General features: G+C 44.5%; 4 protein-coding genes and 1 long non-coding RNA gene across 5 annotated transcripts; 2 read left to right on the forward strand and 3 right to left on the reverse strand.

Annotated features, from left to right (window-relative positions):
- Positions 1 to 339: 339 nt before the first annotated feature.
- On the forward strand, positions 340 to 7,477 carry BSX (brain specific homeobox; the record flags this gene model as incomplete). The annotated part of the gene is made up of 3 exons (XM_083368633.1): positions 340 to 592; positions 5,159 to 5,355; positions 7,202 to 7,477. 3 exons carry the CDS (start codon positions 340 to 342, stop codon positions 7,475 to 7,477), a joined length of 726 nt encoding a protein of 241 aa, XP_083224759.1.
- A 6,726-nt stretch (positions 7,478 to 14,203) lies between these two features.
- On the reverse strand, positions 14,204 to 36,400 carry JHY (junctional cadherin complex regulator). The gene is made up of 8 exons (XM_083368896.1): positions 36,316 to 36,400; positions 34,153 to 34,607; positions 29,569 to 30,076; positions 20,116 to 20,792; positions 19,097 to 19,394; positions 17,032 to 17,112; positions 16,242 to 16,367; positions 14,204 to 14,625 (listed from the first exon to the last, which is right to left on the reverse strand). Exons 2-8 carry the CDS (start codon positions 34,473 to 34,475, stop codon positions 14,422 to 14,424), a joined length of 2,217 nt encoding a protein of 738 aa, XP_083225022.1. The 5' UTR covers positions 34,476 to 34,607; positions 36,316 to 36,400; the 3' UTR covers positions 14,204 to 14,421.
- A 1,906-nt stretch (positions 36,401 to 38,306) lies between these two features.
- LOC310644048 lies at positions 38,307 to 42,149 on the forward strand. Its single transcript, XR_014493220.1, has 3 exons — positions 38,307 to 38,486; positions 39,792 to 39,910; positions 41,502 to 42,149. It is a non-coding gene; the product is annotated as an uncharacterized lncRNA (long non-coding RNA).
- Positions 38,402 to 46,175, reverse strand: CRTAM (cytotoxic and regulatory T cell molecule; the record flags this gene model as incomplete). Its single annotated transcript, XM_083368811.1, has 10 exons — positions 45,714 to 46,175; positions 43,070 to 43,216; positions 42,636 to 42,788; positions 42,191 to 42,334; positions 41,456 to 41,611; positions 40,886 to 40,975; positions 40,653 to 40,769; positions 39,781 to 39,927; positions 38,706 to 38,789; positions 38,402 to 38,535 (listed from the first exon to the last, which is right to left on the reverse strand). Exons 1-10 carry the CDS (start codon positions 45,760 to 45,762, stop codon positions 38,402 to 38,404), a joined length of 1,221 nt encoding a protein of 406 aa, XP_083224937.1. The 5' UTR covers positions 45,763 to 46,175.
- Positions 46,176 to 52,239: 6,064 nt separating this feature from the next.
- Positions 52,240 to 94,388, reverse strand: UBASH3B (ubiquitin associated and SH3 domain containing B). The gene is made up of 14 exons (XM_083368162.1): positions 93,884 to 94,388; positions 65,076 to 65,129; positions 64,108 to 64,294; positions 63,817 to 64,015; positions 62,668 to 62,837; positions 61,805 to 62,013; positions 60,876 to 61,011; positions 60,632 to 60,752; positions 59,390 to 59,512; positions 58,142 to 58,234; positions 57,700 to 57,844; positions 57,096 to 57,202; positions 55,953 to 56,062; positions 52,240 to 52,464 (listed from the first exon to the last, which is right to left on the reverse strand). The coding sequence occupies exons 1-14, from the start codon at positions 94,009 to 94,011 to the stop codon at positions 52,327 to 52,329; spliced, it is 1,920 nt and encodes a 639-aa protein (XP_083224288.1). The 5' UTR covers positions 94,012 to 94,388; the 3' UTR covers positions 52,240 to 52,326.
- Positions 94,389 to 143,054: the final 48,666 nt, after the last annotated feature.

Below are 143,054 nucleotides of genomic sequence, written 5' to 3' on the forward strand. Positions count from 1 at the left end.
TCTCTCAGCACCATGGAGAGCAGCCCCGTCGCTTGCCATTCAGGTGGGCGACTTGATGCCCAAACCGGCCTTCCCTCCGCCCTGCTCATTCGTGATTGGCTGGCTGGAGATGCCCCTCTCGAAGCGGCCCTCAAAGGCACATCTCTCTCTCTCTCTCTCTCTTTCTCTGTTCCCCCCCCCCCCCGCCCCTCGCCTCCAAAAGACCTTCAAGATCGGCGCGCTCCTCGCCCGGCTCATCCAGGGCAGCAGAGAAGAAGGTGGATCGCCCCCTCCCCAAGGTCCGAGGAGTGAGGGCGCCCCGATCCGTCCCCACGAGCAGAGTTGGGCGAAATGCACAAGATGAACCTCAACTTCACCTCGCCCGCCATGGCCCCCAGGCCGACCTCCTTCTTTATCGAGGACATCCTGCTCCATAAGCCCAAGCCCTTGCGGGAAGGAGGCCCCGAGCCTTTCCACGGAGCCCTGGCCTCACGGGTGCCTCTGCTGGACTATGGGTACCCGCTGATGCCGCCCCCGGCCATTTTGGCCCCTCACCCGCATCATCCGCTCCACAAGCCCGACCACCATCACCCCTATTTCTTGACCACTTCGGGTAAGCCTCTCTTCTCTCCAGGGTCAGTTGGGCAATGGGGTAGGGGGGTGGGGGGAAAAGTCTTCAGATTAGGAGTTTGGGAGAGACAGAAGCTGGCATCCGGCCAGGCTTAGGGCAAGGCACCAAGGCAGGGGTAACTGACCTTTTGGGGGAAACAAGCAAAGAAGGGTGCGTGGGCCCCACCCGGGAAGGAAACCACGCTGATGTCTGAAATCGCCCAACTGCACGAGCCCGTGGCCGTGCACACGAGCAGGATCTTGGGCAAGGGAAGAGGCGGGCTTCGGCGATCCGAGTCTGCAACCTGTCGGGGTTGCGGTCCGAGTCAGCGAGCTGCCGTCTCAAGGACAGCTTGCCATCCGCTCCCATCCGCCACGGGTGGAAATTCAGAGTCCCGTTTTGAGGTCTCTTCTGGGAAAGAACAGCGGTTTTATTTAGGCCATCTTTAAGGGGCAGTTCCCTTGCTTCCCCCCACCCCTTCGTGGTATTTCCAGAGTATCCTTAAATGCAGTGGTTCTTCCTGGAAGTTTTCGGACAAATTTAACCTTCAAAAGAACCTTTATTTCTGAGATTCTTAAACTAAGAAGCCAGCCTGGAGCTCTCTGCGCTTGCCTTATACTTGGTCCCTTCCGTGCCATCAGGAAGGCTACGTTTTTTTGTTAATTTCCAATTAAGCATCAGGTATTTAGTTTTAGAGAGTCCCTTCCTTAATCGGGAAGGAAGGAAGGAAGGAAGGAAGGAAGGAAGGAAGGAAGGAAGGAAGGAAGGAAGGAAGGAAGGACTTTTTATTCACGATAAAAAAAACATGTAATCATTTTAAATCTTACATTCCATCCAATAAAATATTTGATTTTTCTGAATTTTCCCCATAGTACGGCACGGATACAGTTTAGAGTCTGTTTTAGAGACAATCAGGAAAAGGTAATAAATTTGGAAGACGAACAAATCCATTACTTTTATTTGCTTTGACAAAATTCCGATCTCTCTAAAGACCTGCGGGTTTATATGCTGCAACTGTATCAATCTTATAAAAGGAAAGTGTGCGGGGGGGGGGGAGGATATTGTAAAAGAAACGGGGATAAGCGCATGCTTAGCAGCGCAAACTTATGTTTCAAGAAGTAACGCACTCGCTGAGGTCAGCGGAGCTAATTCTCAAGAATGCGCAGAATTATAACTCAGGGCAGTCCGGATATGGTATGCTTCTTTACTTGGGAGTAAAATTCATTTAACTCAATGGGTTTGTTTTTTTCTGAGTAAAAGAATCACTTATCGATAATTCGGGGTGGGGGTGGGGGGCGAATACAAACATAGAAAGAACATCCCAAATTATCCTGGCCCAGGATTTAGAGTGCCATGACCACTTCAGAATGAAAAATCGGTTAACGTGGGTTTATTCCCCACTCTTTCAGTGATTTTTATTCCAAACTAGAGGAATAACTGCCCAAACGTAAGCAATGCAAACCCATCCCCCAAAACGGCGAAGCTGGGGACCGCTGCCCTGAGCCCATTTTCCTGGAATCAGCCCAAGGAGGGGGGGGGGAAGGGCTTCCGCGCCCCTTCCCCAAGACATGCAAAGAATCGGGGAGACCCGGGGATCAAAACGTTAAGAGCAGAGGGGAAAGATTTTCCCCTAGTAAGTCGGTTTCTGCGATCACCTATCCGAAACTTTCATAGACGTGTAAGCTCGACCAAAAAAAAAACAACAAAGAAATTGCTCTACGAAGGTGCAAAGGGGCAGGATTGCCCGGACAGCAATCAGCGGGTCAGAGCCAAGCCGCGGGCAGTGGCGTCCCCACGTAACCCGGGACACGCATGTAGATGAACGAGCAATCTTTTCTTTTTCTCAATAGCGCGCATTGGGGGCGAGTGTGTGTGTGTGTGTGTGTTTATCTTTAGTGAAATAAAATCCGGGCCCTTTATTGTGACTCGGCGCCAAACCATGTTTTGTAGAAGCTCCCTCTTCGCCCCCATCCCCGCCGGGAACCGGTCTCGAGGCGGCATCGGCGAGCAAGGAACCGCTTCTGCAGGGCGCAGAGCCACAGACGCGCAACTTTACCGAGGCCGGGATGGCCAGGTGCGCTGTCCTTTCGGGAAGGCTGAGAAATTCGGTCCGAGAACAGCTGATGTCGTGGAGCGCTCTCGGGCTCGGAAAAAAAAGGGGGGATCCGTCTGTCCCGCGGCCGACCGAACCCCCTCGGTCGGTTTGTCCAAGAAGCCCCTTCCGGAGACTTTTCTGGGGGTCCGGATGCCCTGGATTTCGCCGCTCGGCTTCGGGGCTGAATTCCGGCGTCCAGGGGCTGGGCTGGGGATCCTGAAGCGCGCAGCCAGACAGAGAGGAAGACCTCCGGAGGTCTCCTGTGAAGGGTTGTTGTAAGGCAGGTAGTTGAAAAGGACACCGATCACGTGGTTGAGCGACTAACAACCGACCCGGCGAAGGGAGAGTCGGGGCCAGCCGGTAAATTAGGGCTCCCAATAAGCAAAACCACCTTAGCTCGTACACTAAGCTTGAGCAAGGGGCTGGACTAGAAGACCTCTAAGGTCCCTTCCAGCTTCTATTCCATTCCATTCCATTCCATTCCATTCCATTCCATTCCATTCCATTCCATTCTATTCTATTCTATTCTATTCTATTCTATTCTATTCTATTCTCAACCGGAGTTAATCCGTAGCTCAGGATGCTGGAAGCAGGAACAGAAGCCACGGAGGTGAGGAAAGATTACCCAGAGCCTTCGGAGGAAGACAAAAAAAGTAATTCGGCCCATTTTACAGAAATAATTATGACAACCCCTAACCAACTAGCAGCGGCAACTGCCGGCGTCTCCAGTAACAGGCGAAAAAAAAATGAGGGCAGCTCCGCTTCCATGGGGCGGCGCTCTCTCCCGTGTGGTTTGGAGTGGAACCCCCCCCCCCATCATCCCCAGCAAATGGGGCCGTGCAGCAGCCCTGCGGAGGACCCAAGGACGGAAAACGCGCGTCTTCTTTCCGGGGAGCACTTTAGAGAAAGACGCCTCGCGCGGCCTCGCTAGGATTCTCTGGCTGGGCCTAAATTTTAGCTGTGTGGGAATAAAGTTTCTCATAAGAGAATCTCTGAGGGACGGAGGGGTGAGGGTGGGGGTGGAGGCTACCCAAAGTATTTATTTATTTTTATTTTAATTCTAATTCCATTTATATGAGCCTTGGTGGAGCAGTGGGCTGATGCCTCCTTAAGTAACACCAGCTGCCTGCAACTAGTGCAGGTTCGAGTCCCACCAGGCTCAAGGTTGACTCAGCCTTCCATCCTTCCGAGGTAGGTAAAATGAGGACCCAGTTTGTTGGGGGCAATTAAGCTGACTTTGTAATAATGCCGCTTGGGGTGTGTGTGTGTGTGTGTGAAAGCCCTAACAAGCAGGCATATACATAGAATGAAGGCTACTGTAAGCCGCCCTGAGTCTTCGGAGAAGGGCGGGATATAAATGGAATTAAAATAAATAAAAAATAAATAAATATCCCGCCCTTCTCCGAAGACTCAGGGCGGCTTTACAAGCTTAGCAGTAGCCTTCATTCTATGTATATGCCTACTTATTAGGGCTTTCACACACACCCCAAGCGGCATTATTACAAAGTCAGCTTCATTGCCCCCAGCAATCTGGGTCCTCATTTTACCTACCTCGGAAGGATGGAAGGCTGAGTCAACCTTGAGCCTGGTGGGATGCGAACCTGCACTAATTGCAGGCACCGTGTGTGTGTGTAAAGCTGCGCGTGTTTTACGCGTGTCCGCGAGCTGCTTTGACAGGGAGAGCGCGTTGCCTTTGCCTCGCCGATCTTCCGCCCTTCTTGGCAGCGAAGCGCCTGGCGGTTCACCTGACTCCCGTTTTCTTCGCGAGAAGCATTTTTCTTTTCTTTCCTCCACTCAAACACAAGGAAGAGCAAACATTCTTCGGATTTTCCCTTTGTAGAGTGAACGTGGCCAAGGTGGACAGTGATTAACACGGATACGTATTTAGACGCAAGGGTGGACGTATATACACATGTGCGTATGTAGCATGTCTATACGTGTGCTGTGTTATGCGTACCCTTTTGAGAGCAGGCCACAGAGTTTCGTTTTGAATGCGTGCCAGTCTGCCCACAGGGTTTTTTTTAAAAATAATAATAAGAAAGGTTATCTTATTCTTACAGCTTGCCGCCTTTTACCCGGGAAAACACTCCCGCATTCCGGATCAGCCGTTCCATTTTTTCCCCCCTTTAAATTTAATTTTATTTTTTCCCACGAGTTCAAGCATCCGTCCTCCGGAATGCAGAGACGGGTGGGTGGGAATCCCCAACGCCACCTGGACCACGGGAAAGCGGGGAGGGAAAAGGCAAAGGCCCTTCTGATGGAGCTGCCAAAGTCAGAGGTAGTCTACCCCACCTGGGGGGAGGGGTGTGTGTGTCCCCTGGTTAGTCCGGGCAAGCCGACGCGGGACCCCAGAACTTGGATCCCCACCCCTTAATAAAATAAAAATAAAATAAAATCTGGGCTGCAGACCGGGGGAGGGAGTGACTGCAGAGTCCCGTTCTCCTTCGACGAGACCCCCGCCTTGTTCCCCGCAGGGGTGCCCATGCCGGCGCTCTTCCAGCCTCACCCGCACGCCGAGCTGCCGGGCAAGCACTGCCGCCGCCGGAAAGCCCGCACGGTTTTCTCCGACTCGCAACTTTCGGGCCTGGAGAAGCGGTTCGAAATCCAGCGCTATCTGTCCACGCCGGAGCGCGTCGAGTTGGCCACGGCGCTCAGCCTCTCCGAGACTCAGGTAACGGCAGAGACGGAGGGAGGAGGGGGGGGGGGGAAATCCCACCCACCCCTTCCTGCCAAGTCAAGGGAAGGCGGCGGCGAGGGGGGAGGGGGAAACAGCCTTTGTCGTTTACTTATTCATCTTATTTTAATTTATTTATGATTTTTTTTATGCCGCCCGTCTGGGCATCAAGCGACTCCAGGCGGCTTACAAGGCGGGGAACCGCCTTGAGCCCCCTGACCCCTTCTTCGCCGCAGACCCCAAAGCAGGCCACACTCCGGGGGGAACCCCCGTCCGAGGCTACGTTCTACTGATTGCTTACTTGATCCCCTCTCGGCAAAAGAGCCTATTGTTGAGGACCCCCAAAAATGGAAGCGCTGCAGAATTTTGAAGCAGGCGTCTCGAAGCAAATATGTGAACTAGCAGTAGTAATCATTCGTTAATATTTGGGGCAAATTCGGAAAGGGTCCCATCTCCCTTCCAAAATATTTCTTTATATGAGTAATATTCAAATATAAATGTATATACTCAATGTTGTAATGAGGATGGAGCCTACCAAGGTAGGGATGGAATAGGACCGGGCAAAGCATCTAAAGTTTCACGCGTTTGCTCAGAAGTAAATCAATGAATTTCTGTGGGCTCCTCAATGAAATTTGTAACCGGCTGCACCCTCATCTCTTTCATCCACGGGGGGGGGGGGGAGGAGGAGGGAGGCTGCATTTGTAAGATATTTGATGCCCACCAGCAAAACTCCGCTGGATTTATTTTTCCAGAAAAGCGCCATCAGATCTGAGAAATTAAACGCCTATGCAAAATCCGAGAGAGCCCCCCCCCCCGGCTCGAACGTGTGAAAAAGGCTTTCTGCCGCTTCTTCCTGCCCAGTAAATCTGAGGGGAAGGAGGAGAGCAGAGCCATCCCGGCGTGGACTTCAGAATCTCTCTCTCTCCCTCCCTCAGTTTCCCGAGTGTAAAATTTCATAAGGGCCCTCTGCTCCCTTCTTTTCCAGCGACTTGAATGGAAAGCCTGTCCTTTCCACCTCCCCGTCTCACAAATCGAAGTTTGCAAAGCTCCGGGAAGGCGCTTGCACGAACACGTGTAAAGCTGGCCACACGAGGGTTAGGCCAACGGGGCTTAATTCTGTCCCCGGGCTCTCTGGCAGAAGGGGGACAGCGCTGCTCCCTCTAGACGAGATTGTCACCTCCAAAGCCAGGGCCTGAGGGAGAGGGGGGGGGAGGAGAGAGAGTTGGGTGGCTGGGGATGATGGGAACTACAGTCCAATAACAGCTGGACTGATCCCATTTTATACTGACCGAAAAATAAGGCGATCTTAAATAAGGTTTTCCCCTCCCCACCCCGGGAAGATAAACAAAAACCAAAAACCCCAAACGCTTGCCCATTATTCTGGTGCCCTCAGATGAGTTCACACGACGCTATAATACCTGAACTGGACTACAAAGCCCCAACAGAGTTGAGTTGACCGAAGAAGCCCTTAAACAAAATGTCTGTGGCGATTCTCAGCCATCCAGGTCAGGGTTGTCCCAAAAGGTGCTTTTTTTTCCCCACGAGGCGACTGGCCTTTCTTGTTTTTCTTTGGAAGACCCTTTCCCTTCTCACCCAAGAAGCTTCTTCAAGCTCTGCTCCTGAAGAAGCTGAGGAAGCTTCTTGGACCAGAAGCGAAACGTCTTCAAAGAAAGAAAAACAAACAAACAAGAAAGTCCAGTTGCCTGGTGGGGGTGGGGTGGGGTGAGGTGGGGGGGTGGGAAAAAGCACCCTTGGGGCAAACCCCAAGCAACGTCCTCCCGAATTCGGATTAGCTTCTAGCTGAGAAGGGGTGACGCCTCGCTTCTCCCCCCCCCCCCCGCAGGTGAAGACCTGGTTCCAGAACCGGCGGATGAAACACAAAAAGCAGCTGCGGAAGAGCCAGGACGACGCCAAAGCGGCCGGGGTCGAGGGGGCCGACCTGGCGCCCGGAGACCCCGAGCTGGACCCGCCGGGCCAAGCCAGCGCCTCCCAAGCGGCCTCTTCCAGCTCCGAGCTCCGCCCGAGCGGCCCCGCGCCGGCTTTCCTGCTGGACGAGCACGAAGACGAGGTGGACATCATCGAGGGAGGGGAGCTGTGCGGGCCTCAGCACCTCATTTAAGGGCGCTGGGCCGGAGGGGGCCCGCGGAACGTCGGAACCGGAGGTCCAGGCCGGGGAGAGAAGGCGAGAGGCGGCCGCTGGGAAAGAGACTTCGGGGGTGGGGGGTGTTCCCAGCGGGATCGGGCCCCTCCCTCCTCTTCCCGTCTCAGGACGGAGGGGGGGGGGGGTTGGCTTTGCCAGCATGTCCCGCCCCACTCCTCCTCCAGGCTAGGGGAAATGGTTGTGTGAACGGGATGAGATTCAAAAAGAAAAGAAAAAAAGATAAAAAGACGCCAGATTGGAAAACACGGTTCCTTCTAGCTAGCTCACCTCTCCCCCTCCCCGCCTCCCCAGTAAGAAAAGGCGAAGACTGGAAAAAGAACCCGCGTCGCCTCTTTGGCTTGGGCTGAGTCGTGTGAATAGGGACTGAGTTTTGCTGGTAGCCACGCGGCTTTTCGCCAAGTCGCCGCAACCTGTGATGAAAAGCCCCGGACACGCGGAAAGCTCGGACCGGCGAGGAAACGTCCAGAAACCGGCCTTTGTTTTGTTTTTTCCAACTCACGTGAGAGTGTCAGCTCGTTTCGGGTCACAGGGTCGTCGGAACCATGCGTGGGAAACCTCGTTCTGCGCGTTTTTATTCCCAAAACACAGATATACTCCTCCTGCAAGCCTCCTTCAGATACGAGTTGAAAAAAAGAAAGGAAAGGCGATCCAGGCTAGAAACCCCGTTTCTCTGAGCGGGCCTTCAAGGGGGTTTAATGCGGGTCGAAATTTATTCCTGTGGTTTTCAGGGCTGCTTTAAAAAAAAAAAAACAAATCAGGGGCGGCTGGTTCTCACGAGCCGCGCTGCAGGAATCGACGTCCTTCGGTCGGTTCCCAATCGCCTTTTGAAGCCGAAGGAAAGTTTTGCCTAACCAAACGCCCTCCGGGAAGGTCGTGGGAATGAGAGGGGGGAAAACAAAACCCATCATCAAAACGGAGCGGAAGGAAGGGAGGGAGGGAGGGAGGGAGGCAGGGAGGAAGGAAGGAAGGAGGGAAAGAAGGAAGGAAGGAAGGAAGGAAGGAAGGAAGGAAGGAAGGAAGGAAGGAAGGAAGGAAGGAAGGAAGGAAGGGAAGGAAGGAAGGAAGGAAGGGAGGAGGGAAAGAAGGAAGGGAGGGAGGAAGGAAGGCAGGGAAGGAAGGAAGGAAGGAAGGAAGGAAGGAAGGAAGGAAGGTCTGGAATGTTACCAAGGCGAAATAAAATAAAATCCCGCGGAAGAATTCATGCCTAGGATTGACAACTTGAAAGCGGCAACCGAACCGGGCCTGGGGGAAAGAGCGAGGAGAAACTAAGATCCACCCGCGGGGACTCGAGCGCCTCCTTTGAAGGGGCCAAAGGGAATCCAGGCTAGGAAGGCAAGAAGAGCGAAGTTTCCTGGCGCTTAACAACTGGAAGAATTTGGGTTGGGTCAACGTGTTTTTGTTTTTTTTACCTGGTTTAAGCGGGACCGGTTGGGCTGGAGACATTCAAAGAAAAGTCGGCCGCAGATGGATGGCGCCCTTGTTGGGGATGAATCCCCTGCCCTAAAGTGGGGAGGGGGCCTTCTAGTCCAAATCCGGCAACCCAGTAAGAAACCAGTCCTGCTGATTCCAACCGGAGCTTTGGTTTGCTAAATCTGGGAGGGGCGGGGATTAGACATATTAATCTGGACACGAGTCCCCTACCCTTATCTCGTCTTTCTTTAAAAAAAGGATGCTATATTTGCAAGGGTCCCGTGGACTTGGCCTTGTGCGATTTTGTTTGAATGGAGGGGAGGGGTCTTTGGGATCCTGGCGGCCCTAGGGTGTAAAGCTCACGGGTGTGGTTGTAGGGTGACACCTGAATCCAGCCAAGTGTGTCTCTTGCACCTAGGGTGAAGCAACGTCTCCCTGTGCAGTGTGGGGACTGGGCCACTGTCTACCTATTGAAATGACCCCTCCCCAAAACATTGTTTTCCTCATGCTTTTAATTATATTTACTTTTTCGACTGCTGTGCTTGTGCGCCTCAAAATATCTGGAGAACATGGTAAATTCAATATCATAATTTCCCTCCCTCCTTTTTCTCTTTCTTTTTCTCTTTCTTTCCTTCTTCCTTCCTTGCCCTTTCTTTCTTTTTCTCTTTCTTCCTTTTTCTTTTTCCTTCCTTCCTTCCTTCCTTTCCAGTTTTTTTGAGATGTGTCAGCTCATACTATACTAGAGCCTCTTTACAAATCGAATATTCTTTCTGCAGATTCCTGCAGTCATATCCTAATTTGATCCAGATCTCTTACTCTTATGTTCCGGTGCAATTTTCTTCCGCACAGTGCAAACTCTGAAAGATGGAAAGATCCAGGAAGAAGCCCAATGTTGGATATTTCTAAGGAAGGCCTTTTCCAGTATTAATTACGCTGTATTCCCTCTCAGTAAGACTTGGGTGGACCATATTTTTCTCTTAAATCTAGGATGTGCGGAAAGACGGTGTAGCTGCAGTGGAGGCAGAATCCTAAACAGGGAATGACCTTTCCTAGTTCTCTTTCCTCTCCTAGAAACACTTTCAAAAACAGTCACTGGAAATTCTTAGTTTTTGTTCTCACTCTTCGGGACTTTCAATGGCTCCATCTCCAATCCCCATCCGAAGACTGAAATTTGCCATCTGCAGCAAAGATAAATGACCACAATCTCCTTGGTTGTCCGCACATGCAAATGCACACAATTTGGCGGTTTTAAGGCCTCCTGATGGAAATAAAACAAATTAGAAATGGTGAAAAAAAGCCAGAAGTTGGCTGATTTGTCTCCTTGGAAATCTCTTCATTGCTGTATCAGAATCACATATGATGGATGCATTGCAGAATCTGAAGCGAGCTCCATCTGAGTGTGCTTAAATTAAGCAATCCTGGATTACAGTCTGAGTTTTGATTTGAAACCTTGTTGACTTTTTGAGTTTTCATACTTCCAACCTGGGAGATTCGGCAAATGGAAATTTTCCTGAGGTTTTTTTTTCTGCAAGGGCAGTGAAGTTTATCCCATTAATCAGAGAGCTTAATTGGTCAAAGATATTTACATGGCTAAACATGTGAACAGTTTTTTTTTTGGCAGCAGATCTCTAAACAAAGCATACACAAATTGATTTTCAATGAGAGTGCCTGTAACGAGATTGGACATGAAGTACATCAAAAAAATGAAGTTATTCTTTAAATGTTTTAAAGTAAATTTGCAAAGAAATGTATGGAAGGGAGGGAGGGAGGAAGAAAGGAAATATCTCACTGCTGAGGAACTTTTACTAGAATGGAGATTCAAAATATTCAGGTACCACTAGATGGCGGAAAAGATTTAGAGTTTTCTGTATCTCTATTGCCATCTACTGGTTATCTGGGTTTCTGCAGCCCAGATGTGGTAGCCCTGGTTTAACTAATCTGCAAATGTAAGCAGATTGCTGAGCTTGCCAACTAATTAGTATGATTAGTTCACTTGCAGCTATTTCTAGAGGGGAAAAAGACTGAATTAAACTGTATTATGCCTTCAGTTGAGGTCCCTATTCTTGTACCCCAAGGTTCATGTATGCTTCATAAATTTATTGGAAGAAGTGCTTTGGACTTTGGACATGGAATGGATGGTACTTTAAGGCATCAATTCCTGAAATTAATGTAAACCTGAGACCCAGTCAGATGTAGTGATTAAGACATCAGACTAGAAAATAGGAGGCTGTGAATTCTAGCCCCTCTATAGGCATGAAACCAGCTGTGTGATCGTTGGCTGATTTCTTTCTCTTAGCTCTAGGGAGGAGGCAAAAAAAAAAAAAAAACGCCCCCAAACTTTCGCAAGTAAACTGCATGGACTTATCCAGGAATCAATTTGACCAAGGTATGCATGCACAAAAACTACACCAGTGTTTCTGGTCAGCCTGGCCTCATGCTGGCCTCAAAAATATAGGTTCAACAGAGATAAACAGATATTGTCTGTAGTGAGTTGTGAAATACTTAACATCCCTTACCACTGTTTATATTGTACCTGAGCAATCTTTTTCTTACTACAGAACCGTGTTTCTGAATGTCACCAACTTTTAAGATATGTGGACTTCAAGTCCCAAAATTCCATGGCCAGCAGAATTCTGGGAGTTGAAGTCCACAGTCCTTCAAGCTACTAAGAACTCATTGATATAGAAGCTTTCAGAGGAAGAATTAGCTGCTACAGTATTTACACCCACCTCGTATTCATATGAACACATTCTCGATAGACCTCATCTCTTCCTTCATACTTTTTTAATTCTTCTACCAAACTTTTTCAACCTGGTGTCTTCCAGAGCCTAAATGTTTCTAGTCTCCCATCAATTTTAGAAAGAGGTAAACTCTATGAGGCCTCCATGGTGGACATAAAATGTCATAAAGTCCTCTCTGTGTTCTCCTAAATTCTACAAATGATGATAACATCAGTACTAAGGTCTGGTATGAAGAGACATTCAAAAGAGGATTCGGTTCCATTCAATTTGTCTGGAGAGAAAAATACAGATTAGGCTTAATTAATTATGCAACTGGGAGGGTCATATCTAAGATCAATCCACTGTTATCCATTTAATTAATATTTCTAATAGAACTTTTGTTCTGGCTTGGCTCCATTCTGGAATTCATCTCTTGGTCCATTACTCCCAAGTCAGGGGGAATCCTCATCTAATCAAAATTCCACACCTCTGATTTATATTCCAATATTTTCAGACTATCCTTTTTTCCTCAACCTATCCTGTCAGGAAAATCATAAAATGTATAGGATTTTTAAAATTCTGATACGATTTTTTTTTGGTGTCATATGTTTTACCCTCAGCCTGGATCCAAAAGTTTATAACAGAAATTCCTTCTCAAGCAAAAAGCTTTATCCGTAACTTTTTAAAGATGGTCCTGCCCTCCAGGTTGATACAGAAGGCATGTCAGACACTGGAGGTGAGCAATTAAGACATTAAGCATTGTCCAACACATGGCTATATTTGCATTTTATCCTAATAATAAGCCCATCAGCTCATTTTCAGGAGACTGAGGCTCCTTCAACTAAATCCTCTGATCAAAGCAAAAAAAGCCGCTTGCATTTAAAAAAAAATCAGAAAAGGAAATGCTAATTTAGACCCCTTAATATATGGTGGTAAGAGAGTCCTTCAATTAACTCAATTCTATGGCTCGGGGAAATAATAATAATAATAATAGGTACAAAGAGTCAGATTGGAAAGGTAGAAATACTCATTAAATCAAAAAGGTCCAGCATTCATTATTTCCAGCATCTGCGGCTAAACATGGACGAGGCTACTCATCAAAGAGGTATTGGTGTGTGTGTGTGTATGTGTGTATGTATAATGGGTTAAATTGAGAGTATCACCTAATTAAAATATTAGGCAATGAATAAACAGTTCTTTGATATCCCTCTAAAGGTTGCATTAAAAATTAGGTTCTCGAGCTTTGTATTAAATCATTTTTAGTCAGAAAAACAGCAAGGTGAGGGAGCTCAGCAGAAATACTTCAAAGTCGTGCCATTTCGGTCGCTTCGTTGTTTATTATCCGAAAGGATCAGCGCTGAATCGCAGCAATCCAGACGTACAGATTTTACAAGCTGCGTTTTGGGAGACTAAAGTGAGAATCACAGAGAAACAGGCAGAGAAGGACCAGGAGTTGGACAATGGTTTTTTATAATAATAATAATAATAATAATAATAATAATAATAATAATAATAATAATAATAATAATAATAATAATAATAATAATAATGATAATGATGATGATGATGTTGGAAGGGACCTTGGAGGTCATCTAGTCCAACCCCCTGCTCAGGCAGGAATCCCTATACCATTTCAGACAAATGGCTGTCCGGTCCCTTCTTAAAAAATAAAATAAAATAAAAAATAAAAAAAATAATTATTATTAAATTAAATTGTTCTGCGATCTCAATGAAAATGGTCTAAACTCGTGGCCAAACCAAGCACGTGGCAAAAGATTTGATTAACGTCCACTTGGTTGTAAGCCGGGCAGGGCAACACACTAAACTTCCCTTAATGTAATCCTTACAACAGTGCTGAGCTTAAATGGACTCCAGAAGATGGCAGAGGACAGGAAAGCCTGGAGGAACATTGTCCATAGGGTCGCGATGGGTCGGACATGACTTCGCAACTAACAACAACAACAACAACCACAACAGTGCATTTAGTGACTATTCAAAGTTACAAGGGCACCGGAAGAAGGGACTTAGGACCGTTTTTCGCACTTAGGACCATTGCAGCAGCCCCAGGGTCACGTGATCAACATTGAGGTGCTTGGCAACTGGTTCACATTGACGGTGGTCGCAGTGTCCCGGGGTCGCGTGCTCCCCTTTTGCCACCTTCTGATAAGCCAAGTGCATGGGGAAGCCAGGTTCACTTAACAACCGTGTTGCTAAGTTAACAGCTGCAGTGATTCACTTAACAGTGGCAGCAAGGTAGGTCATAAAAGGAAAGCGGAAGCCAGTGCAGCTTGTGCACAGAGATGTTACACAGGCACCCCTCGGGGACCCCCATTACTGTGTGTGCTTCTGCATTCTGGATCAGCTGAAGTTTCTAGGTGGTCCTCAAGGGCAGACCCATGGCATGGCAGTCCTTTAGATTCTACATCTAGATCCTTGATTTAAGCTGGCCCTTAAACCATCCAAAGGTTTGGGTTTTTTTTGTTTTTTTTGGAAGGAAGCCCTGGAATGGAGGGACGGAAAACAGAGAGATCGCTTCTAGATCATCGTCCACTCAATGTTTTAATCATCAACAATAAAATCCCAACAAAAATAAGTTAAGGGTGAAGGCAACTCATGAAAAACATCCCAGATCTTGCAGAAGTTCATGAAACTCATCGGCTTGTCCTCCCGGACCACAAGTAAACATGGAGAGAAGAGAACGGAGGAGCAGAAGAGCTCGTGGTGGTGTTCCTGCAACCCCGAAGGCCGACGGGGATATACGGGGCTTCCTCGTCAGACAATATGGAGTGTTTTGAACGCAGCAACCACCTGCTTCTCCTTCTCGTGCCTGTTTTGCAGGGATTCCAGAGAGGAGATGGGAGGAAGATTCTCTCCGTTTAAAGTCCGCGCCAGGTTTTTCTCCTCTTTGGACTCTTGCTCTGACGATCTTGACACAAAAAGCCGAGGTTTGGGAATTGTCTTGGCGTATTCAAGGGCCTACGGAAGCAAGGAAACAAGGCCACAAGAGTTGGTCTGAAAAATCTCTAAGCCCGGTCCATTTCCAAGAAAGAAGCAGTAGGTTCCTTCACGTCAGCATCTCCACAGATTCTTCCCCCAACTAAAGAACAAAACAACCCTGATTTTTTTTTCTTTTCAACGAGCTCAAATTCCAGATTTCAACTTAGAATAAAACCATGGTAGGAAAAAAATGGACCAGAAGGGAAAAATTTAAGAAGACATATAACTAGCAAGTAAATAGAGCCATGGTGGTGCAGTGGTTAGAGTGCAGTATTGCAGATTAACTCTGCCCACTGCCAGGAGTTCGATCCTGATGGGGCTCAGGGTTGACTCAGCCTTCCATCCTTCCGCAGTCAGTAAAATGAGGACCCAGATTGTTGGGGGGGGGGGACGGGGACAATATGCTGACTCTGTAAACCGCTTAAGGAGGGCTGTAAAGCACTATGGAGTGGTATAGAAGTCTAAGTGCTACTCCTATCTGCTTTACAAGTTGCACAATGGATATAAAGAAGGAGTAACAAAATTATTTGGTTCTCTGTACTCATAGCAAGGGAAAGTTTATAACTTCTCTGCCTTCTCTTACCACTGAGATCACTGTAGGACAGGGCTTTTCAACCAGTGGTAAGGGTATCACCTGTGGTACATTGGCACCTGGCAGGTGGTACGCGACCATCCTAGAAAAGTGGTAGCGGGGGAAGAGAATGAGCTGAACCACTGGCAGCACCACACAAGCCTGAGCGAGAGACGGCTGGAGCTGCAGGGCTGTCAGGGCTCAGTGGAAGCGCCAGGATCAGCGCCTGGCTCCAGCTGGAGCTCGGCGCTGATCCTGGTGCTTATGCTGAGTCCTGAAGAAGCACCAATCAGCTGGAATGTTGCAGCATCTCCAGGGTCTTGTGATTTACATTCAGATGCTTGGTAACTGATTCATATTTATCACTTTTTTCCTTTTTTTGTCATCAAGTTTTGGACACCTTGCTAGGCGCCTGGTGGTACCCAGATGTTGCCATATCCTAAAAGTGGTACAATGGTTGAAAAGCCCTGCTGTAGGAGACTCCAATCTCCTGCTGCTCCACTCATACATTTGGTAGGACTTGTTCTTAGTGAATTGGCATCCAGTTGGCAACCTTTTGAGCTGGTAGGCTTGTTATATAATCATGTCGGAAGGTACATACATGCCCCTTCCGTCATAAGTGGAAATTCAGCAAGATTTTTGAAATCACGCTCCCTTACGATTTCAACCCAGAAGGTTAAAACTAGAGAAATTGTAAAAAAATTATCACGAGGAAGAAAGGAACTATGTCTGGATCACACACAAGTTTGGTGAGGAAAGCGATCGAAACCCAGGTGATTCATGTCGAGACAGAGAACCAGGGGGATTTTGATCATTCACGAGAAAGCTCAGCCTTGGTCCTTGAAGACCACTATTTCTCAGACTTGGCAATTTGATGAAGGGTGGACGTCAACTCACAGGATTCCCCAACCAGCACGGGGAATTCTGGGAGTTGGGATGTCCACACATCTTTGAGGTGCCAAGATGGAGAAACGCTGCTCCAGACAGTCTCCTGCTGGCCACGTTGCTCTGCTGGTTTTCTTACCTTCTGCCTTGAGACCACTGATTTTTCCTCCGTTTTCAGCTGAGGTTTCCGTGCACTTGAGATGTTCTTCAGATTTTGTTCGTTTACTTGCTTGGCATATACTTTTTGGTGCTTCATCTTTTCTGACTGTCAAAGGACAAAGAGGAGGATTTCAAGGGCAGGCTGGAGACAAGTGTTTAATGTATTTTATTTAAAGCGTTCAATTTGCACGGATGCCTATCTCAAACGAGTCGAAAAGTTCAAATGTGACCTTTAGAAGGAAGTGTGGCAGGTGGATGGGGTGGATTCTAAACAGGGGGGGGGGGAGAACCCCAGATGTTATAGACTCTTGCTATGCAAGACAAAGCTTTTTAGCCAGGCGAGATTTTATGAGCGATTCTCCCCTGAATTTCTTAAAGAAAAGGTAGCGTGCGAATATGAGGATTCCTTGGTTAGGCTATGATTTACTGTTAGCTTGTTTGCCTGAGCTGGTAGATCTTCGACTGGGGCACTGTCTCTCTTTTCCTGAATTTCTTGCAAATTAGACAGATGGATTGAACCAACGTTGTACTATTCTTCACTAATAGTATGAGAGATTGTGGGGTCCTTGACGCCCTCCAAGCTTGACGGTTTTCTAGCAGACATTTCATTACCAAAGTAGGCAGCAGCATCACTGCTATCAGAGATTCTTTGCCTGTTCCCTTCTTCCTGATTTTAATTTGGTAACGCAGCCCCAAACCCTTCATTTGTGAAGTTCTGCAGGACGGACACAACGAAAGAAGAAGATATTCACAAATGCCACTCCTCTTACTTTTTCCTTGACGGTTTCGTAGTCAGGTCCAAGGCCACCCAGCCTCACGTCCATCTTCACGTAACCTTTTGCCCTGGAGCCCTGAACAAAGAAGTTGCGTGAAGTTTTGAAAGAAATAATGGGGACCGAGAAAGAATCAACTACAGGAAGAGCACACAAAACAGAGGGAGAATCATTGGACGAGGAACGTCACAAGCCGGATGTTTCTGTGCCTGCAGAACCAAGATCAAGGGCCACCTTAGACATGATGGGAAATGGTAGCTTTCTTATTATGTGTGTAATTGGAGGCTCGCACACCTGCCCTCCCTTCTCTTGAGCTGCAATAAGGAAATTACCACTATTAAGTATTTGCTTTGTTTTTAAAGTAATCAGTGTTCTCTGTGGCCGCCAAGCTGAGGGAACTGAGATTTCTTTAAACACTAACTAGAATTCTACACCTTGATCTTGGCTTGTTCTTATTCACAACAGTTTAAACAGACTACAGGCTGAAGCACTCAGGATCTCACTCATCGTGGGGAAATGTAGCTTGTTCAAAACCTAGAGGAGCTTTCGATCTCCTCCTGATCTCAATCTAATGAGCCAACCTAATGTCTGTCTGTCTAACTATCATCTCAAGGAGACAAACATATCCAACATAACTTCTTCCTCTTACACAACAGCTCGGTGGGCTGGGCTGGGCTGAGAGAGTGTGAGGCTGGTCCAGACTCACCCGGCTGGCTTTCATATTATAGGTAAAGGTAAAGGTTCCCCCGCACATGCGTGCTAGTCGTTTCCATCTCTAGGGACCTGTGCTCATCTCCGTTTCAAAGCCAAAGAGCCAGCGCTTGTCCGAGGACGTCTCCGTGGTCATGTGGCCGGCATGACTAGATGCCAAAGGCGCACGGAATGCTGTTACCTTCCCACCGGAGTGGTCCCTATTTTTTTACTTGCATTTTTACCTGCTTTCGAACTGCTAGGTTGGCAGAAGCTGGGACGAGTAACAGGCGCTCACTCTGTTACGCAAAACTCGGGATTCGACCCACCAAACTGCCGACCTTCTGATCAACAAGCTCAGCGTCCTAACCCACTGAGCCACCGCGTCCCTTTCATATTATAAGGCTACATTAAAACAATATAGCAGTCCCAAAGAGTACAAATAAAGGAGGATGTGAGGGCTCGCCTTGGTTTTCGCTCTGAGTTTTCCTGCAGCTGTTTCATTACCCAAACTAGTTAACCTCATCTGTGCGAGCAAGTTTGGGTAATGCAGTGGCTGCAAGAAAACCCCCAAGCTCAGAGAATGCATCAAGGGCTCCTTGAAAGCACACACCTCCCGCCGTCTATTTTTGCAGCCTGAGAAATTGCCGAGGGTCCCTTCTGAGCCTCTTTCTCAACCCTGCCGTCATGCAGCCGAAGGTGACGCCTCCTCTTATCTGACCATTGCGCCAAGGCAGCAACAGCCTTTGACCCCTCTCCCGAGGTCTTTTCTCCATCTATATATTTTCTACATATATATTTACTGTTCATTCTGCAAAACCACCGACAATCAGAAACTCTTGCGATATCTACAACTGGGGGGGGGGGTGTCTTCAAACTTGGCCCTTTCATGACTTGTGGACTTCAACTCCCAGAATTCCTCAGCCAGGCACACGGTGATGCCTCCTAACTCTTCCCTTTTTATTTTCCCTGTGTCGAGCTTGCTTGCTTTTATTATCGGTGTGTTCTAAATAAGCTCTGCAACTGGAAGTAACCAATTGCTGTGTGGGTGGAGTTTGTTTGATCCATGGATATCATCTGAAGTAATTGTGTTGATTGGGGTCAGTGAAGCTATAGGTCTGGGACTTGCTCTGGCTATTGACGGGTGATGTTCTAAGTCAGGGGTCTTCAAACTTGGCCCTTTCGTGACTTGTGGACTTCAACTCCCAGAATTCCGCAGCCAGGCGTGCTTCTGGGAGCTGAAGTCCACAAGTCACGAAAGGGCCAAGTTTGAAGACCCCCTGATCTACAAGGTCGCCGCGGTTATGCAACACAAGAGAAAGACTGACGCGCCTCCCTGGCTTGCTCCGTTTGTTACTCTCTCTTTGCTCACCTTCCGATTCCCTTTCTTTCCTCTCCTCTCCTTTTGCTTTTCCATCTGGAGCAAGTAGCCCTCGGAATTGCTGCGGCTGAGGACGGGCTGGGTCTCTTCGCCGCTCTCCAGGTGGAGCTGCGAGTCGCTCTCCCCTCTCTGGATTATGGGGGGAAACATGCTAGCCAGCTGATTCCTAGCGAGGTGGTCATCCGCCAGCTGAGAGAGTTCTCGGTGATGCCGTTCTACTGCCTGGATGAGCCGTGCCGTGGGGGAAAGGGTTCTTTTCACCGGGCGAGGAGCAGGTGGCTGTGATGACCTCAAGTGACAAGGGCAAGTCAAGAGGAGTGCCGGGGAAAAAAAGACACGGAAGCAATGAAAAGGGACCAACTTTTGTGAGCAGCTTACAATGCAGTCCCCCTTGTCCACGTGCACCCCTTCAGAACCCGGCAACCCAAATGATCCAATGGTGGCGGTGTTCCCACCGGACAAGTCCTCTCTTCCAACCCCGTCTCTAGTTTCCAGTCTATCTTTGGATCCTGCCTATGTATATTTTTCAATATCCTTCGTATTCTGACTTCTTTGCCTTGTATTCCAAGGCAGGGGTCTCCAACCTTGGCAACTTGAAGACCTGTGGACTTCAACTCCCAGAATTCCCCAGCCTGGGAGATGAGGTCCACAAGTCTTCAAGTTGGCAAGGTTGGAGACCCCTGTCCTAATGTATCCCTTCCTGTAATCATCGCTCATGGAGCACCATTCCCATTGTCAACCACCTGAAGCTACCTGAAATGTCTCCAGCCGTTTCCTCTTCCTGCCTTTCCAGCCAGAACTGCTCCCCAAACACCTGTATGGCCGCTTCCCACCCATTCTTCATCTCAGAACTCTATTTTTCCAGAAAGCCTCGGCTATACTGACCTTGTCCAGAAAGCCTTGGCTACACTGACCTTGGCTGAACGGGTGGACCAATAAAACAAGCAGGTGTCAATAGATCATCTCACTGAGTACGTCTTAAAACAGCATTCATAAAACATTATCTTTACCCTGAGTAATCAAAAGCATAGTTGTTAGGGATCTCTTCTGTAGAAATGTGGCAGGGTTCCCAAGATGCAACCGCTCCGTTTACCGACTCTTTCTGGCCAACGTTGTGAGCATAGGAAACACGCTTGTGCCCTAATGGATTCCAGCGCTTGCCATGACAGGGGAAAGGCTCTGAAACAGTACACCTGTAGAAGTATGGGTGATGGAGTCCAGAGATGTTTTCAAGGCCGGCTTGGCACTTTTCACCTGCACATGGTGAAGGAAACCCTGGAAAGTTGTGGTAGGAACTCCGCTGAAGAGGTTTCCCAGCAAAGGTTAAATTCGTGGACCGTTTCTTGGCATGGTGCTGGAGAAGGTAAGGAGCCTGGGCAGAGAACAGAGGGCTGTTTTCACTGGAGTGATCTGCAATGGAAAGGCAGGCAGGTGGATAGAACTCACCATGCAGAGCACATCTGGTGTCCTGCTCCACCTTGGATGTTTCTCGGTAAGCAATGGAATCTGGACAAACATTCTCAGGTTCTAACAGATTGTTACCACTGCTGGGCTGGCTTCTTAGTTCCACCTGGGTTCCCAAGGGATGTTGGGTGGAAGGCTTGCTTAAGGGGGTCACTTCTTTCAGGGACGCAGCTTGGCTGGAGCTCACGCCATCCGTCGGAGACCTGCATGCAGACTGGTGAGCCTAAAAGGAGTCAATCACATGGGAAACTTAGATTCTGTTCTAAGTTGGTTGGGTAAAAAGCATGTCCTAAGACAGCGGTCCCCAACCTTCGCAGCCTGGCGGAGGAGGGAGAGGTGAACTAAGTCACACAATCTTGATCGGGCTCAAGGTTGACTCAGCCTTCCATCCTTCTGAGGTCAGTAAAATGAGGACCCAGATTGTTTGGGGACAAATATGCTGACTCTGTAAACCACTTAGAGAGGGCTGTAAGGCACTATGAAGCGGTATATAAGTCTGCTATTGCCTTCCTTCCTTCCTTCCTCCCTTTGGTGACACAGTGGTTAGAATGCAGTATTGCAGGCTGACTCTGCCCACTGCCAGCAGTTTGATCCTGACTGGCTCCAGGTTGACTCAGCCTTCCATCCTTGTGAGGTCGGTAAAATGAGGACCCCGATTGTTGGGGGCAACGTGCTGACTCTATAAACCGCTTTGAGAAGGCTGGAAAGCACTAGGAAGTTGTCTATAAGTCTAAGTGCTATTGCTATAAAAAGACAGGAAACTTTGAGTAGACTATGGATGGTATTTTATTCTTACAATAAGCCAAGGAGACAGACTGAACCGAGTGGGCTAGAGAGAAAAAGCTGGGTGCTCCAAAAAGCATTTGAATTTCAGAGAAGAGAAATATAAAATGACTGACGGGGAGAAAAGCCCCATGCTTTAGCACAATAAACACCTTTAATTTAAATGCTCCACTTCTGAGCCCTATGCAGGTGTTTATATAAGCCCTGAAAGTAGTCTTTTTGCAAACTGGTTGACATCATATACTTCACTTAATTAGGAGGACTTGGGTTTAGGGGATTTTGATACCAACCCTCAGAACATCTCTCCGGCCCTAATAGGATTTTATTCTTGAGGTGATTAAGAAATGTTTGCTTGCTTTAGCTGTCTAAGCTAAGAAGCTCGGTCTTTGAAGGAGAACATTCCTAGCAGAAGAGCCTGTTTGTAACCAGGAATAAAATCAGGGGTTTTGAATCTGAAACAAGGGAGACTCTCTCTAAACTCTGTTTTGGAAATCTGTTCAAGGGGAAAAATATTCTGTAACATTGCGTTTGCCTTCAGTGCATGGAGTAAAACAGTGTCTGGATTATACAATGGCGTGTTATCGTAGCGTGATTCACCCAACCTGCTAAGCTATCATTCTATTTGTTTGGGGTTTGCTTAGTGTGTGAAGTCAATGCAAATGAAGCTTCAGATAGTCCTCAATTTACAACCACCATTGGGCACAACATCTCTGTTGTTATGTGAATTCTTGTGCCCTCTTTCCCCAAGAGTCTCTCTTTATGTAAGACGGGTATTCTTAATTTTTTTCCCCTTCTTAAATTTATGCATAACAGAATAGAGAGGTTTGCGGTTTGTAAATTTGTTTTTTTTTTTTAAAAAAGAGAGAAAGTCTATTTACAGCGTCCATGAGTTTCCAGTCATAAAGCAGGAGAGAACTGTGTGGATTTAGCTTCCTGGCTCTCTTTCTAATGCAATGCAACCCAACCCAACTCAACCCAGCACAATCTAACCCAACTGAATTCAACGCTAGGTAGAGGTAAGGTTCGAGACACGGGGAAGAAAACAGCAATCTAGTCATGAGATGGATTAATCCTTTTGGCCAAATCAAATGAGTTTAAATCTTAGAATAGAACGGAGAGTAAGCAACAGTAAATTCTTCTGCCCTCTTTCCCCAAGACGGGTCTTCTTATTTTTTTTTCTTCTTAAATTTGTGCCTAACAGAAGAGAGAGGTTTGCGGTTTGTAACTTTTTTTTTCTTTTCAAAAAAGAGAGAAAGTCTATTTACAGCATTCGCGAGTTTCCGGTCATAAAGCAGGACGACTGTTTTTCTCTTCTGCCTTCCCTTTGCAATCCTGTCCTGCACTATCTTGGGGTGGCGGTGTTACACGCCCAGGCAGTTCTCGACAATTGAGCCCCAAATTTAGGTTGCTACGTGAGACGTTCGTGAAGCGAATTTTGCCCCCTTTACGACCTCTCTTCCCATCAGCTCTTAAGTGAATCGCTGCGGTTGATAAGTTAGTAATCGGGTTGTTAAGTGAATCTGGCTTCCCCCGTTGATTTTTGCATGTCAGAAGGTGGCAAAAGGGGATCACGTGACTTTGGCACACAGCAACGGTCACAAGTACGAACCAGTTGCCAGGCATCTGAATTTTGATCATGTGATCATGGGGCTCCTACAAAGCTCGTAAGTGTGAAAAACGCTGGTAAGTCCTTTTTTTCCTCGTGCCGTTGTAACTTTGAGCGGTCACTAAATGAACTGTTGTAAGTCAAGGACTGCCTATGCGTGGAAACCAGGATGTGCCTCCAATTCAGCATGGTTTACTCAACAAGCCATGGTTAAATCATCTCTCTGGACAGAGGTACAAAAAGTATCCCTCTGCCAATTCTACTTCGGTCGTCCAGAGTTCCCTTCCCATAACTAGAATGAGGTCAATTTTTTTTCCAGCCTTTTCATTGCATTTTTGGGAGGTATCCAGACACAAAATGGGTTCCTTAAAGACTTGCAGGGGCTGCTGGCTCCAATTGCACTCCTTAACATGCCAAAATTTACCCTGCAAAAGCAGGGTTTGTTCCTACTTATTTTTGGAGTGTAGTCCTCAACCCCGGGACGCGGTGGCTGAGTGGGTTAGGAGGCTGAGCTTGTCGATCAGAAGGTCGGCAGTTTGGCGGGTCAAATCCCGAGTGCTGCGTAGTAGAGTGAGCGCCTGTTACTCGTCCCAGCTTCTGCCAACCTAGCAGTTCGAAAGCACGTAAAAATTCAAGTAGAAAAATAGGGACCACTCCGGTGGGAAGGTAACAGCGTTCCGTGCGCCTTTGGCGTCTAGTCATGCCGGCCACATGACCACGGAGACATCCTTGGACAAACGCTGGCTCTTTGGCTTTGAAACGGAGATGAGCACCGGCTCCTAGAGTTGGAAACGACTAGCACGTATGTGCGGGGGAACCTTTACCTTTACCTTAGTCCTCAACCCACCACACAAACTTTGGTGCAAACCTTGAACCAACAGAAGGCAACAGGTTTTTTTTTTTGTGGAAAGCAAACCAACCCTTGAAATCTCAGGGATTTGTATCTGAGACCAGACAGGGGTTTTATTTGGGTCTTGATTTTGGTAGCACCTGAGCTAGGGGCAAGGATCTCTTCTAGCCCCAGATTCAACTTTGACCTCCGGCTAGTTATAATCAGTGTGCCATGTTTTGTCATCTCATGGTATATGCTCTTCTTTTCTGAAGAGAAACATTTGTGAGATTACCAACTTGTCTTCGTTACAGACATCAGAAGCGGAAAACCTCTGCTTCATGAAAAAAAAAGCAAATGAGATTTTATTTGAACTGAACAAATCTAAGGACATGCTTGGTAAGTGGTCCATCTCTTTAAGCCCGAGGACTGTTCACTGGCGGCCTTCAGCTCAGCACAATGCTTCAAAACAACAGTTAGGAGGGGGGGGGGGAAATCAGTCCAAGAAGGTCTTCCCTTAATTGAAACTTCTTGCATCAATAGAACTGTACCGGGACTTGGACTTAACGGGAGAAAGAAGAGAAGGGAGAGCATGTAGAACATGGTTCCCAAGTTCCATCTGACCCCTTGCCAAAGGCCATCCTGGGGTCGAGTCTACCCACACTGGAAGCCTGGCCTGGGCTTACAGATGCACCACACAATTTGGAGACAGGGAACTTAGAAAGGAAGCTTTGCCTAATTTCCGCGCCGTTGACCAGCGTCTTCTCCTGTAGGAATGCCTTGAGAGGAATCCTTTCTCCACAACTCCTGGTTGAATCTGGCGTATTCCATCTTTGGTTCTGCTCTGTCCATTTTGGGGGAGTGTTACCGCAGCGCTCGTGGACAGCCAACCGGAATCTTGAACTTGGTGTACCATTTATTTCCAGCAAAGGATCCAACCAAATCAAATCCGGAAATAGCAAATCCGTGTTCCCGTCATCCCAAGATAAGTGTTAGCGTGCTTCGCAGAAAGTCAGAAGCTGAGCTAGATAGGCTAAGAGCGGATTTGGTAACACCAGTGAGGCCATTCCATCATTGAATTTGATTAATTTAATGCTTTTGGCGGGGAGGGGGAATGAGGGTGGTAAAAAAGCATAGAAGGTAGCCTGGGGAGGTGGAAGTCAGAGCAACTGGATTTCAGGACTGTCAGAGATTGTCCTCTTCTGTGGTAGGAAGAAAAACCCGTGTTTTGACCATGGTCATCAGTAGAAAGTTCAGATGATGCTCTAGATCAGGGGTAGGCAACCTTGGCTCTTTTATGACTCATGGACTTCAACTTCCAGAATTCCTGAGCCAGCCATGCTCAGGGAAAAGAGAGGTTTCCAAGCTGAGTCATGCTGGCTCAGGAATTCTGGGAGTTGAAGTCCACGAGTCATAAAAGAGCCAAGGTTGCCTACCCCTGCTCTAGATGGATAGAAGAAGTCTTTCACCCTGGTCTTCCACTCCAGCAGCTGGTCTGCTGGATCGGTCTCTGTCCCAAGGTTAGGAATCCTCCTGGCCCTCGGAAAGCGCCATCAAAGCTGAAAGAGATTTTGTGGTTCTGGTTGCGGTGGGTGTGTTTTTGAAGTTAAAGCTTCGTCAACTTCCAGTTAAGGCTTCAGGCAATACTCCTCATGAGGTGAGATGGGGATCTCCCAGGGGTAGGACACAAAGCCTTCCAGCATCCATTTAATCTTTGCCTGCATTGACCGCCTCTATTTTATCCGGCCTTCGCCCTAGGCCTTCTTTGTTAACCACACCGGCATTGGGGTTGGAGAATATGCACTCAGAGTAACTGCTTAATGGTACTTATTAAAGTCACATATAGAGCAGAATGTTTTAGTGAAAGGTTTAGCCCCGGGGAACCTCGATTCCAGGTGGCAAGACGATAACTTGTTAGCTGGACCTTTTCTCTAGTGATTAATGCTTGTCTGTAGTGACTCTTATGCCGAGTCCTGTGTATCCAGCAGCTGTTGGAGTAAGGCCATTATTGCGCTGCTTGGATGGATCAAGCTGCTGGTAAAATAAAATAAAATGTGAAAAGGAAATACAGATGTGGCCATTTGAGCACACAGATGTACTGGACTTGTTTGGGGCTGTGTGTGAGTGTCCCATTTATTTCTATTTTCCTTTATTTTACCGTGTGCCACCAGTCTGTGTCCACACGTAAACTGTACACTGATTAGGAGATTCTAGATGGCTTTAACCCCAAAATACAACTTTAAAAAGATAGCGTGAGCAGTTTTAAAGCCAGCTTCAAAGCTGAGCAATCCATGTTCGTGAGAATTGGATCCTGTTTACGATTCGTATTTTGCCTTCTGTGGTAGATCTTCTTTGCGCTCTTCAAATGTTAGGGTTTAAGAGGCTCTGATGGGTGAGTTTTCTTTTCCTGTAAGCTGGTAAAAAGCTTAGTACTTAGAATAAAGAAAAGTCAGCAAGCTAACTTTGAAGATTGGGTCCTAAGTTATTGACTGTGACAAAGAAATGTTTCTTAGTTTTGGCCTCACCTCATCAATGGCATCATATGTAGGGTTAACTGGCCAATGAACAAAAAAAACCCACTTAGAATTAAATGCGGTAGACTTGCACAGCGTCCTTGTTGAGCTAAAACTATAGCTGAAAATCAGGCAAATGATACAATCAAGACACTAAAATAAAAGTGAATTTGAAGACCTTGGGCAAACTCTAAAATCTTTGCTTGGCACTGTGCCTGAAAAATGGCACCAGGCAAACATTATAGAAACCAGAAGCCGTTGCTAAAATATCTTGTTTTATACCTAAACTCTGTGGATTGTGTATCCCAGGAAGAGCCTCAAGTGACGATGTCAAGGTTCAGAAGAAGATAATCGGAGATTTTGGACCATGAAGAATTCAGAAATTTAATGCATTATCCGAAATGAGCATGAAAGTATGGTGTAGGCTACGGAACATTGTGGATGATAAATACTAACGAAATAAATTTCAATAATGTCTGGGGCCATGTCTCACGTCCATAGCAACAGAAACGTATGGATGGAGAAGTCTAGTTGGGGACAGCTCCCCTTGGAATAACAGAGCAAAACAGAGCTCTTTCTAAACGTTCAGTCATTTCACACACATGCTGGAGCAAAGTTTGTGTAAAAAATGCCGTATGAAACAAATCACAGTTGGCTGCCTTTGCACAAGAGCCTACGTTTATTATCCATATTGGCTGAATGCAACCAGCATGCTGTATTTACTAACACATTTTGATTAAGTGTGATGTAATGTGTCTCTCCAGCTAGGAAGTCTTCATAATGTGCCAAGATCTCAAATGGACGACGATGTGCCCAAGGGGCACCCTTTGCAAATATGAAACCGAGCAAAATCCAACGTTGCGACTTTTTTTTTTAAGCGCGTCTATGGGCCTAGAAACAACCCTCCCATCGAGCTGCATTGATCCAAATGTTAATTAACAACTGAGCCAATCGGTTGCAACACAGAGGAAAGCAAAAAACCCAGGATGAAGATTTGAACTTTTCCAGGAGAGGTTTACAGCTAGGGAGAGGAAGGGAAAAAACAACAACAAACCAAAACATGTTTGTGCTTCTTGCGCAACTCAGCCGTTGTGTGCCCGGCTGGTAGAGCATACTTCTGCATTAGCTCTTTGAAAAGAAGACAGGGGCACAACTTCGACCCGCAATTTTGTTCCCCCCCCCAAACTGTTCTACTAATGCCAATCAAATTGAGAAAATGATCAAATGAAATTGCATTTTGAGCATCGTAAGCTGTGTAATGTCTCTTCTACTAAATTGAGGCCCGTAATTGCTTCCCTGCTGGAGAAAAAAAAAGAGAGAGACAACAAAGGCTGGCAATCATGAGATGTCATTATCCCGGACCAGCAAACCGGCCTCTGGAAGGGGACTTCAAAGGCTCTGGGTTCTTGAATTGCATTTGGCTGCTATTGTGGAAGCCCGGGCAATCTTGATGAGGTGTTTACACGGAGGTAAGGCGCAGTGGCCGAGAAAGCCTGAGTGCCTTAGTCTAGAGCCATTAAAAAAATGTACATTATGTTTCTGGCTTTGAAGTAAAGGGGATAGGGGGTTTTAGAAGGAAAGCAACTGGGTCGGAGCGCAGCTCCTTTCTCAAAGAAACTCATCCTCATCCTCGGATTCTTAGAGAATCAGGCAATCCTGCCCAAAAGAAGCCGATGCTTGAGAAAAATGCGATGGGAATTAAGGGGACGTTTCGCTTCCAGCCAGGTTTAGACTGCCTAGCGCAGGTGTGCACCCATTTAAGGACGGGGCCGTAGCCGTCATAATGGGAGAGCGCTAATAGAAGGCTCTTCCCCAAAGGCTGAAAGATGCTTTAGCCGAGCGAGCGTTGCTTTTTGTGCAGTGCAGAGTTGTTGTCTTGAGGGCGCCTTGTCTTCAGGCAGAAGTCGGCAACGCGGTGATTGCGGGCGCCGAGATGCTCGGCGGTATCTCAAGTCTCAACCCCACCTGGTTTCATGCGCCCTACTGATTTTATTTTATTTTTTCCAATAAATCCACGGAAAGCCAGAAGGCTGCAAGACACCAGCTTCTTATCAGGTCCTGATTTTCCCCCAAAATGCCCCTGGCCTCACAGAGGTTCCCAGACCGTTCTTGGAAATTAAAAAGAGAGGGTATCTATGCCCCCCCCTTTTGGATGGAAGGATAATTTCTAGCCAAGGGCAACAAACTAAAGTATGAGAGAGGGGGGTGGGTGGGTGGGTAGGGAAAGGGTAGCCTAAGTGACGTATTTATTTATATACTATTTTATTTCTTCATTAAATTTTTCTGCCGTCCATCTTCCCTAACAAGTGACTGGGTGGCAATAACATATTTTTATCCTACTTTATTACTGTATAAGAAACTCAAGACTTCATTCCTCCCCCTCCACCCAATCGTTTTAGCCATATAGCAGTCCTTTCTTTCTTTCTTTCTTTCTTTCTTTCTTTCTTTCTTTCTTTCTTTCTTTCTTTCTTTCTTTCTTTCTCTTTTTCTTCTTTCTTCTTTTTCTTTTTCCTTCCTTCCTTTCCTCCTTTTCTCTCTTTCTTTCTTTCTCTCTTTTCCTTCCTCCCTCTCTCTCTTTTTCTTTTTTTCTAGTTTGTTACTAAGAAAGACCTCTCAAAGGGAGCCTTTCTGTGAGTATACCTACCACGCGCTCTCAACATAAACAAGGTTTTTGGAATTTTAAGTTGGGGGAAGAAATTGCCAGCTTCCCCTGAAACCATACACTCCAGCCTGATCTGTGCTTACTGTGATTTTATATTTGCCAGCCTTAAAAAAAGAAGCACCTGCGCTATTCAGCAGCACAACACCCCCCCCCCCCCCGGCTTCATCTCGGACTCCTTACGCAAGATGGAAGACTAACTGTGAAGCAGACTAGGTCACCTCTTTTACCTGGATAGCATGTCTGAAAACTGGGAAGCTCGCTGCGAGCATTTGCAAACGGATCCCCTACCAGCACGCCCAGTGATGATAAAGCAAACAGGGAAAATCTTCCCCACCTCTTGACTTCCAAGATCCTCTCTCCACCCCCACTCCAGGACTTAAATTTAATTTTTGACTTTGCAGATTTTTTTTAGAGAAAATCTAAAAAAAGTCCTATGCAATAGCCACCTCCCCCCATTTTTTTTTTAAAAAAATTATTTTCAAGTCTACGGGACCCAGAAGCATTCTGGTCAATCAAAGGAAGTTAATGCTCTGCTTTTAGCAGGAGGATGCCCGTCCCCCCCCCCCCGCTCCGTTTTTCTAATTAAAACAATCTTACCACAATTACCTTCTCCTGAGACCCTTCCCTCTGCTTCTTGCCGTGGAGCCGAAGGTAGGAATTGTTCTGCTGGGTGGCTATCCCCAGCGTGTGTTTGTTCTTCTCGATGAAGTCTTTTTCAGATCTGGCTTTCGGTTCTTTGAAATGAACCCTGCAGCCAGAGCTGGTCAAACTGTCATGGCTGCCATAATGGTAGATAACGCCCGTTCTTCTTCCTTTCTTCTCTAGCCTGGAAGGTCTACCTTTGCCGTCTCCAGCTTCGTCACCAGAAGGCTTCCAAAATTCTCCATCCATCGCCGAGGAGATATTTCGAGGACTTTCGTGGAACTGGCAGTTTTCAGAGAGGAGCCTAGCCTGGGAAGGAGTGCAGGCCCGGTTAAGGGAAGCCAGGCTGAAGTTTTGGAGTTTCTCCCGATGGGACTCTTCTAATTTGAGAAAGCTTTTTCCTTTCTGACTGTCTTTCCAATTGGGATCGTAGCGCAGCTCGGAATACTTGTCCACCATGCTGCCCTGAGAGCTAAATGCAAAGCAAGGGGCGAAGGAAGAAATGTAAAAGTTGAGCCAAGAGGGTCGCGGTTTTTAACGGCTTTCAAAATCTGAATCGTCTTATTAATTGTCCCAGAATAATAATTCACGTAGGGAGCCGCCCAGAGTCGCCTTGTGGCGAGCTGGGCAGCAAACAAATTTAATAAATCAATAATATATTCATTAATAAGTCATGCCAGTTAGGAGAGATCGAAGGGGGCTTCCTCAAGGGAGGCGAAAGGGCGACATTTTGTTTGTCCTGATCAGAATGCCGTTTTATAGATAGTCCTCAGTTTACGGCCACAATTGGGATTGGAATTTCCATGGCTAAGCAAGGCTGGTTGTGAAGAGACTCACAGCTGATTTTACCACCCCACCACCCCGTTTTTTTAACCATGGTTGTTAAGTGAATCATTGCAGTTGTTAAATGAGCAGTGCAGTCATTAAGCGAATCTGGCTTCCACCATTGACTTTGCTTGTCGGAAGCTGGCTGGGAAAGCTGCAAATGGTGAACACGGGAGATGCTGCAACCACCTGCTTCACAAGCTCCTGAATTCTGATCCTATGTCCATGGGGAATGTTGTGATGGTCGTAAGTGCGAGGACCAGTCACAAGCTGCATTCGAACTGTCACTAAACAAATGGTTGTAAGTCAAGGACTACTTGTACAGTTCTGCACTTCCTCCCCCTTAGAAGCGTCGCAACATCCCCATGGTCATGGGATCAAAATTTGGGTGCACGGCACCCAGCAATCCAGGGACTTTGCTCGTCAGGAGGTTGCAGAAGATGATTACACAACCTTGGGACACAAGTGTGAGCCGGGTCATAGGTGTGAACTGGTTGACAAGCGGCCAAATTTTGATCACATGATCGTGGGGAGGCTGCAAAGGTCGTAAGTCTGAAAAATAGTGATAAGTCACATTTTTCAATGCCGTTGTAACTTTGAACGGTCACTATATGAACTGTTGTAAGTCGAGGGCTACCTGTATAAAAAAGGATGACTGGTCCCTTTTCTGAAGTTGCTAGTGAGTGTGGATATCATAAACACATTACCCTGCGGTAAGATGGGTGGCCAGTAAAAGATAGACTGATAGATAGATAGATAGATAGATAGATAGATAGATAGATAGATAGATAGATAGATGATAGAAAGATAGATACAAAGATAAATTAGATAGGTAGATAGATAGATATAGTAGATAGATAAAGATAAAGGGAGAGATAGGGAGAGAGATAGCTAAAGAGAGAGAGCTAAAGATAGATAGATAGATAGATAGATAGATAGATAGATAGATAGATAGATAAGATACAGTAGATAGATAAAGATAGATAGAGATAAAGGGAGAGTTAGGGAGAGAGATAGCTAGAGATACAGTAGATAGATAGATAGATACAAAGAGAGATAGATAGATATAAAGTGAGAGAGAGAGAGAGCGCTAGATAGAGATAGATAGATAGATAGATAGATAGATAGATGGATGATAGAAAGATAGATAGATACAAAGATAAATTAGATAGGTAGATAGATAGATATAGTAGATAGATAAAGATAAAGGGAGAGATAGGGAGAGAGATAGCTAGAGAGATACAGTAGATAGATATAGATACAAAGAGATAGATAGATATAAAGTGAGAGAGAGAGAGAGCTAGATAGAGAGCTAAAGATAGATAGATAGATAGATAAGATACAGTAGATAGATAAAGATAGATAGAGATAAAGGGAGAGATAGGGAGAGAGATAGCTAGAGATACAGTAGATAGATATAGATACAAAGAGAGATAGATAGATATAAAGTGAGAGAGAGAGAGTGCTAGATATAGATAGATAGATAGATAGATAGATAGATAGATAGATAGATAGATAGATAGATAATACATTAGACAAGTTCGCCTTAATGGACTCCATCTGAATTAGCAGTGCGCTAATTTGGAAACGCATCAAATTAAATTTTCCCTGAAAGGCAAGATCAGGATCCTTCCTGCCTGCTCTACCCAATGCAGGCCCTGCTCTTCAAACAATTAGCATCCTTTCCTGCTTGCGATAAAAACCATTCAATAGCTCCCCACTTTGCCCATCGGAGAGGCATATGGGAAGCGTGCTGTTCATAATGAGTCCCCTTTTCTCTCTTTGCGATGTTTGTCTCCAAGCAGGGCATTAAATGGAACATGTTTATCATTTTTCAATTCGGGCTTAATTTAATCCTTTGAAAACCGCCATTATTTGGCATTTATGTGGCATTAACGCTCCAATGAGCAGAACAAATCCAATTTTCTATTTGCACAGAAGAGGAAAGTTAATGCGGCTCTCGGAACAAGTGAGGAATGTTTTAATTTTGCACTTAGGCAGTTATTGAATAAAAAAGAGACAACCGGTCCATTGGTGCTTTCCCCCCCACAAATCCTTCAAAATAATAATCTTTTCCAGAGTGATACAGTCTAAGATCTCTTGAACATGGCAGCCCTCTGTATGTTATTTGAAATCAATGAAATTTATAGCCATTAACTTGCCATTTATTCAGCTAACTGCTTCTAAAATGATTATCTGCATTTTTTTTTCAACCAGAGGATGAAGAAAATGCTCTTCTATGAGACTGGCCAATGATGAAAAACAGAGAATAACATCAATACAAAAGCAGGATTAAATATAAGGCAAACATACAAATCGGTGAATTAAAAGACAGCTGGTACTGCAAAGGTTCAGAATTAGCCAAGTGGGTTTTATCTGCCTGAAATGGACAACTGGCTTAGGAAAAAAGGAGAAATAGCTGTCTGTAGCAATCCATTCCTGTCCGCATTTAAAATTACAGCCAGTTCTTGTTTAGTGACCAGCAACTCGGTCGTTAAGCAAAGTGATCAGTAAGTGAACGCCATGACTAGGCTTATGACCTGACCTCAGCTTTCCTTTGCTTTGCAGACTTGCGAAGGTTGTAAAGGCCAGGATTGATCGATCATACAGCCCCCTTTTTTTTATCACCTTCGTCGCTGCAGTCGCAAAACAAGCCAGTCACTGAACGAGAGCTACCTGTATTTATTACACACACACACACACACACACAAATTGCTAAGGCTCCAAGGGCAGATCTCAAACACCGGCAGCATGACAGTCTTTGCATCCGAAGCTTTCACTGGAAAGAAAGAGAGAAGAATAAAGGGAGAAGGGGAAATGAAAATAGCTCAGGACAGATCTTAAAAATCCTAGGGCTTAAAATCATGATTCTTTGGAATAAAAACAGGCTGTCAGTTCTGCCTCCGACAGAAGAATCAGCCAGTGCGAAAGAGGTCTCACTACACACAGTTGAGCCCCAAATTTATCTTGCTACGCAAGAGAGTTGTTAAGCGGGTTTTGCCCCATTTTACGACCTGTCTCGCCAAGTGAATCCCTGCAGTTGTTAAGTTAGTAGCCCGGTTGTTAAGTGGATCTGGCCTGCCCCACTGATTTTGCTTGTCAAAAGGTCGCAAAAGGGGATCCCACGGCTTTGGGACACAGCAATGGTCGTTAAGGATGAACCGGTTGCCCAACGTCTGAATTTTGATCAGGCGATCGCGGGGAGCCTTCAAAGGTCGTAACTCTGAAAAACGGTCATTAAGTCCCTTTTTTTCAGGGCCACTGTAACTTTGAACAGTCACTAAATGACCTGCTGTAAGCCGAGGACTGCCTCTCTGAGCTGTTTTAAGGCCAGTTTCAAAGCTCGGCCACGGTCGCAAAAGGGGATTGGGTGACTTTGGGACACGGCAAGTGACATACCGGTAAATACGAGAAGTTGCCAAGCATCTGGATTTTGATCACCTGACCGTGAAGGATGCCGCAAAGGTTGTATGTGTGGAAATCAGTCGTAAGTCACTTTTTCCAGTGCCGTTGTAACTTTGAATGCTCACTAAACAAACAGTTGTAACTCGAGGACTATTTGTAGTCCTATGAATGGGCCCAATCAGCCCAAAAAGAGAAACAAACAACACAGGAGAGACACTGCTTTGTCGGAACCCACCTTCAGATGGTGGGCTCAAGAGATTTATTCTACGGAGATGGAAAAACCCAACTTCACCAGATGTTACAAAGGACCTTATTTACCCTTCATTGTCCGGATTTCTTCTTTCATCCTGCTCCTCGTTCTGCCTCTGTGTTTCCTCTCCATCGGACTCTTCTTCGCTCAGGCGTATGTCTTCCAGGCTGTCCTTGTCCATGCTGTCATCTGCCTCTTCTCCATAGGCCCAACTGACCCGTTCTTGAGTTTCACAGATCTGTCTCTGCAATTCCCACTGGTACTGGGCCTCCTCAGCAAGGCTTTCCGAATCTGACTCGTTCTGATCCAGTCCTTCCGAGGCAGTTTGCAAGAAAGAGTAACGGCGGTGTGCTTCGGTCAAGCCTTTCGGTGTTGGGCTGTTGATGTTCATCTTCCCCCTCTCCAAAAACGGTCAAGCTTAAAGGATATCCGCCCTAGTTTTCTGCAAAACCAACCGTATTTTCAGAATTGCTTCCAATGAGTTCTCGCCTTTAATTCTTGGGTTGTTTTCACTGTATGCGCCCTGAGAGTAAATATCAAAATATTAGAACACATGAAAAATTGACAAACCTTCCGAATGCCAAAATTCTGGCTTTCGAAGGACTGTGGAGTTTAAAAATGTATTCTGCATTTCTTCCGAAAGTGTAAAAGATAAACGGATCCTGGAGAAATCTGATAGGGTCAGAGAGCTGAGAAGGCAGTTATATAAACTGATGATTGACTGATTGATTGACTGACTGAATGAATCCATTAATCCATCCATCCAGTAAGAACTAAATAACTATTATGAGTCAGTATTTAATCCATCGAATAATATTTAAATGACTGTCATGGGTCAATAAAATCAAATAATTAAACAAATGTTATGGTTTATAACTAATCAATTAATCAAATAATAATTAAACAACTGTTTTGGGTCAATACCTAGTCATTAATCAAATAATAATGAAATACCTTATTGATGAATACCTAATCAATCAATCTTTCAATCAAATTAACTCAGCGATATGGATCAATACCTATCCTTTCTGATAGGTTTATCATCGTGCCTTCCAGGGCACAACTGCAGTTTGCGTGCATCTTGTGTGGGTGTGAACGTGCATCCTTCTGCATAATCTTTCGCCATCCCAATACAGGTAGTCCTCGACATACGACACAATTGAGCGCAAAATTTCTGTCGCTAAGGGAGACATTTGTCAAGTGGGCTTTGCCCCATTTGATGACCTTTCTCGCCAAGTGAATCCCTGCAGTTTGATATGTTAGTAATCTGGTTGTTAAGTGAATCCGGCTTGCCCATGGACTTTGCTTGTCAGAAAGTCGCAAAAGGGGATCACGTGACCCCCCCCGGGGCTCAGCAACCGTCGTAACTATGAGTCAATTGCCCAGCGTCTGAATTTTGATCCCATGACCACGGGGATGCTGCATAGGTCGTAACTGTGAAACGCGGCCATAAGTCCCATTTGTCAGTGCCATGTTAACTTTGAACGGTCACTAAACGGGCTGTTGTAAGTCGAGGATCACCTGTATCGTTCCCCTGACAGACCCGGGACACGGCGAGCGGCGATGGCTTGCTTTGCGCCTACGAGATACAGAATTGTCGAATTTGGGCTCCGAGTTGAACTTTTTGTATCTGCACCCTCCCGGGATGGCACCTTTTCCCCAACCTGGGAAGAGGTCCGGCATTGCATCTGGAGGGCACCCAATGGAGGAGGAGGAGGAGGAGAAAAAAAAATAAAAATAAAAATGCTTTTTTTCAGCCTTTGCAAGAAATCTCTCTCACCCCCAAATATGTAAGTGTCCACCCCAGGGGTCTTCAAACTTGGCCCTTTTATGACTTGTGGACTTCAACTCCCAGAATTCCTCAGCCAGCTTTGCTGGCTGAGGAATTCTGGGAGTTGAAGTCCACAAGTCATAAAAGGGCCATGTTTGAAGACCTCTGGTCCACCCGGTCAGTGGTGCAAAGAAAGGCGGGTGGAAGAGGCAATCCTTTCGGGCCTCCTTTTTGGAAAAGGGGCACAGCAGGGCATCTGGGCCCCTGCAAGGCAGGAATCCAACAGGGGAAGCAGAGTCCAGCTGCCCCTGTTGAACCACGCCTTTCATCAGGGCGGGCGACGCGGCTTGCATCCCTCCTTCCCAGCCAGCCACACACCCCCCGTGCACCCCCAGACCGAGCCCCGGCCGTCTCCCCCCCACCCCACCCCGGCTTCGCCCCCCTGACAGAAGCTCCGTACCTTCCACCAGCCGCAGCGCTGCGGGCTATTCACAGAGCGAGCTTCCGCAGCCCCCGCTAAGCCACCGGCGTGGCGCCCTCCTAGCAACGGTATCCAGATGCACGCGCCGCGCCGCCCCTGCTCGGCGCGAACCAACTGTCCGCAAGAGAGGGGGGGGAGAGGGGGAAGCAGCGTTCTTGAGTTTCCGCCTTGGGCGCCGGGAGAATGGTATCGCCCAAGTCTGTTTGCTTTGCTTTGCTTTGCTTTGCTTTGCTTTGCTTTGCTTTGCTTTGCTTTGCTTTGCTTTGCTTTGCTTTGCTTTTTCAAAACCAAAAAGTTTAGGATTAAAGCAGATTGGCAGCTTTCTAATTTTATGAGGAGGGAGGGAGGGAGGAGAAAGATAAGAGAGAGGAGGAGGGAGGGAGAAGGGAAAGGGAAGGAGGGTGGGGAGAAGGAAGGAAGGAAGGAAGAAGGGAGGGAAGGCAACCTCGGCTCTTTTAGGACTCATGGACTTCAACTCCCAGAATTCCTGAGTCAGCAGGAATTCTGGGAGTTGAAGTCCATGAGTCATAAAAGAGCCGAGGTTGCCTACCCTTGGAATAGAGCATGAGGAAGGAAGGAAGGAAAAGGGACGCGGTGGTTCAGTGGGTTAGGACGCTGAGCTTGTCGATCAGAAGGTCGGCAGTTTGGCGGGTCGAATCCCGAGTGCCGCGTAGCAGAGTGAGCGCCTGTTACTCGTCCCAGCTCCTGCCAACCTAGCAGTTCGAAAGCACGTAAAAATGCAAGTAGAAAAATAGGGACCACTATGGTGGGAAGGTAACAGCGTTCCGTGCGCCTTTGGCGTCTAGTCATGCCGGCCACATGACCACGGAGACGTCCTCGGACAAGGACCGGCTCTTCGGCTTTGAAACGGAGATGAGCACCGGCCCCTAGAGTCGGAAACGACTAGCACGCATGTGCAGGGGAACCTTTACCTTTAAGGAAGAAGGGAAGGAAGATGGGAGGGAAGGAAGGGCTGATGATGTTATTCAGTTTGGTGATGAAACGTCTGCAAGAAAACAACCAAGCTCAGAGAGCACCAAGGTTTGCAACAGTTCAACCCTGAACTACAAATATTTTAGGGAGGAAGGAAGGAATAAGAACATAAGGAAGGAAGGTAAGTAAGGGAGGGAGGGATTTTACAGGGAAATTTAATCCAACGATGCTATTTCTGATAATTTTTTTTTAAATCAAATCTACAAGGCCTTTCTTATGGCAGGCCTCCTTTCTTCATTTGGCACATTTGAAGCGAATCCTTTTTCCCCAAAGAAAGTGGTTTTGATGAAAATTGAGCTCCAATTAATATATAAGATAGGTTGCAAACCTCCACAGGACAAGCAGGGGGAAATTTTATCCCCAAACTGCTGCCCTCTCCTGGTTATCTTGATTTCTACTGCTTGGATGTGCTTTAATTTTAGGGTTAGGGCAAGGGTAGGCAACCTTGGGTCTTTTATGACTCGTGGACTTCAATTCCCAGAATTGAAGTCATAAAAGAGCCACGGTTGTCTACCCCTGGGTTAGGGTTACGTCTCCATGAATTCAGAGAGCAAAATGGACCTCGCCAATGGATTTGGAGCGAAATGGTGTGTTTAGGAGGGTGCTGACTTTTCGAGCCTGGCTTATCTGCGTTTCCTGGTAAAATACATGGGAAAATCCCATTGTGGCTATAATCCACTTAGAATATTTGGCAAATGGATACCGTAGTATACTGTGTGCTTGTAACGGATGTTGAACAAAACGAAAGAGGTTGCAGTGTGGGGGCTATCATCCTAACCTTCCTTTTAGGGAAGCTTTAAAAGATTTCTTGGAGTAATATATAATAACATAACTTCGTATATCCCAAAATCATTAAGTCAACACTAGGAATTTAAGGGCTAAATAACAACTGACACAAGTTCTCAAGGGCCTTTATAGTATGGTTATCACTTGATTTGCAGTATTGTTTTCATCTCCTCTCCCAAATCTGGATTTTTGAAGAGATTTTTGCAGAACGGTGCAGCGCAGGAAGAAAAAAATGGAAGAGAAGATGGTTCTTGCCGTTAAAGACAGCGCAAGATCGTTCCTAGTGTTAAATATCCATTTCTTTAAAGTGGGAGAACTCTTTCTCAAAGACTGAAGAATCCTGACTTTCTTCTGAAGGTTTTGGCGTCCGGGTAGGCGGTTCTTGAATTACATACTTCTCACTGTTCCTCCAGGGGATCGCTGCATAAATTAATGGCATTGGTCAGTGCTACTTCGAGCTCATTTCTCTTTAGCTCTGATATTAGCTCATATTTAAGCCCCAAAACAGCTGGTAAAAAAACAGCCATGGAACACCTGCTTTTCTTAATTCCAGCCTCTGCCCAACCCAAAGAAATCCCATTTATACTTACTGCATATATTCTTTTTGAGTCTGCAAGGGGCTTCATTTGCTTTAGGCCTATAGCTCTCAATGGGTTGTTCAGAAGAATTATTTTCTATATAATGGAGGGACAACAATGAGGTGCAAAGTATTAGTCCAGATATTTGTTGTAACAAGGCAGACTTAGGCCACATATCTACTGGTAGTTCTTGACTTATGACCGGTCACTTAATGACTATTCAAAGTTGCGATGGCTCCTCCACATCTACCTATTACTTGTTTTCGGAGTTACAGTGTCCCCAGGCATACACATACACACACACACACACACACACACACACTCACGTGATCACATGTTGGGGCGCTTGCAACCAGCTCTCCTTTACGGCTGTTTGAAGCATCCTGTGGTCACGTGACTGGAATTTCTTTTCTTTTTTCTTTTTTTAGCCAGGTACTTGTGTTTACGTCCGGTTTCCAGCACAAAGCAGCCGTTGGGTAAAATGGATTTGCTGAATGACCCCACTGTGTTTGCTTAACAACCGTGGCATTTGTTGACAAGCACCGCAAAAATAATAAAAAAACAACAACAACCCAGGTCTAGTCAGGTGATGCTCCCCAGTTAGGACTGCAACAACTAATTCTGGGTTCAATTAAGGTCATAAGTTGAGGACTACCTGTATAACATTCCATGTTTATTTGGGAGGAGCCTCATTAATTGCAATGGGGCCTTACACTCAAGTAAGCGGGTATAATGACTGTCCTACCTCCAAGGCGTTCTTGAGTCAGACGTCCCAATTCTCAGGTGAAAGCTTTTTCCTAATTCTAGGCTTAATACTGGCTTAAATCTGACTGGCACTTGCGAACATGCTCACTGGAATTTTTAAATTCTGCTATACAAATTCGGGAATGTGAAATCAGTCACTGGCAGAGAAGGTCAACTGTTCTCTGAAGATGTTGAGGATCATTTCCCTTTGGGAGTGCTTTTCAGGATCTTGAAGCACCATAAGACATTTTGTGGGTGCTGAATAGGGGTTTTAGAAACTTGGGCATGTGGGTGGAAGAGGAAACTTCCAATATGCATTAAATTCTTTTTTTTCCCCCGTTACCTTTTTTCCAGTCCCTATGTGCTTTCGACAGCTTCACCACAAACAGAAGGACCACGATGAAGAGAGCGAGAAGGAGCATAGACACGAGGCCCGGGAATAAAAAGTTGGCTTGTCCCTCCACAAAGCCTCTGTAAGTCATATTTGTCTCTGTTTTGGGGGGGGGGAAGGAACAGAAAGCATTTGAGTTTTGTCATCTTTGGCTTCTATTTCCTAGCAGAAAAATATTGGGGTTTTGCAGGATGGGAAATTGTATTTCTCCACCCGCTGAGCTTCCATGGAGTAAGATGTCAGGGCCCACCACAGCAGCATTCTCCAACTTGCTATTTCTCAGAAAGTTTTGGACTATACACAGAGTTGTATCGTTTTCAAGGGGTCTTGAAGGTTATCTGATCCAACCCCCTGCTTTAGGCACAAGTTCTATAGGAACATCATTCAAAGCCAATGAATAAGAACAATATGAACCCACCTGGAATGTCATTCGTTTTGCTTTGGCTGAGTGTCTGAATCCAAATTATGATTTATAGCTTAGTGTACTGAGCGTACCTAGCCGAGAAAGACTATAAACCCATTTATCTCAATTTATAAAGAGTCCCATGCCCATATACGGCTAAGGCACTTAATTCCAGGAAGTTGAATAGAGAAACACAAAAAGGGTGCATCTTTTAAGCGAATGCTCTGAAGTGAAAAGGTTTTGGACCCTGCACCAACTACATTCCTTTATCATCTTCCCTAGCCTGAGCCATCTCTTCTGCTCGGAAGTTCTGTGTCACCAAGCCTCTGGCATCAGATCAGGAAGGAGAGCAAAGTATTAAAAGCATATCAGTTGAACATTAGGAGTAATGTGGAAGCAACTTAGGATGGATCGCCCAAACCTCTGTACGGTGTTTGTGTGGTTAGGTTTCCTTCTGTTACGTTGAGTATTGGATTCCTTGGGAACGGTGTTTGTGTGGTTGCGTTTCCGTCTGTCATGTTGAAGATTGGATTGGATTCTGTTGAAGGGAATAAGGTTATGGAAAGGCCAGGAGAAATGAAATTGATGTTATGGAGAAGAGCTGGAAGTAAGTTGAAGGTGATGCCCAGAAATAACAGAGGATCAATGTCTTACCGTTGGTGGCATTAGAACTTTGAATTTCTGCTTCCCTGTTTGGGGACAATGTTGGAATGCTAAATGTTTCTCCTGTCTTCTGTTTTTGTTCTGAATGTGTGAAAAAGGAAACAAGGAAGGCTATTAATGCCCAGGCATAAGATGTATAAAGGTCAGAACATGAGAGTCCTACTAGATTTGAAGATCCATTTAGGATCCCATATGACCTTCTGGATAATGTGGCCTTCTAGAATTCACTATTCTCAACCATTGTCTATACTAAGCAGGGGTGATGGAAGGGATCTTAGAGGTCATCTAGGTTGACTCTGGTCAGGGCAAGATCTAAAAGCAGCCGTGCTTTGGATGGAGGAGGGATCTTGCCCAGATGTGGGTCACCTTATGAAACTGTCTACAAGTAGTCCTTTCCTTACAACTATCGTGTTAGTAGTGCAAAAGTTACAAGGGGTAGCAAAGTTTCTCATAAGGCATGCTGCCCATGAAAATGGTTGTGTAATTCCTAAGAGGGTCTTATTTATTCTGTTTAATTTTTTTAAACATGTTTTCCCTCCTTCCCTGAAGCTCTCCACTTACTGGCATGGTCCAAGTGCAAAGTCACAGTTAAATTTCTTCTTCCTAGGGCTTTGTGGTGTATCACACAAGAAATGAGAGAGCCCTGGGGGAATGAGTAGATGGTCAAGTTGCTTACAGAACAGAACCTCTTGGCTTCCAGTTGGTGTTGAGCATTTCCTAAAATGCATTGAGGAATGCAAGAAGAGATCATCATCATCATCATCATAACAAAATAATAATAATAATATCCTAAGCAAGACTAAAAAGTCTGGATAGCACTGTTATAGATACTAAATTGATGTTAAATTTAATTACGGCAGCAAGACTCTTGGTTGTGCAATATTGGAAGAAGGAGGAACTGCCTACTATAGAAGAGTGGACTTTAAAAGTTTCTAACCTGGCGGAAATGGCAAAGATTTCAGCATATTTGAAAGAACACTCGCAACAGAGATATATTTTGGAATGGAGAAGATGGATCGATTATATTCAGAATAAATATGGGACTAGAAAGTTTCATTTAGTATATGAATAAGTATTAGTATTATATGATTGCTTAACGTTCAGGGTTATTTTTGTGGAATGCTGACGATAAACCAAGTTCGCTGGTAACACAGTGAATCCAACACATAATTAAACAAAGGAACAACTTGATCTTAATGCAGGTAGTTGCTTAGCATTTTTCAGTCTTATTTAAGAAAGGCTATGAAGAGACAAAGGCTAGTCCAGAAAGAAAAAATAAAGTCATTTGGAACATACCAAAGATCTCCACTCCATTCTGTAGCAGCCAGGTGATCTGAGGAGCTGGCCAGCTGTTGTCAGTGGAACAGCTTAAGACAAGATTTTCTTCTGTGTGTTTTTCCGGGGTCCTCAAAACTTCCAATAAAGGTTTGGAAGGTGGAGCTATAAAAAGGGAATTCCTATTGGAATTTTATTTGAGTTGAACAGGATGGGGATGGGATTACCCCACCCACGTATTGGGAAGGGAGATATAAACAAATTAACTATAAGATTACAGATACTCCTCGACCTAATGGCCACAGTTGAGCCCCAAATTTCTGTTGCTAAGTGAGACAGTGAAGTGAACTCTGCCCCATTTTATGAGCTTTCTTGCCACAGTTGTCAAGTGATGGTTTGTCTCAAAACTATCCTACCCATCTCCACAAGCCATCATCCGTTGAAAGACAGGAGTTTCATCTCTTACCCCAAACTGTAACGCTCACTAGTTTGCTTCCAATGGTGTCGCTGTAGTAAAGGCATGTGAACAGCCCCTCGTCGTGTCTTGTTATGTTGGAAAGGCGAATGGACAGTGAATTCTCAGAGTAATGCAAAAGTTCATACCTTCCATCTCTTGTGACTGTTTGAAAGGGAGAGATAAATAGATATCTACGAATATATGGATAAGAATTTTCCGAAAACTCATTCTTCTGTGTAGTGAATTGGTTCTGTCTCAACGTGGACAAATCCTAAACGTGGACTGGATTTGTTAACCAGGCAAGGCAAGACCTTATGAATGCATAGGGTGTGGAAAGACCTTTATGTTTAGCAATAGTCTTTATTCCCACAAGAGGATGGAAAAAGTTTTCTGATGGAAAAAAGTTTGTTTGAGCCACCCAATTTCATCCCAGGCTGACCTACCTCGCCAGTCATTGAAAAATATCGTGAAACCTCCAGGATCCTTCCATTCTAGAGCTGAGGTGTTGCCTCCATTGTTAACGCAGTGGAGATCCAGATTCTGGCCTTCCTTCAAGCTGAGGCGTTCGGTTAGGACCCAGGGAGAAATCCCTAGCAAAGAAAATGATTTGAAAAGGGTTACTCCAGGGAGACCCAGCATTTGGGTCTTTTTGAGTAAAATACAAGAGCATCCTCCCATTCACCTCTGATACACTGACTACGTCCTTCCAATCTCTTGGGGAACATATCTTTGACCCAGTATGTGTCTCTATCTATCTCTCTCCCTCTCTCTTTCTCCCTCTCCCTCTCTCTTTTTCCCTTTCTCTCTCTCTCTCCCTCTCTCCCTCCCTCTCTTTCTCTATACATACAAACACAGTATTGCAGCTGAATTCTTATTTTCCCCTAACGCATCTTACACATTGGCTTGATGTCTTTGCGAACCACAGAAATGTGGGCTTCCTTAAAAAGGCTACAGTCTTTGCCCATGCAAACACGTAAACACATGGTGGTTAGGTCCAAATCTTGATGCCAAGCAGCATCTCCATTTTCATTTATTTTAAAAAAGTCTATCCTCCAGACCATGAGATTCCAAGCAGTTTACAATAAAAGAACATTAAAAATACCCCGTTTATCACTCAACCCCTCCCAATTAAAGCCACATTACCAATTAAGCTAAAACACAACCCCAGTCCAAGATCTAAGGAAATCAAAATGCCAGCGTGAACCAGCCCAGTGCGGATGCTGAATTTACCCACCCAAAGGGCAGCTTCCATTCTATCTTTCTGTTCCATTTCACCCACCTAAAACAGTGTCACACTTCTATAAACTTTGGAGTTTCACAAAGCTTATTGATCCCTCCACCTTGTCGGTGAAAAGTGTTCACTGAGGCTGGAATGTTTGTTCTCTATAGGGTGGAATAAAATGTTCCAAAATACTCATATCAAAGTGAAACTTTGTCAAGTTTTCTCCTGGGGGCTCCAAGACAGCATTTGTGGTCTTCCTGTGGACTGATTTTTAGCTTCACTCTTTCCTGCCGCAACTTGTAGCAGGTCTGTTCACTGACTAGGAAATGAGGCCGAAAGGAAATGTACACGTCAACAGAGATCGGGCCCCAGAATCAATTATGCATTTCCTTTCCATTTGAGGTATTAGAAAAACCAAGAGTGAAAAAATGCAGTAGGAATGGTTCAAATACATGTAAATGCGTATTTTAAATGGAACCAAATATGCAGAGAAAAGAAGGACTGGGGGGGGGGACACGATAGCAGTATTCCAGTATTTGAAGGGCTGCCACAAAGAGAGGGTGGTCATCTTATTTTCCAAAGCACCAAAAGGCAAGACAAGAAACAATGGATGGAAACTAATCAAGGAGAGAAGCGACCTGGAATTAAAGAGAAACTTCCTAACAGTGAGGACAATTAACCAGTGGAACAGCTTGCCCCCAGAAATTGTGCTCCATCACTGGAGGTTTTTAAGAAGAGACTGGACACTCACTTGTCTGAAATGGTATTGGGTCTTCTGCTTGAGCAGGGGGGGTTGTACTAGAAGATCTCCAAAGTCTCTTTGACCTCTATTGACGCTGGAGAATGGGAAATGGGGAATCACTCATTTCCACCACATTTTGGCTTAGCATCCTCCCACCTACCGGCATTAGTCAGAATTCCCAGGTTGAGTTCAGACATTGCCCTAAGCCGGGGTTCTCCAAAATGATCAATATGGACCCAACAGGGTGGTTGAGACTATCCGTTAGGGTTGTTAGGGTTGTTATTATTATTCACAGTACTATTGGTGAATGTACTTCTTATTAAATGATTTTCATTTAAGAAATGTTTGGGGGAGTCGATGAAGAATCCAGAATGAAATTTCACAAAGGGGTGGACGGCAGCATGAGAAAGAGCTGGAGAAACAAGGCGAAGAGGTGCCACCTAGGGAATAGAATAGAATAACGGAAGAGACCTTGGAAGTCTTCTAGTCCAACCCCCTGCTCATACCATTTCAGACAAGGATCAGATAAGAGATGGCACAGCCCCCAGCTGCATAAAAGGCAGAGAAAGAAGCTGAGAAGAAACCCTCCCTAACTTCTCAGACTTCAAAGGAAACACTACAAGATTTGCCCTTTCGGCCTTGCAAAACTCTGTGCAGGTAGACTCACAATAAAGCAAGAGTTGCTCCAATAAAAGAAAATATGTGTAGCTCATGGTTGAAACGAAGGGTCCTTGGTGCTCTCTGAGCTTGGTTGTGTCTTGCAAGAAAACAAGCTCAGAGACCACCACGGACCCCTACGAGTAGCTCGTCTCATCATGACCATCACCATCCCAAGGACTCCCGGCAGAGAGAAAATTAGTCTCACCCAATGGCCCAAAATATTCCACTCTTTGAAAGAACTCTCAACCTTGAGAACAGTCCTTCAACCACCACCGGCTGGCCTTACTCCCTGCAGACCAAGGAGAACGTTGGCATGGTCTCCACATCGAGGAGGTGAAGCTGAGCCCAGCCTGATCCTAAAAGAGCTGCAAGTTCCTCTACCAAACACTGGTTATCTTAAAGCCCCCAAGATATCCCAGAACTGAACTCTGGGCACCGAATTCAAGTTCTGGTGGTTACCTACCTCGCAGTGACAGGAGAGCTAGCACCCAAACGTGGGGAAGGCAAGTCATCTCGAGGTGATACCTGATCGGCTTCCTCTCCGCTTCCGACCTCAGGGGCCTGCTGCCGACTTCTCCTTTTCAACCGAGCAGCAAAAGTCATGTCCCATGACTTCATCGGTGGCAGGTCTGCCTTCTTCCTTTCGACTCCTTCCTCCGCAACTGATCTCCCAAGCTTGTACGTGGGGGAAATCCGCACCTCTCTCTTTCTTTAGAGCGTTCACTTTGTGGTCACTTCTGAAGCTCAGCTCAGCCACCAGCTTTTGCAAAGTTCACTGTGCAGGCATCTCATAGCTTCCTGGTGGATGCGCCCCAAATGGCCTCTCATACAAATTGGACAAGCCACGTTACGCTTCTGCAGGACAGGCCAACTGCTGGTTCCTTAAGGAATGTGGACTTTTGTCTTTGTGAATCACAATGCTCCAGTGACTCTCTTTCTCTCTCTCTCTCAAACACACCTTAACATTGATGCTAATCATGCCATTACGAGCTATTCCTTCCACTTGCAAATGCATCGCCGTGTTGATTCACAGCAGATAGTCCCAGGACTTGTCTGTTTTAGCCTTCCAAGAGACCGTGTCAGCCTTGCCCTAACACTTCAGTTTGCACAAGTGTGATGTTGCATCTACTGATTGATTCTGCTGCTAGGACCACATTTCTGAGTAAAGGTAAAGGTAAAGGTTCCCCCGCACATGCGTGCTAGTCGTTTCCAACTCTAGGGGCTGGTGCTCATCTCCGTTTCAAAGCCAAAGAGCCAGCGCTTGTCCAAGGACGTCTCCGTGGTCATGTGGCCGGCATGACTAGATGCCAAAGGCGCACGGAACGCTGTTACCTTCCCACCGCAGTGGTCCCTATTTTTCTATTTGCATTTTTACGTGCTTTTGAACTGCTAGGTTGGCAGAAGCTGGGACGAGTAACAGGCGCTCACTCTGTTATGCGGCACCCGGGATTCGACCCGCCAAACTGCTGACCATCTGATCGACAAGCTCAGCGTCCTAACCCACTGCCTAATTTTTCCTGTGACTCGGTTTTTATTCCATGCACTAACTAGTATAGCGATTGCATTACACTGGTTTTCTAGTGATGTTGATGGACTTTACAGGAAGTGAAAGCGAGACTGTCCTTGCAAATTAGAGGTATAAAAAGCCCTGCACCTTGCAAGAAGGTGCATTCTTGCCAACCCCAAAAGAACTGAAAACGAAATTTATTGGGATGATTCAGGACAAACTTTAACCATCGTCTTTTTAAATCCCTTTTTTACTCTCTGGGACTCCCTTCATCATAAAGTTTATGCAACTTGCAGTGTCTGTTCCTTAGCATGATGGGAAAGGGAGAAATTTATCTGTATCTATTTTTTTAAAATATACCCTTTTAGAAAGGGTTTAGAAAGAGTCCACCACATCCTGTTTCATTTGTCTTTTCTGCCAGATTGGAAACCACCATACACTAACTCAATTGTTCCCAGACCTTGTGCCCAAATAATATTCTGGAGAGACAGTAAGAGCCGTTTTGCGGAAAGAAAATAAAGAAATAAATATAGACTTTGAATTGCGGTTGTGAGAAACTGAAGACAGATTTCTTTTATTGAGATCAATTCCTTTTAAAATGACAACATGTGGAACTTGAGCAGTAACAGAAAGAAAATATAAGCAGCAATCCTCTCCTTAAACACACACACACGTGCACACACACACACAAAAACACAATTTACATCCAAAGGAAAAATCTGCAAAAGGAAGATTTCCCTTTCATACCAGATAACACTCTGAAAAACTTAAAAGCAACAATAAAAAGGATGTTGCTTATTTAGCACCAATCCCTTCAACAGAAAATCTTAGTCCACTCCAAACTCCCTGCAAACTCTTCTTAAAAAAACAAAAACGAAAACACTACAACAAAAAACTGTAACATTTGGTTATGGGAAGGAGACCAGGTAAACCTTTCCCAAATATTCCCAAAATATATTTTTTGCATGTCATTTTTTAAAAAAGATTCTTTGCTTCTCATTTCCCTGAATTCAGCAGTTTCCAGCCCTACCACGTTTGAGAAATTTCTCTCCCAAATCAGTGCACGATTAGTACTACTAACATGCTAAAATAGGTACTCGGTGTGTGTGTGTGTGGGGGTGGGGTGGAAATGGACATTTATCCAATCATCCGTACACAAGCATCAATAGTAACAAGTGAGTAAGAACCTGGAACATTTAGTTAGTGAACAAGTTTTGATACATTAAGATTGACCTACTTTGGGGATGGATGCTACTCAAACGTGGGTGGTTGTTTTTTTTTTGTACAGTACGTCATTAAGTATGAACAACCTGCAAGCTGTCAGTGCAAAACGCAATTCCCGCCCCAATTCAATACATATCAGTCACCAATAGGTCGGCTTTGATTGTCAAACACGGTTCAAAGATTGTAAAGACTCTTCTGGAAAAACAAGCCTGAAGAAGCTAGACTTCCGGTCGTTTTTAGAATATCTGTACATAGCCAAAAATATTTTAAATTACATACATGTGTGTCTGTGTGTGTGTGTGCAGGTGTGTGTGTCTATACACGTGTATACATCTCCAAAAAAACTAGCAGCAACCAACCGCATAATACAAGGCCTGCAATTGCACTTCTGTGCTCAGCTGCAACTTCTTGACTTTTCACTGTACACCCCTGGTTAAAAATAAAGCTTTTTCAGAATGCTTTCTTTTACAACGGGTAAAGGTAAAGGTTCCCCCGCACACGCGTGCTAGTCGTTTCCGACTCTAGGGGCCGGTGCTCATCTCCGTTTCAAAGCCAAAGAGCCAGCGCTTGTCCGAGGACGTCTCCGTGGTCATGTGGCCGGCATGACTAGACGCCAAAGGCGCACGGAACGCTGTTACCTTCCCACCGTAGTGGTCCCTATTTTTCTACTTGCATTTTTACGTGCTTTCGAACTGCTAGGTTGGCAGAAGCTGGGACGAGTAACAGGCGCTCACTCTGCTACGCGGCACTCGGGATTCGACCCGCCAAACTGCTGACCTTCTGATCGACAAGCTCAGCGTCCTAACCCACTGAGCCACCGTGTCCCTTTTACAATGGGTAGAATGTACATAATTTAAGTAAATTTACATATTGCACACAAGGAGCTTTCAAGAGCAGCGTAGCCCCCTAAGCTACACTGGCTAGAAGCTCCTTTTTTTTTAAAGCAAAGCTTATCCTATATGTAAGATACAAATGGGCATTGTGCTTTATTCAAACCAGCCCTGTGGCAGCTCCGTTCAGGGCTGGGGAGCCCTACCCTTTGGCAGAATTCAGGAAGGTGCCAACAAGGTTTGGAGATGTAAGCTCTGTGCCCAAGTACCTGCTCGGTGCTCCCTAAACTAGTCTTGAGCCTTGAGGTGCAGTAGGGAAGGTGATGGGACCATATCACCACCATGGTTGAAGAAAGATTTAACTGGCAGTTGGGTTGGCTTTGGTATGTGGATAAAAAAGGGAGCACCGTTTTGATTGCTGCCTTAGGTAGCACAATATTTTGGGTTGAATTGAAGCCGGTTTTTCTACCATCCAGACCACCTGCAGCAGTAAGGAATATAGGCAGTCCTTAACGCACAGGCCTTCGCTTAGCAACTGTTGGAAGTGCAGGCAAAATGACTTACAAAGCAGCCTTCGCACTTAATGATGGTTACAGTGTCCCCAGGGACAACTTGGGCCCTTGGCAACTGGCAGATCTTTATGATGGTCACAGCATCTCGGTAATGTGAGGGCAATTAGTGACATTCCCAGGGATCTTCTGGCAAGTGAAGTCAATGGGGGAAGCTGGACTCGCTTAATGATCATTTGATTTACCTAATGACTGCAGGAAAAAGGTCATAAAATCAAGTGCAACTCAGCTCAGCAACAGAGAATTTGGTATTTGTTACGTTGAGGATCACTTGTAATGAATGAATCATAGTTTACCAAGTTAGCGCTGGCGTGTATCTGCTGGGGTCAACTTTATGTCTGGTGAAACTATCTTAAGATACTTATTGTCCCAACCAGACACCCAAAAGATAGTTCCTTGGACTTTTCATACTGGCCTTGAATGTAGTTGAAGGTAAAAGCTGCATCTTTAAACTGCCTAAATGTGTGGGAACGTACTACATTTTTCAAACAATTTGATAAATTGATGTTTATCAATTCAACGTAGCATTTAATCATACCTTAAAATGGCACCGTGAACCAGGCAGCTCTGCCTATCTGAAGTTTAGGGACCCCCATTTCTATGAATTCTGAACTCGTATTTTCTGGGTGCATCTTTAACAATGCAACCTCTCTTATATCCAATTGTTATTAAATATTTTTTTCTAGTTCTGTTAGCAAAACTTCCCCTCTTTAATTCCCAGTCAACAAGTTCACACCAGGAAACCAACAGGCTCTGCAGTATTTTGAATATTCAAGATTACCATCCAGCTTAATCCCATTACTAGATATATCCAGGCCCAGATCTTGTATGCTTGGTGGGTTATCTTAAGAGTTGATCCAGTAGCACCCACGTTTAGATTATCCACCAGGACTTTTTCTCAAAATGTCCCAGAGTCACAGACGGAAGCCTTGCCCTCTGACTCATGATAGGACCAGCTATATGTACAATCAGCCACAAAATGAGAACACTTTTCTTTTGCTTGTTTGCACAAGGAACTCTGGATGCTAATTGCCCTAAAACCAGTTAGGACAATTATACAAAAAATATGAAACGAAACCACCTTTTGTGGATACTGATGGATTATAAAGGACTTGTTTGAAAAGTCAATATTCTGATGAGTAAGGGAGGGGGAAAAATGGGGGAGGATAATGAACTTTTATAGAAAGGAATCCTCATCCTGCAGGCAAAATCCCAGTCAATTAGAAGAGTACCTTAACGGTGCCTTGCCTGAGAAATATTTAGGAAAGGGGAAGAAAAAAAGAAAAATGCACGGAAGGTCTGCCCCACGTTGTTGAAGACAATGGCTTTGGGGGCCACGTGGACGTTTAATGTGCCCACCCAATCTGGCCAGCTTGAGTTGTATGTTCAACATGGTTGACTATATCTTCAAGAGGTGCTGATCAAGGTGGAAATACATCATTTCCAATAAAGTTGAGAGTTTCTCCAGTCTCTAATTAGAGAATTGTTCCACTGGAGGTTTTTCAGTATGGCGAGATAACGCAGGTAGTCCTCGCCTTACGGCAGTTTGTTTAGTCACCGTTCAAAGTTACAACGGCACTGAAAAAAGTGACTTATGACCAGTTTTCACCCTTAAGACCGTTATCCCCGCAGTCTCGTGATCAAAATTCAGCCGTTTGGCAACGGATTCATATTTATGACGGTTGCAGTGTCCGGGATGGGGTCACGTGATCCCCTTTTGCGACCTTCTGACAAGCAAAGTCGGTGGGGAAGCCAGACCCACTTAACAACCGTGTTGCTAGCTTAACAATTGCAGTGATTCCCTTAACAACAGTGGCAAGGAAGGTCGTAAAAAGGAGAAAAATTCACTTCACAATTGTTTCACTTAGCAACAGAGATTTTTTGCTCAATTGTGGTCATAAGTCAAAGGCTACCTGTACATTAGTGTGCAAACAAGACTTCCCTGTACGAAATCTCTCTCTCTCTCTCTATCTTTCTTTTTACATTGTGATTCCTTTTGTTCATTTCAAATAATGGATTTGATAAGCCAGTCCTGACAATGCTAGAAAAATTAGATATACTGTATATTAGGCAACCACCTCCATTTTGATCCGAAATTTTCTTCCACAGAAAAATGTGTGTGTGTGTGCGTGCATATATATATATATATATATATATATATATATATATATATATATATATGTGTGTGTGTGTGTGTGTGTGTGTGTGTGTGTGTATACTGTATACATACATACATATATAACACACATGTATACACACACACACACACACACACACACACACACACACAGAGCGAGAGCGAGAGAGAGAGAGATCTGCTTGGAGTGCAATTGATCCAAAATGGCTCAGAACAAAATTTTACGGCCCGCTCAAAGAAAAGTAAAAAAACCCTAACAAATGAAAGCCACAGTTTACGACTTTGTTGCTAACAATTATACAGAAGGCAGTGAAAACAAGTTTCCCTTCCTAGACCTTAATTCCAAATTTAAAAAATTCTGGAAATTTTATGTATATATACATACATATATATATATATATACACACACACACACATACATACATACATACACACACACATAAATACACATATAGATATATACATTAAAACTCAATGGCTTACATCAGAGAGACGTATCTGCTGGACAGAAGACTGAAGAAGCAAAGAATGAAAATAAGTTGGAATACGTTATATTTTTCCACAATCCAAGCAGATGCTATATGTGCTATTTCTCCCCCCCCCCAGAAGTGCCATTCTGCATCAGATATGCTTAACTGTCATTTTTAAAGCCATTTCCAGGGCTAGGAGCAATTTTCTCCACCATCAATATTTTCTTTTTGTTGGTTTGTTTTTTTTAAAAAAAAACAACTCGGGGAGGTGAGAGACATTTGCCAGTTTTTAAGAAAGCCCTCTTTTTCCTGTCCTTCTGACTTCTTCCCTTTTTGGCCTTATTCTTGCAGCAGAGTTTCTCTCCAGTTAAAGCCGCCCGTTGGTCCGTGAGTGAGCGGCAGGATGGGTGGATCGGTCAGCTGCCAAAGTCCGGTGTCTCCAAGCTCTTCGCAGCAGCAAAAGCCCAAGTAGGGAATCTGAATCAAAGGAAAAGAAACATCAGTGAGAGATTTAACAGAATAACAGAAAAGTTGGAAGGGACCTTGGAGGTCATCTAGTCCAACCCCCTGCTCAGGCAGGAAACCCTCTACCATTTCAGACAAAGTGGTTGTCCGGTCTCTTCTTAAAAACCTCCAGTGTTGGAGCATTAACAACTTCTGGAGGCAGGCTGTTGTTCCATAATTGTTCTAACTGTCAGGACATTTCTCCTTAGATCCAAGTTGGTTCTCTCCTTGATTAGTTTCATGCCTTAGCTTAGAACAGGGGCTATCTCTATCTCTTAAGCACCGCCAAGCTTTCTCTCTCAAATCCTCATGGGACCATCGCTTCGGAACTTCAGAACTGAATTGCACTGAGCTGAACTGAATACTTTACTTGGCCAGGTGTGATTAGACACGCAAGGAAATTGTGTCTGGTAGAGACGCACTCAATGTACTTGCAAAGCAACAGAGATAACAACAACAACAACAACAATAATACCACCACCAATAAAAGGGGAATAATAATAATAATAATAATAATAATAATAATAATAATAATAATAATAACAGCTACTTAACAGTTACTTAAGGAGGCTAATGCCTCCTTAAGTAACACCAGCTGCCTGCAATTAGTGCAGGTTCGAGTCCCACCAGGCTCAAGGTTGACTCAGCCTTCCATCCTTCCGAGGTAGGTAAAATGAGGACCCAGATTGTTGGGGGCAATTAAGCTGACTTTGTAATAATGCCGCTTGGGGTGTGTGTGAAAGCCCTAATAAGCAGGCATATACATAGAATGAAGGCTACTGCTAAGCTTGTAAGCCGCCCTGAGTCTTCGGAGAAGGGCGGGATATAAATGGAATTTAAAAAAAACAAAACAACACCAATAAAGGGGGAAGTAAAGTAGGTAATAGAAAGGATCCCTAATAATTCTACAGTTAATATACACACACGTTAGATAGACCTGCAAGAATTAGGTGTTCAGCAGGATGATGGCAGAAGGGGGGAAAAACAGTCCCTGTGTCTAGTCTTGCTACTTTAGGAGGCCAAGCGTAATTTTGGGGACCTTGGGCGAGCTCATAAACCGAGCTGCCTCTTGCATGTACACGGAGCCTTAAATTTGTACAAAAACGGATGCAGAAATTAAGGCTCAGTTCCCACAGTGTGCAGGATGTGATATGCTTGCATTTAATTTTTGTCCCCTCATGCAGGTAGCTCTTGACGTATGACCGTGGTCGGGAGGAGAATTACTGCAAGGGGACAGTTCAGTGATGTTGTGCCTCATTTTAAGACCATCCTTGCCAGGTTTGTTAGGAGAACGATGTGGTCCTTAAGCAAATCCAGCTTCCCTCCCCTAACTTTGCTTGCCGGTCAAAAGCCAGCTGTGAAGCTTGCAGACAGTGATCACAAGACCCCAGGATGCTGCAACCGTGATCAATACAGGCCAGGTGCCCAAATTTTGATTACGACTGTGAGGATGCTTCAAAGGACGTAAGTGCAAGGATGGGTTATAAGTCTCTTTCTTCATTGTCATTATATCTTTGAACAGAATGGTTCTAAATGGAGGATTACCTTTGCTCATTAGACAAGTGTCTCTAAGCTTTCTATCTTACTTTGAATACTGTTCTGAAACCTACCCAAGACATTGCATAGTAACTTGATTTCAAGAAGTTGCCAGTAACTTGACTTCAGTATTTTTTTGTCAAATGACATTATTTATGGCTTAGGCCCGGGATATTTGCAGGACCGTCTGCTGCCAGGAACGACCTCCCATCGCCCGGTGCGCTCACACAGGGAGGGCCTCCTCAGGGTACCGTCGGCTAGACAATGTCGGCTGGCGACCGCCAGGGGGAGGGCCTTCTCTGTGGGAGCGCCAGCCCTGTGGAACCAACTCCCCCTTGAGCTCCGGATGGCCCCGGATCTCCGGTCCTTTCGCCGCGGCCTTAAAACATTTCTCTTCCATCAGGCTGACCTGGACTGACGATAGGGATTTTTAAGTAGAATATTTTTAATATTTTATCATTTTATCATTGGGGCTTGTTAGCTTAATCTTTTTTAACATTTGTATTATTGTGTTTTATTGTTGTTAGCCTCCCTGAGTCCTTCGGGAGATAGGGCGGCATATAAGTCCCAAAAATAAATAAATAAATAAATAAATTTAGGTTGTGTTTGGAACAGAGAGAGAATATACGTTTTAGCCACGCACTTTCTCTACCCAGTTACCATTTTGTTTCAGGAGCGCAGAAGTCACACGCGTGTCAAAAATGCAAGTGCAAAAGAGAATGGATGCTGAAATAACCTTTTCAAAACGCTAATTCTATAATGCCCAGTTGGGATTAATTGCTCTGCCAGTGTGTGCATACAGTAGTGGCCAAAATTGTGGAAACCTTTTGGGAAAAGTGTATTTTTGAGGTTTGATGGCTAATAATGCCACTTTTTGGGGGGGAGTAGTACCATAAAATTATATATCAATGGAAAGATAATTTAATCAAGAATGTAATGCAACAAAGTTTGTTCATGAAAAGTTATAGCCAAATAACCAGGAAAAGGAAGCACAGCTTGCTTAAGTTGATATCAGGTAGCTTTCCTTCATCTGATTGTAGCCAATCAGGTGTCATCTTGTTTTGGCAATGAGCCAATCAGATCACAGTAGGATTCTGTTATTGATGTCATGTATTGAAGCTGAGAGGAGGACATTTGTCAGTGTGTTATGTGATCGCTATCAAGTTGGTTGGGGTTTTTTTGTGTTCTTTCATTTAGTGAGCTGTAAAACATAATAGGGACGCGGTGGCTCATTGGGTTAGGATGCTGAGCTTGTCGATCAGAAGGTCGGAAGTTTGGCGGGTCGAATCCCGAGTGCCACGTAACAGAGTGAGCACCTGTTACTCGTCCCAGCTTCTGCCAACCTAGCAGTTCGAAAGCACGTAAAAATGCAATTAGAAAAATAGGGACCACTATGGTGGGAAGGTAACAGCGTTCCGTGCGCCTTTGGCGTCTAGTCATGCCGGCCACATGACCACGGAAACGTCCTCGGACAAGCGCTGGCTCTTTGGCTTTGAAATGGAGACGAGCACCTAGAGTTGGAAACGACTAGCACGCATGTGCGGGGGAACCTTTACCTTTACCTTAAAACATAATAAAATTAAAGTAATGGTGCAAAGAGTTGACTGGTTGCCCAGAAAGCGATGTAAAGTAGTATTATTAAGTGATAAAGAAATTAGAAGAAAAATTGGTGGAAACTTAACCAAAGGTGGCATTTCTACTGTACACTTTTCCCAAAATTTTGGCCACAATTTTATGGGCACTGTCCAACTAGTTACCCAAATGAGGTACGAGACAATCCCTTTCAAGCAATCTTCCCTGCTCATGTGATTCTAGTGCTCAGACAATAAGCTTAGGGATCACACCTGGATTCGTAAGAAGATTTTCATCAGGGGACAAACAAAACCAAATCTAAAAAGCTTTTATCTTGACAGCATGTCAATCACCTTTCGGACCATCTGGACAAAGTCCTTTGAATTCTGCGGTGACAGTCCTTGTAGCTGGCAAGTACAGGCCTCCAGGGAGGACGCGTGCGCAACTATCAAAATGTTATTCCCTGCAGTAAAACAGAATTGTGTGGATTTAGCTTCCTGGCTTGCTTTCTAATGCAACGCAACGTAATGCAATGCAACCCAACCCAACTCAACCCAACTCAACGCAGCACAATCTAACAATCTAACCCAGGGGTAGGCAACCTCGGCTCTTTAATGACTCATGGACTTCAACTCCCAGAATTCCTGAGCCAGCCAAGCTGGCTCAGGAATTCTGGGAGTTGAAGTCCATGAGTCATAAAAGAGCCGAGGTTGCCTACCCCTGATCTAACCCAACTGAATTCAACGCAAGGTAGAGGTAAGGTTCGAGACACGGAGAAGACAACAGCGATCTAGTCCTCAGATGGATTAATTCTTTTGGCCAAATCAAATGAGTTTAAATCTAAGAATAGAACGGAGAGTAAGCAACAGTAAATTCTTGTGCCCTCTTTCCTTAAGATGGGTCTTCTTATTTTTTTCCTTCTCAAATTTGTGCCTAACAGAATAGAGAGGTTTGTGGTTTGTAACTTTTTTTTTCTTCAAAAAAGAGAGAAAGTCTTTTTTGTTGAAATGTTCATGAGTTTCCGGGCATATAAAGCAGGATGATGATTTTTCTCATCTGCCTTCCCTTTGCAATCTTATCCTATTCTATCTTGGGGTGGCAATGTTACAAACATAGGCAGTCCTTGACTTATGACCACAGTTGAGCGGCCGAAATTTATGTTGCTAAGCGAGACAGCGGTTAAGTGAGTTTTGCCCCGTTTTACGACTTTTCTCACCACATTTGCTATGTGAATCCCTGCATTTGTTAAGCTAGCATCACGGTTGTTAAGCCAATCTGGCTTCCCCCATTGATTTCTGCATGTCAGAAGGCTGCAAAAGAGGATCACGTGACTCTGGGACGCTGCAGCTGTCATAGGTGTGAAAAACGGTCCTAACACTTTTTTCAGAGCCGACGTAACTTCAAACGGTCACTAAAGTGAACTGTTGTAAATCAAGGACTACCTGTATCTCTTAATCTGGGTTTGCCTCTCTGCTTGAGGATGGGATTATACTTGCCTTTAGCTTTGCATTCACTTAGGATCTCCTTGGTGACCTGGAAGCTTCGGCTGATGTAGCTTTCATAGGATTCAGAAATTCCTAATTTGTTCACAGCTAAATGAGGTCTTTGGAGGTTTTAAAAAAAAAGAAACAGAAATTGAAAAATGCAAATATCGTAAGAAGGAAAAGTTTGGTGACCATTCTCTGTTCTCTTGCTTTTCTGCTTTTGGGTCTGTTTGTTTTTTTTCTTCTTATTATTTTGCACTGCTATTTTAAACGCCATTAGCCTCCCAGAATTGGGTTTTGAGCTGGGTGGCTGCATGAATCAATTGAAATAAATAAATACAAACATGAAACAGAATAACGGAGTTGGAAGGGACCTTGGAGGTCTTCTAGTCCAGCCCGCTGCTCAAGCAGGAGACCCTACACCATTTCAGACAAATGGCTGTTCAGTCTCTTCTTAAACACCTCCAGTTTTGGAACAACCACAACTTCTGGAGGCCAGTCGTTGCACTGATTCATTGTTCTAACTGTAGGCTGGCTCTCTTTTTGATTAGCTTCTTGATTAGTCTTCCTTTCCGTTAAACTAGACATACCCAATTCCTGCCACTGTCGCTCCTACCTGTATGTTGTATCGACACTCAAGCTAGCTGCAGCTAAATCCAGGGGTGGGATCCAGGCTGGCAGAGAATTGCCTGACACCCATTTGGTCCATTCAAACAAGCCTGGCTCGACTCGAATCTTCAGGTTATTTTCTTGTTGCAAACCTATGAAGGAAAGAAAGAAAAAGTGAGAGAGAGAAAGGAAGGAAGGAAGGAAGGGAGAAAGAAAGAGGAAGGAAGGAATAATGCATGCCATTTGCAAATGTTTCTGTTTGCTTTTTGATGAACAAATTTGGCCTCTTGGCTCTCTGTTTTTATCAACTGCATGTTACATGCATCTAAATCACAATTCTGGTTGGGTTAAATATTTGAGCCACAGAATTTTACACAAATGTAGGAACTAGCTCTCAATGTCATCACAAGGCCACAGAGAAATCAAAATCCACCCGCCCAGCGACTTACCTTTCAGGATATGGTGTGCGGTCTGCACACAGCGCAGCGATGGGGAACAATAGATGTGGTGGATGACTGTGTTGCTTTCAAGAAGAGCCTCGCCTGTAGGAAGACACGGGTTCAAAATAGACAAGACACTGGAAATTAGCTTCTGTTGAGTTTTGGCCAAAGAGAACATCTTTGCCTCGTTGCCATTTCTAATTTCAAATTTTGATCACATGAGCCATCGTCGGTCTTTATAAATTTGGGCAGATCTATTCCCCATTTTGCATTTTGGGGAGAAATACAACGAAAACTTGTGACCTGCAAAGCAGTAACCAGAATCAGCCTCTAGATGGCAGTCGTGTTATAAAAATAATGTGCGCTCCCTTTTTAAGCTAAGCTCAAGATGTAGCTTTGAGTTGTGGTTGCAACGGCTAGTACACTGTCACTCTGGAAAATGTGAGACTTGCAGTAGGGAATTGCAGAAGTCATTTTCAAGGACTCCTGGGGAGGGGAGGGATATCACTCTGCCAGTGACATTGTTTAACCCTGAGTGACACAATTGGCATCATTGGCCCAAATGTTGCCACTGGAGAAGCTGCAGCCAAACCAGTGGGGGCATTCAGATAGGTGAATAACTGGTTCTCCATGTGGATGCCGCTTCCGGAAGTCCATTCTGGGCCTGGGCAACAAAACATTAGCTACCGGTTCTGCCGAAGTGGTGCAAACTGGCTGAATCCCACCACTGGGCCAAACTGGACTTGTGGCAAGCAAGGCAGCCATGAGGAGGCATGGGAAATGGAGGCTTTGTTAAGGAGAGGCCAACAGCTACAGGAGCATTCATTAGTGAACAAATTACAAGGTTGTACAAGGGTGAGTGTGCCCTTGCCTTTAGATCAGGGGTGTCCAACCAGCACCGCTGACTAAGGAATTCTGGGATTTGAAGTCCACCGTCTTACTAAGGTTGGACACTTTCTGGCTTTGGGGACCAGCAGGGAGAGGAAATGGTTCCGTGTGAGCGGCAGGTGTGCGTGCTTGCACACGTGGCTCCATTTGCATGAGCAGCAGACACTTGCACATATGGAGCTTCATGCGGGCGCGCGAGTGCCCACCGCTCGCAGAAATGGAGCTGCGTACGCATGCTAGCCTGCTGCTTGTGTGGCCCAGTTCCAAATGGGCCCTGGGATTGGGGAGCCCTGCTTTAGACAAAGAGCTTGCAAAGACAAAGATAATAAAACTTTTCAACTTGCCCCTTCCCTCCCCAGGCAAACTTACCCACAAGCCGGGCTTGCGTGCATCCCAGTACCGTGATGGGAGCGTCCTTTTCATATTCCCTAAAACCACCGCTCCGTTGGGGCAAGTTGTGAGGCATATTCAGATTTGTGCGGATGTATCTTCCTGTTAGGAGACACGGGACAGTGCCGGATAAGGAGATTCCTCAAGGACGCACGCCTCACACCAAGCTCAACTCCTGATAGCATCTGTGAAGTTTTCTTGGCTACATTAGAGAAAGGGTTTGCCCCAGTCGAGTTCTGAGGAGTGGAGGGGTGGTGGTGGTGGTGGTGATGATGATGGTGGTGATGATGAAGAAGATGATGGGATTGACCTCTAGTGTCCAAAGCTGGGGAGGCTGATGGTCTCTCTTTCCCAAAACATAATTTGGTTTGACCTTGCTGATCTTTTGAGATCAGCCAAGGTTGGCTAGGCGTTGCCACCTCTTGTACATTAAAGGGATGGCCTGCAATTTTGGGATTGGTACCGTGGTTTTTCAAGGTGACATCTATGCAATTTTCAGGGGAATGATTTAGAAGTGAATTGGCTTTGTCTATTTCTAGCCTGGTTTTTTAATTTCTCAATCTAGCCTAGTGCCCTAGAATTTCCCGGTGTTCTCTTATCCCAGTACTAATCCACTTCGAGGCTCAGATAAGATCTGCCTGCCTGCCTGCCTGCCTGCCTGCCTGCCTGCCTACCTACCTACCTACCTACCTACCTACCTATCTATCATCTATCTATCTATCTATCTATCTATCTATCTATCTATCTATCTATCTATCTATCTACAATAATCAAGCAGTAAACCAGTAAACAGTAACCCAAAAATAAACAACCATCCCAGACAAACAAGCTAACAGTAAACAGCAGTCTAATCAACGAACCATCAAGAAATCTCACCAATAACAATGTAAGCCACGGTGTATAAACCCACTTCCAGTACTGATGATGTTACCCAATTAGGTAATGAAATGTCTGCAAGAGGACCCCAGGGCATCTGTCTGTCTGTCTGCCTGCCTGTCTGTCTAGGAAGTTCCAGAATCTCAGGAATCACCATAAATTCTCCCTTTAAAGTCTTTGGACACACACTCTCTTCCTTCTCATTTGTCCTCTGCTTTTGTTCCAACCTACTTCCCATCCTCTTCTAATTTGGGTGAATCCCTATTATGAACTCCAAATTAGCTACCTGTAAACACAGAGGAATGAACAGGTTCATCATGGATTGGGATGGAGAGAGAAACTCACCTTTGGTATCAAAACATTGAGAGAGCCAGTATTTTCCAAACACAACGTCCATTCTTTCTCCATGACGACAAACAAAAAGGCATCTTTTCTGGGGTCCAGGTGTGTTGGCGATCCTTAAGGGCTGACCACAAGAAGAAGAACGTAGGATTTAAAAATGACCTTGGCTTGATTTCTCCCCTCTCGAGAGTCAAAACGTACTTGGGAGAGAGGTAAGGGGGGACTCACAAGTGTGAACTTTCCTTACCTGCATACTCTGACAGAAAATTGTGAGAGGCCCTGTTTCTCCTGGTCCTTGATCCTCCTGGAATCTTCGATCCATCACCCCATCAGTGAACATCAAGACAGACGAGGAAATAGTGGCGTTCATAATAGAATATGACCTAGCCCAAACGAAAATACGGCTAATTTGTAGAGAATACAACTCTCTTAAGTGTAGAATTCTACCAAAGGGTCCTGAACCTGGTGCCAGCTGACCTCCACCAATTCTTAGGGTAAAAAGAAAATAAAACTAACATTGTCCAAAGGTGCAAGAAGACAGGGGTTGGTTTTTGCAACAGAGGAATGTAAACTGTGGGTCATCATAGTCATAATCGTAATAGTAAAGTTGGAAGGGACCTTGGAGGTCATTGCTTGGTAGCGTAACTATACGATGGTTAGTATGCCTGTGTCACCTCCTTAGGGGCATGGGTGTTTGCAACTGAGGACAGTAATTCGCCTGGTTTCAAAATCTCAGCTCTCTTATGAAGATATTAAAATCTTCAGCAAATCATTTGTGCAACCTGTCTCACAAGGAAGAGATTCTGCCGTTCCCTTCCATAATGGCTTGCCATTTGGGAGGAAGAGCAGAACACAAAGGTGAGAACTGGACAATGTTCAACAGTGGCTCCAAATTGCAGTGATTAAATGAGTTGTAGACAGAGAGGTGGCTTTTGAACGTCTCGAGTGAGATCTTCTCCATCAGTACTTCATCTTGACCTTTTACCAACTTGTTTCTACCCAGAGTTCATCTTGATCTATCAATATGCATCTGCTCACAAGTTCATTGTGAGCTTCTCTCAATGTGTGCCTACCCTAGTATTTCACAGACCCATCAACAAGAAAAGTTCTTATTACCCTTCTGCCCAGGATTAGGGTTCATCCCCATGAGATGCTAGACGCCATGGAAGCACTCACCCATGGTATACCCAAGTGCCACATTCATCGGCTTTGGTGATATAATTTTCCGGCAACAATCCTGAGCACCCAGTGGCAAAAGAAGTACCATAAATCCAGCCTTCACTAGTTGTGATTTGTTCCACAGGAGACATAAAGATGAAGTCTCCTGGCACAAGTTCAAGCTCATCATCGTTCTGTGGGGTGTAAGGGTAGATGACCTGCAGGGTCTGGAAGAGAGAAAGAGGAAGACATTGAGCAATGAAGGGCAAATCTCTTGCTTTGGGCTCCCTTCTCCAATCCTTCAGAAGATGTGAAGAATGGATGGAAACTAACCAAGGAGAGAAGCAACCTAGAACCAAGGAGAAGTTTCCTACTGGTGAGAGCAATCAACCAATGGAATGGCTTGCCTTCAGAAATTGTGCTCCATCACTGGAGGCTTTCACTCCATCACTGGAGGCTTGTCTGAAATGGTATAACGTCTCCTGATCAAGCAGGAGGTTGGACCAGAAGACCTACAAGGTCCCTTCTAATTCTATTATCCTATGTTCTATTCTACTTTTTCCTAACCATGGATTCTCAAGGAAAAACTCTTAAGACTAAAGCTCCTGGAATTCCCACCCCCAAATAAATAATCTTTCGTTTCTACTTCACTATTTTTGCAGTATTTGAATTCTGAGGATCCACCACAGAATTGTAGGGCTATTGACAAGACTGGGAAGCCAAGACCGTTGACTTAACCAAGAAGTCAAGAAGCCATCCCAGAATACTGTGACAAATCACTTCTATAATACTGCCAAGGAAGCATAATGGACATAGTGAGTCAACCCTGATTTCAGAGCATCTTCCTGATTTTACAAGAAGTTTCTTCAAGTCCAGCTTACCTCATGATTGGCAAATCTAATGTCCCGGGAGAAAATGGCAGCTACCCAGTCACAGCCCAGTTTGACATCAATGCTCTGAGCCAACTTCTCAAGGGTGGGCAAGTGGTTGGCTTGGAAGTGGTAAGCCAGGGTTACATGAAGTTGCTTCTTGTGAGGTTCCACGTGCACATCTACAAGAAGGAAAATTGCGGTCAACTGCACACCATCGAAAACAGCAGGAAGTCCAACTGATCCAGCATTTCATTTCGCGTTATGGATGACCAGATGTTACCAGATGTTACTAAGCAGAAAGCGAATATAAAAATATCTTTTTTTTGTAGCATTATTGGCATTGGAACCATCAATGCTATCATGGATTTTCCCCCATTTACCTTCTCAATCTATCTAATACACATGAATGCAGAATTGTTCAGGTGGCCCTTGACTTACTACCATTTTTAGCGGCCATTCAAATTACAATAGCACTGAAAAAAGTGACTTATGATAGGTCCTCGCACTTACGACTGTCACAGGGTCCCATAATATTCAGGTACTTGGCAACCGGAATTTATTTATGATGGCTACAGTGTCCCAAGGTCATGTGATCACCACTTACAACCTTCCTCACTGGTTTCTGACAAGCAAACTCAGTGGGGGAAGCAAAATTCGCTTAATGATGATGTGATTCACTTACAACTGCAGGGATTCACTTAACAGCCATGGCAGAAAAGGTCATAAAATCAGGCACAACTCAACCACTGCCTTGATTAGCAATAAAAAATTCTGACTATCTGTGATTCAGTTGTATGAGACACTATGGAGGATGAGGGGTGACATGATAGCAGTCTTCCAGTATCTCAGGGGTTGCCCCAAAGAAGGGGGTCAAGCTATTCTCCAGAGCACCTGAAGGCAGGACAAGAAGCAACGGATGGAAACTAATCAAGGAGAGAAGCAACCTAGAACTAAGGAGAAATTTCCTGACAGTGAGAACAATTAATCAGTAGAACGACTTGTCTCCAGAAGTTGTGGATGCTCCATCCCTGAAGGTTTTTAAGAAGAAACTGGACAACCATTGGCCTGAAATGGTCTAGGGCTTCCTGCCTGAGCAGGGGGTTGGACTAGAAGACCTCCAAGATCCCTTCCAACTCTGTCACTCGGCTATATGCTCACCAGCTTTAGCAGTGGCTTCGGCCGCAAAGTCCGCAGCAAATTTCTTCAGGATCTCTGCACAGTCCTCCTTAACAAAGAGACCGATGAAGTTGGATGAGGTATAGAGTTCCAGAGGCAAAGGAGCAGGGAACTTGCACCTCCACCGGGTCACTGTGGACTGCAGGGCTTCGCAGAGGGCATCCACCTTGCTGTCTTCACTCTGCAAGACATCCCAGGAGAAGGTGAGATGCAGACCTCAAACGTGCCTTGCAAATTCGGGAGGAAAATCTGGGTGCTCCAGCCCAGACTCACCATGAAGAATTGGCAGAGTGTGATATGGGGGAAGATGTTGTGGGCTTTGTTCTTCCCACACAACTGCTTCGACTGTTGCCAGAATTCGGTGAGCTTCCGGGCTAAGGGGCCGGTGGGACGCAAGTAGAGGACGTATTCCCGAGGAAGAGGATCGTCGAGGAACGGATCACAGACGTGGGAAAAGAGCCTGTGAGGAAGAAGCGAGGAGAATGGATGGCCCTTTAGATCCAAGGAACAAATCCAGAAAAATACGAGGACTGCAAGAGACGACACCCTTTCCATTATCTGCCATTTTTTTGGAACGATAATTTGGAATCTGCCCCCATCAAGATTCAGGGTGTTGGGAAACTGCCAGCCAGATTGAAAGGAGGAGTCACGGAAGACCCTAAAGTTTCTCAACCATGACAACTGTCAGACGAATGGACTTCAACTCCCAGAATGCTCCAGCCAGCAATATTAGCTAGGGAATTCTGGGAGCTGAAGTTCACACCTCCCAAAATGTTCCAGTTGGTCCCCTGCTGGTCCGGTTGCCAGGTTTGAAAAAACACTGCTCTGGGAAAACCCTTTTTCTCATATATTTTATTTACATATTAGTTCTTTTGAATACCCGTAAAATCAAGAAAAGCTCTTGGGTGGCTCCCTCGACAACAAAGACCAAGCCCAGAAGATGCTGAGGACCAAGCAGAATATATAATAATATCTAATGCAAGTAAGCAGATGCAAACTGGACAGCAAATGGTGTCCCTGCCCTCGGGCTGTTATAAAACCTGCTCTTATTTTTAATCTGTGAGATGCCAGAGGGATAATTGCTTCAGATGTAGTTGGAGATCAATGCCAGAGGAGCCAGTCTGCCTACGGACGAAGCCACCAATTTAATTCCCAGTTCCTCCAGGTTGCAAGGGAGAAAAACCCATTTCTCACAATACCGACAATGTTGGAGATTTCATAAGACGTGAATTCGTACGCACCAGTCGCAAGCTGCTTGCACACTTCGTCCTCCGGTCGATGCCAATGCTTTCTGCCTACAGAAAAGCAAAAGAGGGAGAAGCGTGAGTTGTGGGTCCCAGTCGGAACCCTAGATGGCAATCCAGAAATAGATCCTTCTCTCAAGAACGACGGCAAATACAGATAGTCCTTGACCTATGGACCCAATTGAGCCCAATGTTTCTGTTGCTAAGCGAGATGTTGTGAGTTTTGCCCCACTTTGTGACCTTTCTCAGCCCGGTGGTTAAGCGAATCACTGCAGCTGCTATGTGAGTGACGCGCTTGTTAAATGCATCTGGCTTCCCCATGGACTTTGCTTGTCATAAGGTGGCAAAAGGAAATCACGCCACCCCAGGACGCTGCGACCGTCATAAATATGAGGCAGTATCTGAATTTTTGATCAAGGCGGCAATGGGTGGAAAATGCTTCTAGGTCACTTTTCTCAGTGTTGCTGTAACTTCGAACCGTCCTAAAGGAAGTGTTGTAAGTTGAGGACAACCTGCATACGTGTCCCAGGATAATGTCACCGGGACCGGAGACTTAATCTTCTCTCTCTCTCATCAGAATGTGTGAAAGAGACATTCCCTGAGGATGAGCTTCAGTACGAGTCCCAAAGCTCGGAAAGCTCCAAAGTCTAAATCTCTAGTTTCGGTGACCTACCCAGATTGGACCCTGCAACATCCTTCTCTCTTTAAGTTTTATTTTTTTTAAAGGGGGGGGGGAAGGCTAAGGAAAGTTTGCTACTGCAGACGTTCTTCTGTACTGCCCTTCTTGCTTGCAAAAAAAAAAAAAAATCGGGTTGTCCCTCTGAATCCAAGTGGATGCCTTTATCCGGGAAAAGTAGAGGGTTTTCCTTTGAACCGTCTGTCCATCTTTCCTTGGAATAATTCCTTTTTGCTAAGGGAGGAAGGATCACCGAAGAGAGAGGAGACATTAGAGTCTCCATGGAGATGGGCTATATATATATTTTTTCCTATTTTCAAAGAATGAAAAATCAAACCATTTGGTCCTTAAATAAATAATGGAAGACCTTGTGTTTTTTTTTTACCTTTTGTCTCGGGGAGAGCGTGCAGTGTGCGTTCAATAGATTTCCTTCAGACAGAAGGGAATATTGGTAGCTCAGAGCTGACCTGTGGGGTCCTTGGTGCTCTCTGAGCTTGGTGGTTTTTCTGCAGGGGTTTCATGACCCAAACTAGGTAGCATTATCAGTCCAGCGGTTTAGAAGAACTCTTCGAAGTTCTTAGAAAAACTGAAGGTGTTACCTAGTTGGGTAAGGAAACCTCTGCAAAACAAAAACAAAAACCCCAAACCAACCACCAATCGAACTCAAAGAGCACCATTTTTAATTCAAAATTTTTAATGTTTAATTTTGTTGATTGAATTGTACACCACCCGGAGCTCCTCCCCAATGGAGATGGGCGGTTAAAGAGTATGGGATATGAAATAAATATAACTCCCCTCCTACAATGCCAAGAAGGATCATCTCCTCCTCTTCCCACATTTCCTGATTCATAGTAAAGCACCCCTGACACATATTCTATGGTGCCATGTGATTTTTCGTCACTGGCTCTGAGCAGCCTTTGCATTAAAGATTCATGTCTGCTAAAGATCTTCCTGGCTCGCATTTAGTAGAGAAATGTCTTCACTCAAACCAATGAAGATGGAGGTGGAGTCAAGAGGTGGAGGATGGGTTACCAGAATAACAGGGTGGGAAGGGACCTTGGGGGTCATCTAGTCCAACCCCCTGCTCAAGCAGGAAACCCTATACCAATTCAGATAAATGTCCAATCTCTTCTTAAAAACCTCCAGCGATAGAGCACCCACAGTTTCTGGAGGCAAGTCGTTTAGTTGTTCTAACTGTCAGGAAATCAGGCTGATTGCAAGACCCTCCGTCTTTCATTTCCCAGCTTGGCAAACTGAGAACAATTCAGAGCGGGCATCTTGTCCACTCTCCAAATTGCTGACTCACTCCGCTGAAAAACAGGGGTGACTTGGGCAAGATAACTGGTTCGGGGCACGGGCACGGGCTGCGGCATGCCAGCAACTGGGCTGCACAAACAAACAAAGCCCCATCCGTGGGATGCAGGCAGCACACAAAACCACGCACCCTCCGGTCCGTGGAAAAACCTTTCTCCACGGAACCGGTCCCTGTTGCCCAAAAGGTTGGGGGCCTCTGCATTAGAACATGTGTTTTGGAAGGGTGTTTTCTCTGACCTTTGTGATAAGGTGGTTGATAGCTGCAGAATTCATTGACGTGCCCTTCCGTCAATGTTGGGTTGGTTGCCTTGCAACTGGGTCTACTCTACCCTTTGCTTGACACTAAAAAGGGAAGCTGGAAGCCCAGAGCAGAAAGTCATGAGTCTGCAAGTTCTCCTGAAGAAAGATCACCTCATGGCCCATTTCTCAAAAAGTCTGTTTTGTTTTGTTTTTCTCATAAAACACTCATTTTGGGAGAAGGACGTGCCCATTGGCCATGCCATGTCTGCCATGGCACGCTGAATTTTTAGCCTCTGTGTAAGATGCAGTCACACACTGACAACTGGCACAACTGTGGAGGGTGGAGGGTGATGTGGACATCAAGGATTGCACAAGCGGAGATCTCCAGAACCCTTGAAGCTGAAGGGACGCCACAAGGCCAAGAGGAAAGAGGAAGTGCAAATGAACCAAAGCATTTTGACACAAAGTCTTCGGAAGGTTTCCTCTTCCCGTTGGCATGACTCGTCCTTTGGGTTTGTTCAAGAGGAAGGGTGGCAGAGAACCAAATCCGTAACCTTTCAATGGTTTAGGAAAAAACAAAACAAGCAGAACAACAACAACAACAAAAAAAGCATCATAGCGGCCTGGGAAATAACTACCAGCAGAGATAATAAGTTCTGGGTTGAAAATGGTTGGGTTAGGGTTGTCCCAAAGGTGCCTTCCAAAAGGCAACTGGACTTTTTTTTTGGTTTTTTTTTCTTTGAGAACATTTTGCTTGTCCTCCAAGAAGCTTCTTCACTTCAGAGTTTCAGTTCTGAAGAGCCAAAGAAGCTTCTTGGCTGAGAAGCAAAATGTTTTCAAAGAAAAAAAAAACACGAAACCAAACTCCAGTTGCTTTCCAAAAAGCATCTTTGGGACAACCATGACCCCAAATGATTGACAAGCTCCATAGAACCTAGAATAACTTTGTTGTCGCTTTAAATGTACACTAATCGGCACACATGAAAATGAAATTTCGTGGCGTGTCAGCTCTCAAGGGGTCAGCACCTCCAATACACACTACGTAAGTATGACAAAAAAACTGCATACGCCCACGTACAACACAGCGAAACCACCTAGTCCAGTTCGGATGTATACATGTACCTGGCGAGAAAAACAAATCTTGCGACATTGGGTTGAGTGGCGAGTTTGCAAACTCTCCGGTTGTGGCTGACAGTGTATGAGCTGATCATGGAATAAAGTGATGAAGATAAAAGGAGGGGAAGCAAGAAGAAACGTGCAGAATATAAGGGAGGCTGAGTGGCATGACCTCTGATGGGCTGAAGAACCAGAACAGGTCTACCACGAAAGAGCTGGAATCTCCTGGCCATCTGCTCCCTTGCGGCCTCTTTGAAATGAAACCAACTGATGGAAAAGAAAAAGAAAGAACGAACCACATGGTGGTCTGAGGAGAAGAAAAGCAGCATGAAGTGGAGATACATTGGCAGGGATCAGTGGAAAATGTCTGTGGTTGGTTCCTGCTTTCGAAAGTGCTTTGCTGTGGCCAACGTTTGTGGTCTAGTGAAGGAAAAGGAGATGTTCTAAGGGTGAAGATCACCAGAAGTTTGGCTCGGAGCAGAGCTGAGAGGCTGCAGACTTCAAAGGGGGCCTGGAAATGTGCAATCCATTAGCACAGCCAGGAAATCAGAATCAGCATCAGAGCTGGAAGGGACCTTGGAGGTCTTCTAATCCATCCCTCTGCTCATGCAAGAGATTCTATCATTTCAGACAAGTGGTTGTCCAATCTCTTCTTTAAAAAAAACCTCCAGTGATGGAGCATCCACAGCTTCTGGAGGCAACTTCTGTCCCACTGGTTAATTGTCCTCACTGTTAGGACGTTTCTCCTTAATTCCAGGTCGCTTCTCTCCTTGATCAGTTTCCACCCACTGTTTCTTCTATTGCCTTTGGGTGCTTTGCAAAATAAATTGACCCCCTTCCCCTTGGGGCAGCCTCTCAAATACTGGAATAATGCTATCATGTCCCCCCTAGTCCTTCTTTTCTCTAGATGGGCCATTCCCAAATCCCGTTCTTCATAGGTTTTAGTCTACAGGCCTTTAATTATCTTAGTTGCTCTTCTATGCCCTTCCCCCCCCCAAAAAAAGTCTCAACATCTTTTTCATAATGTGGTGACCAAAACTGGATGCAGTATTCCAGATGTGGCCTTACCGAGACTTTATAAAGCGGTACCAATATTTCACGTGATTTTGATTCTATGCTGAAGTCCTGCCCTCTCCTCCCCCAGCCCCCCCCCATTGCAAAATGCAAAGTGTTACAGTCCACATGGCTTCCATGTGCTTCTTTGCCCGGGATTGCTGAAGGCGGCAACACCACAACGTCCAAGGTCCTGGGAGAAGCTCTGGGCAATGAATGCCTCCATTTATCACCATCCCCAGCCAGCATTTTTTTCTGAGGACATGAAAGCAGAGCCAACCAGCGGAACATAGGGGACCTCCTTCTTCCCCCCCCAATAAACCAGAAACATGGCAACAGGGAGGGGCACAATGAGTGGCAGATGAGTTGGAGAGGTTCAAATGAGCTTCAAGAGAAACCATCTGGAGTCACAACCTTAGGAAAGGAAATGCTGGTCACGTTGATTTGAGCGAAATCAATTTCTTCTGCAAGATCAAGAGGAGATAGGCCAGGGGTAGGCCACCTTGGCTCTTTTATGACTCGTGGACTTCAACTCCCAGAATTCCTGAGCCAGCATGGCTCAGCTTGGAAACCTCTCCCTTTCCCCTCAGCATGGCTGGCTCAGGAATTCTGGGAGTTGAAGTCCACGAGTCATGGACGGGCCATAGTTCCCCCATGCTGGCTAGGAAGTCCACGAGTCATAAAACAGCCAAGGTTGCCTACCCCTGGGATAGGACATCTTTCCTCCCCCGTGAAAGGGACGTCCCCTACCAGCCACCAGATTGATATGGAATTTACAGGTAGTCTGGACATCGCAATCAGAATGGAGCCCAATAGTTCCGTTGCTTGGCAAGGGATTTGTTCAGTGAGTTGTGTCCCATTTTACGACCTTTTTTGCCACCGTTGTTAAGGGGATCGCTGCATTTGTTAAGTGAATCTGGCTTCCCCCATTGAAGCTGCATGTTGGAAATCAGCTGGGAAAAATTACAAACAGTGATTGATTGCAGGATCCTGGAACAGTGCGACCGTCATAAATATGAATCAGTTGCCAAGCATCTCAGTTTTGATGACGTAACTGCAGCAGTGGTAAGCGGGCAAACCATTTTTTTCCAGTGCCGTTGTAACTCTGGACAGTCACTAAAAGAATGGTTGTAAGCCAAGGACTACCTGTACAGAGAGCCCTCGACTTAACAATCGTTCGTTTAATGACCGTTCAAAGTGACAACGACACTGAAAAAGGGACTTGAGACCATTTTCACACTTACGACCCTTGCGGCATCCCCAAGCTCACATGATTTACATTTGGATGCTTCGCCTGTCTCATATATACGACGGTCGCCGTGTCCCCGGGGGGGTGTCACGTGATCCCCTTTGGCGGCCTTCCGACAAGCAAAGTCAATGGGGGAAGCCAGATGTCACTTCACAAGCGTGTTACTCTCTTCACAACTGCAGGGATTCCCTTAAGAAGCGTGGCAGGAAAACTCGCAAAACGGGACAAAACTCACTCAACAAATTTATCACTTAGCAGCATAAATTCAGGGGTTGAAGTGTGGCCGTAAGCCAAGGACTAGCCGTATATAGGAAATTCAGGACAGGGTTAGACAGATTAGCGGAACAAAACCACCCTGGAGATTTGCAGGATTCATTACTTGGGCCGAAGGTGCAGCGTTTGCGCCCAACAAGTTGGCTTCCAAGGCTGCCTATCAACCTGTTGTTGAGGCTATTTTTAATCAGTTTAGCAAATGTATACACCAGTTAGCGGGGAATATTTATAAAAATATACCCAGACGGGTGCTGTTTCAGATCCATCGGGTCCCTCGTACATGTTACTGAAAAGCTGAAGCTGGGTAAGAAAAAGAGGGGAGAGGAGAAAAAGGAAGTGCGTGGCCTCTTGAGGAAGTATCCAGTTCCAAGAAACAAGGAAGGAAGACAATTGTACATCACAGTCCCAAATTAAGAACATGCTTTCTTCCCATTCGTTCAGGAAGCTTTCGGCTATTTTAAGACTCTTGTGCTGATTTTCCTCCAAAGACCTCTTTAGTTTCTTTGACTTTTTTTGACTTTAGTCTTCCCACAGTTCCAAAGCAGCAAAACACAGATTATGGGAATGGTAGTCTGACTTTTTTGGGGGTACTCCAGATCACAGAAGGCTAAAAGAATCAGCAGACCAACGTTCCAGAAATGCCAGTCTAATTGCATATGTTTAATTGCATATGGGCATATGTTTAATTCTTTTTAACTTTTGTATTTTTGTATTTTTATATGTCTGCCCTGTTCACCGCCCTGAGTCCTTTGGGAGAAGGGCGGTATATAAATAAAATTATTATTATTATTATTATTATTATTATTATTATTATTATTATTATTATTATTATTATTATTAATTGGGCTGCTTGCAGCAAAGGAGTCGTGAGTTGACGTTGATATGATGGGCAACCAAACTCATGCCAACCTTAGCAAGAAACCTGTTGGAGGCCTTCAGCCACATTTCAAGGCAACATGCTATCTGGGGGTGGGGGGCACGAGGCAAGTCATGTGATGTCCACAATTCATTTCTCCACCACCCATATTTAACATCTGCCGTTAGAAATAACTACAGACAATGGTCAACCTGCGACTCTAACTGAGCCCAGAATTAGGTTCATAAGTTGCAGAAGGGGACAATTCGCTGCAGCCAACTCACTGTGGCCAACTGGGGTTAGGTTTGGCCGGTCATTAAGCAGGTCAATCTATGATTGCACCCGGTTTTACAACTTTGTTTTTGCAGCGGTTTAGCAAGTGTGGGGATCGTTAAACGAATGTAGTGTTCGTTAAGAGAACCCATTGCACTCAATGAATTTTCTTGGCTGGAAACCAGAAATAAACACCAGTTTCTGATAATAATTTTTTCTTGTTGTAAATCAGGGTCATTTGACCGCAGGAGACTGCAAACGGCTATAAATGTAGGCCGGTTGTCAAGAAAAGGCTGGTTGGGGAATTCTGGGAGTTGAAGTCCACAAGTCTTAACGTTGCCAAGGTTGAGCACCCCTGCTTTAGAACAAGGGGTGGACTATGTTGTGGTAAGACTAGTATCAAGCCGGGATCTCATTCTGAGCTTCTTCTGAACCATGGGTCAAGCTAGGGAGAGGCTGGTAGAAAAATGTAGAATTTGGGCATAGTTCCATTTCTGGAAGTTTCGCAAAACCACAGTCATGTCTTCGCAGCCTGTCTTCACATTTCTATGAATTCTGTTTTTAAGGAATCCGTTTCCTTGTGACATGAGCCCAGGAACCTAGCCAATTTCCTTCAGATTGGCATTTTATGGCTTCAAAATAAAACCAAGTCTGTTTGTACTTTTTCTTAAAAAGCAAAAGAATGGGAAACATGACAAGCCAGAAAACAAAAACACCCCAAAACGATCTGGCAGATTGAGTAACAATTTGCAGAATGCAGATTAAACTGCTGTCACAGCACAGAACGCAGATTAACAGATTTCAGATTAAAAGACCAAGAGCAATGTTGAAAAACAAAAAGAAGAAGAAACATTTCGGATTGGGCAGCCTTATTTTTGATGCTGGGTCTTTCCCGACCGCATGCTGAGTTAGGTGCCCATGGAACTGAAGCAGGAACACCAACCTATTTGCAATTCAGAGGAACACCAGTGATGGGACAGTTGTGAGGCATGGATTTTTGCACAAACTCAATCCTTAGCTACATAAGACGCATAAGAAAAATGTAAGAAGAGACTGATGGTGTTAACTATAAGTAGCCTGGTAATGAGCCCTCTGCAAGAAAACAAGCTCAGAGAACATCAAGAACCCAATGGAGTTGCTATAAATTTTGGATTCTGTCTTAAATTTGGCATGAAGTGGCTGAATGGGAGGAAGAAAAAAAAAGATCCCCATTCAGGAGACACTCCACGTTGTCACTTTAACAAGATTAACAAGCATCTCAGCAACAATCACATCTATTCTTTAGACCATGTTAAATCTGTTTAGGGCACACAGATGCTAAAAGGGAAGCATTTGAGATGTTAACCCCAGCTAATTGCTCTCAAAATGGTCTTAGTATGTTCCATTCAGCACTGCCATATTCTCAATTTAAGGATGAACCTTAAAATCTGACTTCCAGTTAGAACCGCTACTCATTTTTGGAGAAATATAAGCTGTTTTTTTTTTTAAGGTATCATCTCATGGGTTGACTTCAGCATCATGGATTATCTCCTTGGGTAGTCTGTTCATGAATTCAGCCAGGCAAAAATGAAAGTAAGGACATCAGAAGAGTCCCAAGGATGGATCAATCAAAGGTCCACTTAGCTCAAAACTGGCTGCCACCAAATGTGATGGATGCAAAAATTTGGGCCATGGAATTTATTTCCTTCAATAAAGAACTTTAATCAACACACAACATGAGGGAGGTTGGGTTGCCAAAGAGCGATTAGTTGTACGTACCACCTAGTGTGATTTCACGGCTGAGGATGGCTTGATCTTGGGACTTGGTAGCTCCTATCTACCCACTATTTGTGGATTTGATTAGCTTTTTTTATCCCATTTATATCCCGCCCTTCTCCGAAGACTCAGGGCGGCTTACAATTTAAAGCACAAATCAATGTGCTTAGCAATAGCCTTCATTCTATGTATATGCCTGCTTATTAGGGCTTTCGCCCCCCCCAAGCGGCATTATTACAAAGTCAGCTTATTGCCCCCAACAATCTGGGTCCTCATTTTACCTACCTCGGAAGGATGGAAGGCTGAGTCAACCTTGAGCCTGGTGGGACTCGAACCTGCACTAATTGCAGGCAGCTGGTGTTACTTAAGGAGGCATTAGCCCTCTGCTCCACCAAGGCTCTTAAAGGCGCTTAAAGTGATGAAGGAGTCCAGCTTTTCCCTATATATCTAATGGCCAAGTAAGACTTTTATCAATAGAACATTTGTAGCTCGGGATTGAACGGTGGGGTGCTTGGTGATCTGTGAGTGTGGTGGCTTTCTTACCGACGTTTCATTACCCAACTAGGTAACATCATCAATGCATCAATAAAGAATTCTATCTTCCCAAATGTATTTGTGAAAAATGAAAAGTAAGTGGTAGACACAGAAGTGGCTACCCAAAAGAGTTTGCACGAACTCTTTATATTAAAGAATATAAAGACTTCATATATTCTTTATAAACAATTCATCTGAAACACCAGATGCCCGTTCCTTCTTTTCCATCGCTTTAAGTGCTACCATTAAAAGAAAGTGGAATATGAATGAACTAATTGCATCTCCACGGCTATTACCCTTCCCAAATAACTACTAAGCAGGATTTCAAAGGAGAGACTCCAGCACGTCAAGGCTATTAATTCAATTTCAAAAAGAAAGAAAGAAAGAAAGAAAGAAAAAGCTTCCTCAACGATGTGGATGAAGTTTGAAAACCACTGCAAGGGAAAGCAATAACATTCTCATTAAAGCGACTCCAGGAAGGAAATGGCTTAGGAGCCAAGTCTCAAGAGAAAAACAAATCTTTTCCAGAACTCACCCTTTTCATTTTACAGACTTGGGGGAAGGGGAGAGAAGAGACACCATTCCCTCTGCTGCAAGGAACGAGGTTTTTCCAGATACTTCTATCTGCAAAAAAAGCTGGGGGCCCAAGGTGCGAAGAATTTGTGCATGTCCCTTTTTGGAAGCCTCAAACTGTGCAAAGGGGTTAGAAGAGACAGGGAGTTAACAATCCTTTGCAGCAGAAGTTGGAAGGAGACACACCGAAGCAACAGTCGGTCCGCCTCCCCCACACAGCTGGAAATAACTCAGATTAAACCATTTAGCCCGATTCACTGATATTGCAATTAAGAAGCAAAGGGACTGAGAAGCAGGAGCAGGCAGAGCTCCAAATTTTGGGATGGCTGGTCTTTGCTTTTCCGTGGCTTTTTGAGTCGAGGCCATCAAGTGGTGTCGCCTTCTGGGACAGCTTTGGACCATCCATGGTGGAGATGCATTACCTTCAGAATAATATGACAAGCGAGGGCAGGGACATCGGAAAAGGATGCCAACAAATTAGGCATCTGGGAGTTTCTCTTTGATTCTAGGATCCTGCAGAGAAAGATGATGCTTTGATGCCAACAAATTAGGCGGGGGTTTCTCTTTGATTTTAGGATCTTGTAGAGCAGGGGTCTTCAACTCCTAGAATTCCTCAGCCAGGCACGCTGGCTGAGGAATTCTGGGAGTTGAAGGTTCACAAGTCATAAAAGGGCCAAATTTGAAGAGCCCTGTTAATATGAGAAAGACGATGCTTTAGTAGCCTATATTAAAGGCAGAAGGTTAAGCTTCAGTTTCATATTTTAGGACAGGGGTCTCCAAACTCTGGGCCGTGGCCCACTACCGGGCCTATTAGCCACTGGGCCACGTGAGTGGCTGGCTAGTGCGTTATGTGTGTGCACACACTCACCCCCTACTCGTGGTAGCTCTAGCTGCGCTGGTAGCATCACATGGGTGTTAGCATTGCAGCCAGTGTTGCAAGGGTGTGCGTGGCCCCATTTGTATGTGAGTGCATAAGGGTACCTCCCCCTCCCTTTCCCCCCTGGGCCACCAACTGAGAATGGTTGGGGACCTCTGTTTTAGGAGACGCTCCGTATGTCCAAGAGAAACCTATTTTTGGTGGCCCAAATTATATGGGGAGCCCTGGTTTCCAGCAATTTGGGAATAGTTGCGAAAATGCTCTGATTTGGTAGGAATTAGATGCAACTTAGAAAAACTCTGCTCCAAAAGACAGCTCAAATGACAAATGTTTTGGTCATTGGATCTTTGATGAATTGCTTATAAAGAATGTTTGACAGCAAACTCTTTTGGGTAGCCATTTCTATTTCTACCATTTAGTTGGAGTAAATGTTTCTAAAAAAAGGGCAGAATCTCTCCCCCCCCCACACACACAAAATACAGAAAGTTTGGGAAGATAGAACTCTTATTTATGCACTGATGATGTTAGCTAGTTGGGTGATCAAACGTCTGCAAGTAAACAAGCAAGCTCAGAGAGCACTAAGGATTCCTCATTTCACCCCTGTGCTACAAATATTCTCTTCTATTGATTAGAATTCTTAACTTGGCCATTAGCTGTAGGGAAAGCTGGACTCATTCATCATTTTAAACTGCAATTTGATTAACCATGGTTTGTTGGAATGGCACTAACCACAGTCATTGCTATAAAGTCAAAGCCAAATAAATCAACTTGTGACTGTCTCAGATGTGGCTCCCTTTTCTGTGGATGGGTATATGTAATTTGATTTATACAAAAGGTCCTTCTGTGATGGGAGTTCGGCGCAGCTTATTGTGTGTGTGTGTCTGTGTCTGTGTCAAGACTCATACGGCTACCCATCTTGTGGAACGTATCTCTGGGGGCTAACGTAACAACAATAATAAAATCACAAAGAAGAAAAAACGAAAATCAAGAAAAGCCTAGTCTAACAATATAATAAAAATCAAGAAGGACCAGGTGTCTAGTCCATCAATACTACAAAACTCTAGAAGGATCAAGTGCCTACTCCATCAACTGCATCCATTCACCTATGCAACCCTGGGCTTCAATCCAAGCACAATGCCTGGGAGAAATAGCAGCTCATTACCATTTTTCAGAAGATTTAAGAGGATGGGGGGGCCCCACCAGATTTCAAGGGAAAGATATTCCACACGGCAAACTCTATGGCTTATAAACCATGGTTTATGGCTTAGTGCAATGTGCAACTGCAAACCACGATTAACAACACCTTAGCACCATGTGCAAAGCCAACCCATGAGCCATTATCGAGCCTCTGTTGTGTGCGCACGCATGTGTCTGTACAATAACAGGAATTGTGAGGTGTAAAGCTGCCTCGCAATGCTTGTTAGGGTCCCCAACGAGGTTTTCTTTCTCCTCCAGGGACGCAGCCACACGCCCAGTGCAAGCCTCTTCTGCGGTAGCCAAAGCCATCCTCTGTTAAGAGGAATTGCACTCTCAGCCAAGGCAGCCCAATCTTTTAAAGACCATTTTCCCTGGCTGATAAACAAACAGCACAGAAGGACTAATTATAGCCTCTTTTCCTTCAGGCTGGCAATTACCAATGACACAAAATAACCTCCACTCACAAGCAGCGGCTGCTGGAGCTTATTATCAAAAGGCTCCTTTTTTTTTCATTACCACATCAGCCAAAAATACATTAAAAAAATAATAATAAATCTCCAAACCAAGGCTTGGCCCTTCAAATAATTTCCAATCGTCCCTTCTGCAAGATGAAACAAATGTGGATTTTGCAGGCTTTGGGTGAAATTATGCTCTTTCCCACACACAATGCTAGATTACATAACTGGGAGATCTTAGGTGGGCTTCTGTGGCATGGATGTGCCCGCCCCCCACCCAGAATTGAGATTTATTTTGTTTTAAAGTTTTTGAGCTTTTTTTTTAAAATGAATTAGAGGATTTGGTGGGTGTTGTGCAGGGCCCTCCTAAGGTTATCTGATATCCTGGAATACAAGTATCAGCTGGCTGGGGGATTCTGGGACTTGAAGTCCACAAGTTTTAAAGTTTGCCAAGGTTGGGCACTCCTGATCAAGGCCGTTCCTATAAGAACGGGCCCTCTCTTCCCACTCCAAAGCAAAGTGGAAGTTACATTTAATTGCCATTCCCCATCTTGCCTTTGCTACAATTTGTATATTTTCTTTCTTTTCTTCTTTCTCTTCCTCTTTGCCTCCCACGTTGCTTGCACAGCCCTGGGCTTACCTACATAGTCAATTAACTACGCGGCAAAGCCGGATATCAATGCCAAATCTGAATAATTTGCATCGGAAATGCAACTAATCTGGGCACGCCCGGAAAAATTGCCTCAATCAAATGAGTCTTAAAGTCTAAAGGAGGCCCAGGTGTTAAGGTAAACTCTGAGGTGAAGAGTCTACTTCTTGCCATGCAAGATTCCATCAGAGCAAGAGGCATTACAAAGATTTATCTGCAGCATTAAACACTGTAAATGAGAATACAGTGGAGATGCTCAATTAGATTTTGGCTAATTTCATAAAAGCTTAGCAGGGTTCTGTTTAGGCTGGAGACTACTGGGAAACCTCCAGGCTAGAAAACTTGAGTAGAAAGTTGAAAAAAACATCTAAGAAGAAGAGAATTAACTTTTCCACGCTGATTACTTCAAATCCCCAACTCCTCTAATGAAGTCATCTGGAGTCCACTTTGATTTGAAAAAGCCTTTACTTTGACAAAGATGGAGATAACAGCCCCAGAGTTGACTCAACTTTCACCATCATATCTGCATCCGTAGCACCTACCTATTTATATCACATCTGCTAACAATCATTGGAAACCCCCTGGAGCAAATGTCCCTGGTCCTTCTCTTCATTTGGTCACTTGTCTAATGTCTCTTCGTAGAGTTCCTAGAGAGACTAAGCATGGACCACTCCTTCCATCCTTATCAGTCACTTCCATCCTTATCAAGGTAAGAGAAATCAAATACTGAGGGCAGGACAAGAAGCAACGGATGGAAACTAATCAAGGAGAGAAGCAACCTAGAACTAAGGAGAAATTTCCTGACAATTAGAACAATTAACCAGTGGAATAACCCGCCTCCAGAAGTGGTGAATGCTCCAACATTGGAAGTTTTAAAGAAGAGACTGGACAGCCATTTGCCTGAAAATGGTATGTAGGGTTTCCTGCCTGAGCAGGGGGTTGGACTAGATGATGATGATGATGGTCATCTAGTCCAACCCCTGACAGTTAGAACAATTAATCAGTAGAACTCCTTGCCTCCAGAAGTTGTGGATGCTCCGACACTGGAAGTTTTTAAGAAGAGACTGGACAGCCATTTGCCTGAAATGGTATAGGGTTTCCTGCCTGAGCAGGGGGTTGGACTAGATGACCTCTAAGGTCCCTTCCAACTCTGTTATTCTATTCTATTCTATTCTATTCTATTCTATTCTATTCTATTCTATTCTATTCTATTCTATTCTATTCTATTCTATTCTATTCTATTCTATTCTATTCTATGCCATGCCATTCTCTATATTCTATATTCAATTCTTCTATTCCATTCCATTCCATTCATATTTAATTGATCAGGGGGCCAGATAATTGCAAAGTTTGTTTATTGGCTCACAAAACTATTGTTGATAGGCTTACAAAATTAGGCATCCTGCAGTATAATAAGCACTAAAATTCTCAATGGGCCAATGGAAAGAACAGAAGCTAAGAACGTCTATTTGACTTTAAACCTGTTTAAGCTGGGTTCAAATCATAAGCTAAGCCTGGTTGCAACCTGGTGACTTCTACGGTATGAATGGTGGCACTCTAGCTCATCAAACAACTTTGAGGCTTAATATAATTGCTTCCGATTGTGGCTGGTTAATCAAACTATTATTTAAGTAAATTCATGTGCTGTGGGAAATTGGACATCATCTGGTTTAAATCTGTGTTCAGGCAAATTTTCTCAGAGACAGTTTCCGAGATCTTTTTTTTTTTCTTTTCTTCTGTTAACACTCTTAGAAACAAGCTCCATTTTCTCAGAAACATGCTCTCCAATTTCTTTTCACAACTCACACTCATTTCCATGTGCAAGCATCTGAAACGATGCTAAGCCTGGGGCATCCATGAACAATTAAAAAAAATGGCGAGCAGGTTGCTAAGATGTTAACGCCACTTGCAAAGGGAGGAAGCCGAAATAAAACCTTCAGAAAAATAAGAGGGGAAAAAAATTGCCGTCCTAATTATGAGCTGCACCTTGCCTTAAATGGCCAGAGAAGTTTGCTGGGTTTTTGTTGTTGCTTTTGGAGGAAATTAACTGAAATATCCTCTTTCTCTGCCTGCTAATAGCTAGAAAACCTTTGCAGGAAAATCTCTGCAGGTTTAGTTTTAATGGTCCTCTGCCTCTTTAGTTTAGCTTTAGTTTTAATGGTTCTCTGCATCTTCTCGTTAATGGGAGGCTCCTAATTTAATCAACCAATTTTATAGGAGGAAGAGAATCAGCTAGACCTAATTTGTTTGCTTTAAAATCCTTTTTAAAGGCAGCAGATGGCATGAGAAATATAAGACGTGATGGAAGCTGTTAATTTTCACTACATCCTCAAAGGCAGCCATCCTGGACTGTATATTGCTTCCTTTCCCCCATCGTGTTTACTGCACAGCCTTTAAATGGGCATTTTGATTTCGTATTGCACATCATCCTTGCAACCTGGAATCCTAATGCAGGGCTGTACCAAAAGCACCGGGAGGCAAACTCACTTATCTCAAATGATTTTGGTTACCTTGAAATGATAACCTGTAGCTTGCTAGGAAGCACCTTTGGGTTTCAAGAGAAATACCAATCTAATTGCTCGGGAAATCGTTTCAAAGTCCCATGCTACCCATCGTGCATTTTGCAGCACAGTGACTCAAAGGAAAAATGCTGATTAAGAGATGGACACATCTTTAGATACATACACTACTAGTGGATGGGAAGATATTAACCAATGGAACTTGGAAGAAACACTCCAGTTAAATTGGGGATTTGCCCTCTGTAGTCTGGCAGGCTCCCGAAGTGTGAGACCTGGAAGTTGCATCAATTCCGAAACCTGATGTGTGAAGCTGTAATCCGGTACACACCCACTGAAGGATAATTTCATAAAGTTTGTTTGCTATTGTACCCCTGCCCCGGTGGTTTGCGAACCATAATTGACAGCTTGAAGAAGTGTGAGGTGAGCTAATGGTGACCGAGTCAACCACATGGGATTAAACAATAACTTGAGAGAAGTTAATTAGCTACTGTGCATGACCCTTAATTGTGGTGAGTTTGGAATGCGTTCTCTGCACCATAAAAGGGCTCTCTTGACCACAGGGCTTGTCAATAGGACAGATGGGAGGTTGCGGATTTTCACGATAAACATAAGGAGTGATGGCTTTTAGCAAAAGGCCTGGTCCACAAAGGTAGGACACCCAACTTTCTAGCCAACCTTGGCTGACCTAGAAAAGCTAAACAGGATCAGATTTGGTTGATCTAAGGATGGGGGCTCTCAGGACATCCCAGGATTTTAAGGGTATGCGGTGGCTCAGTGGGTTAGGACACTGGGCCTGTCGATCAGAAGGTCGGCAGTTTGGCGGGTCGAATCCCGAGTGCCGCGTAGCAGAGTGAGCACCTGTTACTCGTCCCAGCTTCTGCCAACCTAGCAGTTCGAAAGCACATAAAAATGCAAGTAGAAAAATAGGGACCACTACGGTGGGAAGGTAACAGCGTTCCGTGCACCTATGGCATCTAGTCATGCCAGCCACATGACTGCAGATACATCCTCGGACAAGCACTGGCTCTTCGGCTTTGAAATGGAGATGAGCACCGGCCCCTAGAGTTGGAAACGACTAGCACGCATGTGCAGGGGAACCTTTACCTTTACCTAGGAAGTTGAGAAATAGTCTTCATGAAGGAAATGGTGAACTATCTCTATATACTGTAGTCCTTGGCTTACAGCCATTCATTCAGTGACCGTTCAAAGTTACAGCAGCACTGAAAAAAGGGACTTATGGCCATTTTTCACACTTATGACTCCCCACGGCCTCCCCACGGTCACGTGATCAACATTCAGATGCTTGCCAACTGGTTCATACTTATGACAGTTGCAGGGTCTTGAAATCATGTGATCCCCTTTGGTGACCTTCTGACAAGCAAAGCCCATGGGGACCCAGATTCACTTAACAGCTGTGTTGCTAATTTAACAACTAGTGATTCACTGAACAACTGCGTCCAGAAAGGTCGTAAAATGGGGCAAAACTCGCTTAGCAATAGCAATAGCCCTTAGACTTATATACCGCTTCACAGTGCTTTCCAGCCCTCTCCAAGCGGTTTACAGAGTCAGCCTCTTGCCCCCAACAATCCGGGTCCTCATTTTACCAACCTCGGAAGGCTGGAAGGCTGAGTCAACCTTGAGCCGGTCAGGATCAAACTGCCGAACTGCAGGCAGTCGGCAGTCAACAGAAGTAGCCCGCAGTACTGCATTCTAACCACTACGCCACCACGGCTCATCACCCCTGCTTTGTTTAGCCATAGAAATTTTGGGCTCAACTGTGGTTGTAAGTTGTCATGAGGGCAACAAGAATTGAGTTCGACGCAAAACAGATTTTACTTCACTCATAAAGCGCCAGCCACAAAGGCCTCCAAGATGCAAAGAGAGTCTTGCAACCAGCTCTTTTCTCCTATTCTTGGCTCCGCCCTCAGTTCTTCATGGGGAAACTACCTAATTCGCCCAGCCCCTCCAGGCTGCCATTTGATTACTATCCTGGTTTGAAATGCCCTTTAATATGCCAGATATTCTGGGATAGGCACCTTTCACCCTGTCATCTGTGGTTTGGAAGACGGAGAGGAGATGGCTCCAAGTTGCCCAGCATTGTAAGGCAAAGGGGGAGCTGTAAAAACCCACCGCCAGCCTTCCCCCCCTTTTAATGGCAACCTGTATTACAAACCACCATTGATTGCTCCACTACAGGGACGTGCGCATTGCCCTCTGTAAATCGCCACATCTCTCTTGCCTTTGAGGAAGTGTCAATGGGAATGGTTTCTGAGCAGCCTTTCAGGAGAGCAAGGTAGCCACAAAATTCTTCTGGATTCATAAAATATTCTGCATTTGTTCATTCACGAAACGGTGAACAAGCCACGGCTTAGCCTGGGGATTTCCCAGTTCCATCAGGCTGAGAGTCACGTCAGGCTTTGTTCAAATGTTAAGAGGACCTCCTCCTCCTCCTCCTCCTCTCCCTCGCAAAAATCTAGACTGCTCAATATAATTTTTTAGTACCACCCTGCTTCCGTCTACTAGCCATCTGGATTGTTGCCGTGCAGATATGTTAGATAAGAGTTAGGGGAGTTAAACCTCTTAAAATTCCCCTAATGGTGTCTACCAAGCTTTAATCTGAAGTGTTGTGGGAATCGGAAAAGGGATAGTGGTAGGCCGCCCGTGCTGTCCCGTATGAACCCCAAGCTCAGCACCGTGGGTGGGTGGCCACAGACTCCAGCAGACCTGATGCGAACTGAAGGGCTGTTTGTAGCTCGACTCTCTGTGTGGCAGGTAAAGAATCGCAAAGTGACAACTCTCCCTCCCGGCTGGAAGGAATTAACAGAAACCCCCCAAGACGCTCGGAGACATTTAGCCAAGCTTCTCGGGAGACTAAATGTCACACTCAGGGAAGGTCAATAAAAAGCAAACCGCTTAACCACCCTCGCACAGGAAACCAGCCTGCAACTGTCAGCAAAGCAACCCCTGTGTGAAAAGCAACTTGGGAAAGCCACAAGCCAGGCACACTTTGTGCACCAAAGCTACACAACAAGCCAGGGAGGGCCTGAAAATGTATTCAGATTGCCTGTTTATCAGAACGCAGCGTGTGCTCCTTGGTCAAACCGAGGACACGCACAGACCTCTTTCAGCTCCAGCTCCTTGGGCAGTACTTAACTTTTGGACTTTCCTTAGAGTTAAGTCTTTCCTCTCATTCAGGAGCTTAAGGCAGGCCGGCAGTACTTCCTCCTGCAACTTTTCCTCCACCCCAAACATCCTGTGAGATAAGTTGGCCTGGCAGAAAACCACTGACAGATGTCCTTGCTGTGTTTTGAGGGTAGAGGTGAATATGCCCCCCACCCCCACCCCAGTTAGAGTCCGGCATTTAATCCTTTTGCCAGCCTGGTACTCCATCTTGTTAAGAGATTTGCAGCAAGCTAGATAGAGGCCACGTGCATCCATTTGTCCACTGCGGAGGCCGATAGTTTCTATAGGGCATAAAGGGGGCTGGTTTGGTCTGGGGGTTAAGGTACCAGGCTAGGAACCAGGAGACGGTGAGTTCTAGTCCTGTCTTAGCCATGAAAGCTGGCTGGGTGACTTTTGGCCAATCACCAGGAGACAGTGAATTCTAGTCACATCTTAGCCATGAAAGCTGGCTGGACGGTGAGTTCTAGTCCTGTCTTAGGTATTGAGCCAACCAGGTGGCTTTGGGCCGATCACTAGGAGACAGTGAGTTCTAGCCCCACCTTAGGCATGAAAGTCAGCTGAGTAATTTGGGTCAGTCCCTCTCTCTCAGCCCAGCCCAGCTCACAGGGTTGTCCTTGTGGGGAAAATAGGAGGGGGAAGGAATATTAGTTGTGTATTTATAGAAAGAATAAAGACTGGGTCTAAAGAAATAAATAAAGCAAGCACAGGGAAAACCCCACAGAAGCTTCCCTAAAGGTGATGCAGTCCAGATATCTTTTTCCCACAAAAGCTATGCAATATCCTCCGGTAAAGGTCATTTGTCGCAAGCCTCTTCATGATTCTAATCCTGACATGCACAATAAGCTGGGCCACTTTGCAGGTGAGCAGCACTTCCTGGTAACTCCAGAGCCTAGAAACCTCCTTGGGACCACAGCCGAATTGTAAAAATATCTAGGTTGATATAGCCTAGGTAGTTTTCCTTGAGGCTTCTGTATTTGTCCATAAAGCACGTACAAAATATGAGTCATTTTCTGCCTGGCAAGCAGCATCAACTGCAACACTCTAAAACTGGCCTACAATTTGTATCTCCTCCTCCTCCTCTCTCTCTCTCTCTCTCTCTCTCTCTCCCCCCCTCCCCCAATTTTGAACAGTCCTTATCTGGCTTCATCAATTCCCTCCCCCTCCCTTCAGGGCTGATTCAATTCAGGGCTACCAGACTGTACAGTCATAATGGAAAGGTCTAGTTACTACACGCACAGGAACTCAACGTGTCAAGTATTCCAGCTTTTGGTCAAACAATTGTTTGATCTTTGGATCATACCAAACTTTTAGCCCAAGGGGAAGGAAGTACCGCTACTCACGAGGTTTGCCATCAAGTTTAAAGAAAGGGAAAGAAGAAAGAGGGGAAAAAACAAAGACCAAAAAGAGAAAGAAAATAATAACAACTAACAAAGAGGAATTCAGGATGGCAACACCAAACAGGCTCAGTATGAACAGTACCACCATATTCCTCTAACGTAATGATGTCAAATTGTCAGGTGCAAATCACCGGGAACACTGGTTGATTTCAAAGTAGAGAAGAGTTTGTTACTGACACCTGTACATGAGATTCTAGTCAAGCAGCGGTCAAAGCTAAACTGGTTCTAGATAAGGGTCAACAAATTTACAGGGTGCTATTCTTGGAACTCTTGTGGCAACGCAAGGATTCCAAACTTGTAGCACGTTTAACTCCACCTCCCAGCTCAGCCTTCTCTTCTCCTACCCAAATTAAATAACAATAACCCAATAAATAATAAGTAAAATAGCACACACACAGAAATATGCACCGAGAAATAAACGATCAACATGGGAATGATCAACACGGGTCAAGATGGTAAATGAAAAAGTAATGACACAGTCAGAGGGGGTTGTTTTCTCTTTGGGGCAGTGCGGCATTGAGATGTCCTTGTACACCTACCCCTGACTGCCTAAAACATGTACGTAAGAGCAAGGCTGACTCAGCTAAAGGAGAAAATACTTCCAAGCACAATGCAGAAGTGATGGTCACAAATTATCAGTATTTGCACAAGGCTTAAGTATGTTCAAAGCCTGTTTTGCCTCTTACCCAGCAAACTAGGTCAGCAATATTATCCCAAGTTTGCAGATGGGAAAGTGTAGACAAAGTGATGTGATTAAGGGCCAAACTAGATTAATTTCCTACATCTGGATCTTATTTTTTCCCCTCCAAGGAACTTAAGGTTGAGCAGCTGTTCGGTCTGGGGAAAAAGATTGATTGTCAAGAGAGGTGAAGCTAAGTCTCCCCAAGATTATAGGGGAAAGGGCTTTGCTTAAAGGTTGGGGCCCAAAAAAGTTATCATCCTAAGCCAAAGTTTACTTCTCCTTGCTCCAGACCTTAAAGTCAAACCTAGGAATAAGCTCGTGATATATTCTTATTATTTGAAGAGTGAAACACAGCAATTATGATGAAATCGTTTGGAAGTGGATGAAGCGGTATAAATAGCAGTTCGAAAGCACGTAAAAATGCAAGTAGAAAAATAGGGACCACTACGGTGGGAAGGTAACAGCGTTCTGTGCGCCTTTGGCGTCTAGTCATGCCGGCCACATGACCACGGAGATGTCCTCGGACAAGCGCTGGCTCTTCGGCTTTGAAATGGAGATGAGCACCGGCCCCTAGAGTCGGAAACGACTAGCACGCATGTGCGGGGGAACCTTTACCTTTACCTTTAAAAACACATCAGCTCCTCAGTCAACCTAGAGCAATACCAACTAACTACTACTAACATCCTACCCTCCGAAACCTTAGCAAGAAACTGTTTTTGAAGGCCATGTGAAGGGTTCAAAAACTTGCTCTTATTTAAGTGCACGCAGGAATGCAACACCCTAGTGTAGATTTTATTAGTTCCCTGTCAAGTCACGCTTTTCTCAAGAGTAGCTTCTGTGCACTGGGAAGAATTTCTACCCCATTGCACACGGCTAACAGAAATAGAAAAGCAAAAAGTCTCTGCTGTGAAATAAAGAGAAAAAGAGCACAGTCCCTTGAATATTTATCACAACGTATTCAGAAGACCCAAAATTTGAGCTATCGTTGTCTTATAGTTTATAGCATAACGTAGAAGGCCACGTAGAAGATTTCATTCTGCTGATTTTCTAAATTCAAAGCCCCTCTTTCTTTAAATGCAGCATTTCGAATTCTGCCTGAGGTTTGCACAAGCCTTGGGAAGATTTTTTTCCCTAAACAAAAGTTCTTTTGTCTTTTTATCTGATCCTTGCAAAAACACCCGTCTCCTAGAAGAATACCTGATAAATATTATGTTTGCTCTTTCCTTAGTCACCCTGTTTGGTCCTTCTGCTCCAAACATTCCCAGCATTTTTTTTATTGCAAAAGAAATCGCATTTGGCTTGGAAACAGGTTTCCCACAATGCAGAAGCTCGTCAACCATGGAAATGTGTGGCTCCAACAACTCAGAGTTGTGCCAGCGTTTTTATTCTCACAAATGTTTGTGAAAATTAAAAGAGAGCCAGTTTGGAATAGTAATGAAGGTACTGGCCCAGAAACTGGGAGATTGTGAGTTCTAGTCCCACCTTTGGCATGAAAGTGCCTGGTGACTTGGGGCCAATCACCAGGAGACTGTGTGTTCTAGTCCCTCCTTAGGCTTCAAAAACCATCTGGTTAATTTGGGGTCAATCACCAGGAGACTGGAAGTTCCAGTCCAGTCTTAGGCAGGAAAGCCAACTGGGTGGTCTTGGGCCAATTATTCTCTTTCAGCTCAGCCCACCTCATAGGGTTGTTTGTGTATGGAAAACAGAAGGAGGCAGGGGTGTTAGCATGTTTGCCGCCTTGTATTATTTATAAAGATGGGATAAAAACCGAATCAATCAATAAAATGTTTGGCACTGCAGAATGCATCTTTGTATGTCCTCCATATGTTAATGAGGAAAATCAATCCTCAAAAACCCAGTAAGTTTTAAAGTACTTCACGAGAATTTTAATCCACCCTTAATTCCAAGCGTCTTCATTCATTGGCTGAAACGGCTCCACTTTCTCCAACTTTGAACCCACCATCAATATCCGGTTCTTGGTCTAAAAACACCTTGGTTTTCTCTGGCTCTGGCCATGAGGTGTGACTTGCGAGAGCCATTGTAATTAACCTCGATTTCTTTTTTAGCCAAAGAGAACATGTGGATATCACTAACATATTCTTTTTTTAAAAAAAGGAACAAGAATCCTCCCCTTCAAAAGATAAATCTCCACCATGCAATCTGCTGTTTGATGCGCCCACAACATTGACTCAAAAATCTCCCAAGAAAAGGGTCGGAGTTCACCAGCTAACCCCTGGTTGCCTAAGATTGCTGCAGCTGCAACTTAGAACATCTGGAACAATCGTCCGATACAGACCAAGAACTGTAAACACAGCAACCGAACAGGAGATAGCAACATCTGTGGCTGTATTCAGACTCCACAAATTAAGCACAACTCAAATAACCAAACGAAGAATTATAGAGGGGTTTGAAGCCCTGCAATCAAGACCAGAATGAAGAGGAAGTCTCTCTACAAATTCAAGAAGATTCTGCGGCTAAAGAGGAGAAAGCAACCCATTTTGCCACCCGCAGCTATCTGGCCTTCAAGTATAGCCAGTGCTTTTTTTAGCTGCTGTCGTAAGCTTGTCAAAGAACGATGGCGTGCTCAAAGACACTTTTTGACAGGCAGTTCATTCCTTTTTAACCAACCCTTCCTGAAGGGCAGGGAAGTCCAACCTTGGCAACTCTGTGGACTTCAATTCCCAGAATTCCCAAGCCAGCATGGATACTGGATGCTTCTGTTAAGAGTATAGGGGACATCTTAATTTTGTATGATCTGGGTTAGCCAGGTCGGCTTTCGTCCATATTCTCACTTAGTATAATTAATACAATCTGGTTGGAAATCTAGCAAATAGATGGCTAGATCTGGGCCAGCTCTCTCATTAGGCAGGCCAAGGTCACTTCCTCTGCTGATTTAGGCCCTCAGTTCTAGAGGTCATCTCACATCTCCTGACTCATGCTTCCTATATGTGCCTGTTGATCTTCAGATAAACAAGACGGGTAAGTGTCTATGGAGATTCTCAGTCATCCAGGTCATCGTTGTCCCAAAGATGCTTTTTCATGAGGCAACTGGACTTCCTTGTTTTTCTTTGAAGACGTTTTGCTTCTCATCCAAGAAGCTTCTTCAGCTCTGGCCTCTAGACAGAGCTGAAGAAGCTTCTTGGATGAGAAGCGAAACGTCTTCAAAAAAACCCCAAGAAAGTCCAGTTGCCTCATGAAAATGCATCTTTGGGACAAGATGGATAAGACCCGTTGCAAGAGCAATGGGGCAACATGGAAGACCAGCAGAAGGGCCCCATGAGTTGAAACCACACAAGCGATTTCCATGCATGTGGTTGACTTGATGGCATCTAATCAGATCTTGTACTTTATCACCAGTTTTAAAGGAACTAAAGGTCAGGGCTACCAGGTGGACCTAGAGGCCCTCAACCTGTGTGAGGAATGAATTGTTAGGCCAAACTGGTTGTCATCTCATGGTGAGAAGTCACCAACCATCTCCACCACAGGACAAGGCCTAATTATTCCCTGGATCAAGTTGCTGTTTTTGAAGAAGAGTCTTAATCCAGTTAATATCTGAGCAGCTTCCAGCTGCTGGAAGCAATCTATCCTGAAGCTATTTTGGAAAATTGTTAGATTTCATTTCGGAGGGTGAGATGGACAATATGCAGCACAGTTCATTTTCTATTTATAAATGTCTCGCCTCATTAGCAGAACATTCTCAGCCTACTAATTATACCTCAACATAACCTCATTCTCTCTCATCTTACTTGAAAGGCATTTACTGTATATTTTAGGGTGTAGAACTAGTCTCCCAAAGCTGGACTTAACGTTCATGCTTTATCACCTTCAATGATGTATTTTGCAATGGAGTTACCCCTGTACTGTTGTGAGTTTGTTTGCTTGAAGTCCCAATCAAAAGATGGCTACATTGTTGCGACAGTTAAAAAGCATGACATTGCTACATGAACAACTTTTCCAACTTGAAGAGGTCCCAATTGGGCTCCAATTTCCATAATTCTGAGCTAGCCAGGCTTTGAAGTCCGAGAACCTGAAGGAAAACAGGTGTGGAAGGTAAATCTAATTTGTGTAAGGTAAATCCCCTCCAAGTCATTTGTAAACCCAGATGGTCCTTGAATTACAGTATAACACTTAGCTTAACAACCTTTCCAAGTTACAATACAAACTTCAGCACTCGCCTGCTTCAAAACTCGTTGGATTTGGTATTTGACGCATTTCGAAGTAGAAATGTTGTCCTGGCACTCATCTTTCTCCTGGTAGTCAATGCAAGGAAGAACTTGCCGACATCAGTGGCCTTGTGACTCCTACAGATAGCCCTCGACTTACAACAGATCCTTTAGTGACCATTCCAAGTTACAACGGCATGGAAAAATGTGACTTATGACCATTTTTCACACTTACAACCTGTTGCAGCGTCCCCACGGTCATGCGATTAAAATTCAGAGGCTTGGCAACTGACTCCTATTTATGACCATTGCAGTGTCTCGAGGTCACGCAATCCCTTTTTTGAGACCTTCTGACGTGCAAAGCCCATGGGGAAGCCAGATTCACTTAACAACCAGGTTGCTCACTTAACAACTGGGGCAAGAAAGGTCGTAAAATGGGGCAAAACTCACTTAACCAATGTCTCGCTTAACAACAGAAATGTTGGGTTCCACTGCAGTCGTTAAGTCAAGGACTACCTATATTTCTTCCAGCCGAAATAGCTGGTCACCTGATAAGTTACATGGTTTTCTTGGTACCTGTCAATCTTAGTATTTGTCGCATCTTCCGGAACAAATTACTGATGAGTACCGTGGTAGCTTTGTACCACTTACAACCACTTCTTCTACTTATAAGCATTGCAGCATCTTCAATCACCTGATCAAAATCCAGGAGCTTGGCAATTAACGTGCATTTACTACAATGGTCGCCCTGTCCCAGGATTACGCGATCCCCACTTGCAACATTCCCAGGGCACTTCTGACAAGCCAAGTCAATGTGGGAAGCTGGATTTGCTTAACGATCACATGATTCACTTAACAACCGTGGCAAAGATGGCCGTGAAATCGGGCACAACTCACTTAAGAACCACCTTGCTTAGCGACAGAAATTCTGGGGCTGCCCGTGGTGGTTGTAATTTCAAAGACTATCTGTACCCATAATTGCTGGTAACTTTCAAGGCATCAAAATAGGTCAGTGGAAAAGCGAACATCAAAACCCCACATCAGTGGGTGGAGGGAGAGAATATAGTGAGGTTTAGGCTAAGGCAGCCAAGTGCACAGATATGTAAAGTATTTTATTGTGCTTTAACCTGAATATTCTCCAAGGCCCTGGCCAGCCTCTTCTTATAACCTGGTTGATGGGCACCGCTCATTGATACAAATTCTACTATTGAGCCAAGCAAGTGAGTTGGTAGTTTAAAAATTACCCTGGGTATAATATGCCAAAGTTAGTGAGTATACTAGATGCTGACAGACCAGCTGTAGAAGATAAAAAGCAAAATAAAATTCACTCGTTTGCCAACTCTTTCCTAGCTTAATTTCATTTGAAATTGAAAAGCAAAGAATATTTCTGTTGACCCAAATAAAATTTCCGATCATCATCATCATCATCATCCAAAATCTATATTACAGTAAGAGTGTTGCCCAAGATGGTCAAGTCATCAAAAACCACACAAAAAATGGGGGGGAAAACCCTCTCAAGCTTTTGAAATTTCCAAATATTCATCAGACAGTATGAAAATGGAAGGAACCGATCACCGGCAAGCTGGATGAAACATAGAAGCAAACCACCTACGTTCATTTGTATCTCTTTCTTTTTCTTCCCCCCCACCCCCCACGCCCCCAATTCCATTAGAACTCTTGATTTTGAGATGATGACTCCGCAGACTTTAACAATGACCAATGCGTATCTCCAGCTTCCTTTTTCTTTCCCCACTTCATCGGCCTTTTTAGACCCCTTGCCTAATGAAGCAGTCCAGGCACCTTGAAAGCTTAATCAGTTCCATTAATTAATGGAACGGCTTGCCTCCAGAAGTTGTGGGTGGTCCAAAACTGGAGGTTTTTTAAAGAAGAGATTGGACAGACATTTGTCTGGGATGGTAAAGGCCAGGGTCTCCTGCTGGAGCAGGGGGTTGGACTAGAAGACCTCCAAGGTCCCGTCCAGTTCTGTTATTCTGCTAAAGAGAAGGAGTAGGGGTGACATGATACCGGTGCTCCAATATCTAAGGCAGGGGTCTTCAAACTCGGCCCTTTTATGACTCATGGACTTCAACTCCCAGAATTCCTCAGCCAGCATGCCTGGCTGAGAAATTCTGGGAGTTGAAGTCCATGAGTCATAAAAGGGCCGAGTTTGAAGACCTCTGATCTAAGGGGCTGCCACAAAGAGGACGAGGTCAGTCTATTTCCCAAAGCAACTGAAGGCAGGACAAGAAAAATAATCAAGGAGAGAAGCAACCTGGAATTAAGGAGAAACTTCCTGACAGTGAGGACAATGAACCAGTGGAACAGAAGCTGCCTCCAGAAGTTGTGGGTGCTCCATCCACTGTAAATTTTTAAGAAGAGACCGGACAGCGTTTCTAACAAGAGATCCTAATGGAATCTCTTCATATGAAACTCTACATCCAATATTAACTGTAATGGAGGGGGTGGCCTTGTTCTGGACCCTATGGCTCTTAGTCCTAGCACCTGCATTGGTTAATAACCGTGTGCCTTAAATAGCACCTGGCCCAGGTAGACTAAGTGGGTGATGTTTACTGGATAATAAAGTTAATGATGCCAAAGGTTATTTCTTCCGAAAGGTATTTTAGAACTGCATAACCGGTTTTTCCCCTGACAAGTGACAGGCTAATATATCATTCCTGGGCTGACCTACCTATAGCTAGAGGGAGGGAGGGAGGGAGGGAAGGAGAAAAGCCTGCATGAAAAACACAGGTTTGCCAAGCAAAAATGCCCATCAAGGCCATCTGAGAACGCCTCAAGCCAGAGATCCTTGGAAGCCAGTTTTCTCAAAGTCTGCTGCCCTTCAGATGTGCCAGGACTACATTTCCCAGAATGCCTCCACAGCCTGGCCAACCACCCTGCTGCTTCTGGCAGGCTGGGAAGTCGAGTTCCAACACAGCTGGAGGGCAAGCGGCGGAAAAGCTGGCGTAGCAGGGGACGGCCCAGCGAAGGGGAGGAGAGGAGCCGGCTGCCCGCCAGGGGAAACGCTTCTCCCGTCTCTCCTGCCCAAGGGAGAAGCTGGCGATTCCCCAAAGTAGAGGCGACGGAGCCAGAGAAGGGCTCGCCTGTCCAGGAGCCAAGGATGCGCTCGGCGTCCCGGACTACAGCTCCCATCACTCTCAGCCGCGGGGGTAGGGGGTGGGGTGGAATGGAAAGCGCCCAGCTTCCATTTCAGCTGCGGACTCAGTCCTGCCTCTTACGGGCCGCTCGGGGCTGCGGCGTGGAAGGGAGAAGGAAAGAAGGGAAGCGCAACCAACAGCCAAAGGAGCCGCCGGCTGATGGCGAGGACAGCGCTGGCCTCTCGCCGTCTGCTCTCCGCTCCGGCCACCCAGAAAGCAGTTTGGCCGCTGCCGGGCTGGGCGAGGCACTGCTTGGCCTCTGCTCTGCGGTGCAAGAGAAGGCAGCCCAGCCCAGCCCAGCCCGCCCGGCTCCCCTGGAAAGCCCACCCCCGGCCGGCCAAGGGGATGCTCAGCCCCGCTGCGCTCCAGAGCCTCACCGCCCGGCCCCGGAGCGCAGTTTCCCTCGCCCCGCAGTCCAGACAGACAAGGCAGGGAGAGAGCATCGCCCGGCCGGGGAGAAGCAGGAGCCGGGATGCGCGCGTTGCGCTGGCTCGGAGGCGAAGCGCGCCAGTCCGGCTCCGGGAGGGGCAATCCGCGTCCCCTCCGCCCCCCAAGAGCAGACTCTCCCCCCCACCCCCCACCCGCCCTTCCCCTCGCCTTCCCGGGCCTCACTCACGCTCGCGCCTTGGGGAAGCCCATGGAGAGCAGGATCTCCAGCGAAGAGCCGCGCTTGATGGTGCTCGCCCGGCTCTGCCGGCTCCTCCACGGGGCCACTTGGCTGTACAAGTCCTCCTTGGCAGCCATGGCGAGCCAAGGGCGGCGGGGAGGCGGCAGGGAGGGCTGCCCGGCCGCCGCTCAGCCGACCATCACGCCCCTCCGCACGCCGGGCGGCGGCCGGGCCAAGGCAGCGGCCCGCTCGGGCTCACTCGCAGCCTGGAGGGCGCGCGGCAGGGACGGCCTGGCCCGGGGAAGCGGCCGGCTGGCTGGCTGGCTTGCCAAGTGCGCGGGCGGGTGGATGATGCGTGGCCGGCCAGGCCAGAGGATTGCGCAGCTACTGATGGCAGCGGCTTCCCGGGTGGGTGGGTGGGTGGCGAGGCGAGCTGCCTTCCCCGGCGCTGCTCCTGCTGCTCCTGCGCCTCCTCCTCCTCTTCCTCCTCTTTCCTCCTCCTCCTCCTGGCTCTGCCTCCGCCAAGGTGGTGCCGGCAGCTACTGACGCCCAGCGCCCTCGCCTCTGCCCCTCCCTCTCCTCCCTCGCCCCGCCCGGGATGCTCAGGTCCGGAGCCGACCAATCGGCGCGCGCCCTCCCTCCGCCGGCAGCTCCCGCGTCCTTTCTTCCCCGCCTCCCCCGTTTGGCCACCGGGAATTTCTGAATGGATCAAAGGCAAGCGCGTCAAAGCCGGCGGGTCCGACTCCGCTACTCCATTTCCGCCCCACCTCGCCTTCTTCCCCGGCTTGCTTCTGCAAGCATTCAAGCCACCACCACCACCCCGCCGCCGCAATATTTCAAAAGTGAGCAATATTTCAAAAGACCCAGCCCAGCCCGTACACACACGTGTTCTGCAAGCACCTGGGGATCGAGGATCCTTTGATCGCCCCCAGCCCCCAGCTGGAGTTTGATGATCCGGGGCTGAGTCAAGCCTTGGGATTAGTACCAAGAGAAGAGAACGTATCTGTAGCTCTGGGTTGAACTGGGTGATCTTTGGTGCTCTCCGAGCTTGGCTGTTTGCTTTCAGACGTTGCGTGGCCCATGAGATGATGTTACGGAGTTGGGTGTTGAAACCTCTGCAAGAAAACAACCCAAATTCAGAGAGTACCCCTCGTCTCACCCTGCTTTGCCCCCTACGCACTCCAAACAAGTGTGGGTGGGTGGGTGGGAAATATCAGATGTTGCCCTATTCACACAACACAGAAAACCCACCAACTTAAGATAGATATTCTTGGAATGAAATTTGATCTCTGATGATTGAATCTACGCAGTTTTCTGGGCACTGCTGCGCTACAGAGCTGGTTTGACCTGGTCTTTTTTTCTGGGGTGCCTCTGTACCCAATTTAGTTCACAGGTCTAGAATTCCCAGGTGATCCCCATCCAAACCCTAACTAATTGTGTCCTTTCGACTCCTGCTCTGCTGAGGTGGATCACAAGTTAGCCAATCACAGTTGGGCCCAGTGGACTGAGCTGAAGGCAACCCACAGGGCAGGATTGTACCCTTCAAAACCAGGAGCTGGTCTGGCCAACTCAGCATAAGAGGGTAAACACAACTACCGTAGTTTCCGGCATATAAGACGACTTTTTAACCTATGAAAATCTTCTCAAAAGTCAGGGGTCATCTTATAGTGCTGAAACTTTAGGGACAGGGCTGGCTGGAAAACCTGGAGCGGATCTTCCATTTAGTCTGCGCAGGGAAAGCGGGACCAATTGGAGTAGAAGCTGCAGTCTGTGATTTTTTACAGGCCGGGGTCTGGGCGTCTTTCCTTGTAAAGTTGAAGAGCAGCTGTAGTCTATCCCAACTTGAAAGGCAGGTGGGGAAGGCAGCAGCCAGAGCAGTGGCTTAGCTCTAAGGACACATTTGACTCAGGAACTGGGCGGGCTGGCTGGAAAACCTGGAGCGGATCTCCCATTTGGTCTTTCTTTAAAAAATCCCATTTATATCCCGCCCTTCCGAAGACTCAGGGCGGCTTACAATTTAAAGCACAAATCAATGTGCTTAGCAATAGCCTTCATTCTATGTATATGCCTGCTTATTAGAGCTTTCACCCACCCCCCACAAGCAGCATTATTACAAAGTCAGCTTATTGCTCCCAACAATCTGAGTCCTCATTTTAACTACCTCGGAAGGATGGAAGGCTGACTCAACCTTGAGCCTGGTGGGATGAGAACCTGCACTAATTGCAGGCAGCTGGTGTTACTTAAGGCTCTGTGGAGGGAACACTTTAGAGTAAATTAGGAAAAGTGAAAAAGTGAATTAGGAAAATAGGAAACGGTTGCTGGAATTGGGTATGTGTAGTTTAACGAAGAGAAGGGTGAGGGGTGACATGATAGCAGTGATCCAATATCTCAGGCACTGCCACAAAGAAGAGGGAGCCAAGCTATTCTCCAAAGCACTTGAAAGCAGGACAAGAAGCAATGGATGGAAACTAGTCAAGGAGAGAAGCAACCTAGAACTAAGGAGAAACTTCCTGACAGTTAGAACAATTAACCAGTGGAACAACTTGCCTCCAGAAGTGGTGACTGCTCCAACACTGGAAGTTTTTAAGAAGAGACTGGCCAGCCATTTGTCTGAAGTGGTATAGGGTTTCCTGCCTGAGCAGGGGGTTGGACTAGATGACTTCCAAGGTCCCTTCCAACTACTTCTTCTTCTTCTTCTTCTTCTTCTTCTTCTTCTTCTTCTTCTTCTTCTTCTTCTTCTTCTTCTTCTTCTTCTTCTTCTTCTTCTTCTTCTTATTATTATTATTATTATTATTATTATTATTATTATTATTATTATTATTATTATTATGTTTAATCCACTTGCACTGTTTTATGTTTACATGTTTGATGACAAACAGCCTTATGTTTATAAGTGACAGTTTTCCTACTAAGTACCTGCATGTCATAAGCATTTGAATTAAAATTACCATATTAAAATCAAATCTGATGTTTTTTAATTTTTATTTGGTGTGCGTTGGAAGAGGGGTAGTCTTATACGGCGAGTATAGCCCAAGCCCTATAATTTAACAGGAAATGTAGGGGGTCGTCTTATACACCGGATAATATGGTAACTCAACTTGGGGCAAGGTGGCACTATCTCTCCTCCAGCTCTGGAAGGCCACCTGAAGGTTCCTTCAAAGTTGAAAAGAGGTTAGAGAGGGCAAGAGCTGAAGAATTTGGCCCAACTGTTGAAAAAGGCCTTTTCCACTTTGGGATGGATGAGTAGTGGGAAGCAAATCCTTCCTTTTTTCCAACAACCCAGACAAAGTCATTGTGGCCTGGGAAATGTCATAGAAACCATTCTGTCTGTGGTACCTTGGAAGAAGGTCTTGGACTTGAGAATCTTCAGAGTCTGAAGAGGGTGACCTAGAATTCTAATTTCAGAATTTTTTAGGGATGTCTTTTTGGTGTGAGCTATGGGATGCGGTAGCTCAGTGGGTTAGGACGCTGAGCTTGTCGATCAGAAGGTCGGCAGTTTGGCGGGTTGAATCCCGAGTGCCGCGTAACAGAGTGAGCACCTGTTACTTGTCCCAGCTTCTGCCAACTTAGCAGTTCAAAAGCACATAAAAAGGCAAGTAGAAAAATAGGGACCACTACGGCGCATTCAGTGTGCCTTTGGCTTCTAGTCATGCCAGCCACATGAGCACGGAGACGTCTTCGGACAAGCGCTGGCTCTTCGGCTTTGAAATGGAGATGAGCACCGGCCCCTAGAGTTGGAAATGACTAGCACGCATGTGCGGGGAACCTTTACCTTTACCTTTTTATGGGATCTTTGGAAAACAGGTGATGAGTGCCACGTTGATTTTTCAAACTGTTAATTTATTTGAAGGTTATGCCTGGGATCTGAGCATGATTTTATTGTTCTGATATGATTTTGTTGGCTGGGTCAGCTTCTTGGTTGTTGTTTTTTTCCCCTTGTGGGGGAAGATCACAATATTAGTATCACCGTATATTCTTATCTTTGGGTAACAGCTCAGTATCATCCCCCTTTAGAACCGAACTGAGATCAACGCCTTTCTAAGGACCTTCATCTATTTGATTCTGTGGGAACCTGGCTTGTTCTGCCTGGAGATGGAGCCTTCACTGAAGTTCTCCCCCTAGTTTTATCTTCCTCTTCCTGTGGGGAAGATGGAGAGACTACAAGTGGGGAAATAACATGACCAAGTAGGATTTGAATCTGGTTCATCCTAGCTCGGTACTCATGGACAACCATTGAAGGCAGCTGCGTCGGGCTGTGAAGAGAAGGCAACAGGAAGTGGCAAAGACCTTTCCTAGGTTTCTGCGCCCACCTGGCCTGTTTTGAATTCCCAAATATTTTAGTCAATTTCTGGACGCGGAAAGGGACTCTCAAACGACAAAACCTCAATTTTACTAATATCCCAATCGCAACGTCCTAAATCAAATTTGCCCTTTTCCAGAGCAGGAAGCCCCTTTAAGCTCCGCCTGCGTCTGTTCTGAATGTTTGGCGTGCTTCCCCCTTTTTCTTTTCTCCTCCTCTTTCCTTGTGGCTTATCTGTGATTTTCTTCTTCCTTGGACTCATTCTGCTGCTCCGTGCATTTCTTTTCGGCTCAGTAGCTCACTGCTCTACCTCTAACTGGCCCAGAGCAGCACGGAGATCAGCCCAATCTGGACTCCCAGCCAAAAAAGGTCCAAGCAGGTCAGCAGCAAAGATGGACCCATCCCGAAGACCCCCCGAACCATTCTCTGAGCTCACTTCTCTGTAGCTTTGCAGGGTTCCTCACTGGAGACTGGACAGCCCTTCTGAACGCCCAGCTCTTCTTTCTCATTTGATTATTTTTCTGAGACGAAGGAATACATGTTAGAGATCGGTTTTCTCCCGAGGTCCTGGAGCGCCCTCTGGTGTCAGATGAGGCATTTTCCAGTCCTTTTCCTGAACGCCTGTGAGCTAATGTGCAAGTCATTCAGCAGCTTTCCAATATATCACAATTGCCATTATATTACAGTCCACCCATCCACCTATCTGTACTTTCATCCATCCGCCCGTCCGTCCATCCGTCTGTCCGTCCGTCCATCCGTTGAAGTTCTGATTCTGCAGCTTATTATAAAACAGAACAAAAGTTCACACAATTTCCAGCATCTTGTTAAATGGTAATGTTGGAACTAGCCAGACCAGTGGCCCTAAGAACGGGTGAGCGGATGAAGGAGTATTTTATTTCATTTAAATCACTGCCAGTTTAATCTAGATTATTTTGCATTTTTAAAGAAACATAGTTAATATTCAAAATACACTGAATTTTCAATATCCCCCCCCTCATCCTCTCCCTCTTTCTCTCTCTCTGTGCCCATGCATGGGTGCATACATGCTCACATGCATCTTTGAGCCAGTGTTGACACCTGACAATTTCCTGGACTAGTCTCTGCAATATTTTTGGCAAGATTTTCAGAACAGGTTTGCCATTGCCTTCTTTCTAGGGCTGGGAGAAATTGACTGGCCCAAGGTCATCCAGTTGGCTTTGTGCTAGTCAGTGTGTTTTTTTTAAAAGGATATAGAAATGCAAATCAAGACCAAAATATATCCTCACCATCAGCCACTCAGTCATGTCCGTCTTGGGTCACTCTATGAATCGCCACTTTCCACAACCGTGTCTCACACGGCCTCCTTCAGATCTGCCATGGTCATCCTGGCATCATAAATATATACCTAATATTACCTGATACGTGCCAAAGTATATACCTCCATGAAAATAACACACATGGAACCTTTGAACAAACCCGATTTAATGAGAAACAGAAAAACTGAAATGGCCATATTTGTGAGGAAACGCAAAAAAGAACCAGGGAGAAGTTGAAACGAGCACATTCGCACAAATAACAGAAACCAACATTGCCCATCGCCAACGGATCAAGACAGAACGCCTTTCGGGAAATGAAACTCTTCTTTATCCGCCTTCCAAAGCAGATCGCGCGACGGTCCTTTTTTTTTTTTTTAAATGCATCTCTGCAATATTTGAAGGTTGACCCATGCTTTTGGAGCTGAACCAGCTAAATTTGAAACCGCCAGAAATGACAAGGAAAAATGAAGCACCCAGCTCCGCGGCCTGCATTAATTACTGGTATCCATGGTGATGGGAGAATTCTTGGAGCTCCCAAGACCGTCTGCAGGCAAAACATAAGGCCAGCGTGATAAAAGACCTATTGTGAGCATCGACTTCTTGTGCCCCAGTGAAAAAGAAACACGATGTTTCGGACACCACCCGGAGAGCCAGCCACTGATGGAATGGGGGCCGTACAGTCGCTGCCCCCGAGGAGACCACGGGAGGGCCTGGTGTTTGAACAATGACATAACGTGCCAAACTTCTGTTCGGCGTTTCTTAAACCCGTTTGGGGCAGGAGTTAGGATCATAAAAGGAGCAGGTGAAGCGGGATCCCTCCGCCTGGGCGTTCCCACAGAGAGGGCCTCCTCAGGGTGCCACCGGTCAGAGAATTCCGGCTGGTGGCCCCCAGGGGGAGGGCCTTCTCTGTGGGCACCCCGGACTTATGGAATCGGTTGCCGGTTGAGCTCCGGACGGCGCCCAACCTTCGCTCCTTCCGACGCGATCTGAAGACCTATTTATTTGAACAAGCCGGCCTGGCCTGATGGGGGATGTGTTGGGTTTTTTTTATTGTGGTTTTACATTATTATTTATCGTTTTAGCTCGGGCCCTGTATTTAATTCTCTTTTATTTTTTGTACTTTGTATTTTATATGTGTCCTGTTCACTGCCCTGAGTCCTTCAGGAGAAGGGCGGTATACAAATATAATAAACTTAAACTTAAACTTGTTGGAAGGTTTCTTAATAAGGAAGTCGTCTGGGACATTTCTTTTTTTCTTTTTTAAAAAAAGGGATATCGATAGGGCATGCTACTTTCACAAAACGCTTAGAGCAGAGTTTGTACTGGATGGACGGGGCACACCCTTCCAATCAAAAACAGAATAGCCAAAAAGGATGGGAAATATACAGGTTGTCCTCTATTGTTGGTTGAGTGACCATTTGAAGTTACAGCAGCCTTTGAAAAAAAAAAGTGGCTTACGACCATTTTTCACACATACGACCGTGGCGGCATCCCCCCCACGTGATCCAAATTCAGACACTTGGCAACTGACTTTATGATAGTGGCAGCGCCCCAGGATGCGGTCTCTTTTTGTGACCTTCTGACAAGCAAAGTCAATGGGGAAGCCAGATTCACTTAACAAGCACGTTACTAACTTAACAATTGTGGCGAGAAAGGTTGCAGAATGGGGCAAAACTCATGTAAGAAATATCTCGCTTAGCCACAGAAGTTTGCTAAGGACTAACTTGTCACACAACGTTCGTGGGATTGGCTAAGGTCTTCCTGTGCCAACCAAAGAGAAAAGGATGGCTGGATTTTCTGAAAAGGGGTGATGAAGGAATATGGCACCATCTACCAGGGCTTGCTTTGCGGATTCAAGCAGCCAGGAGACCCTGACCCTTTTTGCCCGAAGCTTGGATTAGGAAGCAGGAGCCCCTTCACTTCAAATAACACCTTAAGCTGCAGAAAGTCAACTTGATTTCTCAAAATAAACCATGGTGACTGAGTTCACCCAACCTGGTAAGCCTGAATTGAGGAAACCCACTGAGTACCCGGCAATATGACGACCTGTGACATCTTCCAAAAACTGGTGTTATCTAGTTTTGATAAAGGGGAATATTTGTAGCTCAGAGTTGAAATGTGGGATCCTTGGTGCTCCCTGAGGTGCGTGGTTTTCTTGCAGACGTTTCATTACCCAAACTGAGTAACATCAGGGCTAAAAAGCATTGGGGTTTGCAGGGAGGAGGAGGAAGAGGAGGAGGAGGAGGAGGAGGAGGAGGAGGAGGAGGAGGAGGAGGAGGACGACTGTGAAGGTCCTTGGTGCTCTCTGAGCTGGGTTGTTTTCTTGCAGACGATTCATTACCCAAACTGAGTAACATCAGGGCTAAAAAGCATTGGGGTTTGCAGGGAGGAGGAGGAGGAGGAGGAGGAGGAGGAGGAGGACTGTGGGGTCCTTAATGCTCTCTGAGCTGGGTTGTTTTCTTGCAGATGATTCATTACCCAACTAGGTAACATCATTAGAGCTAGAAGGGAGTGGGGTTTGCTTCTAGCACTGATGATGTTGCCAAGTTGGGTAGTGAAATGTCTGCCAGCTCAGAGTGATACACAACTCCTCAGAAATCTCTTGGGCACACTTTCTCAGTGAAAGCCACTTATGTCTTGGAACGCTTGTCCAAGGGAAGCCTTGCCTCGTGACTTGCCTTCCAAAGCCTGCTTGGCACAGGCTGGTTTGAGCCTTGTCTCCTCCTCTTCTGAGGTTTCACCACTTTATTTCTTGCCTTGCACTTCCACATCTTCCTCACTTTCCCTTTCCCAATTCGTAGGTTTTGCTGAGTGTGGAGTTGTGCTTATTCTGATGGCCAAAGCATTGCCTCTATTGAGAATTTAATGTATTCTGAAAGAGAGAGGGGGTGGGAGAGGGAGGGAGGGAGAGGGACCTCCCAGCAATCCTTTACAATGGCTTGGAAAATATGGCCCAAATGAACCCTTTAAGTCGATGCTACCAAAAGACAGAGTTTTAGATCTATGACCGACCGTGTTAAAATTCCCTTTCCAAATTTCCCCCCTTCTCATTTGTACTTCTGAATTATCCATGTGGGAATCAGAGGAACCCGTTTTATTCTCTGTGTTACTTTCCTGGAGGTCTGGCCACTAAGGGGCACCATTGCATTACATTTCTGCGCACTGATTTTTCCCCATACTTTTTCATTACTTTGTTGAGGAGAAAAACAGTTCTGTAGGACATAAAAGACGTGGAAACCCCCTTTTCCTGATCCCCTTTTAAGGGGAAGCCAAACAGAACAAAAATAGCCTATTTCCATCTTCTAGAAAGTTTCTGTTGATAGGATCAGAACACACCAGAGAAGCCCAGATTACAATGCTCACTGGTACTATGTGTCTCTGTTGATAAATCTGTAAGAGCCAACAAGGTATTGTCTAATTCAGGGTTTGCAAGGCAGTTGTTAAGTGAATTTTGCCTCATTTTACGAACTTTCTGGGCACTGTTGTTAAGTGAATTGTGCAGTCGTTAAGCAAATCTTGCTTCCTCCATTGACTTGCTTGTGGGAAGGTTACAAAGGGTGATCACGGGACCCCCTGGGATGACGGAACTGTCATAAAGGCATGCCAGCTGCCAAGTGCCTGAATTTTGATTCCATGACCCTGGAAATGTTGCCATAAGCCCTAAGTGTGCAAAACGGTGGTAAGGCACTTTTGTTCAGGGCTGTTGTAACTTCCGTCGGTCACTAAAGCAATCGTTGCAAGTGGAGAACTCTCTGGATCTCCCAGGCCTGTTCAACCAACCTAGCCCGGATGGCAGGAAACGAATTTTTATTTATTCATTCATTTGTCTGTTTAGAAGCAAAGCTAACAAGGAGGGCTTTAGTCTGAATCAACCTGATGTGCTCCCTTAATTCCAGTCCTCCTGATGGTGCATTTCAATGAGCAGCTAAGAGGGCCGGCATTGAAATAATAATAATAATTTTAAAAAACCTGTAAAGAAGATACTTTAATGAGCAACTGCCATTCCTTCTCCCCCCCCACTTGTGGGTTGAACCTTGTCATGATTCAGGAAAGAGAAAGAAAGAAAGAAAGAAAGAAAGAAAGAAAGAAAGAAAGAAAGAAAGAAAGAAAGAAAGAAAGAGGAGGGAGGGAGGGAAAGAAAGAGAGGAAGGGAGGGAGAGAGAGAGAGGGAAAGAGACAGAGAAAGAAAGAAAGAAAGAAAGAAAGAAAGAAAGAAAGAAAGAGGAGGGAGGGAAAGAAAGAGAGGAAGAGAGGGAGGGAGGGAGAGGGAAAGAAAGAAGAAAGAAAGAAAGAGGAGGGAGTGAGGGAAAGAAAGAGAGGAAGGGAGGGAGAGAGAGAGAGGGAAAGAAAGAAAGAAAGAGGGAGGGAGGGAGGGAGAGAGAGAGAGAGGGAAAGAGACAGAGAAAGAAAGAAAGAAAGAAGAAAGAAAGAAAGAAAGAAAGAAAGAAGAGGGAGGGAGGAAGGGAGGGAGAGAGAGGGAAAGAAAGAAAGAAAAAGAAAAAGAAAAAGAAAAAGAAAAAGAAAAAAAAAGAAAAAGAAAAAGAAAAAGAAAGAAAGAAAGAAAGAAAGAAAGAAAGAAAGAAAGAAAGAAAGAGAAAGAAAGAGCAAAACTCCTCCAAAGGGGTCAAGTGGGAGACTCATGAGGGCCCCGCGGTATCCTCCCAACTTGCCCCATTGTCAGCACCTCTTAAATTAATTGGGCGATGCATGTATTATTTTTTTTTGCGGGGATGAATAAGGCGCCCCTAAACCTTGGCCAGCTTTCCAAAGGAGGGGCGGCGGTGGAGGAGGAGGAGGAGGAGGAGCCGCCGAGCAGGTTTGCTGGAACAAAGGGAAATAAATCTGTATGCAAACGCTCACCTCCAGCTTCGTCTTAAAGGGGAACGGTTCAGACGTTGGGGGGCCTCCTAGGAGGGAGTTGGGGGGGGGTGGGAGGTAGGAAAGGGGTGGGGGGAGTCTGACTTCTGCATTTCCCCAAACGCTTCGAGGAGGCTTCTCATGCGTAAAAGTAACGTTCTGCGCAACCTTTCAGAAAAGGGTGGGCGATGAGATCAGCCCTTCCCCGCCCCCCTGAACATTTCAAACCGGGGCAGATGAAATGGGGAAGCCTACTCCCCAGTGGTGGTGGTGGGGGGGGTAGGGGGCGGTGGAGGGGTGGTGGGGGGAAGGGAGCCTTTTCCCACGTGCGCCGACCCGGGGGAAAACTCATAATTGGATGAAAAGGCAGATCCGTCCAGTGGGTAACGGTGGGCAAAGCGCCCTTGGGAGCGATTGTCCCTCCTCTTTTGTACCATTGATCAAACTCCCTGAATTACCTTATTGCAGCGTTTCCCAACCTTAGGAACTTGAAGATGCGTGGACTTCAACTCCCAGAATTCCCCAGCCAGCTATGCTGGCTGGGGAATTCTGGGAGTTGAAGTCCACGCATCTTCAAGTTCCTAAGGTTGGGAAACGCTGCCTTATTGGGTCTGTTTTCTTGAAGGGAGGGGGGGCTTGTTGTGCTGCTCCCTCAGTTGGAGCTCATTAAGCGCGGAGGGGGGGGCGCCCTTGGGGGAAGAGCAAGTCTAGGGTTTTGTTTGTTTTTTTAAACTTTGATCTGAAGAAGCCGGAGAAGAAAAGGGTCGGAAATTGTCCCAGACCGCAGGAGAGGTTTGATTAGCTCAGGGGTCTTCAAACTTGGCCCCTTTATGACTTGGGGACTTCAACTCCCAGAATTCCTCAGCCAGCAAAGCAAAGCTGGCTGAGGAATTCTGGGAGTTGAAGTCCCCAAGTCATAAAAGGGCCAAGTTTGAAGACCCCTGGATTAGCTAGTCCCAATTGATAAAATTTTCTGCTTGGGCTGGAAAGAATTGGCTCTTCGGAAGCGCGTGCGACACAACAGAGAGAACAGCCCCGTTTCTTGTCCTGGTTGGGTTGGCAGGTTGCCATTGCGGTTCTACTTGCAGCCTGGCTCGCTCAGCCCAAATGAACCTTGAACCCTGACAAGTTTTGAGGCTGGAGAAGGAAGGGAAGAGACGGGAACCAAGAACTTAAATACAATCACTTCCATATGAGCCAGCCGTGGGCTGCAGCTGCCAAAAAAGCCAACACAGTGCTAGGCTGCGTCAACAGAGGGAGAGAATCAAGATCACGTGAAGAGTTAATACCACTTTACAATGCCTAGGAAAGGCCACACTTGGAATACGGCATCCAGTTTTGGTCACCACGATGTAAACAAGATGTCGAGACTCTAGAAAGGGTACAGAGAAGAGCAACAAAGATGATTAGGGGGCTGGAGGCTAAAACATATAGGGAATGGTTGCTGGAACTGGGTATGTGTAGTTTAACGAAGAGAAGGGTGAGGGGTGACATGATAGCAGTGTTCCAATATCTCAGGGGCTGCCCCAAAGAAGAGGGAGTCAAGCTATTCTCCAAAGCCCCTGAAAGCAGGACAAGAAGCAACGGATTGAAACCCATCAAGGAGAGAAGCAACCTAGAACTAAGGAGAAACTTCCTGACAGTTAGAACAATTAACCAGTGGAATAACCTGCCTCCAGAAGTGGTGAATGCTCCAACACTGGAAGTTTTTAAGAAGAGACTGGACAGCCATTTGTCTGAAATGGTATAGGGTTTCCTGCCTTAGCAGGGGGTTGGACTAGATGACCTCCAAGGTCCCTTCCAACTTCTTCTTCTTCCTCTTCTTCTTCTTCTTCTTCTTCTTCTTCTTCTTCTTCTTCTTCTTCTTCTTCTTCTTCTTCTTCTTCTTCTTCTTCTTCTTCTTCTATTATTATTATTACTGAAAAAAGGAGAAAACACACAGCTGGAAATTCAACGTTGGTTGGTTTTGTTTTGTTTTGTTTTTTTGCTTTAATACAGTCCCCCCTTTTCAGTTGAGTTTAATCTTTGGCTACAAGTAATGCTCGGACTTACGACCACAATTGAGCCCGAAATTTATGTTGCTAAGTGAGAAATGCATTAAGGGAATTTTTCCCCATTTTATGACTTTCCTGGCCAGGTTGGCTAAGGGAATCCCTGTGCGGTTGTTAAGTGAATAACATGGTTGTTCGTTTGAATCTGGCTTCCCTCTGCCTTGACTTTGATTGTTGGAAGGTGGCAAAAGGGGATCATGTGACCCTGGGGCACTGCAACCATCATAAATAGGAGTCAGTTGTCAAGTATCCGAAGTGACCATGGGGTTGCTGCAATGGTCAGCTGAGGAACTCTGGGAGTTGAAGTCCACACATCTTAACGTTGCCAAGTTTGGAGAAGCCCCTGAAGTAGAAGAACTGATTATAAAAGTAGGGTGGATGGATTCCAGGAGATGACTGGAGTTCGTGAGTACTCGGCAGAAGCCAGAGGATGTCAAAAACAATACAGGGGGCATCATCCCTCCCCCCCTCCCCACATGACCATTTCAAAGGAATGCCCTTGAAAAAGGGGGAATTAATACTAAAGTCTGGTTAAGTTGATGAGCATTTGTACATCGACTCACACAACTTACTGTCTTCAGTTTTGGTAGGCTAAGATGGCCCAATTCTCTACTTCCTGCAGAAGTGAGGTGGGCCAACCACTTCACATCTCCAGAAAACACTGTGATCTCTCTTAAATCCTAGCCCTCTTTCATGGCTGCCATGGCCTCACACAGCTTCCTTTAATGTCTCTCCCCTTGTGTCCTTAAATTTGAGGTACGGTCCAAATCTATCAAAGCTTGCTTATCTGTAGGAGATGACCAGGCAGAGCCCAAGGGAGGCGTCAAATGTGTCATCAGTCATGAATCCCTACATGCCCACAAGAGACCTCAGTCCAGCCCACCTTAATTCCCTTAACTTCTGCTTACTTCCCTTGACCGTTAGTAGCTCAGATTCTTGTAGAGAACTTAAGCTTAAAATAAATCTTTAGACACGTGTTTGAACCGCCTGGATCTCCTGATTTCCTTGGTTCTTGAGTTCATCTTTGAACAGTAGGAAGATAGTTCTCCAACACTGGCGTGCATCACGAACCTATGTTTTGGGAAAAGTATGGGGGGTTTTTTGGAGGCCTTAACACTTCTGCTATCTTTCTTGGTGCTCTCTGGCAAATAGAATAGAATAGAATACCTTTATTGTCACTGCGTTTCTCGCAACGAAATTAAGTGCGGTCCACAGTGCACACAAGTAAGAATCACAAGGATAAATGTCATTATATCCACACATCCTTCACATTCTATTCAAATGATTGACCTGCCATTAGAGAGAGAGAGAGAGAGAGAGAGGTTGTGTCATGTCTTGTGCCCTGGACCTTTTGTGTTATTTCTCTCTCTCTCTCTCTCTCTCTCTCTCTCTCTCTCTCTCTCTCTCTCTCTCTCTCTCTCTCTCTCTCAGTATCTATGTTTCTACACGCACGTTAATTGCTAGGAGAACGTTTGCAACAAGCCGGATGGAGCCACTTGTACACAAATAACATTCACCCATTTTTCTGCAGCTCCTTCAGACACTCCTTTTCACCAAGTCCGCGGGGGTTTGCGTGTCTACGTACACTTAACGATTCTGGTAGGAACTTTTGCGAGAGCATCCTGTCGCATTGTGGAGCGAGAAAGCGATTTCCTGCGATAGGGAGGGCTTTTGCGGGAGGAAGTGTGTGGCACAGGGCCAGATCAAAGGTGCTAATCAGTTTTGTGTATATTCATACTGCAGGAAGTTCCCTGGATTGTGTTTGGACAGATTAAACGGTAGGTGGAGGAGAGCTTGCCCGAGAGCGCAGGTTGGGAGAGGGAGAAAGCTTTGAAAACAAGTGAACGTGCCAATAGAAAATTTCAGCTTAGAGCCTTTGCTCAGATTCGGTATTTATTTCCTAAAAGAACAAGGGAAATGGGCCGTTTTGGCAGCTTGAATGTGTGCTGTTTCTTTCATTGTCTGTACCACGTTCCTGGGTTAGGGCGGCTTGGTGGGGTTGAGTTCAGGTGGGGTTAAAGAGGGAGAAAATTGTAAAATAGAAACATATTAAATTACTGAAAATGGAAACATTCTCTCTCTCTCTCTCTCTCTCTCTCTCTCTCTCTCTCTCTCTCTCTGCCATTGTCTCTGTCTCTCTCTGTCTATATATTTATCTCTACCCATTTATCTCTACTCTTTCTATCTTTACCATGTCTATCTATCTATCTGTCTGTCTGTCTGTCTGCCTGCCTGCCTGTCTGCCTGTCTGTCTGACCACCCATCCACCTATCTATCTATCTATCTGTCTGTCTGTCTGTCTGTCTGTCTGTCCGTCCGTCTGTCTATCTATCTCTATCTTTATCCCTCTCTATCTCTGTCTATCTGTCTTTCTATATCTACTGTATCTATCTATCTATCTATCTATCTATCTATCTATCTATCTATCTATCTACCTACCTACCTACCTACCTACCTACCTACCTACCTATCTATCTATCTATCTATCTATCTATCTATCTATCTATCTATCTATCTATCTCTATCTTTATCTCTCTCTATCTCTATCTGTCTTTCTATATCTATCTATCTATCTATCTATCTATCTATCTGTCTGTCTGTCTGTCTGTCTGTCTGTCTGTCTGTCTGTCTGTCTGTCTGTCTGTCCGTCCGTCCGTCTGTCTATCTATCTCTATCTTTATCTCTCTCTATCTCTGTCTATCTGTCTTTCTATATCTATCTATCTATCTATCTATCTATCTATCTATCTATCTATCTATCTATCTACCTACCTACCTACCTACCTATCTATCTATCTATCTATCTATCTATCTATCTATCTGTCTGTCTGTCTGTCTGTCTGTCTGTCTGTCTGTCTGTCTGTCTGTCCGTCCGTCCGTCCGTCCATCCATCCATCTATATCTTTCTTTCTTTCTTTCTTTCTTTCTTTCTTTCTTTCTTTCTTTCTTTCTTTCTTTCTTTCTTTCTTTCTTTCTTTCTATCTCTACTTTTCAAGGTTTGGAAGCCCTATCCTGTTTAGATCTCCTTAATTAGAAGCACCTGCCTGCTCCCTGGCAATTACAGAATATTTCTTCAAAATTTTATTTTCCTCAGCTGTGCACAGCGCACATCATTTGCTAACAAAAGGACTTGCCCCATCACATAATTGTGTCAAGATTACACGAATCCTGGCAAACTTTCAGAAACATTTCTGAAAAAGGTGCTTGAACACATGTCCCCAAATCGTTTTTTTGCGCTCTGTTTGCAACATTTCCCCCCAAAATAAAAATGGACGCAAATAAATTCGGGCCTGTGTTTCTGAAGTTGAGCCACCAATGTAGTTGTAAAGAGCCAATGCAGAATTGCAGCTTCCTGGAATTGTGAATGTGAACCAGTGGGGGGCAGGAAATGCTAACCATTAGAATAAATAAATAAGTGAATAAATAAATAAATAAAAGACGGTGTTATTTTGTCACAGATCCACCAGGAGGATATCTAAGCTTTCTTTCAGAAGAGGGCCTGAAAAGGTTGGATTTGAATTTTTTCTCGCCTCCTGGAGAAAAAAAAAGGTTAGCAAATGTAGTCCTATGTATTTTTATTTGAATTTTTTTAAAAAAAATATTTTGAGTTCCAGGCTTTCACCTCAGTTTCTTCAGATTAATTTAGGCAAGATAGGTAAATTCAGACAGCTTGCAAAACCTTTCCTTTTCAGCCTAGCTGGAAAGGAGAATGAAATTTTTGTAAAAAGAAAAGGGAAAAAAAAACAGAGGAAAACAAAATATATATTTCCATCCATATTATTCCCCTGTGCCATCACTCTGCTAAACACCTAATTCCCACAGCATTGTCTTATGTCTAAGGATATTTACCCGGGTAGTAGGGCTGTACTGCTGTTTATCCTTTGCATCTTTCCTATTACCTCTCCTATTGGTATCTTATGATGTATCACTTTGTATCTTATGATTTATGATTGTATCTTATGATTTATCACTTTGTTGTTTGTATGTACACTGAGAATTTATGCACTGGAGACAAATTCCTTGTGTGTCCAATCACACCTGGGCAATAAACAGCTATTCTATTCTATTCTATTCTATTCTATTCTATTCTGTTCTGTTCTGTTCTGTTCTGTTCTGTTCTGTTCTATTCTAGATTCTAGATTCTAGATTCTAGATTCTAGATTCTAGATTCTAGATTCTAGATTCTATTCTGTTCTGTTCTATTCTATTCTATTCTATTCTATTCTATTCTATTCTATTCTACTATTCTATTCTACTATTCTATTCTAAATTATATTCTCTACTCTACTCTACTCTACTCTACTCTACTCTACTCTACTCTACTCTACTCTACTCTACTCTATCCTTGCTTCAACTCACCTCTAAGTATCAACTTCCTACATAGTAGTCCTGTAATAATTCATCTCTACATGGAGAAATGTGGTTATCATACTTACTTTAACTCATAGCCTAGCCTACCTTATAAGGCTGTTGTGAAAACAAAGCCACTTCATTCACAGAGCAGCACCCTTGGATATAACCCTGTCCCTTGACATTGATTCCCAACTGATACAAAAGCTTCTTTGGTGTAGCTTTTCTGCTTCTTTTCTTTCTGAGCATCCTGAACAGATTGGACAACCATCTGTCTGAAATGGTAGAGGGGTTGGACTAGAAGACCTCCAAGGTCCCTTCCAAATTTGTTCTGTTTTGTTCTGAATTTTCGCTGCTGAATTTGGTTACTCTTAAACCAGCATTTCTCAACCGCGGTCACTTTAAGGTAGGTGGACTTCACGGCTGGCTGGGGAATTCTGGGAGTGGAAGTCCACCTGTCTTAAAGTGTCCGATGTTGAGAAACTGGTCTAAATGTATCCAGTGAATCATCTTGAATCAGTCGCTATGCATAAATGAATCATCTGTTCACACTCTCACACAATCAGCAATGCTATGTGCATCCGCACTTTTGTCCATTGTGCGTCCTTGTGATTTTAGTATTCCTAAACACGTCCCTTGTTCTCTCGCTCAACCAAGTAATGCCGCAGTTTTTGCTCCATCAGCATTTTTCTCGGAGAGCTGGGGGGATGGTTGTTCTGTATTCTGGCTGCCACCCTTTCCTAGGTTGTTCCCATTGGGGCTGGGAACAGTTGACCGTGTCTGCTGAAAGCTGATTGGCTTGGAGAAGCCCTGTCTGGAAGATGAGGCTGGGTGGAGATTTGAAAGATGAGAGAGAGCTGAGGGTTTGAGCCAACCCATCCCTTCTCGGCACAAAACTGATCTGACCTTTTGGGCTGCGGCTAACAAAGGAAAACGAAATTGCCCAGAGGATGTCTTACAGAATAACAGAGTTGGAAGGGACCTTGGAGGTCTTCTAGTCCAACCCCCCTCCTCAAGCAGGAGACCCTATACCATTCCAGACAAGTGACTGTCCAGGCTCTTCTTAAAAACCTCCAGTATTGGAGCACCCACAACTTCTAGAGGCAAGTGGTTCCACTGGCTAATTGTTCTCACTCTCAGGAAATTCCTCCTTAGTTCTAGGTTGCTTCTCTCCTTGATTCGTTGCCACCCGTTGCTTCTTGTCCTGCCTTCTGGTGCTTTGGAGAACAGGTCGATCTAATCAGGGATATATGGACTCCTGCAGGAAGGTCGAAGAGAGTCCTTCACATTCTCCCCACCATCTTTAGCGGTTTTCACCCCTGTTTTACTTCTAACTTATGAAATTCAACCGTGACGGATGATGCTCTCTGGGCTTGGATATTTTCTTGCAGACATTTCATGATCCAACTAGGTAACCCCATCAGTGCTAGAAGGAGTGGGACAGACAAAGGGAGTAGTTTGCCACTCCCGTTCGAGCGCTAAGGATGTTGCCTAGTTGGGTAATGAAACATCTGTGAGAAAACAACGGAGCTCAGAGAGCATCGAGGACCCCACAGTTCAACACTGAACTACAAATGTTCTCTTCTATGCAATGATGTGTACACACATATTAATACTTTAGGTACATTGTAAAATGCTCCAAGGAGGATGCCAAAATTTCCATATACAACCACCTCCTCTACCAGCAATCGTCATCCTCTGCCTCTGATAAAAATCCGGAAGGAAGGAAGGAATGAAGGAAGGAAGGAAGGAAGGGAGGGAGGGAGGGAGGGAGGGAGGGAGGGAAGGAAGGGAGGGAGGGAGGGAGGGAGGGAGGGAGGGAGGGAAGGAAGGAAGGAAGGAAGGAAGGAAGGAAATTAGCTGTGGCAATGTCATCGATGCTTCTTCTTTCCCTCCCCTGAATGCAAAATCAGTTTTCAATGGATAAAACAAATGGGGGGATGTGCCATTCTTTCTGGGTCTTTTTTCCCCTTCGGCCCAAAGAAAAGGCAGAGAGATTGATCTAGAGTGCAGTGGAGGATCTTTCCTCCTCTCCCTAACCTAGAAAAGTCCTCTTTTATCAGAGGACTTAAAAAGCGAAAGTTTGTGTGTGTGTGTGTGTGTGTGTGTGTGTGTGTGTGTGTGTGGAACCTGAATGATGGGAAGGAATGAAATGGGTGACCTTGGACAGCTATCTCCCTGGCACGGACACAGATTCAAGTTCAGCTGTTGGGCTTTGGAGAAGGCTGGGATTCCTGCCAGAAATGAATCGTGGGATGAATAACATTAATTCTGGATTGATGACACCTCTTCATCTTCCTGTTTTTCATTTTTTCCTCTCCTTGTTTTTTGCCAACACCCATCTAGTTCTCCCACCTCAGTAGTCTCCTCCTCCTCCTCCTCCTCCTCCTCCTCCTCCTCCTCCTCCTCCTCCTCCTCCTCCTCCTCCTCCCTTTCACATACTTTAGCTCCTTTCTTTCATCTCTGGAATGACCTGAAATGACCTTTTGCTGAGCTTTAGACGTGACTCAACTGATAATAGTGAATACTTCGGGGCCCCTAAGTGTTGGGAAGTCTGAGCACGTAATGGAGGGGGGTGCAGTGTGTGAGTGAGACAGAGGACAAGAGATGAAGCCTTTGTGAGCATATTTGTACGTTTGTGAGCATTCTAAAGTTTATAGATATACAGGGAGAGAGAAAGAGACGAAGCAAGTGCGCAGTGGATCGTAAACAGTTGGACGTTTTGTGCAAGTGAGCACCACGCAATACTTTCATTCCATTCGTATAAAAGGTTCTTCTTAGAAAATCCAGTTTTGGGGAAACAAAAGGAAATCTATGGCCAACAAAAGAGTGGTGGGTGATGGGTGGAAAGATACATAGGACGTTTCTCCTCAACTAAGCATTTTTCATGGCACAATCAGCTGTTTTTTTTTAAAAGAGTGAATTTAAAGAAACTGCCCATCGTCAAAATCTCAATAGATATGCCCCATTATTATTATTATTTTAAAAAAACAAACAAACAGGTGATTGTATTAGTTTATTTATTTATTTCTTATCTCTAGATTCTGCCTTTTCTCTGAGGAGTGCAAAGTGGTCTGGGTATAGCACCCCCATGTTTATATTCACAACAACCTTGTGAGGTTTAGCAGGAAGTGAAGCAAGGCTACAGCCTGTTTCTTTCTGCTTCTTTAATTTCCTGCTCTAGTAATTCCTTTGACCCAAGGAGGCTTTTAACTGACAACCCCAACAATGCAAATTGCCCCTTTCCCTTAAAGAAAAGGTATTGAAAAGGGTACATATGAGAATCAGGTAGGGCAAGATGATAAAATAAATATAAATTAACTAACTAACTAACTAACTAACTAACTAACATGAGATAAACAATCTAGCTTGGAAGTGGGATTAAATGTGGTATAATAAATACGGTTTGCGAAGATTAAGTGACCTAGTTAGCTTTCGAGATACCTTGTAGAATCTACTGGTGTCAACTCTGATTCTTGATTCAGTCTATCTAAATATCTAAATATTGAAGGTGGTCCTATATTAGCAAACATTGACTCCGACACTTTCCAGATTGTCTTACCTCTCTCCTTATTTTGGGAATTATTTCAGATGTTACGGATTCTTTGTTATGCATTGTCCATAGTAAAGGACTCCTCCAGCCTCCGATAATTTTGCTTCTCTCCTGCACTTGCAGTGCACAGCAGACACAACACCTGCATTCACTCAATGTCACATCAAGTCAATACACAACATCGCACCCCTGAAGAAAGGTTCAGGGTCCCCCAGTTACGAATTGCCTGGGTTTTTCAGATCTTCCTTTCTGGAGGTACCTTCCCAAGGTGGTTTAAGAGCATCAACATGGTTGTAGTGGGTGAAAGATAAGATGTTTTTTATTGCTTTAAGTAGGGTGAAGTTTGTACAGTATATTGTATATTTTCAATCTTAATGAACTGATAACTGCCTATAGTTCCTAGTAAATGCTAGCTAGCGACAAGTGAGTTTATCTAAATGTTGTCACATCTTTGCAAAGTTCACAAATCCAAAGGAAGCTTGTAGGCTAGGACTGAAACCTCCCTCCCTCTTGAGTAGGGATCTCCAAACTTGGTAACTTTAAGATGTGGCTGAAATCTACACGTCTTCAAGTTGCCAAGTTTGGAGACCCCTGCTCTTGACAATCTGTTTTTCAATTCCACAAAGGCAAAACGAACAAGGTCTTTCTAAGCAATCAAGCACTATACAGTCAGGTTGTTGAGATGCTTTAGAATCGGGTTGCTCCCATATAGTGGTAGAGAAGGAAGGCAACCTACAGTTTTGAAAACTCTAGGTGTTTCGGAATCATTTGTCTTTCCAGAATGTGGCTACTTTGTAAGCCTCTTCACCTACATTGCCCAATAGTCAATTGTGAAAAATACAAATTTGTCTGCCTTCATTCTGTGATGACTAAATTTCTTTCCTGTCTCTTTTCTTGAGCATCTTCTTTACAAGACTTGGGAAGAGAATGCTAGATGGACTTCACTGCTGGCATTGCAAAGTCCAATAAGAACTGGGAACCCAACCTTGCTCCTAGGATCATTCATGGTAGAAACCCTTCAGATCAGGGTGTCCCTTCTCCATGCTGGCTGGGGAATTCTGGAAGTTCAGGTCCACAAGTCTCAAAGTTACCAAAGTTGGATGCCTCTACTTTAGACCATTTGTTGTCTCTGTTCTCAAGTTTGTCTCTTTGCATGAAAGAGGAGGCATCAGAAGGTGGTTTACATAGGACCGACCTAGATGACAGCAATAGAAAAGAACTTATCCAGAAATGCTGGAACAGTCAAAATAACTGCCTTTCTTCCTAAGATGGAAAATTCTGGGAGTTGAAGTCCACAAGTCTTAATGTTGCCAAGGTAGGACACTCCTGGTTTAAACTATGGTTGGATACCCACTCCCAGCCAAGATCAAAACCAACACGGTACCTTAAGGTATGAACCCAGTCTGTAACTTTAAATTATCAAGTTGTCTTTCAGCTAGCTATCTCAATGCAAGATACACAAGGCATTTATTTGATATACATTTTTTACCTCTTAGTAGATTTTTAACTGGCAACATGATCTGAACTCTAATCAAGGTTTGTAGGGTTGAACAACCTGGAATTGACTCCAGTAATAGTCAGGCAGGTCAACAAAGTCAGGACAGAAGAACAGAGCAGTGTTATAACAACATTCATCAAGCCATGGATTGTCCCAACCAAGGAAGGGAAATTAACTCTTTAACATCCACTGGAATAATTCATACAAGTAATTGCCATGAACTTTACTTTGCAGCTTACCTTCACTCAGACAGGTTCCCTGGTGTCTTGTCTCACCTCCTCCTTGGGCACAAAAAAAACGAGGCCAAGCACACCTCATTCCTTCAACTCTTGCAATAATATTTATTGAGAAAATAAAAGTAGAGCTTCTCAATGGGTTGGCTTGCTTCGATGTGTTTTCTTGGCCCCCTTCTCTCCCCCCCCCCTGCTTTCCCCTTCCCAGTCTGGAATGGCCTTAGCCTTATTTGACAGAAAAGTGTTCATATTTGGCAAATTGTCCTTAAGGCTTATGCAAGCCATTCCTTGGAGCTGAGTAATCCTCACACTTAGGTCCTCCTGGAGAAAACAAATGTTGCAAATAAGAGCAAACTTGGCCGGGTGGGGAGACAAGGGGAAAAGCATTATTATATTATGTTATGTTATGTTATGTTATGTTATGTTATGTTATGTTATGTTATGTTATGTTATGTTATGTTATGTTATACTATATTGTTATGTTATGTTATATATTATTATTATATTATATTATACTATATTGTTATGTTATGTTATATATTATATTATATTATATTATATTATATTATTATATTATATTATATTATATTATATTATATTATATTATATTATATTATATTATATTATATTATATTATATTATATTATATTATATTATATTATATTATATTATATTATATTATATTATATTATATTATATTATATTATATTATATTATATTATATTATTACATTACATTACATTACATTACATTACATTACATTACATTACATTACATTACATTACATTTATGTGGGATTTAGCCCAGCCAAACATCCCTTTTAATGAACTGATTTGCAGGTTGCAACTGACCTGCTTCCCCTGACCTATGAGGGCTGGTTTGGAGGTGGTGGAGGTGCCTGTCTCCTGAATCCAGCTGCATTCTCAGCTTTGGAAGGAGCAGGAGAGCAGTAGGTTTTCCTCAGCATGACTACTGGAGGGAAGGGAAATGCTATTCATTGAATGAGGCGGATCGGCAGAGTTCAGATCTCTGCTTGGCCCCTGCGCCAGCCTCTTCCCTGCTGTCTGTCAAGGCGGGGTGTGAAGTCGCTCCAGGATCCTGGATTTACTTTGCAAAGTTGGAAGGACCGTCTGAACCGTCTGTTTGTTTTTTTCCCCTGCAGTGCCAGAAAGAGGCTGGAAGCTCTGTGTAAACTCTTCGTAGATGCAGATTTTTTAAAATTTTTATTTTGCCGATGAACGAGCAAGACCGAAAGTGGAGTGGAAGGGAATGGAGACCGCCCAGGTCAGTACTAAAATCTCCTTCGGTGGAGACTGAAAGTTTTTAAAAGGGATAATGATTCAGCCTTTGATTTTTATTAATCCTTTTGAGGGGGAAAGGCTTTCGTGCTTTTTTTACCCCTTACTTGATCCGAGAGGGCTTTGTGTTCTGGGCAGTTGTTTACAATGCAGGTTACCATACTGTAGGAGGGACACGTGATAGAAAAATGTTTCACTGACTTTCTTTAAACAACTGCAGATGAAAGAAGGAAAGAAAAAAAAAGAAAGAGAGAGGGAGAGGGTGGGGGGAGGAGGAGGGAGGGAGCTTAGAAGATTTATTTCAGGTGGTGGAGAAAAACGGTTAAGAAATGGATGTATTGATTCCCTCCTGGCATTCTGCATTTTAACATTCCTTCTTTAACCTTTGATTGATCTAGTAAAGTTCTGGAAAGTTGCTGAGAAACTTAATCTAAGTTGTGCCTGATGTGAATGCAGATGTTTGGGAGACTCGAGCTGAACTGCTATTCCTTTCTTATCGCATATTGTCTTGCTAAGCAGAAAGTCAGAGCTAGTAATTCTTTCTCCCTATTAAAAGGTTCCTTGAATAGCGGCCAGGGTCGTTTCAATCTGTATTCCAAGTCATGTTGTGAATTTCAAAGAGGCTGCAGTCGTGGGGGCGAGGGGGTGTGTGGGAAAGATTACTTCTGGGCAAGTTAAGTCGCCTGAAAGAGACCCGTTAGGAGTAGAAGGATAAACTTGATTTGTGGTCAAAGACCAGCTGCCAGTTACACATTACACATAATCAGGCAGACAATCGAAAGGAAGTGAAGAGAGAATAACATTCTCAAAGCGTTAAACCACACGAAATAATCTTAGGAGAACTTCAGAGTGAGAAAGAGACAGGAGAAATAAAAACAACCCCATCATAATCTCCAGCAGTAAGAGCTACAGAAGAAAACTGGGCAATCCTTGAGATTTCTGAAGACCATGGAGATTCTCTCTCATCCAGGTCAAGGTTGTCCCAAAGGTGCTTTTTCAAGAAGCAACTGGACTTTCTCTGAAGACGTTTCGCTTCTCATCCAAGAAGCTTCTTCAGTGGAAGAAAGGCAAGAAAGTCTAGTTGCCTCTTGAAAAAGCACCTTTGGGACCAGTTGGTAAGAAGACCGTGCTCTCCTTATCTGACCTACCAAGAGAGTGGGGTGAAACAGGCACCTTTGAAGCTATGTAGAAAATGTAGCAATATGTGTGTAACGGTCTCAAACTCAAATGGACAGAAAGGTTTTTGCATTGGGAGTGTTTTTGTGTCTTCCTCGGAGGGCAGAACACGAAATAGGGTCTCCCTACTGAAAGGGCTTGCAGTGAGACAAGCACAAGGTCATAATCCAATAATTGGTTGGTTGAAAGATCTTCCAGAGAGGCCACCACCAAAACCGGTAGAGAAGAGGAGTCTACTTAGATATTTTTGTTGACCTGTGTTGAATACTTGTTGCCCTAGCTTCATTTCAGCTCTCTCAAAGCCAAGTGAGATCAAATGTGGAAAGTCCACATCGTTATCACTTCTGTTTGATGCTTTTCTTCCTTGGCTAGGTTTAGGACTTTCTATGATTCTCCGGTAGCTGTGTGGTTGTTGTTGTTTTTTTGGTATTGTATATATTTTTGTTCCTCATATGGTGAGCCACCTAGAGTCATATCCTTGCGATGGGCAGACCTATAGATGGAATAAATAAATAAAAATAAATAAATAAATAAATAAATAAATAAATAAATAAATAAATAAGAGGACACAAATGCTATCAAAAAGAATTGAGGAGGCATAGTTGTCCTATAACAGAGTGCCAATCTCTTTAGCGCAGTGTTTCTCAACCTCACCGACTTTTAAGATGTGTGGACTTTTCAGTTCCCAGAATCTCCTAGCCAGCAGTTTGTTATCATAAGTTCATAGTGACGGCCAATAAACCAGATGGCTTTAATGGGGTTGGATAAATTCATGGAGAACGTGTCTAATGAAACTCTTAGTCTCTCGAGGTTGGAGGAAGCCCCCAAATACAGTTGTCTCCACCTTCTGCTTCCAGAGTGGCCTTTCATTGGCTATCATGAGAAAATGCTGGAGCAGAGTAACCTTCAGGTGTCCAATGGGATAAGGATAATATTGTCTGCTAGTTTCATTGCTTTATTGAGAGGAAGAAGAGGAAGAAGATCTGCTTCTGTGAAAAAGTGTGTGGCTGTCGGGCACACAGAATCAAGGCCACGTTTTAAGCTCCAGTTAAACTAAGTTGCTTCTCATGCCTTTAAACAGGAATCTAGTCAATTAACGGTCAGCACTAAATTTATGGAATTCAACAGGGGTGCTGTGGGAAAGTAATGGTTCTAGTCTGATTATTCTTCTAACTGCACCCCTAGGCCCTGCCTGTTCTTTTCCTATCCAGAAGAAGGAATGTTGTAATTGGTTGATGCACCATCTTGGTTTTAGCTCAAGGAAGAACTATAGGAAGCCCCAGAAAAATCTCCCAAATTTGCTGTCGGTTTTGGTGGCAAACTGCTTTGAAACAGTGGTCTGGTTTGTACTTTGGATTCAATGGCATCTACTTTAATCCCAATTTGCTACATAAACTACAGGGGGCTGGATTCACACTTCATGCTAAGCTAAAGCAACGAAATTGTATGGTAGTGAATCTACCCCATGTCTCAATATTTTCCATCTGGGATATGAAAAAAGGACACATGAAAAATATTGAGGATGATACCTATTTAAGAATTTATGTGTGTTTATATTATATTGTTCCGGAATATTTTTGATTTGACTCCTTGGGCCATGTTCATTCTCTAATCATTGTTTCAGAAGACTTGTCAACAACCTTGCCAGAAATCCATCCACAATCTTTGTTACTAAGGTTAATGGGAGCCTATTTCCTTGACTGAAATAATTTGCACCAGAAGGACAGAAAGAGAATGACATGGGGAGCACAAACTTCCATTTGGGTCAGCTTCTGTATTTTTACCAAATCAGTCTGAGCAAAATTGCTCTTCCCAATTTCTCCATGCTAGAGCAAAATGGGATGGGTCATTGAATTTTCATGGGGCAAGTGAAGCCATCAACCAGCTTGAAGGATAATCCCTAATGCCCATGAAACTTTCTTTTGTTGAGTTTGGTTCACAATATTGGTGAATTAAAAAAAAGCATGGGGCCCACAGTCTGGCAGAGGCCAAGGTTGGTTCTTTGGGAACTGTGTTGGGCTTATAAATACCAGCTAACTTCTCCTAAAGTGAATCTTGGAAGAAGCAATCTTACAGTAAATCATATTATTTGCACATAGTCCCTCTGAGAGGCAGATAGGTGGATTCTAAAATGCCCTGTAAACCGCCCTGAGTCCTTTGGGAAAGGGCGGTATATAAATCTAATAAAATCTAAATCTAAATTCTAAATCAGGCAGGCAGGCATTCTTCATCTGGATGCCAGTTCAAGAAGTGCTTGCCATCTGCAAGGGACCTTGGAGGTTTTCTAGTCTAACTCCCTGCCCAAAGCAAGAGTCATTATATCAACCTGGACAAATGATTGTCCGGTCTTCTCTTGAAAACCTCCAGCAATGGAACACTGGTTAGCAACTCCAGGAGGGAAGCTGTTCCATTGATTAATCATTTTCACTATTAGGACAATCCTCCTTATTTCCAGGCTGGATCACCCTCTGACCAACTTCTAACTGCTGCTTCTTCTCTTGCCCTCTGGAGAATAGATCGATCCTGTCTTCTCTGTTGATAGCCCTTCAAGTGTTGGAAAACTACTATTGCGTCACCCCCCAGTCGTTCTCTATGTTAGATTAGGCACACCTCGTTCCCTTAACTGTCCATAGAGAGCTCATCTCCCAACATTCTCATCCCTCCACTTCCAAAATCAAATGAAAAGGAAATAGACCTCTAGTCCAGCCTTTTATTTTATGTGCTACTTATCCACCTGGAGAGCTTTGTTTTTCTTTTGCTGTAGAGATGTCCACCATCATAGGAGTCCCACCTAACCTCCTCTTCTCTGAAGTGGGAAAGCCTACCAGCGTTTTTGTTTTTTGCGATGGAAAAATCACACCAACCATCTATTTTTGTATCCAGCCCTGAGGGCAGGATTCCTCCTGCTTCAGCTGTCTTTGGGCATTTCCCCATCCCTTCTGGTCTAAAGGTTTACTACGTCCCTCCATGGTGTGACCCGAACCTCAGGCTAATTTATTTCTGTCATGGTGGTGTGGCTTGGAAGCAAGGGTGGCAGTCCCAAAAAGGGGAGGAGAGGCAATTACTTCAAGATGTGTAGGAAAAGTCTCTAGGAAGCCCTACTAGACATTAAATCTACCAACCCCATCCTCTCTCACCCTCTTAAGGATATGTCTATATTTAGCCAATGTTTTTCTTTGCAGCTGAAGCTACACAATGTCAACTCAAAATGAGCCGGAATTAAACATTCATTCATTCATTCATTCATTCATTCATTCATTCATTCATTCATACATACATACATACATACATACATACATACATTCCAAAGTTTTCATTCAGTGCAGCTTGAATATGACCCATGGCTGAAAATCTTGTGCACAATGGATGGACGATAGAGTAGCCTGCAGGAGATCCAAACTGAACTGAACCGAACCGATCTAGCCTTTGAACCTAACTGTGCTTTCGTTGAAGTTGAATAAAGTAGCAACTGAAGTAGAAGCCCATTTCTTTGCCCCTATATCTCTGCTAGCCTCATGAGAAGCCACAATACTGTCTGATCTTTACTGAGTGGTGTCCTTTTTTTCGTCAAGCTGGAGAATGAGGAGGTTCCTTAGGCAATTTCTGGCAGCTTCGGTAGCCAGTGGCCTTTCTAGCAGTGGAAATAGTGTCTTAATTTGGTAGCAATAATGGCATTGGTGTTTGGTAACAACAAAGGCTCTTATTTAGATCTTAGAGACTGATGTATTTCTTAGTTCCCCTGCTCAAACAGGAGAGCCTATAGCAGGGGTATGCAACCTCGGCTCTTTTATGACTCATGGACTTCAACTCCCAGAATTCCTGAGCCAGCCAAGCTTGCTCAGGAATTCTGGGAGTTGAAGTCCATGAGTCATAAAAGAGCCGAGGTTGCCTACCCCTGGCCTATAGCATTCCGAACAAATGGCTGTCCAGTCTCTTCTTAAAAACCTCCACCGATGGAGCACCCGCAACTTCTGGAGGCAAATTCTTCCACTGATTAATCGTTCTCACTGTCAGCAAATTTCTCCTTAGTTCTAGTCTGGTTCTCTTCTTCATTACTTTCCATCCATTTGGAACAGAATTTCCCATTCTTCCTCTTTACTCTTGTCATTGCCTCTTGTTCCTTCTGCAACAGGATTTCAACATATTGAAACTCAACTCTGGACAAAGCAGGATCCTAAAACTTTCTGTAGGGTCAAAGAATAATTTTTGAGTTGAGCCCAAGGAATGGGTAAATTCTGAATTATTTTAGTTGAAGCTTAAATAAATTCCAAGTAATACGTCTGACAGGGAAGAGAATATAATTTATGTTTCCCAACAGACAATCGTAATTTATGTAGTGGAAGTCTCCTAGGATGTGCTTCCTGGAGAAAGTTATTTAATAGCATATAAATTTGTTTAAAGTAATGTGAAAGAATGATTATGGGAAGACCTTTTAAAATATAAATCAACCTCAACATTATATTCATCTTGATCACATTTATCTTGTGCAAGAGACTCAAAGAAATTCCTGATCATCTTTCTAGAGTTTCTTTCATTTGTGTCACAGTTAGAGATAAGTTCAAATTTACCAGATGAGAAGGCTTCCTGAGTTTCTTTATACTTAGATAAACAAAAGAATGATAAAACAACCTCAGCACTCCCAAACATTTTAAAACCATTACTGAGTCCCATGTCTAATTGATTGCAATTAATGACCAATCAAGATACATATTCACATATTTCTCATAGTAGCCAAGCCAGATTAGCAGTGAAACTTTCTGACTTATCTACAAAACATACAATTATTCTCACGAAGTGGCCACCTTTGCAATGAAGACTTAAAAATGGAATGCTCTGTCTGACACAACTTCTTCAACTCTTAATAGATGTTGATCTACTAATCAAAAGCAAAATATCCGTTGCATATCCCAATGTCTTGATGGATAAAAATGGGGGTTGGGGGGGGTTGGTTTGTGTTTGGCAAAAACAGGGAAGTGGTTTACCATGGCTTTGTTCTCATTTTTTTAAAAAAGAAGTTGTTTCTAAGTAGTTTGTTTAAATAAGAAACTTATGCTAATAAAGATATTCCTGGTTCTTAATGTTTTGTTTTGAAAAGAAACTCTGTAAAGGATTATTAATATTAAAAAAATGGCATACACAGACAGCTGCAACGTATGATTTTTCATGTGATAAAATTCACGGTCAATGGATTAGCTATACCAAAAAGAAAAGACAGGAACACAGTGAATTCTCGCAATATTTAACTGATCTTCTGGCAGAGTTCATTCCTGAAGTCTCAGATCTTCCACGAAGAAAACAGAGCAGTCTTATTCCACTTGTCCTGGAATTCTAGCCCCTTGTAAATTGGACCCAAACACAGTGGTCAGTTTATAAACAAATTTCTTTTGCACGCGAAATTTCAAGTATAAACCACTTGCAAGCTACTTAATGGCTGGTCAGTCTATAACAATTCTTCATTACAGTTAATTACAACTCAGAATTTATAAACACAAGAAATGGTTTTCTTCCCATCCCCAAGTCAAAGGATGATTGATTCCCAGTTCATTGGAAGGTGTGTCTATTATTATTATTATTATTATTATTATTATTATTATTATTATTATTATTATTATTATTTTGTTGGAAGGTACCTTGAAGGCCATCTAGCTCAAGCAGGAGACCCTATACCATTTCTGACCAGTGGCTGTCCAGTCTCTTCTTAAAAACTTCCACTGTTGGAGCACCCACATCTTCTTGTGGCAAGTCGTTCCACTGGTTAATTGTCCTCACTGTTAGGAAGTTCCTCCTTAACTCCAGGTTGCTTCTCTCCTTGATTACTTTCCATCCGTTGCTTCTTGTCCCGCCTTGAGGTGCTTTGGAGAATAGCTGGACTCCCTCTTCTTTGTGGCAGCCCCTGAGATATTGGAACACTGCTATCATGTCACCCCTCACCCTTCTCTTTGTTAAACTAGACATAGACAATTCCAGCAACCGTTCCCTATATGTTTTAGCCTCCAGTCCCCTAATCATCTTTGTTGCTCTTCTCTGCACTCTTTCTAGAGTCTCAACATCTTCTTACTTGTGTGTACTATATGTGAGTAAATGTGAAGACCATTGAAGACCAAGGAGGCAGCCTGTGTCTTCAGTTGCAGGTAGTCCTCAAATTAGGACCACAATTGAACCCCAAACCTCTGTTACTGTGAGGCAGTTGTTAAGTGAATTTTGCCCCATTTTACAACATTTCTTACCACAGTTGATTAGTGTATCAATGCAGTTGTTCAGCTAATAACACGGTTGTTAAGTGAAGCTAGCTTCTTCGTTGACTTTGCTTGTCAGAAGGTGACCAAAGACCCTGTGTCACAAGACCCTGGGACACTGACACCATCCTAAATATGAATCAGTTGGGAAGCATCTGCATTTTGATCACATGACCCTGGGGACGCTGCCACAGTTGTAAGTGTGAAAAATGGTCATACGTTAGTTTTATTGGTGCTGTTGTAATTCTGAATGGTTGCTAAATGAATGGTTGTAAGTCAAGGACTACCTGTACATGTTTATTTGGGTCTGACTGGATTCATGGAGAGCAGTACACAGAAGACTTACAGAGTTGTAGACTCTCCCACCTGTAGGTATTCTTTGTCAACTCAAGTATCCAAATAAAAGTCCAGGGTTATTTTCATTTCTGAAAAGCTTATTTTTTACTGAATATATGGCTTGGTAAAGGCGAAGTAAAACTAACTCTAAAGTCCCATGGCATCAGACTGTAGCATATAACAATGACTTTCCCAGCCAAACCCCTCCCCCCCAGATGTCCACGTAACTCATGTAAACAAGTTATTTTTGTTATGGGACCCGTCTGCTATCTGCTTCACACCTGCTAGAATGTCCTTGAAAGGTTTCCATACTGCCCACTGTAGAACTGGAGAGGTTTCGTTTCTCTAACTAACCCATTTGAAAGCAACACCTCCCCACTCCCTTATTCTTATTAGGGGACTGGAGGCTAAAACATATAAAGGACGGTTGCTGGAATTGGGTATGTCTAGTCTAATGAAGAGAAGGGTGAGGGGTGACACGATAGCAGTGTTCCAATATCTCAGGGGCTGCCCCAAAGAAGAGGGGGTCAAGCTCTTCTCCAAAGCACCTGAAGGCAGGGCAAGAAGCGATGGATGGAAACTAACTAAAGAGAGAAGCGAACTAGAACTAAGGAGAAATTTCCTGGCAGTTAGAACAATTAGCCAGTGGAACAACCTGCCTCCAGAAGTTGTGGATGCTTCAACACTGGAAGTTTTTAAGAGGAGACTGGACAGCCATTTGCCTGAAATGGTATAGGGCAGGGGTAGGCAACCTTGGCTCTTTTATGACTCATGGACTTCAACTCCCAGAATTCAGTAAAGAAATATCCTAAATATTAAGAGAGGCCTAAATTCCTGTCCAATGTTTTCAGCATCATCATCTCAGTTTTCACTTTAAAATTTTGGTCATTTCTCAATCGCAGAAACTTTGTGATTCTTCTTTGACCCTGAATCTTGGCAAGAAAACTCTCTCTCTCTCTCTCTTACGCTTCCTCACTTTCTACCGCCTGTGTCCCAGAAGGCTTTTCTCCTGCTCCTTTTCAGTTCTGAACTTTATCATCAATTCTTATGCTAAGAAGGGTCAGGAGATGAGAAGTTTCTCACGTTACACATGAAGTTCCTCATGAATAATGGCCCATATCACCTCTATTGTCCACTCCAAGGCAGAAGGCCAGAGGAGAAATTTCAAAGCATGGGGTGAACAAGAAGGATTTGGGCAAAAGTTAGAGGGTCCAGCCAAGGAGACAAAGGCAAGGTGCAACAGATGGTAATTTCGGGAGAAGAAAGGGAGTGACGTCTTCTGCAGATGAAACTGTTGAGCAGCCGTAGAATGAAACGTAACATTTTGTTTAAAAGTTCTCTGAAATCTTTGGCAAAGGATTAAAAGTGTCCGAAAGGAGATTCTTTGAAGCCAAAAGAGGGTACAGGTTGTTACTCCCCTGTCATTTTTTGTCTTCCTTTTTTTTTCTTTCAAAGGAAATTCATTGAGTAGATCACGTTGCGGTTTTCCTGGAACTCTGATAACAACAATCATCTCTACCAGAAGGGCAATGACTTATTCTGTTTCCCATCCTGGTACAGAGTCTGTAGAGCTGTAGAAGGTTGAATCACTAAGTGTTGGTTTTATTTTAGGTCAAACTGGCCTTTTTTTCACTCATGTTCCCTCTCTCTCTGTGTTAATGGATGCAAAAAATAAAAATAAAAAATAAAAATGTTATTGTCTCCTCTTTTATGTCTTTGAGTTGGTCTGCTGATATAAAGTCTTACTGGTGATAGTATTATGTGGTCCTTTTAAGCAATTTGCAACTCCTAATTGGTCAGGATTTCCCATTTGCCCAGAAAAAGAAAAATGCACTAGATAAGGAAAAAATATAGTCTGAATGTAGATACTCCAATGCTGAAATTTCTTTCTTTCTTTCTTTCTTTCTTTCTTTCTTTCTTTCTTTCTTTCTTTCTTTCTTTCTTTCTTTCTTTCTTTCTTTTCCTTCCTTCCGTCCTTCCTTCCTTCCTTCCTTCCTTCCTTCCTTCCTTCCTTCCTTCCTTCCTTCCTTCTGATATTTGGGTATCTCATGGGGATTTGTACCTCAGTAGGTTTCTCTCATGCTCCTTCCAGTTAGGAAGTGACGAACTGGCTCAACTTGTTAAATGAGACCCCCTTTAACCTCAAATCTTGCTATACTAAGGATATTGTGAATTTAAGATGGAACGTGCCAATGATGGGGAAAAAAAATCAACCTATTTGTTGATTCATTGATTCATTCCCTGAGAAGAGTTTGGTTTGTGTACTCTGGGAACTGAAGTTCCATTCCTGAGAGTTCAGAGCTATGTCAGGTGAAATGTCTGCAAAACAACGATAATGATCCTTGCTTGGATATCCGTGCCCCTAAGCCTGGAAACCCCAACTCTCTCTCTCTCTCCCGTGATCCCTGTGAAATTGTGGGCCACTCCAGAATGAGCAGTGTCATCTTCCTCTCCACCCCCGGTGCTTTAGAGACCTAGAGGTTGGCAGTAAGAGCTTCTAGATCAGAGAAGCGAATAGATTAGTCCAGCAAAGATCTTCAGAATCAGAATCAGGATAGAGGTGTAAAGGACCTTGGAGGTCTTCTAGTCCACCCCGCTGCTCAAGCAGGAGTCCCTGTATCATTTCAGGCAAGAGGCTGTCCAGTCTCTTCTTGGAAGCCTCCAGTAATGGAGCACCCACGACGTCTGGAGGCAACTTCTGTTCCACTGGTTGATTGTCCTCACTGTTAATTGTCCTCACTTGAATTAGAAACACCTTCGATATTTCTAATTAAAGATCTCGGCCTGCAGAGAGAGGCAGAGATAAACTCTGAAGGAGGTAAGTGGGAATGGGAAAAATAAGAGACAGCTCAGGCTGGAGAAAGGAGAAGTGTGAGGAAGGAACTCACAATAGCCTTGCCTTGATTCTGCTTGTGTAAGAAGGGGCAAAGGGAAACTCTGGCAGGTTTTTGGAAGTCACCATCTTGAGGAGTGTGAGGCTTCCAAAACGTGAATTGTGCCTGATTCCAGGATGGTTAAGACACAACTGAGAATAGTTCAGCAATGGACTTGGTCCCTGGAGGTGGGATAATAATAATAATAATAATAATAATAATAATAATAATAATAATAATAATAATAACAACAACAACAACAACAACAACAACAGCAGCAGCAGCAGCAGCAACAGCAGCAGCAGCAGTAGAGTTGGAAGGGACCTTGGAGGTCTTCTAGTCCAACCCCCTGCTCAGGCAGGAAACCCTATACCATTTCAGACAAATGCTTGTCCAGTCTCTTCTTAAAAGCTTCCAAAGGGTGATCTCTCCTTTCAAAGAAGTCATTGAGAAGAGACTACAAAGCTCTTCTTTATCATTGCTGAGGGTTTGGATTTAACCAGCCTCCTCAGAGGTCAGGCTTGAGCTGAACTCCATGAACTGCAGTCCCACAACAAAGAAAGACTGGATTACATGGTGCTACCTGGCACTTTCCAGATGTATGATCTATGTCTCTCAGTACTGTACGAGTAAGCTATCAAAATGCAATTTGAAGTCTCCTTTGCATTCAACCATGTTTCAAACTCCCAAATATTGCTGGGCAGCCATGGACCTAACGGTAAATATAGCTGGTCCAGTAGGGCGGACAAGCTGATTATATACATCCTTTTGCTTATACTTCAGCCAGATATTAAGCGCATGTATGGTGGGGAACCAGATTTGTGAAACTGCCCATCGGTGCAGAATTGCTAACATTTTTATGGTGAATTCTTTCTTTGGGGATTCTACATTCTGTGGTCAGAAAAGTTCTTCTATTCTGCAATATTCTGCAAACATGGCAGTTTGGGCACAATTTATTTTGGTTTGTCTAATGGCTATCAGAAGGGAGAAAGCCTGTGTATCCAAATTTGGTCTCTCTGTTGTTTTTTTCCTGGGCTTTTCATGTTGACGTCCACGTAACCTTCAGGAATCTTCTTTGGGGTTGGGATGAGGGCAGAGGAGCATCTGACTCTGTTTCTAGAAAGCAGGTGGGTGTGATTGTCTGTTTTCTCTTCAAAGCACTCCAGAGCTGTGGACAGAGATGACATTACTGGGGGAGCTGCTTCGAAAGCCCCCTCCTGTTTCCAAAAATTATAGGACTGATACCTGTGGTTATCTCTTTTCTGGCCCCGTTGATCCATGGCAAATTAATAGTTTCAGAATTGCAAAGCTCTCCTCTTATTACACTCTATCGATCTGATCGCGGTGTATTAATTGAAAGACTCGTGAGAGTTGATGGATTGTGCAAAGCCCAGCCCAGCCCTACGTTTTCATCCTGGTGGGCTTCTGCAGGAGAAAATTTGCAGGACCCCGATTGAAGAACCCCCACCTCTTTTTTTCCCCTTTTTTTGAGTGGGGGTTATTTATGTATGTATATGTATATGTGTGTGTGTGTCTGTGTGTATATACATATACGTATAATGATCAAAAGCTTTGATCAAGTGTCCTATTCTAAATTTGTTTCTAAATATTAAAATATTTTGATTTTAAAAAATAGTTTCAAGATTGTCCTCCTTTCCTTCCTCCCTCCCTCCGATCCTTCCTTCCTTCCTTCCTTCCTTCCTTCCTTCCTTCCTTCCTCCCTCACTCACTCACTCACTCACTCACTCACTCATTATGATAGATATCAAATTGACTAATGCAAGTTTATTTGTTACTTTTTTTGTTTTAAAAAATTCTAGATAGCTAAAAAAAGTCAGTGGGATGTTGTTTGCAATTCCTGTTAATCTCCCAGCAATCTTTTGTTGCTATTTGCTTAAAGATCCTTTTAAAAAAAGATCTTTTAAAACAAATAGGATGTTTATTGTGTTGGGATTGACTGGATGAAGGGATTTCAACACAATAAGGTGGAAGATTGCCTTCCTTTGGAATAATCACATCGCTTCACTCGATCAGAAATGAGGAGACTGGAAGAAGGATTTTTAAAACTGTTGTCACCATCACTGGATTTGAACTGGCATGGACTCCTTTGTTCTGGTTTTCAAGGATGTTCTTCTTATTTATGGGAAAAGCACATCCTAAAATTTTTTGAGGCCAAGTTGGTTTTGTTTCGTGGACCCTTTAAGTAAACAATGGCAAACATCTTTACAAGCTTCCATTGAGTCAATTCTAAGTCTCTTATTGGATCTATTATTTCGGGAGGCGCAAAAAGTCGAGAGGCGTCACCATTGAAATTTTTCAAAGCAAAATTTTGGAATGGGAAAAAATAAACTGTTGTAGGAACCAAGCAAAGATTGGGTGAGTTAGCCAAATTAGAATAATAATTTATTTGTAACATTTATGCATCAATTTCTCATCTGTATAACTTGACTTTGAGCAAACAACCATGGGATAGCTTTCCTGGACCTCAGTCTGAAATACTAAATTCTCAGTTAGGTTAGGCCACAAACTGCCATGATCTATCCATCTTCTCAGACCTAAAAACAGCAGAAAATGTATTCTTGTATTTTCCATTCAGATCAGGAGCTGATTCTAAGACAGACTTTGTGAAACCATTCGGATTTATGCTTAGTAAAACCCCTTTAGTTTTGGATCCCAGCCCACCTCAAATATTGAGCCTATTTTTTTTAAAAAAGAAAATATTTGGAAGCATAGTTGTTTTTCAATGCCTACCTTTCTTGGGAATGGTGCACAATGTGACTGACAGATTTGGAAAGAGCGAAGATTCGAGATTTTTCTTTTATGGCAGAGATTTCTCCGTGGTTGAAGAACAATTGAGGGGTTGTCATTTCTTTCCCCCTCCCTGTTTCCCATCTAGCCAAGCCCCCACACTGCTCCAAGGAGAGATTGTAATATGTCTTTGTTGGGCAAAAAGCTGCTTGAATTCATAGCGCTATTGTGGCTGCTGGTTAACTTGATAAAAAAAAAGGTGGGGTTCACAATCTGGCATTTCCACCAAGGTGGAAAACTGCAAAATGGAGCACTAGCTCTTTTCTACCCCTCTTTCATAATTATTATTATTTTTTCTTGGAGAAATACCATTTTTTTTGTCTATTTAATGAAATTGATTGTAGAAATCCGTGTCATTGCGTTTGAGATTTATTCAAGATTATTGTAGATTTTGTTGTTCTTTGCTATAGATGGAGTAGACATTCGCACAACTCTAATGTGACAAAGTTCACAGTGTTTTAGTAAATGCCAGTGGTGGCACTTACCATTCAGTACCATTAACAGATCTCCTCCTCCTCTTCCTCCTCCTCCTCCTCCTCCTCCTCCTCCTCCTCCTCCTCCTCCTCCTCCCCCCCCTTGGCACTTCCATATTCATAAACCAATATTTTATTTTATTAAATAGCCAGTATATATCATGCTCATCTTTTGCTGTCGTTATTTCTCATTTACACCAGAGCGATTCTGAGAGTGATGAATCAAGGGGATATTGAGGTTGTCTAGGGTGAGGGGGGAAAAAAGATTCTTTTTGATTTCATTCTTCAGCTTTTCAGTAGGTTATTAGTTTGTTCTGGTCAGCATGTAACCTTCTGTTACTACACAAAAGTTGCTGTGTGGAGGAAATAAAGTGATTTGCATTCGAGGTCTCCAAAACATCTGAAGGAAATCAAACTCTGTTTTATGTATGAATTTGTATACATTTTTACTGCTGGTTTTTCTCTCGGCCACTGACTGAGACACATGCTCAAAAAAATCTTATTGGAACCTGTGTCATTGTAGGAAGTTTTAAGAAAGGGCTATGTTTTTAAGAAAGCAGAACAGTCTTGGGCAAATGCTTTATTTTTCCCTCTATCCCCAGGGCTGATCCTCTGTTAATTATTTTAAATATACTGCACAAAAAAATAAAGGGAACACTTAAACAACACAATGTACTGTATTTAATAGTAGGATGTCTTATCTTGTGTTCCCTTTATTTTTTGAGCAGTGTATATTTAATCTCTTCTCTCCAATTTTACCCTCACCACAGAAAGGACATAAGGCATATATTTGAAACCACAAGGACTTATCTCCATTTTCTGTCTGTCTGATGAATTCACTCCTAAAAAGGATTTCTTCCCAGCCACCTTTCCTTCCATTCCATATCAGATTGAGGTTTAAAATAAAATAATAATATTTTAAAAAATAAAATAAAAAAGCTTAGCATCCGAAAGCTTTGGTGGCAAAATTGTCCAATCACCTTATTGGGAAGAACCTGTTTACAGAGAAAATAAGAAACAAGGAAGAAAGACGACAAAGCTAAAAGGGTAGATAGAAGATCGGAAACCGGACGTGAGCCAGGTGTTAGAGCTGATTTGCATATTTCCCACCTTTGGTTAACCCCCATACTCACTCCAAGCTTGGGAGGGGGTCACCTGCTATGGCTGGCTAATTGATAGTTGTAGCAACGGGTAGCAGGCTATCCTTCCCTTCCCAATGCGTGCAGATGCGTTATCTCGAGTCAAATATTTAAGGAATACGCTGGCTCCCTTATTTACATGGAGAGGAAGGCTTTTTCCTTAGAGGTGTGTGAGGCAGATTGCAGGACATAAAACAGAAGGTGCACAACCTCACAGGCAAGCGTGCACACACACACACACACACACACACACACACACACACACACACGGCATCATCCAACATATGTCTTTTCCCCCAAACAGTTCTAACACCGCCTTTGTCAAAAGCCCAAATCTTCAGACATGTCCAACGGTTTCTGGATATTCTTGTCATCGTCTCGCTCCGTGTGGGACATCTCGATCCGGAATGTCTGGGGGGAAAAAATGGGAAAGGTGAGAACTCTGCCATCTTTGGCTCTGAATCCATCAGCTTCCCTATTTCCACCACCCTCGTCCCCTCCACCCTCCCGGTCATCTTGTATTCCTCATGCCATTATCCATTCTTATGACGGCAGCAGCCTCCCTGGCTGTTGAATGAAACTGTCACAGTGGGAGGGGAGGAAGGGGCTAGGGCGTCATTGTCAGTGCCATGGCTGTCTATTGTTCCCCATTCTTTCACGCTGTCGCTTCCCTGAACCTCATTCTTTACCGGTGACTTCAATCCAGGGGTAAAGGAGGAAGAAGAAACCAGCAAAATGAGTCTTCTTCTTCTTCTTCTTCTTCTTCTTCTTCTTCTTCTTCTTCTTCTTCTTCTTCTTCTTCTTCTTTTTCTTCTTCTTCTTCTTCTTCTTCCTCTTCTTTTCTTTCTTTCTTTCTTTCTTTCTTTCTTTCTTTCTTTCTTTCTTTCTTTCTTTCTTTCTTTCCTCCCTCCTTCCCTCCCCCCTCTCTCCTCCTTCCCTCCCTCCCTCCCTTTTCTTCCCTCCCTCTCTCCCTCCCTCTCTCCCTCCCTCTTTCCTCCCTCCCTCCTTTCCTTCCTTCCTTCCTTCCTTCCTTCCTTCCTTCCTTCCTTCCTTCCTCGGCACTGTTATGATAAACAGCTCCGCCGTATATCCTGCAAAATTCGGAGCTATAACGATGGAGTGGGCGGTGGGGCGGATTCTTTCTTTCTTGGCTGTGTTTTGTGGCTCCCTGGCCATATGTCAAAATGCCGCACTTTTTTCTGAGATTTGTGTTCAAGGGGCTGATTGGGAAGGCGAGGTGGATGGTTGGGATTTGCTTTTCCATCAAGCAATAAGAAATAATTGTAAGTTGCAACCTCCACAGGGGACTCGGATGGATCTGGTGAGATGCCTGCCCCGAAATGAAAGGATGAACGTATTGTTTGGAATTCAGGGTTTTCAAGACTTACCTTTTGGAGAAAATAAAGCTCACAGTTTGGAGAAAATTTTCTTTTGCCATCTACCTGTCCATTTTCCTGACTGACTTTTCTGTCTAGGACTAGACACCAGTGACTGCTAAAGAGGCCGGAAAAACTCATGTTTAGTTTGGACAGCAGCCAGATTGAAAGCTGAGCTCTGGTGTTTTGGAGCATGTAACTTTGCCATGGCAAATGAAAAGAATGTGTGTGCTGTCTCTCTTACATAAGAAATTTGGATTGTTGAAAGATGTACCAGTAAAATCCATTTCATTAGCTTTCCTTTGGTGTCCAGAAAACATTGTTAGGTTCTTTGTTGCCTTCCTATCCTTGAGTTTCAGATTTGCGCATCTTATTCATCCTATTTTATTTTATTTGCACATCTTATTCAGAAGCAAGAATGTTTAATAGATTATATGCCCACCAGTATCCAGATCTGACATATTTAAACTCCAATTCTTAGAAACCCCTGTATAACAACCTCTTGGCTCTTTAAAAGACGCGTTTTCAAAAAGCTTCCTCTATATATTTTAGCTCCAGTGCTCTTAATTATTCTTTTTTTAAAAAAAAAATCCATATTGGTAGAAGGGTAAGAAATGAAAACCATCTCAGTGTTACTTCCAGCAAAACCCAAATGACATTCTTATACGTGTTTCTCTCTATAAAAAGGATATATCTTGGATTCAAAATACAGGCTTTCTCAGTTCCTATTTTTAGCAAGCATGCTCATCACATGCCATCAAGAAAAGTATTTTGATCTCAGTAATTATGTGGAGAAACATTTCAAATCGCTTGAGCATGTTTACTCCTTACACCTTGAAATGTCTAAGTGATTACGAAGGTCTGCTATCCTTTTCATAGTGTCTAATTTTAGTCGTTTAATGCTTTCCTTGCCAGGGTGAGAGACAGGTATCTTGGTCTGTATACCAAACGAATGACCCATTGGGATCCCCATATCAAAATAACTTATCTTATGTCCGGTCAGAACTTGAAAATAACATTTAACGTAGCACAGTATTTAAACAAAATGATCCGGTTAAGATCTGCAGATGCGGGACTGATTGGGGTAGATGGTAAGGGCGACTCCGAAATATAATGTTATATTTTATCTATATCTTAAATTCGTATTTTATTACTATTTCATCTTAAATTGTATCTTATTTAATTCCATTTTAAATTGTATTTTATCAAATTCCATTTTGGATTGCTTTTATCAAGTTTTGGTGACGGTTTGTTGCTGGAACTTTGCACTTTGATATGGCCCAAGGGCTAATCAATAAAGTTGTTGTTGCTTTCCTTGCCACAAACATGGCTTAAACCTCCACCGAGTCTCTCCAGTCTGTTCCTAGCCATTTGGAATTGACCCCCTGTATGCCATGAAATGCCTTTTATTTGATTGGACTGGAAAGAAAATTGAGAAAAGAAAATTGAGAACTTTGCAATTAGTACATAGCAATGAATGGAAGAACAATGGTAACAAAATAATATAGTTGGAAGGGACCTTGGAGGTCTTCTAGTCCAACCCTCTGCTCAATTAGGAAACCCTATACCATTTCAGACAAATGGCTGTCCAGTCTCTTCTTAAAAACTTCCAGTGTTGGAGCATTCACCACTTCTGGAGGCAGGTTGTTCCACTGATTAATTGTCCTCACTGTCAGGAAGTTTCTCCTTAGTTCCAGGTTGCTTCTCTCCTTGATTAGCTTCCATCCGTTGCTTCTTGTCCTGTCCTTAGGTGCTTTGGAGAATAGTTTAAACCCCTTCTTCTTTGAGGCAACCCGTCAAATATTGAAACACTGCTATCATGTCTCCCCTAGTCCATCTTTTCATTAAAGGATCACTTTTGGTACTCTAAAAACGCAGGTTGCATGGTTTAGGAACGCAGCTTGCCTGACGTAATTTGGCAAACTTTCTTGAGATTATAAAAGTAGGAAAAAGAGGACTGGTTTTATAGGCTTTTATTTTTTCCCCTCCTTACCACATTGTGTAGGGTCAGATTGTGTTTCGGAATGCAACTTTTTTTTTTTTTGAAGCAGCCCTAACCCAGGCTGGCCTTTTCTTGAAGCTAATTCTGACTGCAAAAGCTAGCTAGCTAGAGTTCAGCAAGCATCCCTCTTCCTTGTTTATCTTACATTTATCACTTCAGCTGCCATTTCTGTTGATAAAGTGCCTTGTTTCTTTCCCTTTTTTATCCCCCCTCTGTGCCCCTCTGCTTTGCAAGTGAGATAACGTTACAATCTCTTTTGTAGATGGGATGGGTTAGACAGCTCCCTCACAAATGCTTAAATTAGGAAAGAAGATCTTCAGAACTAGAGGGAAAAAATAACCATCAGGTTTTACATTTCGGATTCACTTCTGCTGATGTCTGCCTAAAAGGGTGAATTATTGCATAAGCTTTCCTGACATTTGCAAGGGGTGACATGAGCCTTGAGTTATGCATTGGAGTAAAGCCCCCTTTTTAATTGTCTTTCCAAGATCTACTGTGTGTATTTTTCCTTGCCTGGTTCATTTGTAACGGGACACTCTCCGCGTCCAACTGTTGCACTGAGGTTATAAAAACCCATCCTTCCTATACAGTTGTGCCCCTGGTCAAGCTGTTCTAACAGGAAGAGTCAGGTGACATTCCTGTTTCCATGGATAAGCAGTTTGAAAGGATGGGTGTGTTTTGTTTGGTCAATCATAGCTAGGGAAAAATTCTTTTGGGATATAAAAACAAGGGTGAGGTTTTTATGGGTTCTTAATTCAAGACCGATTTTGCTCTTGCTGAGCCCCTGTGGGACTTCTTCTGTTGACTTGAGATTTAGTCAACAAGATATGTTTGACTTCACCCCAAGATTGTATATCAAGGAACACAGCCAGAGTCTTGACTAGGATCAAATATTTAAAGTAGATTCCCCGCCCCACTCTTATTGTGGTGAAGAAAAGCGTAAGGGGGACCTAGGACCATTTTTGACACTTAAAGCCCTCACAGCATCCCCAGTGATCAAAGTCCAGACCCTTGGCAACAGAATCATAGTTATGACAGTTGCAGTTCGCAGGGTCACGCAATCCAGTTTCGCGACCTTATGACGAGCAAAGTTGACAGGGAAGCCAGATTCATCTCACAACCGTGTTACCAACTTAACAGCTGCAGTGATTCACTTAACAATTGTGGCAAGAAGGGGGTAAAAGAAGGGGGTAAAATTCGCTTAACAGCTGTCTCAGCAACAAAAAGTTTGGGCTCCGTTGTGGTGATAGGCTGAGGACTGCCTTTAGAGCTCTTTGCAAATTATACCAAATAAATACGGATGGCTTCATTATTCCTACCCTCATCTATTATGATTGGTTGCATTGTTTAATACTGAGGAAAGTTAAAAATTCAAAATGTTTGGAGGGGACCAAGTTGTGCAAACCTGGTGTGAACAGAAGCGGGGAAAGCTTTGTTGAAAACTCAGCCTCCTAGATGGTGGCTCCGCGTAATACTTGATCCTTTCAATATGTCTTTGATATTCCATCTTTTTTATTGCTTTTAATGGGCAGCGTGGGATATGTTTCCTGGAACTGTTTATAAGTAAGTTGGATACGAACTTTAAAAATTGGTTTGAGGAAGATTATGATTAAAGGGTTCATCAAACCGTGGATGAGGATAGTAGGGTGAATAAATCCTCTGTTTTGCTCAGCCCTTGCACCTCATTCTCACCTCAAATCTATTTGTGTGGGGGGGAAAATAGGCAAAAACCTGGAGTGCTTTAACGTATCTGACAGCAAACGGCCAAAAGGATGTCTGTATATCATGGCATCCGGCCCTCTCAATTCCTGGCAAATAGATGGGGAAGAAATGGAGGTAGTGACAGATTTTATTTTCCTGGGCTCCAAGATCACTGCAGATGGGGACTGCAGCCAAGAAATTAAAAGACGCTTGCTCCTGGGGAGGAAAGCCATGGCAAATCTAGACAGCACACTAAAAAGCAGAGACATCACCCTGTCAACAAAAGTGTGTATAGTCAAGGCTATGGTCTTCCCAGTTGCAATGTATGGCAGTGAAAGCTGGACCATAAGAAAGGCTGAGCGCCAAAGAATTGAAGCCTTTGAACTGTGGTGCTGGAGAAGACTCCTGCGAGTCCCTTGGACTGTAAGGCGATCCAACCGGTCAGTCCTAGAGATCAACCCTGACTGCTCTTTAGAAGGCCAGATCCTGAAGTTGAAACTCAAATACTTTGGCCACCTAATGAGAAGGAAGGACTCACTGGAGAAGAGCCTAATGCTGGGAAAGATTGAGGGCAATAGAAGAGGGGGACGACAGAGAATGAGGTGGCTGGACGGAGTCACTGAAGCCGTAGGCGTGAGCTTAAAGGGACTCCAGAAGATGGTAGAGGACAGGAAGGCCTGGAGGAACGTTGTCCATAGGGTCGCGATGGGTCAGACACAACTTCGCAGCTAAGAACAACAACATATCAGGGAAAATGACAGCTCATAAGCCCTCTTGAAGACTATTGGGGAGAAAAAGCTTGTATTTGCTGTAGAACTCTAGTTCCAGTTGAAAAAAAGAGGCAGCATAATTCTGGTTCCTTTTCAATCGTTCCACTGTGGTTTGCAGGAAGAATGAGTGTTGAGTAAAATGAGAAAATTGTGGTTGAAGAAAGTGAGTCATGAATTTTTCGGTGCCACTATTTGACTCACTTTCTTTCCCCCCAAAGGACCTAGAAATGATCTGATGAGTCAAACTGAATCAGTGGTTCAGACATGGAGACATTTAGGTGCCGTTAGGCAACCTGTGACCTATTGGGTCATCATTTCAGAAAAATGTCCTTCCCTAAAGCCAGAAACAGAACACGGGTGGACGAAAAAGCCGTGAGAGCAGAAGTGACTTCTGACTTCCTACTGGCCTCCCAGTGACTTTCCTTATAGGAAGCAGGCAGAAAGGGTTGGGATTGATAATCATGTGACTTTGGCTGACAGCAGTGGTGTGGTAGCATAGAAGGGCCCACAATTTTTCCACTGGAGTCATGGGTCCAGGACACATGCTTCAAGCAGACGGCGAAATTCTGGAAGCTGAAATCCACGGATCTTAGATTTGCCAAGGTTGAAAAACACTGGTGTACAGCATCTCCAAGGAGGGGTAGGAATAAATATGTGGAGCATGAAAGATCAGGTTCACAGGTGGCAATCCAGTTAAACTGATTTGTTGCTAATCATGCCTATGAACAGGAATCTTCTTAACTCATGGTTAGCACCTGCCTAGACTTAAATAACAGTCAACAGAATTCAAGGAGGGTTGAGGTTAGTTCCTTTGTGGCTACATAGGGATTCTAGGCTGATCCCTCTTTTCACCCCACCTCCAGGTTCTGCCATTTCTTCTCCTACAGGATGCTGTCTAAACCATGGAAACAAATGACATGGAATGAGAAGCTGACTTGATATTATGCAGTTTCTTACCCTTCCCCCCCTCCAAAATAAGTCCCGCTGAGTTCAACAAGGTTAACTCCCTGGACGTATCTCTCCTCCTGCAATTTAAAGGCTTTGCATTGGGGAACCCTCGCCAGACTGAACGTGAAACACTGCTTTTCTTCCTTCCACATTTCATAATTATCTCTGAAAATGATTCCAAATCCTTTCAATAGGCTATTAAAAGAGGAAGAGGAAAAATGGAAGCTGACGGGCCTGGATTCATTATATGGAGGACATTGGACTAGAAATCTTATTTATACAAGAGAGGTGCAGTGGCTCTTTAAATATCTCACGGGGCTCCGTTTTACAACCACAGAATCCTGGGAAATATGGAAAATGCTTGTGTTTGTTAAAGCTTGGGTAGTGTCTGCTTGACCTCCTTTGAGATTGATATTTGCAGAACAAGGGAGAAGGTTTTTAACTTCATTTGCACTGATTTGCATCTCGGAGAGATGAGAGTTGTTTAGCATTATTGATTCTTCTTGACTATTTCAGTTGGCACTGTTGACCCTGGCTTGATGTTGGAACAGCCAGTTCCCCCACAATGCCCTTGCATTAAGTCCATTTGCATTCTCTCCTGCAGGGACATCTTTTCTTCTTCCAGAAATTGCTCATCCATCGCCTTGGAGAATGGAGTGGTTTCTCCTTCTTGGTCCTGTGGCCTTCATTATGGGCTCCCCTTAGGACCCCGATTGGCTCCCCATTCTGCACAAGCCCAAATTTGACAGAGACAGACCTTTGGCCTCCCTCTCCCTCTGTTCCTTTTGTTGCGTTGTGTTTTGCATCACAGTGGTCAGAAAAAGGACAGGCTGGGGAACAGTAGAATATTCCCAGAGGGTGTCGTGGGACAGCCATGTTTTGTGTGTGTGTGTGTGTGTGTGTGTGTGTGTTTCTGGTTCAAGACGTTCAGGGCTGGGTGAGGAATCACCTCACCACCCAGAAAGAAAAATGGCTTCTACCGCCACCACAATAGGCCAAGAGCAATGTTTTCAAAAGAAACGATTAATCAAGCAAGGGCTTTTGTCAGTGGCTGGAGAGAGGAAAAAGTGCAAGACAAGGCAATAGGAAGTTTTTGCCTAACTAAGGGCAATGCATGTTGCAAGAAATTGACGTTCCTCAGCGAAATATGCATTTGCAAAACTTTCAAAAATGGATTTCAGGGGAACCTGGAGCCTACTGGGGTTCCTGAAGGACCAACTGATCTAAATGCATCAGGCTGGAGGTTTTCAAGAAAAGATTGGGCAGCCATTTGTCTGGGATGGTGTAAGGCCTCCTGCCTCGGGCAGGGGGTTGGGCTAGAAGACCTCCGAGGTCCTTTCTAGCCCTATGAATCTATGATTCTAGGTTTGGTCTGCCCTACCCGGCAGATCTCGTCTCTGGCACTAGGCAGGCAAGACCAGAAAGGTGCCGCCAGAAGGAGTCGCAGAGAGACTTGTGTGTTCGATGAAAGGGAAACACCACTGTCTGGTACCATGGCAATAGAGCAGGGATTACACAGAGGGAAAAATACTCCCATGTAACACCTCTACTCCGCGAGCTGCATTGGCTTCCGGTTGCCCTCCGGGTGAGATTCAAGGTGCTGGTGATGACCTATAAAGCCCTAAATGGCCTGGGTCCGGGGTATCTGAGGGAACACCTGCTGCCGGCATCAAGTTCCCTTCGTCCAGTGCGCTCCCACAGGGTCTTCTCAGGGTGCCGCCGGTAAGAGATTGCCGGCGGACGACACTCAGGGATAGGGCCTTCTCAGTGGGGGCGCCTGCCCTTTGGAACCAGCTGCCAGTGGAGCTGAGGACTGCCCCCGACCTCTGTTCATTCCGCCGGGGCCTGAAGACCTGGCTCTTCGAGCTCTCTGGCCCAGGCTGAGGATTAATCTTATTTTAACTGGGGTTTTATTTATACGGGGACAAATGTAATTTTTTTTAAAACTTGTTTTTAACTTTTGTATCTTGGTTTTTAATTACCCTGTAAACCGCCCTGAGTCCTTCGGGAAAGGGCGGTATATAAATGTAATAAAATAAATAAAATAGGTCCCTTTTGATTATTACTCCAATGTGTTCTTCTCAGGTAAGCAGGAGAGCCCCTTATACAAGCCAAAAAGGGAGATGCTTTGCAGATGGCGGCAGTGAAAGCCCCTTCCTAACATGGGCTGAAGGAGAGGACAATAGTTGGCCAAGTATTGCTGAAACAGGGCAAATCCACACATTTATCAGTGGAGCTTGCTCGCCACCCCTTTCACCAGGAAGGACTATCTGTTCCGCCATCAAAAATGCATCCAGGCATCTTGGGGAAGCCTTGTCTAAGGGAAGCCTTACCATCCTCAGTATGGGGGCTCCACTGTGGATGTTCAGAAGCAGAGAACAATCTGTCTTTTCCAGCCCAAATTGACCGTTCTCTTAATATGGGTGCAGGGTGGTGTTTTATACTGATTGTTCAACGAAGTGGTCAAAGGGTAAATGTGAATTGCCTTTCTTAAGCTAGCAACTTGCAGCCTTCCTGGCTTTCTGGAAAGATAGAAGGGAAGGGAAGGAAGGAAAGAAGGAAAGGAGGAAGGGAGGGAGGGAGGGAGGGAGAAAGGGAAGGAAAAGAAAAGGAAGGAGAAGGGAAAGGAAGGGAAGGGAAGGGAAGAGGAAGGAAGGGAAGGAGGAAGGAAGGAAGGAAGGAAGGAAGGAAGGAAAGAAGGAATGAAGGGAGGGAGGGAGGGAAGGAAGGAAAGGAAGAGGAAAGGAAGAGAAGAGAGGAAGGGAGGGAGGGAGGAAGGAAGGGAAGGGAAGGAGGGAGAGAGGGAGGAAGGAAGGAATTGATTTACAGTCATTACAAATCACCAGATTTTTATACTGCAAACATCTGTCGGCCTGTCAGTCTATCATCTGTCTCTCTCCCTCCCTTCCTCTCTCTTTGTCTCTCTCAGTGGCCCCTACTTAGCCCGCTACATACTTACCTGTGCTGGCCTTGGACAGTAACATAGATGGTTGTGATATGGTATCTACCTGCCCTCCTACTCACTCACCCACACAGCCTTTGTTTCTAGCTCTTTGTTCATGATCCAACCCTCACTTCCATGCTCCGGACACAACCTCTGTAACCAGGAGATAAATACAACCAGCTTTGCCTCTAGCAGAGCACCGAGCCAGAGGAAAACGGAAATTCAAATCTGAGCATAATATCATGTGCCTACCCAGAGCCCTGCGCCAAAACTAGTGAAAAATCGGTGTCTAGGTGTGCTACTGCCCTCTACTGGGCAGAAAGGGTGTTGGGGATGAAATGAAATTTTCATCCATGAAGGAACACCTTTGGAAATCTTTGGAAAAGAAACACGGAATTTTATTCTATTCAGCTTGGGACAAAAAATAAAAAATCAACGTCTTCAAACTTCATATCTTTTCAGCATTTAAAACATGCTTTTTAAAATCAACCCTTTGCCATATAGAGAATCAAAGTGTTGAGCGTTTTGCAGTGAGAAAACTGAACACGTGTGGATTCGGCAATATTTGGGGTGGCCCTAATGAAGGTGGCTGATTCTTCTCTTCTAAGAGTGATGCACACACCTCTAACTGGATCCCTTCCTGGTTTAGAAACAAAAGTCCTTCTTTTAATTTGGCTGCTGCAGCTGAGTGGAAATCCCACCCACCATTTTTGGAAGAAGAAAAATATGAAAGAAAGGAAAGTTACACCAATCGGCAAATGACGTTTTGCACCAGACCAGGGGTCTCCATACTTGGCAACTTTAAGACTTGTGGACTTCAACCTCCCAGAATCCCCCTATGTTGGCTGGGGAATCCTGGGGCTTGATGTCCACAAGTCTGAAAAGTGGCCATGTTTGGAGACCCTTGCACGACTAGACCAGTGTTTTTCAACCTGGGCAACTTTAAGATGGGTTGACCTCAGCT

The sequence above is a fragment of the Vipera ursinii genome (assembly GCF_947247035.1).
Source record: "Vipera ursinii genome assembly, chromosome: 8".
Taxonomy (NCBI): Eukaryota; Metazoa; Chordata; class Lepidosauria; order Squamata; family Viperidae; genus Vipera; species Vipera ursinii.

Excerpts from the sequence above, each read along its gene's own strand:
- JHY (XM_083368896.1), bottom strand. The coding sequence starts at position 34,475 with ATGAACATCAACAGCCCAACACCGAAAGGCTTGACCGAAGCACACCGC. Across the intron at positions 30,077-34,152 it reads AGAAATCCGGACAATGAAGG|CTCTCAGGGCAGCATGGTGG; the intron begins GTAAATAAGGTC and ends CTTTGCATTTAG. Across the intron at positions 14,626-16,241 it reads CAGTGGTCTCAAGGCAGAAG|GCCCTTGAATACGCCAAGAC; the intron begins GTAAGAAAACCA and ends TTGCTTCCGTAG.
- UBASH3B (XM_083368162.1), bottom strand. The coding sequence starts at position 94,011 with ATGGCTGCCAAGGAGGACTTGTACAGCCAAGTGGCCCCGTGGAGGAGC. Across the intron at positions 64,016-64,107 it reads CACTCTGCCAATTCTTCATG|AGTGAAGACAGCAAGGTGGA; the intron begins GTGAGTCTGGGC and ends GATGTCTTGCAG. Across the intron at positions 58,235-59,389 it reads CACGCAAGCCCGGCTTGTGG|GCGAGGCTCTTCTTGAAAGC; the intron begins GTAAGTTTGCCT and ends GTCTTCCTACAG.